General features: G+C 39.9%; 5 protein-coding genes across 15 annotated transcripts; 3 read left to right on the forward strand and 2 right to left on the reverse strand.

Annotated features, from left to right (window-relative positions):
* Positions 1-9,734: 9,734 nt before the first annotated feature.
* On the reverse strand, positions 9,735-70,117 carry SPAG9 (sperm associated antigen 9). Of its 4 annotated transcripts, XM_030462002.1 has the most exons (30): positions 69,629-70,048; positions 63,219-63,339; positions 51,968-52,038; positions 43,570-43,664; positions 38,314-38,467; positions 35,267-35,477; positions 34,679-34,778; positions 33,490-33,611; positions 30,434-30,491; positions 30,054-30,206; positions 29,911-29,962; positions 29,349-29,479; positions 28,046-28,102; positions 27,042-27,215; positions 26,200-26,329; positions 25,850-25,942; positions 25,425-25,592; positions 24,820-24,991; positions 23,956-24,183; positions 22,971-23,166; positions 22,724-22,846; positions 22,122-22,202; positions 21,573-21,640; positions 20,834-20,982; positions 19,534-19,705; positions 18,517-18,630; positions 16,726-16,764; positions 15,679-15,855; positions 14,766-14,903; positions 9,735-13,391 (listed from the first exon to the last, which is right to left on the reverse strand). In XM_030462002.1, exons 1-30 carry the CDS (start codon positions 69,932-69,934, stop codon positions 13,276-13,278), a joined length of 3,969 nt encoding a protein of 1,322 aa, XP_030317862.1. In that variant the 5' UTR covers positions 69,935-70,048; the 3' UTR covers positions 9,735-13,275. The 4 variants fall into 4 exon arrangements, with proteins under 4 accessions (XP_030317862.1, XP_030317863.1, XP_008492692.1 ...); XM_030462003.1 differs by lacking the exon at positions 16,726-16,764 and having other exon boundaries at positions 69,629-70,117; XM_008494470.2 differs by lacking the exons at positions 43,570-43,664; positions 51,968-52,038; positions 63,219-63,339; positions 69,629-70,048 and adding an exon at positions 42,713-42,888.
* A 51-nt stretch (positions 70,118-70,168) lies between these two features.
* Positions 70,169-78,168, forward strand: LOC103529055 (nucleoside diphosphate kinase). Of its 3 annotated transcripts, XM_030462139.1 has the most exons (6): positions 70,169-70,225; positions 72,157-72,226; positions 75,690-75,822; positions 76,363-76,464; positions 77,220-77,332; positions 77,640-78,168. In XM_030462139.1, the coding sequence occupies exons 3-6, from the start codon at positions 75,694-75,696 to the stop codon at positions 77,755-77,757; spliced, it is 462 nt and encodes a 153-aa protein (XP_030317999.1). In that variant the 5' UTR covers positions 70,169-70,225; positions 72,157-72,226; positions 75,690-75,693; the 3' UTR covers positions 77,758-78,168. The 3 variants fall into 3 exon arrangements, with proteins under 3 accessions (XP_030317999.1, XP_030318000.1, XP_030317998.1); XM_030462140.1 differs by lacking the exon at positions 72,157-72,226 and having other exon boundaries at positions 70,209-70,225; XM_030462138.1 differs by lacking the exons at positions 70,169-70,225; positions 72,157-72,226 and adding an exon at positions 74,907-75,007.
* Positions 78,169-80,107: 1,939 nt separating this feature from the next.
* LOC103529054 (nucleoside diphosphate kinase) lies at positions 80,108-82,665 on the forward strand. The gene is made up of 5 exons (XM_030462141.1): positions 80,108-80,256; positions 80,534-80,666; positions 81,227-81,328; positions 81,891-82,003; positions 82,421-82,665. Exons 2-5 carry the CDS (start codon positions 80,538-80,540, stop codon positions 82,536-82,538), a joined length of 462 nt encoding a protein of 153 aa, XP_030318001.1. The 5' UTR covers positions 80,108-80,256; positions 80,534-80,537; the 3' UTR covers positions 82,539-82,665.
* A 530-nt stretch (positions 82,666-83,195) lies between these two features.
* MBTD1 (mbt domain containing 1) lies at positions 83,196-111,668 on the reverse strand. 6 transcript variants are annotated; one of them, XM_030461878.1, is made up of 18 exons: positions 111,495-111,668; positions 109,784-109,831; positions 109,202-109,390; positions 104,414-104,615; positions 103,167-103,306; positions 102,207-102,321; positions 102,027-102,112; positions 96,742-96,859; positions 95,979-96,113; positions 95,416-95,504; positions 93,919-94,153; positions 93,625-93,680; positions 93,239-93,343; positions 92,246-92,393; positions 89,614-89,696; positions 89,063-89,297; positions 87,875-87,952; positions 83,196-87,161 (listed from the first exon to the last, which is right to left on the reverse strand). In XM_030461878.1, exons 4-18 carry the CDS (start codon positions 104,565-104,567, stop codon positions 87,043-87,045), a joined length of 1,896 nt encoding a protein of 631 aa, XP_030317738.1. In that variant the 5' UTR covers positions 104,568-104,615; positions 109,202-109,390; positions 109,784-109,831; positions 111,495-111,668; the 3' UTR covers positions 83,196-87,042. The 6 variants fall into 6 exon arrangements, with proteins under 6 accessions (XP_030317738.1, XP_030317740.1, XP_030317737.1 ...); XM_030461880.1 differs by lacking the exon at positions 109,784-109,831; XM_030461877.1 differs by lacking the exons at positions 109,202-109,390; positions 109,784-109,831 and having other exon boundaries at positions 102,027-102,109; positions 103,173-103,306.
* Positions 111,669-112,190: 522 nt separating this feature from the next.
* UTP18 (UTP18 small subunit processome component) lies at positions 112,191-119,675 on the forward strand. Its single transcript, XM_030462023.1, has 14 exons — positions 112,191-112,549; positions 112,704-112,831; positions 112,929-113,024; positions 113,620-113,699; positions 113,933-114,018; positions 114,562-114,687; positions 115,376-115,550; positions 115,905-116,005; positions 116,787-116,877; positions 117,185-117,308; positions 117,475-117,649; positions 118,121-118,263; positions 118,819-118,874; positions 119,524-119,675. Exons 1-13 carry the CDS (start codon positions 112,223-112,225, stop codon positions 118,841-118,843), a joined length of 1,677 nt encoding a protein of 558 aa, XP_030317883.1. The 5' UTR covers positions 112,191-112,222; the 3' UTR covers positions 118,844-118,874; positions 119,524-119,675.
* The last annotated feature ends 23,728 nt before the right edge of the window (positions 119,676-143,403 follow it).

The following is a 143,403-nucleotide window of genomic DNA, read 5'->3' on the forward strand; positions in this document are numbered from 1 at the left end:
TTCTATTTTGGTTGCATGGGCACATCTGGTTATGCATGCACCAGCTGGCAGGGAGGAATTGAGCATCTTCTGCTTTCTGAGCCCTGGAAGCTGGATAGATGTAAGGGTTCAGAGATGCTTGCTGCTCAGAGAAGAGAGATCCCTGCTTTACTCCTCTGCTTCACTGCTGGCTTCACTTTGAGAACACACAGACAGCCAGAAGACAGATATTTTATACCCAAAATAAGGCAGTAAGGTGGCAGGGCAGCTTCAGATCTCTCCCTCCTTTCCATGCCTCCTAAAATTTCAAGCAGTCAGAAGGATGCACGGAGACCAAGATGACTAAAATTCCTTCATAGCCTTTACCTAAGCCAAACCCCTCAGCAGGTAACTCAAAATGCAGTTTTTGAAGAGCTGTTAAAACTTTGGTGTGGTTTCTGCTTCAGTCCCAGGAGCCCAAAGGAAGCAGCACCCCAGCCCAAAGGCTCACCAGGCTGCCTGAGCACCTGGGGGTGGCAAACCTACCCAGCCAGTGCCTGCTCCTGAAATGCTTGGTTGGAAGCTTTTTTGGGGCTTTGGGCACACACTAACCCACAGTTTCCCTCCCCAGGAGCAGTAGGAGCATCCCCCAGCAGCCTTTGCCAGGTCTTACATTTCCTTCTTTCTCCCACCCAGCTCAGTCTGCTGTCAGCAGTGCTCAGTAGCAGCAGTCAGGCAGCTCATTTCAAAACCCAATTCTGCTTTCGTGGCCAGATTAACCTCTTGGCTGTCCAGGAATGGGTAACAAAACCTCAGGGCTTCGTGGGCTCAATGGTCTGTTAATGATGCACAACATAATCATCCTCCTTCTCTCCGCTGCCATCCCACACAAAGAAATCCAAGCTTTTTTAAGATGTATTTAATCTGGAGCTCTACCTCCCTAAAGGGGTATGGCTGGGATTTTCAGATGAGACCACTGGGAATGTGTTGCTCAGTTCCAACTGTGTTTCAAGGGATTTGGCAAGTAACTTGCAGGCTCTTTTGAAAATTCACAGAACGGCAAAGGAGATAATCTGCAGGTTATCCATAGGGACAGACTGCTTCAGGTTCATTACAACAACAGTTAAATGTTATTTATCTCATTCACTGTCTCATCCTAGTTATTCATTTCCCCTGGAAAGCCAAGTTGGACAGATGAGTTGGCTGGACAAGGTTCTTCTTGCAACTCTCATTCTCTTTTCAGAAATAATACCTAGAAATATCTTGTTCTACAAAGTCTTGAGCTGCAAGCCAGGGAAAACAACTGCTTATTACAGGAGCTCCAGTCCAAAGTTTACCACCATTCATGAGGAGCTGGATCCAAGGTTTTGGTTTGGCTGATGATAAAGAGAGGCAAGAAAAGCAGAGTAAACCCAGATCCCAGCTCCTCCCAGTGCCAGCAGCCAGGGACTGGTTTCCTTCCACCTGGTCTTCACAAAAGCCCATGGTATGAGCTGCAAAGTGAATTTGAAGCAGTACAACAGAAATGTGGGGGTAAAAAATGCATTGCTGTTACTAACAGTAAAAACATTTATGAAGTGACACCTGCACCTGAGTAAAGAACACTGCACCTGAGCAGTGACATTTCAGGTGCTGAGCTGCACCCCCAGAATCTGCACCCATCCCAGCCTTAACTGAAAGCTCTGAGTGTTTCCTGGGCCATCACCCAGCCCAAAGGTCTCTGGTCACTGCTTTAGGTGACATACAGCACAGCTGCTCAGAGAGCAGGAGGGAGGCAAGAGCAATGCAGACAGAGTGTATGGAGCTGCCTGATCCAAGGAATCCCAGCTGAGCCACCAGCAAGCCCCGACAGGACCACGGCTGCTGGCTGTAAAAGGGCAGGGAAAGGCACTGTGCAGGGGAGGAGATTACCCAGCATATTGCCTGGATGCTACTCCAGTGACATCCCAGACCAAATTCCCTCTCTGATCCCTCATTTCACTGCAGGGACACAAATCTGAACTGGCCTTTGCAGCTGAAGGAAAAGGGCAACTGGTTTTCCTCACTCAGTCAGCCCCGTCCTGATCATTCCAATGTTGTGAGGCAGAAATCCCCAGTACCTTTTGAGGCCTGGAGCCTGCTGCACTGCAACCTGCTCTCTACCACTGACCTTTTAATGTTAATGTTTGAAGACTGTTTTCATTACAGCAATGGTTAGGAACTATTAAAGAAAAAAAGCCCAAACCTCAGATTTTATTTTAGTCACACAATGTCAGGAGGCAGATTTAGAAGAAAAAAATTCCTTCAAGCCTTAGCAGCTAAAATTACATAGCAGAAAACTCCCATCCTACTCTTCAGCACTTAAATTCTCTTCTCCAGTAAAATGTGCCTACTGAGCTGGGGTTTTTCCCAAATAACTGAGTTTCTGAGCTGTGTTTTTGGATGCCATTCCAGTGGGCACACGGCTGAATGCTCTGCTGAACCTCTGGCTGCCAAAGCACCTCTCAGCTAAATACCTACTAGCTGCTGGGGCTTATATCATGGAGGATCCTTATGGGACAGATCCTTCATAACCCAGTTAAAAAAAATAAAATATGAGCAAGCCAGTTCCTGCTGGTGTTGGCTTTACCTGCTCTCACCAAAACATCTTCAGTTTCCAAACTTGCTGCTGCCTTTGACCAGGATGATAATAGGGCTCATTGGGTGGGAGCATCAGTGAGTCTGGGCTCCCATTCCTCTTCCTTAGTACTCTGGAATTCTACTCCATGATCTGTTTTAGCCATATCCTGAAATAAATAAAAAAACCCAAAACAAAACACATGAAAAATTCAATAAAAGCAATATTCTTATTCCAATGCCTTGTGCCTAGCAAAGCACAGGGTCCCCATGTACAAGCTACTCTGCTGCTGTTACAGTTTAGTTGCTATTTCTCTGGCAATAGGTGCTCCAGGGGGTCCCCTTAGGCACCCTCTCCTTCCCGAGTCTGCATTTTGATTTTACTTATTTATTAAAAATAGTCACCGTGCTTTCTTTTCACATCTGCCTCAGTAGCACAGAGTCAGGTGGGCTTTGTGTCTGTCTCAGTGTTGGAGACCAGCCTGAGTGTGAGGGCTTAAGGATGTTTTGTGAAGTGGAAAAAAATCTGTGAGGTGACAGGAGGAGAGAGCAATTTAGGAGAAACTTGCAGCTGCTTCCAGCTACAGCTCAGGTGAGGACCATCATGAATATAATTCTCACCCCCATGAGCAGTAGTTGTCAATCATGGAGTCTCTCATGCTCCTTTCTGATGTTCACCCCAGGATTGCACCTCTCCATTATTTACTACTGAAACTTGAGCATCTGTCCATGAAGCCTGCTGGAAGCATCCAGCTGGTACCATCTCCCACAGAAACCCTGGGCTTGCTTTCCCCCCTGCCTGGAGTGGCTGCAGCAGCCATCAGCAGGGGACCTGGATCATAAAAAGTGCACTAAATAAACCCAGTCTTAGCATCAAGGTTGATACAAAAAGCCATAAAAAGCAGGGAAGAGTAAAAAAGAAAAATGCATGGCAACAACAAAGCCTAGATGCTGGCATGAAGGGATTTCATTTGGGAAAAGCTGCCTAACATTCCTTCTCATGCAGGTGATCAGCAGGTCCTGTCCGAGCAGGATTCTTGCTTGCACATTCATACATACATCAGCTTGTATTCAGAGCCCTAAAATGCTCCTGTCAGTTAAGATACTTCACAAATACCAGCAAGATTTCCCATTCTGCCTCCCTCCTGCTCCAGCCCCCCCCACCCCCGTTGTTGTTGCATCTGTTTGTTTCATCTATCACTGCTCCCATCCTCACCTCCGCCCGAGCATATGTTGCAGGAGGAGAAACATAATTAAGTTTGGAAAGATTCATTTGAGGTAACCAGATGTCTTGCTCCACCTTCAACGTATTTCCCACACCTTAATTTGCAGAGGGAAAGCTGCTGCCTCTGGCTGGGGGGCACGGAATGCAGGGAGGGCCATGGGCAGCTCCTGCCCCACCGCAGAGCAGGAGGGCTTGGATCTCAGCTATGGATGGGGCAGCACCCTCTGGATCCAGGGTGGGAGGGAAAGCTTTCAGAGTGCTGTCATGGGTTTGGAAAGGACAGGATTTCTGGCACTCATCACCTGTACACATCCTGATTGCAGACATACACACTCAAGCTGTGACTTCCCCTTCTTTTCTTCAGGGCTGAGTGCTTGATGTGTCCATGCACTGAACCCATGTTGGTCCTTTGTGCAGTGGCTGCTGGCAGCTTGCTGGGTGACTTGGGGGGGTGGGCTTTGATGCTACTGTACTCAGGCCATGCAGTCACAGGAGCTGTACACATTAAGTCAGGATTACCTGTGTGCCTACAGCACAGACATCCACCAGCAACCTGTGAAAATGGCATCTCGGTGTTGCAGTTTTACAAGAAATGCCTTGTTATTCTGGAGAGGTTGCAGGAGACCCCAGCCCACCCGTCAGGACGAGGTCTGCACGGAGCAGCAGGGTCCAGGGAGCAGCAGGGATGGTTTGGCTCTGTAACCACCTCCCACTTCTCTGCCAAAGCCTTAAATCCTTCTGACAGCCTTCAGGTGAGGTCCTGGCCTCCAGAGAGAGAACGGATGGTGTGGAGGGGATGAAGTGAGGCTGGGAAGCCCTGAGATGGTGAGGAGCAGGGAGGAGGCTGGACACTGTCTGGGCCACCCTCCTGCTTAGCCCAGAGGGATGCTGACTCCAGAGAAGGGTGTTCCCCTCTGTGTCCATGCTGTGTGCCCACTCTCTAGGGAACTAGGCTCTGGCTATTTCTGTACCCCTGTCAGCAGCCAGGAGTGATGGGGTTTTCCTTTCCCAGCCCTGCTCTAGCCCCCAGGGCCAGGTTTCCTCCTCCCATCCGGTCCAGCTCGCTGGGTTCCTGCCAGAGGCCCCGGTGCCAAGGGAGAGGTGACACAGCACTGGCCTCCCCAGTCAGAGTGGGGAGGGTCAGGGGAGGGACCCGGAGCTCCTCTCCTACCTGTGCCCTCCTTCATCTCTGCTCTGGACCTGCCCACGCTGGGTTTCCAGCAGGGATGCATCTCCGCCCCCGCCCCCCTCTCCCAGAGCCGCTGTGCTGTTTGCCAAAAACGGCCTCAACTCTGCAACCCCCAAAACATCACCCCAAATCCCACAGGATGCCCCATTTCTCTACCCTAGGCCACTCGGAAACAGCCGAGATGAACCCACCACAGCCTGGGTGTCCAGACTGGGTGCTGGAGAGGCAGGAGGATGCCCAGGATGGGGCTCAGATTTGGGGCTCAGCTGCCACACACCCTCCTCAGCCCCAGCCTGGCTCCAGCTGCCCCAGTCCCCCTGCACCCTCAGAGCCATCGCCTTGTGCTGCAACAGAGCCAAAAATACTTCCCCAGCTGCTGCCCACCTGGTGCCTGAGATGAGTTCAGGAAACAGCAACAAGAAACTGAAAATAAAAGGCTGAATAAAAAGGCTAGCACCAGAAGTGAGGGAGCTAAAAGTAGCAGTGATCTGATCCATCAGAGCTGTAGGTCAGAATTAACTGCTGGAGTGTTTTAGGGCATCAAGTGAGAGTCTCTCCAGCAGGAGGAAACTCACATGGGTTTTACCAGCCCAGACAGCATGTCCTGGGCTCCCAGCATGCCACCACCCAAAATAGAAGCCACATGGACAGTCCCCTGGCTGGCTTGATGCCAGGCACTGGTGAGGTGTCACCTCCCTCCACCCTGTGTCAGGAACCACCAGGCTCCTTCCTACTTGGTTCTCAAGTGACTGAGATGATCAAGACACGAGACCCAGACCACCCATACTCGGTGACACGTTGCAGCAACAGCCACAGGGCTGGACACGGGCAGATCCAAATTCCACGTTCAGTTTAAAGGCACTGTTCGAGTCACTTTAGGGCTGATATTGAGTTTCTGTAAATATAGGATATTGTGCATGAGATCAAGTGGAAAATTTCTTCTGTAATTCCTCCGGAAAGAGAATTATTTAACTAAGCTGCTATTCCCTGGAAACATTTGACTTAAACATTACGACATTGCTATAGAAGGGAAATTCAACACCACAACAGCCCTTGGCTTATCCATTTGCTTTTATGGAGCCGGCAGAGCTCAGACTGGGAGAAGGATATTTAAAACCAGTCCAGCTCTAAGCATGAGTGGCAGTTAAAACCCAAATACAATAAGATACTAAAAACAAAGACAAGATTTAACCAACCACGCTCCTCAGTGAAGTTAAAGTGGTACAAAACATGAAGAATGTGGTGGGGTTTGGTGTTCCTCATCCCTTAAGCAGAAGGTTGGGTGTCAGCTGCATCTCCCAAGGGTGCACCCCAGGGTGCCCTCCAGACCTGCTGCATCTGCAGAGCTAGACTGGGTTTGAGTCAGAAGAGCCTGAAAAGTCATAATTTTATTTTCTCTCATTCTCCCTATTTTTGGCTTCAGATTCTTGGATGTCTCCTTTCTATTCCCCAACTATATGACAAGGAGTAGGTTTGAGATAGTAACAATATTAAAATGAGTCAAAATGCAGCATGAGCTGAAAGTTAGCACAAATGCAGAATAAAAATCTCCCAGCAAAAATAACAGCCAAGGAGCAGTGAGGTAGGCAGGAGATCCCCAGGAAAAGACCAGGGTGGGTATGCTGGGTAAAAGCATTTAAGTACTACACTTCCTATAGCATCCCTGAAAGCACAGTGAGCTTGGACACATAAAATCACTAAGTAACTCCAGAAGAGAGCTGCACCAATTCCATCAGAGCATTTGCTGCCAGAGAGTAGAAGGAGAATCTTCAGGCCTGAAGGAGTAGCAGGTTGTGGGGTGACCTACAGAGCTCTGTCCTATTCTTGCCATTGTCCCGGGGTACCAGGACGTGTGGTCTGACCCAGTGCAGCTCTGATGAACTTTGCATTTCTTTAAAGCGGAAGCAAGTACCAAGCTCACTTGGTTTTAAAAGGAGACCCTGAGAACCACACCTGCAACCCAGGCTTTGAGATAAGCATAAAGATGACACCACAACAAAGCACTGGCACTGTCACCATGCTGGTCCAAAGGTTGGGATGTGGCTGGCAGCAGCCCTGTCCCTGCCATCACAGAGCGAGGCAAGGCCCCAGTTGCAGAGCTCCTCATCTCAGCCCTGCACACGAAGAGGTGGAAGTGAAAAGCAGATGCCTGGGAAGGTTTCCAACATAGGGCTATTTTGGTTTGGTTTTCCTTTTTTTCCCCCCCCTCTCCAGACCTGAGACAGCCTGCAAAGTAGCAGCCCTGGGCACAGTATCATTTTGTGCAGTGGTGGCAGCAGCAGGTGATGGCACAACCCTCCCTTCCCTGCAGAGCCACCTGCACGTCCCAGTGCCCTTGGCCTCAGGAGTAGAAGGAAGGGAAAGGGGAAAGGAGTTATCAACCCCCTCACCATTGCAGCCAGAGCTGCTGCTTGTGTCCAGCTTATAAAGGGCTGCTTTGTACCAGGGTACAAATTAAGGGAGTCTTTAATATCCCATCTGCAAACTGAAGTAGGACCTCACCATAGCTGGAGAAGCAACAGGCAGAGTGGTGCTGCAAAGCAGCTGCTCAGCACCATCTGTTTTAAAGAAGGAAACCATTCCTCTTTCCTTTTTTCTAAACATTAGGTGTAAAAAGGGCTGAAGAGGTCCCAGCTCCTGGGGCCATACCAGAGGCAGACAAACCCCACAACACAACTCAGCCCCTGCAGAGAGGGGAGGGAAGGGAGAACCAGGGCTCTGGCTCATGACCCCTGCACTGACCCAACACTCCCATTCCCCTTCCCTGTCTTTGACCACTGACACAACTTCAGTGTGCAAAGCTGTTGGAGGAAAGCTGAAACGTGGATGTAGAGGGAGGTGCAGGGAGAATATTCCAACTGGAGCTCCTGTTGTCTCACACAGTAAGAGCACCATCTCGTGTCTGAACCAACGCCGACTGCACCAACACACAGGGTTCCCTCCTATTTGCAATCACCACCATCAATCCACTTCTCATCAACTCCCTCCTCACCATTGCTTTTGTTTTGAACAGGAGGAAAATAAGCCCCGTACCTGGCTGTGTCACCTCAAAATAGCTTTTAAGGAATTAACTTTAACCACGCAAAACTGCCACCAGTCCCCAAACACCACACCAGGAACTGGTGTGTGGCCCAAGGCCAGAAGACCTCCCCAAAGCCTCTTTTTTAGACTATATTCCTCAAATAGCTTTCACATAGATTACAGGATGAGAAAAAACGAAAGGATGGCAAAAAGAATCTCTCATTTTGGTTTGTAGAAAACCAGAAATTATCTCAATCTCTTTCAATAACTTTTGAGATTTAATTTCCAGCAAACAAGTACTTTCCAATAGAGGACTCACATTGAAACACTTTCACCTCCTGTATGATTATTATAAATACCTCTTTTTATAGGAGACTGTACAATTGAGGTAATGTTTTTAAAGTCTGCTACAGAAATAATGAATGCTTTTCCTATTACCAACATGCTCTTTGCAGCAGGGTCTCAGTATTTACAGTGGCTTAAAACTTCAGTCTCCAAATATAATTTGTAACACCTTAACCCAGTTTACCATCCTATTTGCACTTCTCTCTCAATAATAAAGGATCTCAGAAATTAAATTACTCACCCTCAGACCTGAGGAGCTGTCAGAAGAGCTCAAACATTCCCAGAGCAAAAAATGATGATGCTTCTCCCTGTTTCATACGTACACACACTGACTTAGCACAGTGCAATGATGTGACATGCATGGGAATGGACATGTCCCAAGAATAAACACTGTTTATTTTGCAGGAAATAAACAGTGAGGAAAATTTGAGGAAAGAGGAAAATTTGTCAGTATAGCTCTTCTGGAGAGGCAAAAATCTTATGAGAAAACTCCAGTAAATGAGTATAAAGGATTTTTTTTTTTTTTTAAAGTACCAAGATGAAAAAATTTCAAGTTGGTACAACACTGGTAACAGGACACTTTGTGTTTTCTGGATGATTCCTATGTTTGTATGTGTAAATATGAAATACTTGCATCCTAGAGGTATTAAAAAGCAAGAACTTTATGTGAACTCTTCAGTACTGTTGGAAAAATTAGGAGTAATGTGTGCAGGCCAGGGACAAGGAGGCATCGTGTCCCCAGCACACCAGAGGACAGAATGTTTTAATTGCAGGAAGTTGCAGCCACACAGACCCATTGTAACAAAGGTCAACCAAATATTTTCAGTGGCATTGCTACTTTTAACATCTTAATCAAAATAAATTAATGGGACAGACCTGTTTAGAAAGTGGCAGATGAGCCAGGAAAAAATTAAAGCCTGGCTCTAGCCAAGTGTTGTTTTCTGAAGTGGAAATAAATGTATTGTCCCTGAGTTCTCATTCTTCTGCTTTATAATCCACCATTTCCTTTGCTGGGTGCTAAGTCACCAATGTGCAATTGAGCCTAGATGAAACTTTAGTAAATCATAAAGAAAACTTGAAAAAATGAAGTCCAGGGCCAGTTTCACCTGAGCTGCAGTCAAGCAGATCCCCTCCAGATTCTTACCCTGTGAATCAGCAGCTTTGGGCACCACGTAAGAGGTGAAGGCATCACTTGGGAGCCAGCCTGTAAACACAGATTTCTTCAGGCCTGGGATGAGACAGCACATGACACAGTCTGGGCTGACTCATCCACATTGCTACCTGTATTTATGGTGCCAATATTTGGCTGCTGGTGTAAAATACCCAATTCTTATGCCTTCTGGTAGCATCAAAAAACCTCAGAACTTAACACGAGACTACAAAGAAGACACCAATCCAATGCATGTTTCATATACATATTTATATATATTTCATGTACAAAGTTACATTCTGAACCCCATGGATTCAATAATAGAAATAAATACTGAAATAACTACACTGCTATATGAGCTTTTCTGCTCACAGAAAAGAAGCCTCAAGTTTGAACAGACAGCAAGTTTAACGCTGTAGTATCCATCCTGGATTACAGAGGCAAAATTCAGCGTAAAGTGTCCAACAGACAAACCTTTCAAAAATTACAGACCATAAAATGTTTAAAATATATGTTTAAAAGATTGAGAAATGTGCATCAACAAAATTAATAAAGGAAACTTAATCTTGTTAGAGGGCGGGAAAGACATTTAGTGTATAGAAAAATGCTTTGAGGTGCAACAGAAGTCGTTACAATATGGCATAACCCTGTTAGAAAAACCATGGAATTTCCCTAAAGAACCATATTTGAGTTTACTGTGTCTTGTTTTACAGAGCAGGGCCTTCACAAGACCCTGCCTTGACGGGGTCACTTACAAGAGTGCTAAGTCAGGTTTAATCCTTTGGTAACTTTTATAATACTCACATGGAAATAAATATTCAGTTACACAGCATTTTAAAAGACACACGTTCTTTAGAACAGTTAGTATAATAAAAGAGATTTAACATTTGTTTGTTACTAAGGCAGCCTATGATAAAGTGTCTACGCTCTGCCAGCTCTATCTGATCCAACTCAGGAAGACCTTGACAAGAAATGGACAATGCAGCAGCTTACACAATGTGTGTCACCTTCACCATGCAAACACCCTTACCCAGGCAAGTAATGTGCTGCATATTTTGTGCTCGAAATGTTTCCAAACTATTAACAAGCTGTAGCTATCAAGAGCTCCTATTTATATGATGCTTTTAATCACATGAGTGTATGCATAAACGCATTCTTGAGACTGATTTGGAGGAGTGTATCATCAGCTCAGTGCCCGAGGCTTCACTTGCTCTGCTCACCATTCAAAGCGACCTTCAGGAGAGTTTAGAAGTCCCAGGGCACTGTGATGACAACAGGGACCATTTAATCTACTGTACCTTAGGACAGGGGATAAAGTTTTTAAATGAGAAATACAGAGAAGTGCACACGCCTTTTATCTACACCCACAGTGGTACGTCGTTAACCTACTGATTTCCTTAAAAACTCTTCCACTTTTGGACAGGAAGAATCATTCTCTGAGAAATTTGCAAGAGTTGGCCCATTGAGGTGACTTAAATGGCAGGGTGGACCAGATACATTTGGCAAAAGACCAGGTACACACTTGCCAGATTGAACTGCTCCATCTGAGAGCACTAAAGCCCTCCAGAAAAAAAACAGCTTTTCACTAATTACAAATAAAATGCTCTACAAGAACAAAGGAACAGAATTGTGCGCTTTTTTTTTTTCTGAGAACATGAGAATGTGACGATCAAACAGTGAGTAAAAGCTTTGGAGACTCTGTTTTCCAAAGCAAAAAACAAGTAAATTTAAGAAAATGGCAGGAGAAGCAATGAAACTGCACCACTCACAGTGAAGATTCTGCACGACAGTAAAAGTTTAGACAGCATTTTTCTTAGACATCCAATTGCTTAAGTTAATTCAGATGTGCTTCAGGTTCAGCATAGTTGAAGCCTAAGTTTTAAATAGGTCTACAAGTGTTCAGCCAGTTTATCTTCTGTATTTGTATAAGTTTTAAAAAGCTCCCAGACTTTATATTGAAGCCAAAGTACTTTAAGAGTGAGGTTAAAGGTGAATTTGGAAAGCAAATTATGAACAACATGCTCTCATCACTTTTGGCATTCTGAAGAGAAAAATACTACCAAGATATTAGACATCTTTAATAACGATTCTTTAACTACATAGTTCATGTCCTAAATACATATTTACGAGAGGAACAGCTGTGTACAAAATATGTTGCTTAAAAAGTATTTATACATATAAATCTAACCAATACACCTGAATGGAGTTTTTCTGGTTTATCAGCTATGATATGCATTTGAAAAAGCTGCCTAAATATATATTTACACAATAGACCTCAGCTAAATGTGTTCATTTAAAAAATTAAGAAAATATATAAACACATGTTTGCCTGATAGACCAGAACTGCTCCTATTGCATAAAAATGTTTAGGCAGTTTTAAAAAAGTGTTTCTCTATTTATTCCTCTGAAATTGTTCAGTTCTCACATAATCAAGTTACTAAATTGCTCTGCTAATCTGAACAGAATAGTCCCAGTCTTCTGGGGGCAAATGCTGGATGCTTACTAAACCCCCTCAGAACTTCCACTTTCCAGAGACTAAATGAAAGAAGAAAACTGGGTTTTAAAAATATTCTGAAGTACAGATTCATGATGTGGTTAACTTAGGTCTGATACTAATGTAGGAAAGGAAGACAGTCTTCAACTCACACTTATGGTTAAAAAAAATAGATGGTGAGTAGACAGAATGTCAGCCTAATATTAGAGTCTCCTGACTTTCATTAATTTACTCAGTCCTAGTGTTACCTGCTAATATTGTTACTAAACTCTTTTTTTTTTTTTTTAAACTAAAACTGGGGTACTGCAACTATAAAAAATACATTTTGTAACTAATTATCTGGCACTAAAATTCCTTTACCATCTCACTTGGGCAGAAAGCATTTTTCCTGTACACTCTCACTCTTTTCTCATGCTCTAATCAAGGTCTCTAACCTTCACACATGTAGTGCCTCATGAGTTTGACCAGCTAAGCAGAGAAGATCATTCTAGTGTTTAGGACATAAGGGTTTAAGACAAGAAAAGAACAAAACATATCCCCTGCTCAAGAATTTTACAATTACTTTCAAACTTAAATCATCCTAAGAACACCCTTTGGAAACAGAGTTGTTCCATGTCAATGGGAAAACACTATGCTCCAATTTGCTTGTTATTGAGGGCAGCAGTTCTCAAACTTTAAGGTTCAATAGTGAAAACATGTAATTTTATTTAAATATCATCATAATTCCTATACAATCCTTTCTGACCTCCCCCTCCCTGAAATTAAACCGTATACATTACATAAGATTTTCCAGGTTTGAAAAGAAAAGCTGAGCTGAAATTTGCAGTTTACTTTAGCCCTCACTGAATATTTGGATGAGTCTTAAGAATACATCTTAGAATTTGTCCATTTTTTAATATTCTGGGAATAACTTTGCTGTTTTACTCAATGCATTATACAGTGAGATGAAGTTCAGTTGTAATAAAGCTGAACTTAAAATTAAGACTACCAAAGAAGTGACCTACATTAGATTGCTGTGGTACAGTAAAACTAATGTCTCAGTTGCTTACTATGTTGTGCACACCAGTTTTGAGAAAGATCTGATTTCATTATAACTGTTCCATGTAACACGGGTGCAGTAAAACAGCACAAGCTAATTCCTGTATAGTATGACAGATTTGCAATATAAAGTTAAACAGCAAAGAAAGGCTTCAACATCATGTAGTGAAACAGGTTTCACAAAATAAAAAAACATGCAGAAGCTTTTTTTTTTTTTTCCATTTTCTTTTTTTTAAGGTCTCCAGCTGCATCCTACAGGCTCACTCACTGCCACACATTACTTGCCACACTATCAAGTGACTCCTCTCAGCTTTGGCTACAGAAGGTTCAAGTTGTAGAGCTTCTCCAAGGAGCTCAGATTCTCCACCTTCATCACCTGAAAAATAGCAGCTTTGATTCAGGCAAACAATAAAAACCAGCATGAACACCAAATGCAGCAAGTAAAATCTGGTTTTACAAGAAAAAAAACTATGAAACAACAGTAGTTGCCATATATTCATACAAAAGCACATTCAATATTGTGAATATATATATTACAAAGTGAAAGACTGCTGTATAATTATTTTGGCAAGAAGTATTCTGATCATATTGCTCAGTTCTAGGACCCCAAATTAACTGTAAAGTATCTGTAGTCTACACATTTTGTTACTTATAGCTCTTTAAGGCAATTAACTAACTTGCAAACCTACAATCCCTTGCAGGCAGAAATGGAAATGGTTAAACTAGAAGGAAGTGTGCTGGCATAAACACAGAAACCATATAAAGCACTCTGAAAAACAAGAGCAGTAATTGAGCAGGAGAGACACAATGCACCATGCAGGTATAAGCTGCACCTTTCCCCCTTCTTTCTGCTTCCTCTGTCATCCTAGCTTGTCACAACTCTGCTCACAGTGGCACAAGGCAGCCTTTAAGCTTATTCTCCATTATTGCTCTTCAGAAGAGAAGAGCAGTTTTGTAACCACAACTAAACTCCTGGTGTGACACGAGCTGACTTGGATGAAAGGTGACGTGGGCAGCAATGACCAGAGGCAGCCTCGTGGTACAGAGGAGCAGCAGGTTCATCAGATAAAACTGGAACAGACCTACAGCTTCAGGAAGGTTGCAAGTCACAGCTGGGCTGGTTTTCTGGTTAGACTGCTAAACAGAAAGTCTGAGGAATTTAAACACACAGTAGTCTGAACTTGCTCTTGAGTCAGTTTACTGCACTGATGTGGTAACAGCTGAGCTAAGGCAGCTTTGAATCATGCCACAGGAACAGCAAAATGCACAGTTGGTACACGGCCATACCAGGAGCAAGTGCAGAGTTTTTCATACTCACTATGGGGTGGCACAGGATGGCCTCAAGTCCTGCATCCTGCACAACTTCACTGGGGTTACCAGTGGGAGCTGGTTTCTCAATGACTAGGGACATGACAGAATTTGGGCTGGTGTTCATGGGTTTCTCTTTGTAGTGGTTTCTGTGTCTTGGGTTTTTAGTTTGTTTGTTTTTGAAAACACTACAGGCAGATTTAGGGAAAAGGTCAAAAGCAAGTTTAGCAGTTGGGTCCTTTTTAATCACTTTTTGTCAAGGTCTGCACCTGCAGATTCTAATAGTACCCCAAAATCTTCAATTGAAGAAAATTTACACAGGAATTCTTTTATGGGCTACATCATGCAAAGGTGCTATCCAAGAAAAGCAGTGATCAGAATAAGATGGACATGCAAAGATAACAGTGAACTAGTTGCAACTGGTTTTAAGCTTTTTACTTACCCATTCTGAAGTCAATATATCCTTCTCCACCACTTATGACCAACATGGATTTTAAGGGACTCTGGCTGAAGGACTCTTGGGATGGTTTATCAGCTGTTAGCTCTGTTCCACCACTACTCTGTGGGCAAACAACCTGACCTGGATTAAAAAAAGAATGCACTTTTATGCTACATCTCACAGAGTATCATCACCTGCGTTTGGTCATTGGATGACATAATGCCTTATGATTTAACTTTATTCTGGATTCTAGCTTTCTGTCTCTTTCTGATGAAATACTATCTTTGCTCTGATTTCATCTCTCTGAAGAGAAAGAATCTGTTCAGGCCAGATCAGTGGAAATCAGAGAATTAAATACATCTTGATAGATTTCACAGCACAGGCATGTAGATCTAGAGAATAACACTGGAACATTGAGAGACTTAAAGAATTTCAGACACAAAACTGAAATGATTCAGAATGTGTCAGCCTACTAAGCAAACTTCTGCCATTTACTACCATCAGATGAGGTGCATACATGCACTGAGGGGGTTTTCAGCCAGCACTGAAGCTTCAGGAGTTTTCAACTAAGTCTTTCCTTTGGGAGTTTCTCTTTTAGTAGTTCATCCTTCCTGCAGGATGTCAGACTCTTGACTGGGACCTTGCATCAATTGACAACTGGCTGCCTTCTGATTAGGCAAGTCTCACTTAGCACAGTACCTTTTTCCCAGCTGGAAGCAAAGCACTTCTTTTGTGACCAAACCCTTTACCTCCCATTAAACAATACTGCACTGAGGAATGAGGAAAGTCTTGGTAAATAAAATAGAACAAATCCTTTCTGAATGTCTGATTTCACACACTTGCTATCTTTGCCTAAGCACTTTATTTCATTAAGCAAAAAAGAAACTTCATTTGATGAATGGTAATCAAACCTCACCAGGTACTGCAACAAAGAATTTCACAGCATCACGGTGCCCATGGAAGCAGAGCTGTGCATGTGCCATCGAGCAGTATGGGATGAATGTCCCTGGAGTCACTTTGTCACTGTTTTCATCACCATACACACGGATTACACTTCCCGGACGGTTTCCAGAGCCTGCTGCTGCTTTGTTAGCTGTAAAAAAAAAGGAGTGTTTTCTACTTGAAAAATACAAATTACAGAAATGGTTATTTGTTAAGAAACCTTATGGTACCATCTAAAAAGCTAAAGCCAACTTAGATAAAAATGAAACAGGAGGGCAGCAATGCCAGTTCAAGACAGAGCTGGAAAGAAAAAAGATTGCATGCTTCGTTATTTCAAGTACATCAGAAAATGGAGCAGGACTCTTATTAGTCTAGCATAAACACCAGATTTTAATATCCTACTTTCAGAAAAAAAATAATTTGTGAAAGGACTGTATCTTTCATAGACGATAAGTACCTCTGATGTGTTTCAGTATGAGCAAATTCCATGTACTTAAACATGTAATTAAAGACAGTTTCATTGCAACTAATCATAGGGTATCCCCTTGCCAGCAAAAATTCTCTAAAAATAGCCACCTGTGGGCATAAAGGAGCTACCCTATTATAATTCTACATCTAGTTTTTACTGAGAAGTTTTAAACTCCATTAAAACAGACAAGTACTCATGCTAGACATACAAGCCATCTCCATTCCAAAGGCTACCAAAGTAGTGAAAGAAATAGTGATTTGTAACAAGACAGTAAATGATGTGGATTAATAACAAAGTTATAAGATATGGTATCACACTGGCTGGAAGGAAAACAAAGTCTGTATGAAAGTTCAGCTGCAACACAGGATGATATGCTAAACTGCTGAGCAGATTGGTGGCCATTTAGCAAACATAAAACTGCTGCAATGCAGTAACTGCAAGTGGAAAAACATTTAGGAACATACAAAGGGTAAATCTATAAGGAGTGGGAAACAGCCTCGAAGTGGCTATTAGAAGCCTGAAAATAGATTTTTGTTCAGGATCTGCACTTACCCCTCAGCCCCAGTAAACGTCCCTGGTGGAGGATTACAGCTAAAGTGAGAAAGGAGGAAAGGGGAAATGGATAGGTATGACAGTAGAGGAGAAGGATTAATGAGAACCCAGCACTCTTCTATTTTGGATTTTGATAAGATAGAGCTTAAAATTTTAGCTCCCAAAAATCAGTAAATACATGATTACAGGAGATTCACTAAGAAGTCACAACAAATAGCATTTTATTATAAAAGTTCCAGTACAAAATGAACAATGAAAGCACTGCCACATTCAGGTGCTTTATTGCTATGAAGTTTATTATTGATTAGCAATTGTTTCCCCTTTCTCTCTTTCATTGGCAGGAGGCTACCAAACAATACACAAGACCTCATCTTTTCAAGTGCCCTTTTGGAACATTATCTGCAGATCTGGAAGATGTCCTGCTACTGAGACCCAGGGAACTGAGATATACAACTGTTTATGGAAGCATGTGACTGCTTTTGAAAAGAGTGACTACTTATAACCTGGGTTCTCAAACCCACTATCAAGCTACCTGCAAAACCATTGTCCTGATTCAGGAACAAGAAACAAAACTGAAAGTCAAGTCAATAGCTTTAACAGTGATTTTTTTCATGTTCTCCACTGTTTTAAAACAACTCTTCTGGAAACATAAAGCTTGACGCAAATTAAGAGCTATAATTTTTGAAAGCATGATTTAAACTATTTAACATTCATGATAGGAAGTCTGTCCTTCCTTAGGACACTCATGCAATGCAAAAAAAAATTTAAAAAAAGGCATTTACTGAATGGATGAACAATGTAATGGAACAGCATGAGAAACACCGCATGTATGTGCTGTTCAACAAAGCAGACACAACATGAAGAGTTTGAACTATTAAATTATCCTAAAATTTAGCCTGTAAGACTGTGCTACTTGGTATATAAAAGAGTACAATTAGGACAATCAAAGTGCTGTATTTTATTTTCTGAAATTTCTGTCCATGTGCTTTAACATTAGTCTCAGGCACAAGTGTTGGTGGTTTTGTTGTTTTAAATGCAAACAATTTATACACAGATTCTTCCCAAGCAACTTTGCCTATTTTGTTTTGCTCTTGACTGTTCCCTTCTCCCAAAATTCAGCCGCCCAAGTCTCAATGCTTCCCCTCTCACCCCAGAAGAAGTTTCAGACTATGATAAGTGTTTGGCATCAGTTATTAAGAAGATTCCTGGATTCACATTATTGGAATTTCACCAAGAACTTAGTGCCCAATTTGCAGAATGTGCAACTCCTATAACTCTGAACATGTTCTTTAAAGCAGTCAGTACTGCTGCCATTCCAGTCCTTTATACCAGCTTTGTGATTAATTCTCTAGAACTAAAGCTGAATAAACTGTACTTGCATCAATACCAACTTGCTCAAATGAAACAATCTAATTTGCTGATTACATTTGCCAATAAAAAGTAACATTAATTAGAAAACTAAAGCCATCTCTCACAAGTAAAAAATTCTATAAATGCTGCTAATGCTCACAACACCCTTAAGGCTTCCAGGTGTCTCTTTCACTCAAGGCATAGCAACTCTGCTCAAATTGAAGTACAGGAGATTTTGGAGATGTGCTTTTTAGCTCAGAAATTGTAAGCATGTACACAGATCAGGTTCTAAACATCATATAGGCCCCAACTGTTGAAATTGTAAAGTTTCAGACCTGGCAGTAAAGCTTTCTATTCATTAGCAAGCATCTGAATGGTCTTTAATATTCTCTTTGTGTCTACAGCATATTGCACAGTGCTATTCATTTATATTTTACTTACTTTCTGTTAATGGAATGGAGATGATGACACCATTTCCTGTTCCTACCCATAAACGATTACAAGACACCATAAGAGCTGTGATTCTCACAAATGAGAATCCCAGTTTACCAGTACCTAAAAACAAAAGATGCTTTTCATCAAAAATTATGAGCAAGAATAGTTTTAGTTCTATAACAGAGACTCTTAACTCCAACTCCCAAATCACCTGGACAAGTAATTCCCTCCCACTTCAAAACAGAAACAATGCAGAGGAGTACATTTAAGTTGGAAAGCTACCTAAAGGGCTGTAACACTCTTAATTAAGTTGGGAACCTATATAAAGGAGACTAATGTGAACAGAGGGAAAGCACAAAAGATATAAACAGCTCCATAATGCTGCACAATAAATTTTTGGGGGGCTTACAGCACCAGGGCAGCTTTTCAAACAAATGAAAAAAAAAATGTTGAGTTTACAGATGTAAGATAATGGCTTCTTATCCATTAGCACTGTGAGGGGAGCAGAAGGCAGCTGACCAGATAAATGCAAAGGCAGAGTAGTTACTCGTGAAAGACTCCCCATGGCCCAGTTGCCTGTATTTGTTGTTAGGGAGGTGACAACACTACTCTTACAAAAATATTAATGAAAAAATCAGAAGGCTTATTAGCTTCAGTAGCAATAGACAGTAGCTATTTTGCATCTGTATTTTCTTGAAAGAGAAATTTCCCAGGCAAGTAACGGATCCTTCTCACTTTTAGATTTTTAAAAAAATATGTATCAGTACAGTAAAAAGACTGGAGGGTCTTTATTGATGCCTGCCCAACCCAACTACCATTTTCCTTTAAGTTTTGAGCTTTAAGGGACACCTTAGACATCAAAAGTAGGATCAGACTGTATCAGAAGACCTATCCACCAAACTTTACAGACACACACCCACCCTTCCCTGAGTCTGCAGTGAGAATCAACTGATCCACAACAGGAAAAGAAAGCTCTGAACAGCAAGAGGTGTAAGAATACAACAGTTTTTCTTACCAACTTACCTAGCATTTTGCTTACATAAGGTTCAATGTCCACATCTTGTAGATGCTGATAAGTGTGCGCGTGATAGAGCCGCAGGGTGGAGTCCAAGCGAATAGAGACCCACACCCCATCACCCACCCATGCCAGCTGCCTCACTTGGCTTTCTCTTCTTGGGTGTGCATCAAATGACTTCTACAAAAGATTGGGGTTTAAATTAGAAGATGAAACAAGGCAAAGAGTAAGACAGACTTCTCTGTTGCTCTTACACTCCCAGTACTGCCAATGTGCTTGGCATGGATAACACTGATTTGCCAGACCATGAGCAGAGACACTGTTTTAGTTACAATTACCTTATGATGCTGGTAAAGTAATAGTAAAAGCACAGATGACCTTCCTACAGTATGATCTCAAAGCCACAGTTTCCTACTGTATCATCATTTACATTCCATATCTCAGCCTACTATGGCTTCTGTCTCCATTGTAACACTGAGCTTTTTTAGTCTGAGTTCCTCCAGTCACAGCACAAGACACATGACCCAAAAAGTGGTTTTCCTCCTAATTCTGTCAAACCTTGCTCTAGCATACAAACCCACTTGTGCAAAATACACACTATCCACCAGCAAAACAACTGATTTCACTGTTGTATGACGGCGTTCATTTCCACTTTTTCCATACAGTCTTTTTAACAAAAAGAGACTATTAACAAAGCACTTGATATTTTCCAAAGAGCTGAGCAGTCACCCTCAAAAGGTCTGGCCCACACCTCAGGCCAATTAGCAGAAGTGGAAGCATTAAAACTGCTCACAGCTTTCAGCCACTTCCTGTTCTTGAGATGTCAGGTACAGACACAACGTGGTGGAAACATCAGGTTGCACACCTGACATAAACAAACTTTGCTATAACTGGAGGGAGAGAACATTCAAAATTAACATTTACAAACCTCTGAAGTATGCCAAGACTGATTTTAGAGATGGTTACAGGGAAATGGAGAACACAGTGAGGCAAGCATGTAGAGAATGAGCTGGAAGCTCTCCTTACAAGCTCTGCATGAGGATACTTTGCAGTTTCTGGTCAGCAAGAAGTGGAGAACTAAATCCCAGAAAGTTGGTTTCAGTAACTGAGAACTCATCATCACTTACAATCTTCCAAAACAACGATAAAACATCTTAAGAAAACATAATAATATTTCCAAGACAAATTTGTTTGGATGCTTGTTTCCATGATGAAAAAAACGCCTGTTCTCTGGAGTGAGTTTGAGCAGTAGTATAAGATGGCATTAAAATGTAACATTTTATTGTTTTAAACACCATTCCAACTTGCCTCTATTTTCATAGCCTTTGGTTGAACAACATAGATTTTGTTCCTGTAGCCACACCAAACTTTGTCATGTACCACTGTCATGCATCTTATTGAATGATGTGGTCGGCCCAGGTCCAAGAGGTGATAATTCGTCAAATCCCACTGCCCATCTTCAAAAACAGAAGGAAAAGAAAATCCAAAAGAATGCATAGGTTCCTGAGCTTAAAAAGAATTTAAAAGTACAGGCAAATACCTTAACAGTCTAACTTTTAGAAAACACTCTAATAATCTGGCTAAGTCAATACAAATTTTTGGCTAGGATTGTCATTAAAAACCCACAACTAGTTATTTGAACTAGCAACACCCCAAAGGTTACTTTGTTTTTATGTTTAAAACATTTTTAAAAATAGCAAGTTACCTAGTGCTAAATGCTTTACTTGGATAAGTATTGGTATACACTCCAAGAAGCAACTACCCACAGAGTGCCAGGCACTTGCTGCTTGACTGAACACAGAAACAGTGGCCAGTGCATCATGATGTTTTTAATATGCTCTAAAATCTTAAGAATGGCACCCAAAATGTACTGTGAAATTGCAACTAAAATACTAGCAAGATTTCTCAAGACAACCTGTAAAAAGGTCACCATGGAATACAGTTTCAAAACACCATTTATAAATGGCACATTTCTCCCCTAAACATCAGTATAACTTCCCTTCATCAGTATAACTTCCCTGGTTTCAAGATCTAACAGAATGCTTACCAACTCCTCGGTGAAATATTGCTAGTGTTCCATCAGCTAGTGCAACTAATACTATTCCTTTGACATGTCTGGGAAAAGGAAGGAGGTACAAGAATATACACTGTTAAACTGCGTTTCTCAAAATACACATCTTATACTTCAGCTTATTTCTTATAGTCATATAATCCCTAGTGTTCTGATTTTTACAAGTCAGTCAAAATCAGTCAAAATCCAGTTCAGAAAGCTTAAAATATATGTACAATGCCTGAAGAAAAGATCAAGGATAACAACCTGTAACTGTTTTGTGTATACAACTACCAAGAATACCAACTATACAGCTACTGCTCATTATTTCAGCTACAGTATTTTGAATAGATACTATTGAAAAAAGATTTCTAAAAGATTTCTTTTATTTTCCTTTCCCAAACAATTTCCACTGCCCCTTAAAGAGTATGCATGCATTTATGACAACTGACATCCCCAATATCTGGAGGAGGAAACATAAAACTAATTTGCAAGTATTTTAACAGGAGTTCATTATGATGTACATGGCATTCTTTCAGGACTTACACAATACTGAGAATAGAATCTTTAAGTTTAATGGCATGAACACATTTCCTCCAGTGGGCCACTGACGAATGAACATACAGGCTGTAAAGACAAATCAGGATGGATTAAAAGCACTGGGCAAGCTCTACCAGAAAGGAAAAAAAAAATCCCTATAACTGAAATCCATGATTCAAGAGTTTTCATCTTTCATTGAGAAGTATGTATAGATCAAAAGAATGAACAACATGAGAAGCAGATCAGTTTTTCAGGTGTCTAAAAAGTGCAGTTAAAAGGGCAATATATTTTTCTAGCATAGTAAAATATTGAAAATTATGGAATTATCAGACCATAACAACTTCTTCCACTAAAAACAAACAAACAAAAAAACCCAAACCAAACAACTTTTCCACAGATAGAAATGTTACCTGCCAGAAAGAGCTTGCTAATTACCTACAACACTCTCTTTGAATTTTGAAATGCCTATATGTACTAAAGCATACAAAGTTTAGGCTCCCTTGGGGCTTTCTAGCACTTAATCTTGACTCAAGACAGGTATCAGCCTGTAGGCAGAGGAAGTTTAAAATATTTTTTCAAATATTTTAGTAAGGTTAGCACTTTCTTACCATCCATTCTGGGCTCCAAGCCACATTGTCGGTAAAAGGCTACTCATTTTCTGTGCTTCTTCTCTCACTAGGTCTTGCTCATTTGGCAAAACTGAAACATCTTTATATAACTCTGATTCAGTGCTAAAAAATAGGAAAAAAAAACCCAAATCCAAACAGTTAAAATACATAGAAGAAAGTGCAAATATTGATTATAACCTATGATTTCCTTTTAAAATATTTTTCAAGAGGTATGAGGACTATGTACCTGGGCTGGTACACAGGAGATGCCTCTGTTGTATTCTGCACTCCTAGGGGATCTGTGAAGACATGCTCTGTGTAGACTCCAGTTTGTGCTATATCACCTGTGTCTTCTCCTGTCCCTGCATTGACTTCTGTTGCTTCTGTTGCCTCCTCTGCTGTTGGAATATTTTCATCTACTGAATTATTTTCAGTTGCAGAATCTGAGGAACAAAAAAATTGGAAAAGTTAACAACTGCAAGAAAATTTTAATCTGATTAAAACAGACAGATCTTGATATTTGAAACCTAAGTGAATATCTGTAATAACCAGACAGTCACAATCCTGATTTTATAACTCATTAAAAAAAAATTGGATCAGAAACAAAGTGTAACCTACTAAAGTTTGGGTATCAACAAGTGTCAAATGCACTTTAAGTATGAACACAGTGACTGATGGCACAGATTGTCCTTTAAGCAATTACCTAAAATAGCAGTGAAATCCAATCAGTTAAAACAAACAGCTCTGGCAACAGTACTGTATGCCATAAGACAATAAATAGCATTCAAGTCCAACAACCACATATCCATTATCACATCACCATAGAGCCTAGAAGAAATGACAGAAAATCTTAAGAATGGCTGTGGAGCAAACAGCTTCACTCAAATCTCCTTCAGGACTTTACAAGAGTTAAGGCATAAAGGCAAAAGGAACTGGCAAGTTGGCCTCTCAAATACTGAATAATTTAAAAACTCTCTTTAGACTGTGCACAAGAGAGTTCTCTCCAAAGTATCTGAAAGAAGCAATTGTTTATATACATTTAATTCCACCTCCATCAAGGCGTCAGCTACAATTACACCCAATAAAAATAACAGATTTATAGGCCATTTCCCACAGAAGGCTTGTTTGATGTTATCACCACTTACAGACACACAATAAATCCATGCACCATTCATTTCTCAGCTACACCTAATCATGTCTGGCCATCCCCAGCACACATGTCATTTTCATACCTGACTGTTTATCTGCCATTGGGGAGCCACCATTTGCATCATGAGCTACAGGTGGTGCTGTGATCCCCTCTGCAGTACAGCCCACCACTGTGATTCCTCCCAGCAAGCTGTCTGTTTCAGCAGAGCTGTTGCTGGTCATGCTGCCACACAGAGATGACTTATCCACCTGACTGGGATCTGCCTCTTGAGCTCCTTCTTCTCCTGCAGGATAGTCTGTTTCCCTTGCACCTGAAAGAGATTAAATCCACTGAATTATTTCTTGTGGGGATAAAATTGGATCTCTCTAATATCTGGTAACAAACTGAGCATCAAGATGAATGAACTCTCCAGCAAGTGAGAGATACATACAACTGCATGTTAAATTACTTGTTAGATACATACATCTGCATGTTAAATCACAAGTGATTGTATGTATCTAACAAACTATTTTTACATGATCAGCAGTTTGAGGATGTGATTGCAAAGCTCAAAAAGCAAAAGCAGTATCTACACATGTGCACACTTGAATGTTATACACCATATTTTAATCTGCAGTTTTCCAACTACTTTATTTCTATTTCAAATTTTCTATTCAATCAGATTTAAGAACAGTGCAAACAGGGATACCTGTCTACATAGTTATGAAGAATTTAACTGCAACAGATCCTGTTTTCTCTCTTACAACCCTCAAATACTTTCAGAATTTAAAGTATTATTCCTGGTTTCTGACACTGATGTCTCTCTACCCTTGAGTTAATTTATGTCAAGAGCAAACTGAAGAGTGCAACAGTAGTGTAGAAATCCAATAGCTTTCTCTATAACTAAACATAAGCAAATCTGAATAAGATACAGTAAAGTAGGAGCAAAAACATAACAAATCTTTACCTGGTACACTAGCAATACAAAGAACATGAGAATTGCAAACAATGAAACTGTCCAGAATATTTCCTGGTTGATTAGCATCAATAATGATAACTTTTGTAGCAGAATGTGTGCTTGTACAGATCCAAACTAGACTGGATAATTCTTCTTGGTGTTTCAGCTCCTTCTGCTGGTCCTGAAGGAGCAGAAAGGCAGGACAACAACAGTCAGGGTGACAAAATCAAAATATTACCTTTGATCTGGTATTTTCTTTCATTATCAGCTAGAGAAATATACATAAATATGCAAAAAGTTGTGTATCTTTAATGTCACTGTAAAATAACATGTATTTGCTTGTTTTCTATGCATTTGGAATATAAAACCCCTTATACTTTGTATTTATGTAGAAATACAAAATATTCTATACAGCACAATTGTACTGTATATTCTATACAGCACAATTTTATACAAAATAACTATACAGCACAATTGTACTTTTAGAGAAGTATAAAACTACAGAAGAACACTACTTACATACCAGATACTCTACTGAGTATCACCACTGATTAACGTGTTATTAAAATAACTTGAAGTACATAAATTATTCCACATGCCTTATAGTAATTTACCTTGAGCTCTTGTTCTAGTTTATCTAAGCTGCTCTGAGATCCTGTTTGCTGCTTGTTGCCATCTGCATCCACAGCAGTCACATCATTGTAGAACACACTAGCACCAACCACAGAGCCACCATCTCGTGTTTTCCCTCCTGATAGGTTCACCCCTACAGCACACCACAGCTTGAAAGAAACACTTAAATGTTAAACTAGAAAAAAAAGGCACACCCGTTGTTAAATAACAAAACATTAAGTAACAAAAGTAACAAAAGTTATTAAGTAACAAAAATTATTATAGATCTGCAGTCCATTTTAAGGAAATCATTAAGATTAAACCATGTACATTTCATCTATGCTTGAAAAATAAACATTTTTTAGTTTCAACTCAATTATTTTCTTTATTAAATATATTCAGGATTGTCCAAGTCTCTATCACCTACCTTCATAGAGGTATCCTTCTCATCTAAAGGTCTCAGGTAAACAGGTACAGGCAAGTTCTTCATCTTATTTTCACCCTGTCCACCATTTGCCACCTAGGCAAGAAAAAAAAAAAAAAAGACAGACAACCAGAAAAGCTTTCCCCTTTAAGAGAGCTTTACAGTCTTTGGACTCAGTTGATAGAGCTTTGGTAAATATTATGAGGAGTTTTTCCTTGGAAAGACTCTTTTACCTTCAAAAGTTCAATTAAAAAAAACCCTACTGGAATCTGTCACAAGCTGTGAAATTATACTCTGTTAAACTTTCACAAATGAAGTTGTTACCAGTGCATGTGAAAACACAAGCATCATACCTGTTTATACTTCTGAGGTAGACTCCAGCCAAATGCTTGCACTCTCCCATCCTCCTTCTGAACATGTGCTTTCACCTGGCGATACTGCTCTCTTTTCTGCTCTCTGCGTGAGGCCAGACTGGCTTCAGTTCTAGGGAAGAATCATTATTAAAGAACTTATTATTTATGCTCTTTAGACTTCTTTGTGCAATGGGAATTGCTATAAACAGATAAGACCTCTGGGGAAGCATTGGGTTACCAAAGAGATCACAAGTTTTCACACATCAACTGTAGAACAAGAGGTTTTGTGGGGCCTATTTCTAAGGGAGCTGTGAAGCACAGGCAAAACCAGGAGGTCTACTGTCAGTATCCTTCAAGGAGACTTAACTAGGGATATACACCTCTCCTAGATGATCTAACATTGGGCAATATATCCTTTTATTTTACAAAAAAAGCCCAGTAGAAAAAAAATAATTATAGATACTTGTCAGTCTGACTCACATTGTTCTATTTTTCCACTGAACTTCCACTGAACCAGTGACAGCAACTGGACAGTTATTGCTTATCTAAAACACTTGCACATAAAATGTGCCACAAAATTCTGCCTCCTGTGCCTAAATGCACTCCCAAAGAAAAGCAGTGATATTTGTCAAACAAAATACTACTGCCCAGGAATACTATCCAGAATGCTCATCCAGTGCTGTGCATTTCAGTCTGCACTACATTGATTCCTTATGCAGCAACATCAACCTCAGGAGAACATTGTACTTCACCCAGTAATGCTATTCATCAAGAGAATTTTTTAAAAGAGTAAATACTTAAGAGAGCATATCTAGTACTATAAAAAAAAATAAATGTCTTACTCTTCACTGAGGAATTCAAAGGCTTTAGATTTGTCACTTGGTAACTGAGATAAGGTGCTGCTTCTTTTCTTCACTGATGGAGTAATATGTGAGGTTGGAGCATTGTATTTGACATTGACAGGAGGCTCTGGTTTCTTAGCTGTATTGCTAGATGAACTGAAGAGCCTGCTAAAACTGGAAATAAAACATAGTTAAGATTTGTCAGACACATCCAGATTTGACAGGCAAAACACTGCATATGCCAGCTTGCTCAAGCCAGTTAGACTAAGAAACTGGAGCCCAACATAGCAGCTACCACACACTCAGCAACTCTCCAAGCACAGAAACTCAATGTCATTAACAAAAAAATCTTAGAGTTATTGTCCCATTTGTTTATCAAACTGAAGGAACATCTACACGGAGCCAACAAAATTAGGATGTGAACACCACACCTGGAAGACAGCTTTATGATGCATATTAGTTCATGCACAGAGGCTGTTTAAAAATCTCACCATTTTGTAGACTAAAACATAGAAGAGTTACCACCAAACCACAGTATTAGAAGGATTACTTGATAAATATCTTGCTGTGAGTAACATTATTTTAGATTTAAAAAGCTTGAAGTTGGGAAGACAGATTTAAGTTAGTAAGTAGTATTTTGTAAAGGAAAAGAAAGCGAAAACAAACGCAATCCACACGAGCTATTCAAGTTTCTATTTTTATCATAGAAAATAATCCAGAAAACTGTTCAGAACAAGAGTCCTGGTGCACATTCAGCTAGGAAAAGTTCCAGCACTTTGGCATTTGATGTCACAAAGTGCAGAGCCATTCACTATGTGATGCAGCTTACGATACATTTTTGTCTTCAAGAGCAGCCTTACCGAGCTGGCATGCTAGGTGACAAGAGGACAACAGTTATGACACCTTCATCTGCCAAAAGGATAATTAGCTAACACACAAAAATGTACCAGCTAATTGGTTAGGGTTTATTTATTTTTGACAGTGAGTTGTGCTTCAATACTTACAACTGCCAAATGCTTGATCTCTTCTTTTCTTGCATGGCTGGATTTTCTCTTGATGCTCTACAAGAAATGAATTCTAAGTTTAATGAGAAAGCATTAATTATATAAAACAGGAAAGGAATGGAACAAGTGTTAAATAACAATGGAATAGAACAAATATTTCACAAAACAGGGTAACATATCAAAAGTATCAAAGCCCAACTCTTCACATTGCCACTTCTTCTTTGATCAGAGTACAATATTGAAATTCTCACTAAATGAACTGAAGTTGCATACTAAACACTCTCCACATTTATTTACATCACAAACAACTCGTGAGTGTTTTTCAGGCAGAAGAAACAAATCTGCCCAACACTTTGCAATGGAAACAACTAGAAGAAATCAGCAAACTATTTTAAATTCTTCTGCCTTCTGCTTTGTAATGATTTAAGCATTGTCTTTTATTAGAATACCTCTTAATCTTCAACACATCAGTAAATAAATGATACAGTGCTCATTACTGAAGTCACAGATGAATTAACAGAGATAGGAGAGGATTTCTCCAGGAGAAATCTCCATAGAAAAGCAAAAGCCACATCTGCTTGGCATTATCTATTTTTCCTCTCGCAGAATCAGTGTTAAAATAGCTCAGTTATTGAGGACAGCAGAGAAAAGGAAATGCCATCGTTGCACCTGACCGGCAGGTGGCACCAATTGACATCGCTACTGCTAGACAGGGACACGGATGGGAGTTGTGACAAGAATCAGCAGGGATGAGGTCGGAGGTGAAAGACTTGGGTTTTAAAATCAAATCTTCCAGACAACTCAATATTCAGACTGCAAATTAGAGTAGGTAAACATCGTTATTGCTTAAATTTAAACCTGTACTAATTTTTTTAAATAATGCTTTCTCCTGAACAACCCAAATTCTTACCCATGTGCTACTCTCAGACTGATGACTGTGTTATTCCTGTTTGGACATCTCACCCAATGCTTTAAGGTCTGTGCATGCATAGACACAACAATTTCCCCTGCCCAAATTTCATGTTGTGATTAATGTTTTAGGAGTGTTCCAAACACACACATTTCTTCACAAGATGCTTATTTCACATCACATAAAGCAACATCTTCACTGAGGTCTCATCAAGAACCCCTTTTGATGTGCTAAGTTTATGCACATAACTTCACAACCAAACTATTCACGGGTACCCAGAGAGACAAGCAGAAGGGCAACGAAGGCCTCAAACTACCACCAATCTGCAGGTAAAGCTCAAAAGCTTGTCAAATCCAAGGAGCCTTATCAAGGATTTTTAAAAGAGCCTTTTACCTGATCATCTCAGTCCATCGGACAGCTTCCTGAAGCTCCATCAACCTCTCCTTATACTGATTTCTCTCCATCAGCACCCGGGCCATTTCCACACGAGTAAAACGCTTCCGCTGAGCCGTGGGGACATCACTCTGAGCACACAAAAAACCAAACATGGGACAAACAAAGGAGCACAGCAGAGCCTTGCAGAGTCAGCCCCTGCCTTCAGAGAAGGGTCACTTTAGGGCACAGTTCCACATTCCAAATCATTTGGGGCTTGGTAAAACTAGCTCAGTTTTCCCTTCTTCTCCTCCCATCCTTTGCATGTAGTATAAACTGAATAAAAAACAGTTCTGCAAAAAGAATGTGACACACAACAGTGGGCAGAGAGGAAAGAAAGAAAACTAGGCCTGGTCAGCTTAAATTTACTTCTGGTCTTTAGGCCTTTATGTTCTCTATATATTGAGGAATTCTACCACTGCTTATAATAAGCAGTATAGTAGCACCCACTAATCACATAGAAGCTTCTAATGCCCCATTATGGATTATCTGTACAAAAATACACACACACACATACACCTACATCATCATCCTCTTTAGCTTTCTGTCTTGCTTCCTCTGCTTCTGCACGAGCTCTAAACACAAAATAAAAAATCGTTGCATTAGATGCCACAGTGGTTTGGGAATTTTTTTCCTCTTTTTTCACAACCACAGAATTAAACTTACTTTCTCAGCTCTTCTTCCAGTTCCTTGTTCTTCTCTTCAAGCTTTTGTTTTGCTTGTTTTACAGCTTCTAATTCACCTTGTAGTACATCCTTCTCACAGGTCAATTCATCCACCTTTGCTATCAAATCATTCTTCACTACATTCAGTGCATTTCTATATAAACATTTAAAATACACCATTACAAGGATGATTATAGTCTCATAATTTAGCTTTACACTGATTTTATTCTTGAATTTGAAGATCTACAAATTTCTTACATAGACCATACTTACACCACCACCACTCTTAGAACTAAAAGTACATTTGTATGTGATTCAACTCTATAAGGATTTAACAAAGCAACAGCAGAGCAGTATTTTTAGATACAAATTCTCACTCACTTTGTCTCCAACAGCTGAGTGTTTTCCAAAATAAGGTTTTCAACCTCACGACCCATTCCTTTTCAAAGAAAACAAACACAAGGTTAGCAGATAAAACAAAACAGCTGAATTTTAAGTATGACAAACTTGTCAGAAAACCTGTGAGCTATCTGAATTTTCAGGACCTACCTTCTAGTTAACTTCCCCCTCCACCTTCTTCCCAATCCATCTTCAACTTAGGCCTAAGGCAGCCCCAGTGTTCTAACCCCAGGCTCCTGGCCAGCCCTACCTCCACCTACTCTGTATATTTTGAAGAGCTTACAGAATCACTATGTCAGAAAGCAAACATGGCATTCCTGGGGAAGTATTAGTGCACAAGAATTTTAAATTGCTCAACTGTCTTTTATACCATGTTAGAAACAAAAGTTATCAGTTACAGACACAAGACATGCTGAATTATAAAGCTCAGATTGTTAAAGCCCTGAAGATTTCCCCAGAGCAAATGATACCTTACCAAAGAAATTATGGTCTTTAAAGCCCATGCATTCCATGTAGAGCAAAAACAAGAACAAGAAATATTTCATGTAAGGTGTAGAATGAGTGAAGAGCAGTAAAATATTTAGACTTATGAAGTAAGAATGAATTAAAACAAAACCACCACAAAAAATCTGAAGTGGAACATGATGTGATTTAAAGCAGGATTTATGCAAAGGACAGATGTTAAGAAGTTAAGTTTGTCACAACCATTTCTATTGGTTAGACCTCTTACAAAATGAGGAATTTAATAAAAGTCTCTCATTTTCTGTGAAATAATTTAGAAACACAATACTTGGAAGAAATGCTAAGCCATTCAGTAAGAGTTTCTAATTAATATGCTACCATGGAAAAAAGTGAAGTTAGCTCTTCTTTTAATCATTGCAATATTATGTAACTTTCTGGAAAAGAATTTTTTTTCATATTGTTTACATGCCTAAAATAATGTAATTTGAAAGGTTTCAAAATTATACTTTCAGGCAGCAAATAATACTTTTACATATAATTACCACACTGATAATGACAGAAATTATGCTAAATCAAGATTAACACACCTAATGGAAAAGGTATGCTAATGGGGGAAGTATTTTAAAATACTCTATGAACACAATCTTCTAAGCAACTTTAGTGACAGAAGATATTTGGATAACAATAACTAAGCATATCTAAAAACAGACATGCAAGTTCCCTCTTTGGAATTTCTCACTGGGTTTTGGGTTTAAAAGTAAATGACAGTGAGGGAACTTAGATCAGCTGTTGTGACTTTACCAGTATCTGAAGAAATCCCCTGCACTAGGTCACCAAGATTTTTTTATGTAAGTGGCTCTTGCTTTTTAAATATTTTCAGTATTCAAAGATAAAAGTATGTAGGATCACTTCCCAGCAGGTCTCAGGATCCTTTATAACGCAAGAACAAAAACTAGAAAGCCAAAAGAGCAAAGGCAAAAAAAAATAAAACAATGTTACCAAGCAGGGGAAAAATGCAGAGAATGTATTTAATGAGAGCAGCAGCCAACACCGCCTAACTGCAGAAGCAACATATTTCAAAGAATGTGTTTTTTTTTTATAAAAAAGAAGCATACACACCAGAATATTCCCCTGGGTATGCAGCCCAAGAGAAAACAGATTAGAGAATCCCAATTAACTACTTTTGCAGAACTCCAAACTCAAGTTTAATGTTCACTTAGAACAGATCCAAATGCTTGTAACACACCCACAGCCCTGGATGCAGATGTGGCTTTTCAGTAACACAGAGTAAGTAGGACAATGGTTGTGCTCAAACTGAAATGATTATATAGTAGAACTTTCAGACCAACACATCCTGCATAATAAACCCAGTTACAAAGTGTTCATTTTGCACACACCTCTGTTTCTATCAGTGGTTTTACAGAAAATGGTGATGAAGTCAGTGACAAACATTTGATCCATTATACTAAAAAGATTATTATTTTTGCCCATGGAAAACAAAGCATTATTATCAGGAAGTCCTGACAGTACTTGTTTTTAAACACTGTATCACATAGCTAAGGGATGGAAGTTATTACATGTTAATACTTCTCCAGTATTTGTATTTTTTCATGCAGAATGTGTCACTGCAAAAGTTTTGGATACAGTATATTCCAGCAAGGATGTGATGGTCCTCACTGCTCAGGATTCAAAGCAGCAGAGGGTGACAAGGAAAAAAACATCTCTCAGACTGGAGACAGGCCCAGTAGTCCCAGTGAGTCCTACTTGGCAGAACTGTCACCTACTTGATGTAAAATAAGTTCTACTGAAACACTGAACAACCAGAAACCCAGACTGCACACTCAACAGTTTTAAATATTATTACTAACTATCTGCATTTCTGTCAGGTCAGATCACAGAAGCAAACTGCTGATTTTCCACAAACAACTCATTTCTAAAACACACAAAAGTTGCACCTGCATTATACATTTCACAGAACCCCCTCATTATTTCAAAGAGAGGCCTGAACACTGATATGTCCAAAAATACCTTGTTATTCTTTTTTAATGACCTTTTTCCTCCAATCAACTCATATTTCCAAAACACATTTTATTTAGTCACACAAAAGTAGCAGCAAGCTGCTTGGAGAGACAAATGTCATTTGCCCCTCTTCTCACTTAATGGTTTGATTCTCAAATTCCCACTATTCTACTGCAATTCTTTCTTACAAGTTAAATTCCATCGAGAGGTGACAAAGTCAGGCCATTACAGATTAGACATAATCTGAATTAAACCACAAAATTAAACTATTTCAAGATAAAATAATCTTTGCTCAAGATAATAGTTGTGTCAGAAAACACATGGGGAAGCCTGAAACAGAGAACAGTGTAAGATGTACCCCAAAAGATTAAGGCTGATACTATTATTTTGAAAGAAAGAACAACCACTTGCTTCTGGGGGTTTTTTTGCATTCCAATGACCACCTTAGGATGATACTCAAAAGATCTTAATGCAAATGAATCCTAACAGTAAATCCAGCAGGAATAATTAAGCAATCCACTAACAAGAAAAAATCCTCTTTAAATAACCTTTCTTACCCAGTAAATCTGCACCTTCATCCACATCTCCAATCAGGCCAGAGCCAGCAGATGACAGCTCTTCAAAGAGTGACTCCGTATTTCGGTCAAATGCTTTGTTCTCTATGCCTTTTGTAGGAGTGCTGTTCATAGGAATAAATCCAGACAAAGCAGGAAGCAAATATTAAGAACATTTAGAAAGTTAAAAAAAGCACATTAAAGAAAGTTTTCTCAGTTTTTACCAGTAGTTCATTTGTTACCCCCAAGAAAACAGAAGTAAAATTTTTAGCAGCTTTCAGTTGGCTCCAAGTCCTAGGCTGCATTTGCAAAGATCCCAAAGGTAGCTGCTGATATTGAGCTGATCAGAATTTTAATAAATTAAAAGGCATCAGGTTTTGGCATAAAGTAATTCTGACCCATCAGGACTTAGTCAGCTCAAATGTCTAAAGAACATACAGCTCAGCCAGACTGGAAGTCATTTAATACAACAAAAATGCAAGAGAACCAAATAATCAGAAAGCAAAATATTCCTCTGGCCAGAAAAGGGGCTTCTTTCACAGAAAAATCATACACCATTGGCATTCATTTAAAAGGCAATTTTTTTCCATCTCATCAGATGAATGAAACCTACAGACCCTAAATTGTTTAAAGCTTGCCTAAAAGGCACCCCTGTTGCTACTAAAACAGCACTTGCCTTCTTTTATGGGGATTTAGAGCTTCTGAAATAAATGTTACCCTTCACCAGTAAAAATCTGCAAGAAAGCAGACTCAGGCAAAAGCATTCTGCAAACACCACCATCAGAATCTGATAAATAAATGATGTAACATTTGCAAAGTCAGTCATAAATCCAGATTTTTAAGATATAAGTGAAAACTTATGGACCCAGCTTGGAAAGTGCTAGAACCTTTAAAGTTTCATCTAGGTATAAAAGGCCTTTTGGTGTAGACCCTTTACTTGCAATACTGAAAGAATAATTAAGCATTCTTAGATCAGCTGCAACATGAATATTCATCAAGTGTAGCAACAGAATGAAGAACTGCTGTTTGCACTTAAAACTACCTGAAGAATTTGGGGAAATAAGGTCACAGAAGTAGGAGATTCATTATATTATACATTATCTCAGTCTGCTAAAATTTCTAAAAAGTCAAAGGTTAAAAACCAAAGTCTCTAAAATTGGTTACCTTACTCAAATCCCAACACTCAACCTACCTGGAACCCTTATATCCACTGAGATCTTTATCCATATCCAACTCTGGAGTTGACTCAATGATTGCCTGAACTTCAGATTTTTCTTCATTTTCATTTCCACCTAGGGGAAAAGCCAGAGGTATGTTTTCATCAAATATAAATCACCATGATGTATGACCTGTAACTGTTCTTAGCCAATCACCAAATTAGTAGACTTCTGTTCAAAGACTTATCAAGGTAATTAAATGAGAAGACCTATGGATATTGACATTCTAAAGCAGACACTGACATTTCTTAGTTTCTCCTGAATTTAGCTAAAGTCATCCAGCTGTAGTTATTTCCCACCACTCTGCACTCAAGAAACCAAGCAGATATCTGCCATCTCATGACATTGTGTCAGGCTGAGTGACACTCCTGATGATTATAAGGACATGCCTTAGATAATTCTGATTCTAGAAAATCTGAAGCCACCAATAAACAGACTTGTATCTCTTACCAATATTGTGTACTCCTAAAACTACTGAGTAAAGAAACACTTCTCATTTGTGTAACAATAAAGATTAATTCATTAAATATGAGATACAAAATCAACAATTTAAATCAGCTTACCAGTGGACACATTTCTTGTCTCTTGAGCTACCTGTACTTCCATATTCTTGCCAGCATCCAGCTTCTCATTTGGCATATTGGTGTCCTTTGCAAGCCCTTCAACATCTTCCTTTTGAGGAGTTTCAGCAGGCAGTACCTGTGCATCTGAAGCAGCTGTGGATGCTGGAGTAGTGGATTTTGAGCCTGCTTGGCTAACATCAGAGAGCTCATCCTGAAAGTGAACCATTAAAAAACCAAACACAAATTATTATTATAAGAGTTAGGCATACAAACTAGACAACCAACACCAAAATGACTGTATTTTACTGAAGAATATGCAAATGCATAGAAACTAGAATGAAAATAATAGATTTCTTTGCCAAATTTGTCTTTAAACTCTGGCTGGTTTAATTCTGATAAAAAGTGAAGCTACATAAAAACATTCCCTGATTTTTAATACTTATGTTTTATATCAATTGCCAATTATAACAGAAAAGCACCCTGAAGTTATAGTTAGGTCCTCCAGACAACAGACAGCATTCCTATATTAATCCTTCAAGCTGCACCTTCCCAAAGCTGTTGTAGAATGTTTAATTGCTCATAACGCACAGGATGCCTGAAAACATCTTCTTAAAAAGTTGATATTCTGCAGCAGTGCTTCAATGTCATCCATGGGACAACAAGAAACAGCCCCTTCTGAAAAGCTGATTCCTGGCACGACTTTACATTGCAGTGACACTGTCACAAGAACCAGCAGTACAGCCACTACCCCAGCTGCTGCACTCCCAGTTATCATCAGCACTGAGCACTTTGTGTGTCTGAGGCTGGCTGGCTGTGTTTAATGGATCCAGAGGCTGATAACACAGAGTCCTTTTCTGAACCTTGCCTCCTTTCATTCACATCTTGCCCCTCGTTCATGACCAGAGCCAAACCAGTACCCAGACATCCTCACTGTGACTTAAATAGCACAGAACAATGAGCAAGATCTCACTGCAGGTATGAAAATCAATTGCTCTGTTTATGCAGATCTTTTCTAGCTCAGGAAACCTGAATTTATCAAGAAGAAAACAGGTTTAGATTTTGTACTGTATGAATTCATCATACTGCTAAGACCTCTACTTGAGAAGGAAGTGAAACTGAATTTTGAGGTTAGTTAAAAACCCCAAAAGACCTGCATATAGACAGATGTTCTCTCATTTGCATCTAGTATAAGATTACAAACAATTGAAATATCTAAATTTTTGCTTTTGAAACTTCCTGGAAATCTTTTAGTTTATGGAGGCAGGAAGGAAAACACACATTTACATATATCAGCATAAACATAAAGCTTGCATCCTATAGTGACATCCCCACGTGAAATCTGCAAACCCTAGACACAACATTAAGCACTTTAAGACCTGCCTATCAATTACTTCCAATTTTCACCCTTTTTCAGTACATTCCAAAATAACCAATTATTGGTAGTTGGCCAACTGCCTTTTGAATTGGTGAGTTCAGCCACTGGGTAACAATTCATACTTCAGCAAGCAGACACAGAAGGGAGGAAATGGTACCCATTACTATGGGAATCTGGAGTTCACACGAACAGGGAATAAAACCTCAACAGAGTTGTTGGCTCTGCTCAGACATTTCTACATCTTTGTATGCCAAAAGCATCCACTAACTGATGCAGCACAGACTGATCACTGACTTTCACACACAAAGCTGAAGAAAAACAGCTTGACAGAACAAGAGAAAAGTCTTTTCCTTAAAGGAATTCCAAAACTGATTCATTTTACATTTCTGACTTGATTATCTGCTGTATTTTTTTAGCTAACTCTTGGAAACCTTACAGATCAAACTATCACAAGTGTTTGTTCTAGGACTAATGAAAATGAAAGGCAATTCCATTAAGTGACAATTAATCAAAATACCTCAAAGCCTAAGCACTTGAAAAGTCAGTGCTGTGTTGACTTAGCAAATTTGACTTTTTTGGCAATGTTGCCAGAAGACTTTTCCTGAAAAAAGAAAGATTAGTTGAAAAATTAGATCATTAAATATGAGGAAGTAGCAGCCCATCTGCAATGCTTTGCAGAAACAAGCAGAAGAGGATGAACAGTACATTTTAGACCCAAATTCCTGTTATCACTTCTGTGTGTTTATAATGAACCATAACTGACACCTCCCATTATGTCAGTATGACCTCTAGATGGTTAAAAAAAAAAAAAAAAAAAGCCAGGATTCCAATTATGTCTGGATAGTTTTTAAATTCTTATCAGGTTAAAATTCCCCTGCCAGGTATTGAGATCACTTAATGGGAAATTCCCCTCAGCTGTGTGACCTTTCAGAAATAATAGTATATCCCTATTCTTCAAAAAAACATCATCAACATAAAGATACAAGGAAGTTTTACACATTCTGGAGCTCTTAACCCTGCAGATGCCTCCTCCTGCTGTGCTGCTAGTGCAGCCTCGTTCTGACTGCCAGATTCATCCCACTCCACCACCACTCCCCCATTTTTCTATTTCTGCAGCTTGTTCTGTGCAACCTTCTCAATGCTGGAACACAGAACAATTGCAGGAATTATAGCCAAGCTACATGTAAGGGAAATCATCATCACAGGCTAATTTAGGAAAGTTAGGTCATTCTCAGCTCTGTGGTATACCTACACTATAAGTCTGATAGTAGGCAGAGGCTGCACCGAGTAGTGCCTGTGTAGTAATCAAAGCTTTCCTTCTAAAAGCACATTAAACCAGCAGCCTGGTTTACAACTATCTACTTACATATCTAATGTGTAAGGGATACATGACTGACCTTTGGAAAGGGTCCTTAGCCAGAAAGAGAAAGCTCTCTGCTGTGAGTAAGAGGAGAACTAGCTGTAGTATCACCCATTTGGAAAATGCAACTCAAACTCTGCTCCTTCCAGTAAATAAGTTCCCTCAAAGCTCATTTTCCTAAGCAATGTACTTGTCTTACACCAAGATGACTCAGGGCTTTCCCTCCTCCCCTTCAAATTACTTTTTCTGTTTTCATCTGTTTATGGGAGACTCTCTTAAGACCCAAGGCAGCAGAGCTGAGCACTCACTCACCTTTAGGCTGGTGTGGGACCGTGGCTGGCTCAGCTCAGGGAATTTCCAGTGCTCGGATGCAGGAGTTTCCCCTGCTTCTCTCTGAGTTTCAGGTGTAAGCAGTGCATCTCCTGGAGGCAGTGGGAAGATGCCCAGTGATATGGGACGTTCCTTTCTGTGTGAAGGAGAGAGACAGACAGCTTGCATCAGGCATTCAGGTGATCCACAATTTATTTTCCTTTGCAGTCAGCAGGGAAGTGGGTAAAATTACAGGTCCAAACATTCATACTCTATGCTCTAATAAATATACAATGTGGCAGTTTGTAGGGCAGCACATAATAATTCCTCGTTTCACATTATTTAATTACAAATAGTCTGTTTCATGGCTTTAGGCAGCATTGATTGCACCAAAGCCAATCTATGGTAAAACAAGTTCTACAAAAGTGGAACACAAACAAGAGCATAAGATGAAAATGTTTCCTTATTTCAGCTTAAATTACAGTTTTCAGCAGCCACTCTTAAAAATCTTTGCCACTTTAAATTATTTTTTTCCCCAACATAGAGTACCACATAACTTCTGCAACAGCCAACAGCAAAATCATTAACTGAAGTATTTGGGGAAGTTGTAAACAATCAGTCTAATATCCAGGTCTTCTCAAAATTAATGAATTATTTTTCTTCTGATCATAACTGAAAACATCTAGGTCAAGGAATTACCAATGTTAAAGCCAGTCTAGCCAAACATTGTGTAGTTTTAAACAAGATTCTTCACTCTACTATACCCTAAAGCTGCCCAAAGCTTGAGCCAGTAAGGCAACTGCCTTCATTCCAACTCTTCACCATCTCTGCTGTCTTTACTACTTCTCTAGGGCAAACAATGCTTGGAAATGCCAGAGCTGCATATAAAAAAAAATAAAAAATCCCCAAGTCAATCTTGCTGTCAGTAGTGTGATCAGGGAACAAAAAGAATAATTCTTCCTGATAGTGAAAAAGAAGAACAATGTGTAGAACGCCATTCATAGGGTGCTACCACCAGCCCTGAAAAGGAAATATATTAGTCAGAAATAAAAATTGAGATAAAGCAATGTAGTCTGGATTGACAGGAAGCTGAACATGAGCCAGCAGTGTGCCCAGGTGGCCAAGAAAGCCAATGGCATCCTGGCCTGTATCCGGAACAGCGTGGCCAGCAGGTCCAAGGAAGTGATTCTGCCCCTGTACTCAGCCCTGGTGAGGCCACAGCTTGAGTCCTGTGTCCAGTTCTGGGCCCCTCAGTTCAGGAAGGATATCGAGGTCCTGGAGCAGGTCCAAAGGAGGCAACCAGGCTGGTGAAGGGACTCGAGCACAGACCCTATGAGGAGAGGCTGAGAGAGCTGGGGGTGTTCATCCTGGAGAAGAGGAGGCTCAGGGGAGACCTCATCACTCTCTACAACTCCCTGAAAGGAGGTTGTAACCGGGTAGACGTTGGTCTCTTTTGCCAGACGACTTTCAACAAGACAAGAGGGCAGGGTCTTAAGTTGTGCCAGGGGAAATTTAGGTTAGATATTAGAAAGAATTTCTTTACGGAGAGAATGATCCGGCATTGGAATGGGCTGCCCAGGGAAGTAGTGGATTCTCCGTGTCTGGAGATATTTAAAAAGAGACTGGATGTGGCACTCAGTGCCATGGTCTAGCAACCGCAACAGTGGTAAAAGGGTTGGACTCGATGATCTCTGAGGTCCCTTCCAACCCAGCCAATTCTATGATTCTATGATTATTCAGTCAGAACAACAAAACAGAGAAAAAAAGGACTGCAATCAACTAGCATAGTTTTAAGTGCACTGAAAACAGAAGATAAACATGTGCACAAGCAATGAAAGAAAACTGCACTTCTTGAGGAAGCATTGTCTGTAAGTACTCTGCAGAGATGACCCAGCCAAAATACTAAGATTGATTTCACATTTTAGCATTATAAAAAGTCAAATCACAACCACATATACTTTCTTTTGCAAGGCTTTTCACAAATTAAACACAATCTAGGCAGGATTCTGTGCAGAATTAGTATCTGCACGTAAGTTATATGCAAAAAGAATGAAAGGGAATGTTGAAGAGCAAAAGGAAAAGCTAAGCACTTGTCTAAATTGTTAGGGTCTGCTTGTTTTGTTGGGATTTTTTGTCTGCTCTAGAGAAAATGTAATCAAGAAGTAATTGTATTTAGCAATTAAGCAGTAAACTCTGGTAAATTTTATATCACAGCCCTCCCCCAACATCTGAGTAGCAAACAACTTAAACTAGCAGGAACTTTTCTAGAACAGTTGCACAAAGATGCTGCCAGTCACAAAAATCAGTCACAGTTCATGTATCTTGACCTTTCACAAATATTATTACATGTTACATTGTTTCAGAAGTAGTTTTAAAAGAGCAGTGTAGACAACAAAGCAAGTGAAGCAAAGTCAGAAAGGATTACAAAATAAAAAGCATCAGATACTGTTCCAGCATCTGCAAACTAACAGTGTCGAGATGTCTTAATGAAAAATAGCCACAGAACTACACAGAATTTGACACCAACAATTACCCCTATTGTAACAGGTTCTGTTTTTCTTTAGATTTCCCACAGCCCTGATGCGTGTAGAGAACAAAAGACACACCACACAGGCTTAGATTATGTTAAAAGAGAGGCTAAAACGATTTCATTGGTTAAGAAGTCCAGCAACAAACAAAAAAAAAAAGAAAAAAGAAAAAAAAAAGAAAAAAGCTTCCCTTCAATGGAAAAGAAAGGCAGTGATAAAGCCTGCATTGTGAAGGGTCCTTTGCTGGGGAAACCGCCAGGAGCAGTGGTTCAGGGCAGACAGATTTGCTTTACTTGCAGGGTATGCCACAAAGCTTATCTTCTTTGTAGTCTTCAGAACAGAGAACTGAAACTGAATAGGTACCAAAATAAAGTTCCAAGCTGACATTTTCTTTTTTTTTTTTTTTTTTTTTTCAGAATAGTTTTAAATAAATTTAGTAATTAACCCGTTCTAACCTGCTAAAACACAGGTCAGGTGCACTGCAAGACTCAGCAAATGAAGGTTGGGAAGGGAGCTTATTTTGGAAATGAAGGGCATTACATGCATGTCTGCATTAAAAGAAATTATCTGACTAAAGCTGAAGTAATTTCAACTTATTTCACTGGCAGTTGACTGGAAAGCAAAGATTCCCTTCTACTCCCCTGAGGTCCAAGGAGTATCTGAAAATACAACCACGAGGCATAAAGCAGACACGTGTTTTAAAAGCCTAAACTAATAATCTGAAATGATGTATTGAAGCATTTATAAGAACCTTTAGGATAAACAACCAGTGCTCTGTTCTAAAATCTGAGTAGTATTTAAAAAATAGCAGCTCTGCTACAATTAAGTTTTTATCCTAAATTATTTTCTTTTTTCAAATCAATAAAAGACTAAGGAACAGAGTTCCAATTCCTGCAATTCCTAAACCAAATTACTAGAGGTGGGGAAAAGCATATCATCCCCCAAACCATTCAAATCCATTAAATGATAGGCTTTAGACCTTTGAAACAACCCTTCTGTGCTCAGAAACCCATAGTAATGTGTACTACCATATCAAGTCTACATGCATTGCATTAAGAAAAAAAAAAACACACCATAGATCTTTCAGAAAACCCTATTCCCCACATTTTCCTCTTTTGTAAATAAAGTTTGCTATTAAATTTACAACCACAGTTAAAATATGTCAAGTTTTCAGATCAGAAAGCTGTATTTAAAAACTCTTCCAGTTTTTTCTCCATTTGTAATTCTAGTACTAAACCATGACAAGATTACTCATGGTTACAATATTCTAATGCATCTCTACTAATGCTCCACACAACTAGGACACATGAAACATAACTTGAGGGGGGACAGACAGGGTTGGCAGCTTGCCATACAAGTACAGAAAAAGAGAAGAGGGTAACATTTGGCTGAACAATAGTGAATAGGCTTTAAGAGCTCTAATGCTTAAATAATGAAACATTTTTTTTCCCCACCAACCAATAATTTTTTAAAAAAATAATGTGGTTGACTAATTACTATGGCTTTGAGCAGATCATAAATTAACTGTTCTTACATAACTCTTGATTTTAAAAAGTGAAATTTAATAATACAAGGCATCAGACAGCATAAATGTATGGCTACACAAGATCAGCCAAGTACCTGACAATACACTGAACAGAAGCTTTATCCACAACATTATCACAGCTTTTTTTGCAAGTTACAATACACGAGTGTAACAGCTTTCCAAGAAAAAAAAAAAAAAAGATAAACTGACCTTGTACTTGCTTAAATAAAAGGCAATTTGAAAATCATTTGAGATTTATACATAATTTACATTTCTAACTGATCCTTGCTCTGTGTGAAAAGAGAAAGCACAGCTAAAGAAAGGGCCAAGGTTCAGTAGGTCAGAGTACCTGAGTATCCTTGGTAGGTTCTGCGTCAGAGCTGGCACCCCAGTGGAAATAGAGAAGTGCACAAGCAGCAAAACAGAGAGGGACACCAAGACCGCCGAGTTAATGACCACCGCCCCGCCAACGAAGCCAAAGACAAATAGCAGCATGCACCCAGGATTCATGGCTCTGTGCTGGCATGGTGAAACGCCGGAACCGAGAAGGCTACAGAGGGGCTGAGGGTGTATCTTTGGAGGCAAAGTCTGTCATTCAGCCGCTGCCACAAAAACAATGCCATCAGCAGCAGCTTTCCACTCTTCTGCAGCAGCTCCAGAGCAATGACATCACCGCTCTCCTCCCCCTCGCCGGCAGCCGCCGCGCTCCTCGCAGCATCTATGCAGCGACGCAGAGACACAGCCAGCCCTGGAGTTTTTTCTCCCCTCCTTCCAGGCAGAGTTCATAGGCTAGAAAGCTCCAAAATCTGCATAATATATTCCCATCGAGCCCCGAGAACAATCAGATGCCTCCATACGCACCTTCACCCACCTGCGCGCAGAGCCGTGGCGAGACGGCAATCATTTGGGGACAGGTGCTGACATTTTTTCTCTGCCTACCCAAATGCAAATGCTAAAAAAAGCTGAAATCGTTTGAGGTGACTGCACGAAGTATTTCTCAACGTTTAGCAGCACAACAGCAAAAGCCTCTTTCGACTGATTTCTACACCATTCTCTTAACACATTCCGATCACACAACAAATCTTTCTGATTCAGCCAAACCGTTGTTGTAGGATTAAAGAACAAAGTCTTGCAAACACAAATGAATGCTTTTTTTTTTTTTTTTAATTCTTTCATTGCAGGGTGAGAGCATAATAAATAGCTTACCTAATTCTACTGTGTGGCGTGGATTCTAGCTGATCACCCCCTGTTAGCTGATGAAGTTTAGTTCTTTCCAAGTGCTCCATATAATTGTGAATCATCTGTTTAAAATGAGAAGAGAAACAGCAAGGAATATTTAATGCCACTTATTTTTACTACAAGTACACAAATCTTGGCCAATACAATATAATCTTCCCCTGTAATGCTAAAAAATAGCAAAAGCATTCAGAAAAAGCAAAGAATTAGATAAAGAAAGAAGCACAACTACACAGTGTGTAAAAACCACAAACCCCAAGAGAAGCCCACAATAAATAAAAGAATTGGAGCACTTACTTGTGCATTCATGCACAGGAAACATCCTAAGGGCACACAAAGTGCCTATGATATTACAAACAACAGTTTTGAACTGAAGTGCCACATTCAAATCCATCTCAGAGGCTGTTTAAGACTTCTGTGTCCAATAGATGTTAGAATTTACTACATGACATTTCACTACAGCCTAACTGAAAGGTCAGACAATATGTACCTCAAATATTAAATACTATGATTCTACAACCTAAGAATCAGGTTATTTCCATACACAGAAACACAAAGCCAGTATAACTTCTCTTTTTTACTTCCAACATTCAAATAAACTTAACCTATAGAGACTAGAGGAAGCTTTGGTTTTAAATTATCTAGACTGACATCTCAAAAAAAAAAAAAAAAAGGACCAAGTGCCTGTGTATTTTTAGCACTCGAGAAGAGCTTTGCTTCCTTGCTCTCTTTCTTTCAAGAGACAGCCACAGGCCAACACACTGACTCCTGCACTCATGACTTATTTAATGAACCCTGATCCAAGCCAGCCAAAGGATGCTGCTGCTCAGATGTAACTGATCTGGGACATGCATGGGGAGAAGTAACAGGTATCACTACATGACTCCAAAAGGTTAATTTGGACATATGTCTTTAAAATGAAAACTGGGAAAGCCTGAAGAGAAGCCTACATGACATTTGGTATTTTTAGCAATTCTGCACTCACAGTCAGAAGATGAATAGAGCACCTGGAACAGAAAGAAAAGAAAGAAATCACAGGTGTACTGCAGAAGGATTCAGTTTACTTTTTTCCTGTGGCATATTCAGGTCACTTCTCAAAGGCTTCCTCTAGAAAAAAAATATACCTCTTCTGTAAAACTAATTTCTTCCACTATTCTAGAAAGGGTATACATGTTTTTGGAATAGCTTTATTAACAGGTATTTTATTAACAGTACAACCAATATTACACACCCTTTTATTTTGGGGGCAGTTGCATACATTAGGACTGAATCCAGCAGGACTTGGAAACCTTCATCTCTGTGCTACTTTCAAGCCAGGGCTCATGTGTCCAAGGCCAGAAAGCTCAATCTTCAGATGTTACTGACTTGAGTTCACAGCAGCTTCTCCACAAACACTGCTTGCCAGCATTACCTTTATATAAATATATATCACTTAGTCCAAGATAAGCTGGTACACTCAACCAGAATAAAGATATCCTGATGGATGTATATCCTGTAAATCAGTAACTTACATGGTAAATACTGGTTACAGATCCTGGCTTTCCCAGCATTCACCTGAACTAATATAATTCAGAAAAAAAAAATATCTTGCTATTTTTAGAGAATGATTACATAATACACTTTTAGTGCTGTCAAAAATTTATCCTCCAACAAAATTATATAAACAGTGTTTACTAGGACTATCTCATTTGCTTTTTGATTTTTTTTAATGCTTGCTCATACACAGCAGCAATTAAAAGAATGGAAAGCTCCATCCTCAACTATTCACATTTCCTGTTTTTTCTGTTTCTACCAAGCAACAAAGTTAGGTGTTTCAGCTAAGCAGTTTTATACGACAGGTTTATTATAATGCAAATTAATTTAGAAATTCCAGGCAAAAAATCTAATGCATAACTCCAAAATGCACAGCAGACCACTCTGTATCCTGTTCCCTTATCTGGGAGGGATGCACTACTGAACAGAAGCTGACCTACCTGCTAACACTTGGCAGCACAACAACTGGTTTCTTGAAGCAAAATTTTAAACAGAATATCTGTGATGTTTTTTAACTAGAGAACAGAAGCTGGGTAGCTAGTAGCTTTCCAGAGATCAACTAACACATGGGAAAAAAAGAACAGGGTCAGTAAACCCCATACAACTTTCATGTTTTGCAAAGTACAGGCTTTAACCTACTTTCTGCCTTCAGTAAACAAAAGAACAGACTGAAGGGAAATGTCTCACCATATTTATTACAGACATAGAGAGGACAGAGGGCAGTTGAATTTAAAGGACCATGTGGTTTACAATGGTTCTGCAGATAAAATTATGCTCATGGTAAAAACGTAGATCCCAGACATCACCATAAGACATGAAAGCTCTAGGGAGACAAAAATGAGATGAAAACCCAAATGTGAGCATCACCTGCAGTTTCTCTGCAGACCCAAGCTATACATGCTTGTGGTGTCCCCCAAATCAGAAAAAGGTGGTACCACCATGTGAAGTACACACACTGCCTCAATCCAGGGTCTCAAGGGTAGAAGTTGACAATACTGGAATATTGTCCAGAAGGGGTAAAAGTTCCTCACCCTCCTCCCTACTCATGGACCAGAGGGACTGTGCAGCTGATGCAGAGTCATGAGAGACAGTGCACAGATGCTCAACTTCTAGAAATCAGTTTAAAAGTTGAAATAATAAATCCTGAAGCTTACTGGGAAGTGAACTCACTGTGACTGCTCATCTACAATAAAATTTTGAAGGATCCATGCAAAGCCATTGCAATTTGAAAGAGATGACCTCCAGAGATGTTTTCAATCTGAATTACTCAAAGTCTCAGCCTATCCTTGAACTGCCACAGTGATATCAAAAAAGTCTAATGAATTAAAGCACTAGAATTCTCAGCATTCCAAATCTAATAAAAAAATAAGTATGTTTTTAGATTACTCAGCTATCCCAAGTAAAGAATTTTAACGTTACTAACAATTTAGAAATAGATTTAAATGGATTTAATTGTTCTCTACACATCACAATTCTTACTGAAGCTACTGTAAAGGTCAGATGATAAACAAAGGACTACATCTACTACCTTTCTCTTCAGTAGAAGTTGCAGTCAATATTTAATCACCCATAACCTTTTACTACTGACAGCTCACCTTGGTGCCCCTAAAGTCCAGAAATATTTTGAGTATCACCAATTGTTCCAAGCAAGACATCATAAATATTGACCACTTCAGCACTGTTGTAATTAAATAGTGCCTATTCCTACCCTTACAATTACAGCCACTCCCAATGCACACAAGCCTGATACTTTCCTTGTAACAAACAAATGTGTATATACCATGTTGTGGTTATTTTTACCTGCACCTTTTCCTTAACCAGGTTGAGAGCATCTCCTTTATACCTTCCTCCCTCTTTTACTCCTCCTTCATTTTTGTGTCAATGCCTGAACTCCCCCAGGAGAGGTTTCAGTAATTCTTTTGCTGTCAGAACAAGCTCCGTGCTCCAGCCGTGGCTCTTCATCCTGCAGATCCAATCAGGCTTGGCACAAGTGGCTCCTCCCTTTGGGAATGTGCAATCAACTGTGTATATATAGATCTTTGTGTCCCACTTAATCTAGATTTATTAAGGTAATAGATATTTCTAGAATCTCCTTGATTCAGTACAGAAGTCCTAAACATACTTCCATGTAACTACTTCACACCTTTCAGGATTTGTGGTGAGCTGGTCACCTAAGTAAAAGTATTATTCCCACTGGTGAAATGGCTGCATCTTTATCCATACACAAGATGTAGCTGCTGGCAGCTACACCACTTTGTAAGTAAATCCAGGCTCTACACATCAAGCTGTTAATGCTTAGCATAAGGCTTTAGAAAAAACTGTTTGCTTGAACAGTTATCTGAAGTGTAATCTCAAAACCACTACAGCTGCTACCCATGCTTAGCCACAATTTTAACCAGACATCTCCACTTAACTTTCTCACCCTTTTTCCCTACAGAGGGACCTGCTGGGGATATCTGTTTATCCAAACGAACCTGACAAAGTCCATTCCCGATGCCAGAGACAGAGCTTGCTGTTGTCACATTGTATCAGTGCAAAACACTGAGAAACTTCAATGGCCCAATTATGCTTCATTAAACTAAGCCCATATTCTGTGTGTCAGGGAAAGAGATATTGAACCATCTCAGCCTTGTGTTTCCCAAAGCATAAAAATAATCACTTCTTTTAAAAAAAGTTTTCATTTGGAAATCTGTGTGGATTTCTGTGCAAAAAACCTGTGCTACAGGTGTCAGTCAACTCTCAAGTAGATGCTGAAGTACTGCTTTGCCTCAGTTTCCTGAGTAATACATGTAAAAAACCTTCAGCAAAGCCTTTAAAAAGCCAGTGCCATAGTTGAAGTGTGCCCCATTCACTATGAAGAAAAAGAAAGACAGACCCTTTACTTCCTACTCAAAGGGTTTGCTCTAGAAGTCACTAGCACTGCACACAATGAAGAATTTGGCCTAGTGGGTCCCAAGGGAGTTGTGGGACAATTTCCACCCCATCTCTTCCTTCCTGAAGAATTTGAGTCCCAAGTAGTGTCTTCAGAACCTCTGATAAAAAGCAGCAACAAGTATGTGTGGAAGATAGGACTGCTTTTATACAGGTACTGTAACAAGTAAATTTTCTATAAAACAGCACAGTATTTGAGATAAAGCTCAATTTGACTAACAGAATTCATATCTACTTCTACAAAGCAAAGGTTCAAAGATACTTGGATCAGGCCATGCTCAACCACTCAACTTGCTAGCACGCTGGCCTGGTGGCTGTATGATTACTTTCTGCATCTGGCCCTTTAGAGCCAAAGAAAGATGGAAATAAGGCTTTGCATAGATTCTAGAAATATAAATTTGGGAACTCCAGCATACTGCTTCATTGCTCATCTGTTCTGAACACTGAAACAGAGGAAGATCAGCACAAGATTAAAATATGCTGTGAGCAGAGGAAAGACAAAGGACCAGAGGATGTTAACTAAGCAGGAGATCACAACAGGGACTTAAGAACAGATTCAGTCTGGGATCACACATTCTGTTCTTACTGAAAAGTTGATCCTCTTCACTACCTGCTACATTCCACCTTCCAATTTGCCAGCTCAACTGCTCAGGTTATCATGCCCTAATCCATTTAAAAATCAAGCCAGTTAGCTCAAGCACAGCCTCACCAAGGGAGGAAGCTTAAGGGGATATATTCCACTCACACTCATTAACTCATCTCCCACTCGACAGAGAGCAGCAAGACAGATAGAAGCTAATTTAACAGAAGGGTGAAGAAGCCTAAAGCTTCTTCCCAAGGCTTTAACAAATCAAGGCAGCCCTGCTGCCTCTGCTGCTGCCAAGACACCTTGTTGCTAGGGCAGGCTGGTGCCCTGGAGCTGCAATGCAGAGCTGTGTCTCTGGCAAGCTGAGCTCCAAGGAGCAGTCCCAGCACTCGTCACAACGCACACGGCGGGCGAGGGATTCAGTTCTCTGCCTCCCATCACTGGTGTAACTTCCCTTTGCTTAAGCAGTTCCAGCAGGTCTTGGTCCATTTTGACTGAAAGTGTTGAGGTGAAATTCCTGTGGGCTACTGAGCCAGCCAGCTGGCTGGGCAGTGATCTCCAGCAAAGAGGAAGCCACAGGCAGGTTGGGTTAGTGTTGAAAGAGGACATGGTTACAGAGCCTCAGTGAAGAGTTGGAAGAGAAAGACATCCAAGTCTGAAATTCTAAGCTGTGAATGAAAGAATAAGAGGAGGAATGGAAAAAAACAAACACCTAAGACATGCAGAAGAGAGAAAAATAGCTAGAAATTAAGTTTACAAAAAATGCAGTCCTTTAACAGGACATCTGTCCAAGTAATCATTGCCAACATCCTAGAGCTTAAAAAAAAAAAAAGTGTCTTCCTAATGTTCTATTCATTATTTGGTCAATTGCAAGAAAAACAATTGCCATTTCATTAAGTACCAAAGATGGATCACTTGCAAAGACAATGGTGAAGCTGGTTCAGAAGTATTCCCTCCCAGAAAAACATGGAAGTAAGAACTGTTTCAGAAACAAAAGCTATCATAGTAGTATTGAAGCCAATGAACTTTATAACTAATGCTTAAAGTAGGTTGGATATTTGCCAAATTATCTTGGTGTAAAAAAGAAGTTACTACCCAGTCCTAAACAACTAGAATTTGTTGAGAGAGAGGGAAGCAGGAAATCACAAAGGAGATGGAAGGCAGGTACTATTATCAGACAGTCCTTCCCAGTTCTCAGGGATTTCAATCCCTGTGTGTTAAAACACACCAGCAATCAGCACTGAAATGCTGACCTCAGACAGTCTGACTAAAGCAAGGTGCATCAGGAAGTTCATACTTTCCAAGATTCACAATGGTCTCTAATTGTGCTGAAAAATGTCTTTGCAAATGAATAGAAGGAATATCTAGCTAACTTCCTGAGCTTAGCCACAGAGATGCTCAAAAGCCTCCAAATCTTTTACAAACAATCATGCTCCCAGGCAGCTTTTCTTTGCCCTTAGTACCCAGCCCAGAGCTGAGCCTTTGGAATCCACAAACCCATTTTACTCCATCAACTCTCCATGTGCTATGTGGGACACACTATTTTATTTCAGCAGCTGCCAGATGGTGGTCTAAGAATTTTTGGCTACCTTTAGTATTGTGTACACATGTCATCTAAAGTCAGATACCAGAATATTCTCAGGCAAAAGCAGAACTAAACTAAAGGTTTTTTGATTTAGAAGCTAGGTGTCATAAAGGGAAAGAGGTGGAAAAAAAATCCTGAGACTGTGAACCAAAGAAAGAAGGAAGTAAACATGCTGAAAGGGGCACAGAGAACATTAGACCTGATTTTAGGAGCATGGAGATATGAATATACTATGTTGCACTGCAACTTGTTCCTTTATGAAGAAAGAACATAGTCACCTCAGTAATAATAAAGGAACACCCAAGGAGACACCCCTCCCTACACCAAAGAAAGTGAATTTAAGATGTAAAAGCATTTAATAAATTGGAATCAAACCAGTAGAGGTTGTTGTCCATTTTGGAGCAAAACCTACGTAAAAAGATATTCAGAACATTTCATTAGCATTGCAGTGAATCAGTGGTGCCCAATACATTAATTATCTTGAACTCTGCAAAACAGGATTCAATCAAAACCTGTGCCATTTTTATTGTCACACTACCCATTGGTTCTAGCAAAAATAAACCAAAGCTTTGCAAGCACACAGTACTCGGAAGTTCTTCCAGTTCAAAAGGATGTAAAACTTGTGTGCAGCATTAAGGATTGTCACTTGCACTTAAATTTCCAATTTTCAACACATACAGCATTCTAAAGGGACTCTAGTTACAAACATGATCTTAAATACATTAGGATTTCAGCAAGTATATTAATATTTTTACTTGAGAGCTGCAGAAGTCTTGTCACACAATAAAGAGCTACAATGCTGGCTGTGGTTCCACTGAGTAACCCACTCATCATTGCTAAGGAAGTGTTAAAGGTAACCAAATCCAACATTCTCTATTTACTTTTCCTTTCCCCACTTGTGGCCTTTTGAATTAGGAACAGTCAGTATTGCATTCCTCTCTTTGTTAGTGATGATCTAAAACCTGCTGACCTTTCAAACAAAGGCAAAGCAATCAGACTAAGGACAACTGTGCTCAATACTGGGACTTCAGATTAATTGGAATTATTCAGGGAATTCAGTGTTTTGCTCACTGAAGTATACCAGGTAGGCATTAAGCATCCCTGCATGGGAAATATGATCTGCTACTAAAATTCAAAGCATTGTAAGTCCCTTTATTCTGCAAAACTGATTTTAATGGCGTGGTTCTTAACTAATTTAACAGACAAACTCAAATTTCTCATCTCCATTAGCTAGCAAACACTGTTTTCAATAGCTATCAGTAAGTATGGCAGAGAATTCTTTTAATGATTAATCTCACTAGGAGGCCAACTTTTTAAGCTATTAGTTCCTCCTTCAATGGTACAAGCAAAACCAACAGAAAACTGCTGGAAAAAAGTACTGAGATTGCAATTTCATTTCTATTTGAAGTTTGTTAGTGTGGCTAGAAGAATTGCCTTTGTAATATAGAAAAACCCAAATTCCTAGTTTTTAAAACTTTTGAGTATTTGACAAAGCTATAAGATTGACAAACATGTAATCAACCTAACATCAAGAAATTCACAACTTGGAGGTGAATGAGAAAAACTGCAGAACCAAATGAAGCCTGGTTCCAACTAACATTAGCAACACAAACATCCAAGCACCAGCAAATAAGCCAAAACATCCAATCCTTTTCCCAATTGTTCACAACACAATTTTTCACAGATCCACATTTTTACAGATACCCTGAATTCATCTTGGCATAACAACCTACCTCTGTATGTCTTGAATGAAGTGCATTGTATTCTTTCTTGAGTTCTGCTTCCCTTTCCTCAAGTCTGCTAACTGGAAGAAATTAAAAAAAAAAAAAAAGTTAAAATTAAATTCATGAATTCTGGTAAATGACACTGACTTGCCTAGGAGTCAAAAACCAGATGAGAGAGAGTATTCTTAGCAGTGAACAGCAAAGAGCTAGCTAGATAAAGAGTATGTTGGTTCTTGTTCTTCAGCTCTCAGCACTTGAGCTCCAAAGGTGTATCAGCAGCAGCACAACCTTATTACTTGGTTGTCCTCATAAAAAGCTCAAGTCCTGTTTTCCCTAAGTGACTGCAAGGCTGGTGAGAGGACCTCACACTGACTGGGAACGTTCACATGTGAACATGGAAACCGTAGGAAGTGCAGGAGCTGTGTGGTACAGTGAGGTCCAGTCCTGGATGAGAACTCCAGTTAAGGCTCTACACTGGTTTCCTAGAACATAACCACACAATCTCCAGATGTGTTTAACCAGGACAAACAACATTTTTTTTAGAACACCTTCAAATCATATGTTGCAGTACAGAACTTAAGACCTCTGCTGACATTCATTCATATTCCACTGAGTGTTCCAGCACTAGATCCAGGGAGGGAGAAAAAAGCACATTTGAACATTTCTGAAGTTATTCCAAGAAATTAAAAACACATCTAACATTTAAAAGACAATAGGTCTAAAGTCTTCAGAAGAGATGAGCTGGAACAAACTGGGATACACCTGTACAATAAATAGGCAAAAAATCTAAAAGAATTCAGAACTTGATCACAATTGTTTTTTCATTCAAAAAGAAAAATTGTTTTGCTGCTTAAATGTGAATTGTGTCTGTTTAGGAATTTTTGAGCATGGTATTTATGTAACATAAGCATGTGTTTCAAATTCTATAACTGAGCTTCTCTTATTTCACTTGCCATGTTTTAAAAACTCTTGGGAAACCAAATTTGTAGTAACCCATCTCCAGAGACTCCCTGCCTAACACACGTTATCTGAAGACAAATGCCAACCTCTTCTCTGCCATTTGCCTGTTTTTGTATTGACAAATGGGTCTTCTGAAAATTAATCCTCAATATACCATTTCTTTTTGTTCTGTTTATTTGTATTGTGGCACAGTGTTTTATTTTAAGTACATTTCAATTAAAAAAAAAAATCTTTGACAGAGTCAAACAGTGGAACCAAAATATATACATGTCCACTCACTCAAAACTGTATAAACATTTTTAGCTCCTGATCTAATCTTGCTCTTATAAGAACATCAAGTTCCTTGACACAACCTTTTGCACCCCATCTATAAATATCTGTAAAAAGCATTACATCAAATATTATTTATACTAATGCAAGATGAAACACTTTCATTTCTACACTGTTATCAAACAGAACAAAAGCTCTTCAGGTCAAACAGCAGTAAGTGATGTACAAGTGTTTATAGCACAACATACATAAGATAGAGTTTACAGCATAATAAATACATATTTTTGAGAGGCAGGACACAATGATATCTAATGAATGGAAGGCAATAGATGCTTTAAGCCTCCTCATACATTTAAAGAGATTATATGGAAGCCTGTGGTAAGTGCCTATAGAAACAAATGTCAAAATTTATAGTTACAAGGCTTGACATAACAATTTTATCCATAACCTCAGTTGGACTGGCATTCTAATCAGAAGTATTTACATTTTATAACAGTTGACTTCAGAGACATCTGAGCAGCACCCAGAGCTTTGGCTGCCCACACCCCATCCTGCAGCAGCTGTGCCCATCTCTGGCCTTGGCTTCATGGTAACCAGCACCCTTCCCCACACACCAAGGGCCTGTGACCCTTCCACCGTGCTAAACCTGCTTTAGGACAGGCAAATAGCCTGCAAATCAACAGTGCAAACTGCATGCCTAATTGGCTTCATGTTTTGTGAAACCTGCTCCCTCCCCTGGAAACTGTGTCCAAGCAGGCGGCGAGGCTGTCAGCCCTGACCCAGCTCAGCTCCCACCTCCCCTGAGACACTGCTGCTTCATGCTGGATGGGGAAGTCATACTTCAGTATAACCTCACCAGGAACTTGCAAAGAAACCATGGCAATCCATCCCAGTGGTGTTTGGCATGCTGGTGTCCAGACAGTGCAGCCAACACTGGCTCCTAAAGATTCATTCTATCCCGTGGATTCTGGAAGCAGCACTTGACACAGTGCATTTCATGAAGATGAACACCACATCATGTGGACTTAAGCTCTGTCAGGGGAGGTTTAGGTTGGATATTAGGAAAATTCTTTACAGGGAGGGTGATCAGACATTGGAATGGGCTGCCCAGGGAGGGGGTGGATTCTCCATCCCTGGAGGTTTTTTAAAAGAGCCTGGATGTGCCACTCAGTGCCATGGTCTAGGAACCACGTTGTGGATTGTGGTTATGGATTAAGGTTGGACTTGATAATCTCAGATAATCTCAGGTCCTTCCCAACTTGGATGATTCTGTGATCAGGTGTTACAAACACTCTTTGTAGCTGTCCACAGCCTATCTTCATAAAATGCTCAAAAGTGCTTCCCCCTGTTATGGACACAACAAACATTTCCATAACAGTTGTGCTTTCAGTTGTGAAGTACACCATTTCTTCCTTCTATGGCCCAATTGTAAATAGTTCCTTAAGTCAAGCTGTAGAAGACAAATGTGCATAGATACTGGTAGTCATAGTCAAGGAAGATACCTTCATTAAATCTGATAACTATTTTTGTTACACACAAAGATTAAAGAAATTAAGGCCCTAGAAGAGATAATTGACAACAGCATTTCTGGAATTCACCTGGATCTGTGTAACATGTTACAGTCCTACAGCTGGAAGTTTCAGTCAAAAGTAGATGTACACTAAGTTTATATGTCCCAAACAGATACCACACTAGCAGTCTTCAGAACAGGCCTCTCCAATCCCAGCAGGATGGCACACATCACCAGAAATCTATTCTACCCAAATCCTGCCTCAAATCTTGAGAAAGCAACCAACAGAACATGCTTCCCCTTTCCAATTCAACATTGTCAAGGAGATATCACAAGCTTTTCCCTAAGGAACAGAGATCACCACAAACTTGAACACAGAAGATACAAGGAGCTAGTGAAGAACAGCCAGAAAATCTCCTGATTCTGGCCTCACAACCTTGGGGAAACTTAAGTCATTATTAAAGGTACAATCCCATCAGGAGTAACAGGAAGCTCAGAGCAATGAAATAGGAGACAGAAAAGAATGCCTTCCACTAGCACACACAAGTACATTAATAACAAATTGTTACCAGTTGCATTTTACTCCACCAGCAGACAAAAGAGTGGAAGTCTGGAGCAACCCTGATAACAACCCCCAAAAGGAGCAGAGCTGGCTCTGTCTGACAGACATTGGGTCCACGAAGTGGTAACCAGAGTAGGTTCCCATCTATTCCACTTACACAACAATACAAAAGCTCCTCTGGTATTCCAGTCTATATTTTTTCCACTAAGGTGTCAAACACTCAATGGGCAGATGATAAAAATCAGTTTGATATACATCCTAAAAGCAAAATACCCACTGTCTTGTCACAAGTCTTTGTAACACCATTATAGTCTTGTTACATCATGGAAGATATTACATTGTGTCGTATATTACATGTGCAAAATACAACACACAACAAAAAGGTTTCACTACCCATGACTGCAAGTCTACATTTAAAATCTGTAAAGGTCTTCCAGCATCATGAGCATGAGCACAAAATGCAAATATTTTATGCTGATGAGGACACATTTCACCAGGACAACACCACAAACTAACACCTAGGGTCTACCTGCAACCTTCTCCAGCACTGCCAATATCCTAAAACATTCAGTGACCTGTGGTACCAATCCTAATCCAACTTCTCCCAAATCAAGCCTGAAAATAGGAGGTTAAATGTTACTAAAGAGAAGCCTCTGGAGATCCTGCCTCTTGATGAGCATTACAGCAAAGCTGTCCACCCTGCCTGTTCAAAAATCAGAGCTTACCTCCCAAGTCTGATGGCTTTTACCCAGTTTGGAACACCCTCCATCTGTATGTTGTCCTCTGCCTCAAACTGCTGATAAGCCTGAAGGGGAGAAAGAGAAACAGACCTGCTAGAATGCCAGATCCAACCAGGAGGAATTGCCTTCAAGAGGAATTGCAAGTTCCTGCCACACAAGCCAGGACAGAGGTGCAGCTCATCAAGGAGCCTTTCCTAGCACTAAGACTGTCTGAAGCTCTCCCTGGACAGCTTTGATCCAGCTCCATTCCTAGAAGCAGGTCTCATGCCAAAGTTAAGATCCAAGCAAAATCAATCCAATGATTAAGGAGGCCCATATGTACTTGCTAAAGATCAGACACATCAAGCATGGATTGGAATAGGGATTGAAGCTATCAAACAAGTATTTCACCTGGAAGAGGTAAATCCTGGGAATAAGCAGCACAGAAAACGGATTTGTAAAAAAGCTGATCAACTCCTTGGCAAGACCCAGATTTTCAAGTAGCTTTTAACACTGAACTACAGGTCTAGTTCTCAGTCAAGAATGCTGTGCTGATAGCAAATATCTCCACATACAGCTGCAGGGTCTTATCCCTGATACTTCTGGACTATTCAAGTATCTGCTATGTCTCACACCCACAAAATCCTTAATTTATCACCAGAAACCTGACATAAAAGTTAAAAACCAAATCTCCTTAAATATTCTGCTACAGCCATTTGATATCAAGACATCCATATGCCAAGAGATCCCTAAGGAAAGTTGAAATTCAGCTGAACTAGGATATATACAAGCCAACTTCTAGCCAAAATCAAGTTTAAAATCATTTGTATCTAGTACCAATTTCTGACTTAGTCTCTGGCCAAAATAGCGTTTCACTGAGACATGTTTTGATTCAATGACTGTTTTGAAAGCAGCAGGATGCTTCATTTATACATTTGCTTATTGAAGCAAGTCACTTTTAGAGAAAATCCAACATGAAGTCAGCATGAACACAGAAGCTATAGCAGACTGGATTTGGTTTTGAAACCACTGACAAGTCAGGAATGAATAAGACATTTAAGGGCATTTTCTTCATTGCAGCAACATTTACAGCAATGGAATTACTCTAATCAAACTCCAGCACCTAAACTACTCACACAATACTCCCTTTAATTCGGAAAGGTACATGAGCAGTTAATTATGCCCTATTGGATTTCAACCTCCTCTCACCACTTTTGTTCAGGTGTATTTATAGCCAAGTTTAAAGCAGGCCAATCACTGCTCTAATTTTCTACTCCATTTTATTTTAGCCTCCAGCCTTGCAGCATGACTCGGTGCAGTCTCCTGAGCTCGCTGTACCCTCTGCCCCATCTAGTGGGCTGCTCACTCCACGTTCCCTCTGCACAATAAACACCAGGGACACTTCTGACTTCACAACAGGAGGGATCCTGGAAAGGAACTGAGAAATGCTTTAGTTGGAAATAAAACCTTCCTTTCCCGAACACTTTGATGCTCACATTTCTCTTCGTAGAAAGATTCTCCAAGTTTAGTAAGTGACAACCGAGGCACTGGAGGGAAGGGCAGATGGGACATTTGCCTTGTAAACAAAGTAACATCGATGAGAAAGCTTTCCTGAGAAAAAAAGACCCAAACAGAAAGCTCCAAATTTATTAAGAAATACAAGACTCAAGTTGTTCTACTCCTCCTTGGCTGGAGATGAGTTCTGCTGTCAGTCTTTGAAAAATACGTAGAAAGAATCCAGACCTGCACCAAACAAACCTCAACTTTTCAGCTTCTTTCAAGGAACAATTGAAAAGCTTTTTGTTTTCCTTAGAACAAACACTACAGTTGAGCCAAACCTAGAAATGGCATTACTGACAGATAGATGTCTGTCATACCAGTTTAGTTTTCACGTACCACTTTTTAGTTTTCACATCATTGTGTGCACAGAAGCACAAGTCAAATCTCTAAATAATGTCAAGCTTCACAGCTGAAAGTTCCTGTTAAGCAAACAGATCCATGTTAAGCTGCTGCTGCAGCTCCAGGCAGGTGTATTGCAGGGTATTGGATTCCTTTCAGATTGCACTCCCAGATAGACAACTTCTTGGTGTATATTACAGTAATGCTGGTATCTGGATAGCTCAAGTGCAAATAAAATACCAAGTAATTGAATATCTGCAGAAGATTCACAATCTGGTATTGCATTTTTACTGAAAGGCAGTGCTCCAAATAGTTCTGTTCAGCTTCTGAGGAAAACAAATCTGCATGGTTTTAGGTCAGCTGCCAAAAAGTCTGTCTCATATCCCAAATAAACCTACAGCATGAGCTATCAGTTGCTGGGAGATGTCACCTGATGTGGGAAATCCAATCAGCCCAACACTTGCGTCACAACCTATGCAGCTCTGAAGACAGAGTTGGTTTGTGGTTTGGTTTTTCTTGCTTTGTTGCTTGTTTGTTTTAAGATGCAGTTTTCCACAAATACAGTCTAACTTGAGTATAAATTACAAAGCTAACATTTGATAAACTGTTAGGTTTGGAACTGTATAGGTATGGAACTATATCTGTGCTCTGGTTGCCCAGCCAAAAGCAGTAAGATCTTTGCTGTACTTTAAAAGGAACCAAATCCATCAACACCCACAGCCTACCACCTCCATCAGAAAGCACTTCAACCATGCAGACACCATGTTTTTCAGATTCTCTCATAAAATAAATTACTCAGAGTGATTTTTCCAGACAGCATGCTCCAAAGCTGTAGTAAGTCAAAATACACTGCACTTTTACTCAAAAAAAAAAAAAAAAAAAAAAAAAAAAAAAAAAAAAAAAAAAAAAATTAACACACAGACTTTAACACATAAAAGAACTGACATTCCCAGAGAGGAAGGCAAAGAAGGGAAGTAAATTAAACCTTCTGAGCCACCACAGAACTCCGTGGCACATGATGTGAGCACTGAAAGGTGCTTATCCCTTTTAGTAACTGGAGACAGAGCAGTACCCAAAGCAGGATCATGTGCCCTCCTGGAGTGCTGCTGGGCAAGCAAGCTGCATATTGCTAGTACAAGTTTTTTACAGCTCTAAGTGCCTAATTTTCCAGGTCTAAGGCTGAAGTTTGAAACATCTTAATGCTGCAGATTAATTACAAGCAGAGCTAGGGGTCTCACCACAGCAAAGAGTTTAAATAACGAAGGTCAGATATATTCAAGCTCTTGTAAGAAATGTTTCTATGAAAGGCTGGTGTCTGCCTCAGACACATCATTGAAATGGAAGGGAAGGACAAGAATTTAAGTGTTAACTTTTCTTTTTTAATAATCTGGCATTTCCATGCTTGGTACTCCTCTACAACATTCAGAGGGGCCCTCTGCTGCTGAGAAAAAAAAGAAGTAAAATCTAACCAGGCCATAAAATAAAATAATTTTTTTTAAAGGACATTATCTTACACTCAGCAAGGTTGCTAAAGACCAATAGCAGAGCTTCTAAAACCTCTGCCTGTACCAACAACACTCCTAGATAAATCCTCAGAACTCTGTGACATTTCACTTGGTTTAACTTCCACAAGCTACAGCCTCCTGAGAACACAGGTGCTGCCTTTCCTCTGGTCCCTGCATGGGAAATGCTGGGACATGCCATGCACACCAGTGCAAGAGCAGAAGCAAACCATGGGAAGTTCCAGGGAAAAACTGCAGTGCAAAATGAGATAAAGAGATGCATCAGGGCCCAAGAGTCACACCACTGCAGCACATTCCTGCACTCAAACAGAAGTAGTAAATCCTTCCATCTCTGTTCCCCTTTAAGCAGTTGTAAAATTTACCAACATCCCCCCCAGGTTGTAACATGCTGCCCATTTTTGGCAGCAAGCTTGACTTAGGCAACCACCACAACCCATCAAACACCAGGAGAAAGGAGTTTCCATCAGGCTGAGGGGTAATTCAGTGGGCATCTGCTCCTGCCAGTCAGGATTTCATCACCTCCTGTGCCTCAGAACCCATACAGCAGTGCCACCAGGTCACCCTGACATCTCTTTTTAATTCCTCCTCTGAAAGAGTAGAGGGTGGTGGTTCACTCACCCAGGAGGAAGTGGATAACAACTGTTTAAAATTGCAATGTGGGGAAAAGAAGTCAGTGAACCACAAACTTCATAACTGGTGAAATAGGAAGCTCAGTCTGTGTCAACTTCTTCCATTTCAAACAGTAGATTTATTCCAACCAAGCTGGGTGAATATGTGGCTATGAATGTAACCCCACATGACAAATTCAAGTCCAAAGAAATATTTCTTTTTCTTCAGTGTGACAACCACTGAGACTGCAAAACCAAGAACATCATTCAGGACATAACAAAACTTCTTGAGTACTTGCAGTGAGCAGACATGTTAAAAAATCAAGCACATACAATAATGCTGAATCCTACCATGTAACTTAAGAGCTGCCCTCTCCCAGGGCTAACCAGTCTTCATCAAGTACTCACAATCAACAGTGTTCAAGAACACAAGTCAAAACTTTTTAATGTATAGAACTTGCTCTCAGAGGCCTTGCTTACTTGAAGAAAGAACATACAGTACAAAAAATAGTCTACAAGAAGCAAGAAGTCTTGTAGTTAAAGTTCTACATGGGACCCCAGGTCTTACCTGTTTTCTATTCTAAACTACTACTCATGTCATAAACTGATATTGCTATCTCAGGATCTGTACTCAGACACAAAAATGCAAACCCAGGTTTTATTTGCCTACTTGCTCCATCTCAGGCATTTACAATTCCCGTGACCAGGGATAACACTACCACTATTTTGAATGTTTATGTGGTGACAGTTGGCAATACCACAGACTAATTTAGATGCAGAGGCAGCAGCATAAGAAGTAGAAGAGAAAAAGAAACATAGCTAGAATACTTTCAGCCATGCCTGGTGAATTAAAGTGACACACTGGTATCTTAGGTATCATAGGACATACAAATTGCCTTGCCTAGAAAAGAGGAAACAAGGTAATGCAATAGAGTTAAAGAATATGTACAATAATATAGTTTTCATACCCTAGAAATTTAGAGCACATAAAAACCAGCTCGCTTGCATAACATTCATTAGGTGTTCAACAATTGTGCTTATGTCCTCTTTGATCTTGCTCTGCATCAGCAGCATCTCAAATCTTCAGAATAGTTTTTCATGTTGTCCCAGACAACTTAGCAACTCAAATCAGAAGCAAAACTCAACATTCAACAAAAGACTTTTCTCCAATAAAAAGATTTTGGAACTGTTTAAAAGTCAATGCTCTGACACCAGAACTTCACATTGTTAAGATAATTGTTTTCAACAACATATTTCTTACAATAAACCCCAAAAAAGTTAGTTTGACCCAAGAATCAGTGGTTCTACTAGAGCAACTGAGTTTCTCAAGCAAATGCTTTTATTATTATAATATACACACACAATGTAATTAGAAGTTTCAAATATATTTGGAGATACTAATCAAGGCAAAATAATTCACATTAGATTTAATATAGATAATATTATAGATTAATATTAATATAATATTATATATAATTAATATAGTATTAATATAATATAGATTTAATATATATAAATAGATTTATAGAGCAACTAATTTGTACTTTTTATTGTATTAACAGAAAAGTAACAGTATATACAACATGATGCAATCTTGATGCCATAATCCTGTTGTCAGAGTACAGGGTTTCCCATTAACAAGTTGTTTGGGCTTGGGCTTAAAGCTCAGTTGTTCTGGAAACAGTTACCAAAACAGACCACTCAACTCTTGTTCTGGTGTTTTCTTTTCCTCTCTCCTGTTGCTTTAACACACACACACATTTCCATTCACAAGAATCATAGCATTTCTGCTGAAGTGCTCCTCCATCACTGTCTGTACAGAATCCAAGAACATTTAACTATTTTTTAACTATATTGCCAACCAGATTTGAAACAATACAGATTTCAGAAAAACTGAGCTCTGTAAGCCACCTACATTAATCTTAACATAAATGCTACACAGTCACTCATGCCACTGAAAATTAAAATGTATAGAAAGATTATTATACCTTAAGTTGGAAAAGAGTTATGACTTGTTGTGTTATGGGCAGGAAAAGTAGCCAAGCAGAAATACAGGAAGAAAGACTAGTGAGAAGGGGGTATGTCTGGCACTCTGCTTCCAGAAACTGATCTTATCTTAATTTTATCAGGCTTGATGTAGTCCTACCTTACATGTGGCAGAGCCCAGCAATAAAAGCTGTACATTAACTAACAGATTAATGCTGGTCTTACATCTAGAGAAGTTACTTTGGAAGCTTAACAAAATGTTCACATTAATTTATATTGATCATTGTTTCTACACTGTGCTAAAAAGGCTAAATAAAAGCAAAAATCATAAGTTTCATTGCATTTTTAACAGATTTCCAGAAAAAAAAGAAAGGAAAAAAAAAACCAAAAAGCAACTCAATCCATCATTAGCAGCATAGCTCTTTCATCTTCAATTCAAGCCTGTGGCGTGGGGGAGACTAAATGAAAAGATTTCTGTGAGTTTTTTCTTCCTCTCTACCCTTTACTCAAGTAGGAAAAAAAAGTGATAAGGTTTCATTCACAGAGGATCTACCCCCACAAGCAGCAGCCCAGAAAAATATCTGTACTACAATATACTCACACTGTAACTTTCTGTATTTCAGAAAGCTGATAATTTGTATCTTTTACACAACCAACTGCAAGTTCTTTGTAAATTAGACAGTATCTCTTAACAGTGGAAGTGTTTTTCCTTAACTCTTCCTGTAGAAACTAAATGCCCCATATATAAATAATTGAGCATAGATTATAAATAATTGAGCATAAATTATACAAAGCTAATAAGAATCAGCATCAATGTTGTTCTCACCCCAGCAGTCCTTCCAAATCTGAAAATTACATTTATTATTATCACAGGCCACAAGCTCAATGGGAAGAAAATTGGTTTATTTTATGATGACTAACAAGGTAATTAGTTCTAAATATTTTCTGAAAAAGTTGCTAATATGAAGCTAATATGGTCCATGAGGAAAACAAAACAGCAAGTGGGAACAGAACAACAAAAGAATCAGATTGAGAGCCACAATTTTACATCAAATTTGCTTGCCTTAATTCTACAGAAAACAAATTTACACCAAAGTTAAATCTAGTTACATGTGAAAATACAGGAACTGGATAGCACACATCTTTAGCATATCTATTATTGTTTTATAGCAAATTTAAACTGCACTAATATCTCTTAAAGGGAGTACAATATAATTACTTACTTTGATCAGCATAGTTTTTTGCCTTGAGTTCAAGCTGTCGAGTTTGTGATTCTAATGCTTCCACTCTGGTCTGTAAATCCTTTTTCTCTTGTTCTTGAGAATCTTCAAACTCGATGAATTTCTAAACAAAAAAAAGTGGAGTTAGACTCAACAATTAATTACAGGTTTAATTTAACAGCAAAATTAAGAGGAATATCAGATATACTGTCATTCCTAGATTTGGTTTTAAAAGACTTTCACTTCAAGAAAAATGTAGGAGACAACCCAGCAGCCAGGGGTTGGTTCCTTGACAACTTCATGGCAAGGAAGGATGCAAGAGGCTTCCAAAACAACAGATCTACAGCTCACATCTAAACATGAAGGACACTTAATTCTTCTAGTCCAGGGTCCACAAGTCAATCAGGTTGCTCTGGGAAATCACTAAGTGCTAACTACTTCAGCCCAGCCTTCCTTGGACTAACAGGAATATGGATTATTTCATTCTTTCCTGACAACACTGTGTGTGAATACAGAGACCTCTGGAATCCTTAGACTGACCAAATATCAGTGAAGTGTATCCACAAAGGTACAGACACTGTAGTAAGGACATGGCAGCAATAGTGCCAGCCAAAATGACACACTCTTTTTTTCATTTCCAAGCAATTTCTGTTACCATTTGACAGGTTATAAAATACTAAATCTTCATCAAATACTTACCAGCAATCTCCTACAACCTGCCAGCTGCACAGAAAAATATTTATGGGCACTCTGCAGTTGTGCTGACCACCATCTTCTGCTCCCTTGGTTTCCCAGCTTTGTGTTTGACAAAATCCTGAAGTTCCTGATGCTTATATCAGTATTTACATTTTATAACATTAAAGTTAACAATTCATCATTAGAGCAATTTTTAATGTGTGGGGTTTTTTGCTATTTATATTAACCAAAAACTTCAGAAATTCCGTGTGTACTGGGAGCACAAAGAATACTTCTAATAGCCAAAGATGTCCTAGGCCATGTAATATTCTCTATTCTGCATTGCAAAGAGAAGGCCCCAAACACAAATTAGGCAGAAGGCTCACTGTACAGGGAGGAAGAGCACACCAGAAGCTTTTGCAGAAAAAACCCTCAAACATCCAAGACAGCTGAAGGATCAGAAAGCAGCCTGCAGCTGGGTACCACATGGAATCAAAGAGACAGAGGAAGCAGCAACTTCTAACTAAAAATAGTAATGTTATAGTTAATTTGAACAGAACGTTTTCCCCTACATGTTGATGGGGAAAAAAGTGGGGAAAATATTTCAAATGCTCACCATTTTTAATAAGCTAATATGAAGTTTTAGTCAATGTATTTTATGGCTTTCACAAAAGCAGAAACTCTCAGCCATATGAAGAGAGCTTCAGTTTAGCTGGGACATCAGAAGTTTTACTTAAAAATGTAATGATCTAGAAATGCATCAAAATCTAAGAAGGGGAACAAGAGTTCCATTCAGATAAGATCTCCATGGCTATCACAGGACTCTGCATGGTGATCATATGACTGTGCTTGAAGCTAAACCATGAAAAAATTGATAAACAGTTGACCTTAGCCCAGGTAGCATTGCTTTGAGCTCTGAGATTTAAAAGGAGTTCTTTTTCTTCAAAATGACAGATTTGCATACATCTTTCTACCCTCTCAACACACAGTTCAGGAATATTTATTTGTCAATGTAATACTGAAAAACTCCATCTTTAAACTTGTTTCATGTCTCCTTTGTAGTAAGTGATGCAAGAGTTTTGCCTCTTTTATATTAAAGTCATGTCTGGCTTATCCTTAGCAGGCTCCCTTTTTAAAAAGGGCTTCAAAGTTTGACACAAGTTTGGCACTGGGGCTGAAGACCAACATGGTTTTTTAAATTAAAAGATGGGAAAACATGAAAGAACTATAAAACTGTGACATCTTTGTTTAGTTGCTTCTCTGATGATTTCCAGAAGTCAGATGTGTCTCACAACTTGCAAAAGGCCAATGACAATTGCACTTTTGAATAAACAGCCGTTCAAAGCCATCAATGTCATTGTTACTCATGAAACTAAGGACAGATATCACATTGTATTTCCTCAAGTTCTTCAACTCTGAGCATTAAAACTAGGTTTGTATTGAAATTAAATGGCTTTATCTTCCACTACTTTACCTTCATTTTGTTAAAGTTACACCTCTTCAAGGCATTACTAAAGTTAGGGCTAGATAATTCATTTTCCTCTGCTGAAAACTACAGCAAATAATGGACTAAAAACTTCAGACTTGGAGTGTTTCTATTTGGTTTCATCTCTCCTTCTGGTCATAGTATTAAAACACAGGCAGAGCCCCAGGAAACTGATCATCTCATCCTGACTAAGCCTGGATGACTATGTTGGAAGGACTAGTCAGACAAACCACCACAGCAGCCAAGGATGGGCTGAGCACCCATATTAAAAGCCTTTTTTTTTTAATGTTTGCATTGACAATACACTCAAATACTGCACAGCTTCTGCATTAATGTAAAGGCAGCAGCACAGGTAGGAAGATGCCAGCCACTGAACATATGGATACCAGACAGGTTCAGATTTCAGCCCAAGTTACCAGTTAGCACAAAATACTGAGGCAAACAAAAATTCAGCTTTCCTCATTTTAAGTGACCTCCTGTCTAGGCCACAAAGCCATATCTTACAACTCTATCAAGAAGTGAGATTTTTCTGGTGCTTTTTCATGACAAAACTAGTTGAAGGACATGAACACATCTTTAAAGCAATCAGACCAAATACAAGATTACAGAAGGGATGGCTACAACAGCCCTTAAAAGGTGATCTGATTCCCAAGCTCTGATGTTCAGTGTTGATGTTGGGATCCTTATTTTGATTTGGACATAACAAGGTGTAAGCACAGGATGTGATGCATCCCTCCCTCTGCATGTGCCTCCTGCTGAAACCCAAGCCTGTAATACCTCCACAAACTATGTCTGGCAACTCCCATTTAATCCTTCCCATTTTCTCCAGGCAGTATCAACCATGCCATTTCAGACAGACATTTGTCTAACCTGTTCTTAAAGAAGTCCAATTAAAAGTAAGAAAAAGTACTTTACAACTAAGTTTCAGAAGTCTTTGTGTAATCAACTTTAAATCTATTTAAAATTTACAGCAATAACCATTGAAACAAACATGAACTGGAACTAGACAATGGGACAGCACAGCACACACATCTGGAGCCTTCTCTCAAGTGTATAACCATTTATTCAGTTACTAATACAGTACAAGCCAAATTAAATGTTTCTTCCTATCTTTACATCATCATTCATCTGTTTCCTTGTATTTTCTCCAACACACAACCCAGGTGCAATATGAAGCATATCTGGTGTCAGGGTCCCACCTCCTTGGCAGTCTTTATTAACACATGACATGTCCTGCAGAAACTTTTACTGCAATGACACCAGTTTTTCATCCAATGCTTTGTTCTTCCTGAAGGAAGGAAAGGTAACTATGAGCCAGCTCAGGTGGACTTGGGATAGATAAAAATTTATGTAACTGCAAACAACCAAGTAAGTTTTACACTATTTTAGCAAGTTCTTTGTGTAGTGGATCTCAATTTTCCTTTCATAAACATTAAAAATACTTAAACTCTTACTGCACAGCTTTTATTTAGCACACAGTCCTAAGGAAGAAAGTTAACTTCAAGAGCAGTAAGAAAAGGCAGCCACCAAGCTCATACTTAAAGCTAATTTTCATGGTGGTAAATCCTTTTTCATGGTTGCAAAAGTAGCAACCAAGTATTGAACATCAGATTTCAAGAACAGCTCAATCCCACAGAAGAAAGCAGAAAAGCAAAAAGATATATTAGCTTGACATGGCTAAAGGGAGTAGATTTTATCCTGGTTTCAAGTCCACACAGAAGTCTTTCTGCTGGCCACACACACCAGGTATGGAGCAGGAGTAAAACTACAGGAGTAAAACTGACTGGTGTATAAAATAGCAGAACCTCAAACCCTTTCCTCTCTCCCACTTCTTTGTGACAGGGCTTGCTGCCTACAGTCACCAAGTGGGAAGGTAAATTCTGCAGAAGTGTAAGCAGAACAACTGGTTCCTCTCTTTCTTCAGCTGTATCACAAAATATACCATGGTGAAAGCCAGACAAGTGACTTCATAGGGATGAAAAAGGTCATGACTGTAATCTAGAGGACTGAGAACTAGGCCCAGAACTTCTCTAATACATTTTTTTTCAAGCCACTATAACAGAAGTCCACAGGCAACAGCTTTCAGGATGTTTCTTAAGTATCATTTTTAAGAGTAGGAAATAAAGGAGATAAATTAGGACGATGGTGTAAGAAGGTTTCTATTCCAAGAGTAAACAATTAATATTTATCAAGATCCTGCTGCAAATAAAAATCCCTACCAGCAAGCAGAAAGTAAAGGAAGGTCTGTTAATCCTTCAGGACAGTCAGAAAAGATGATACAAAACAGTGAACTTCATATCTCAGAATTCTCCATCGTGCTCTCAGATTACACAAACAACCTCCACAATGAAAGGAGAGAAAGACACTAAGCCAGTAACTTGTCCAAGGGAAGTAGTGCTGTACTCATGTTCCCTCCTTTCACTTCAACCATACTGCACCCATCAGATTATCTCAAGACTCAAAATAAAATGGTTGCAACAATCAAGCCTGAATAAAACACACACCTCTCGTGGGCATGGCATGCTTTGTGTATGACATTTTCACACATATTCTGCATAACTGACCTCAGCACGTCACAAACGTGACCTTTGCACTTAAAATTGAGATAATGATCTTTGGTCTAATTGCACTTTGGAAAGCATCAGTAAACTGTCTTGCAGCAGGATTATTAGTTTTTAGGCTGCATATTGCTTGTTCCCTCAAGGTAATTTATCATGACACAAAGAAAAAAGAGGCTGCAGTGAAACACACTGCCAAGGTAAGAGTGTGCAGCTCCTGAAGAGCCACAACACAATTAACACCGTATTTTATTTCATCATATTCTTATGGTTTCTGTTCTGCTGCCCAAGGCCTGCTTTTTTTCAATCTGGCAAATGCTGCCTGTTTCAAGCCTGATTGATTTTCCCATGAAAAATACTTATGTTCAGGAAATACTTATGTGCCTTACTCTCTTAATAAAATGTTCTCTACAAAAGCCTGTTACACTGAGCCTGTGTCAGAAATAGTGATTAAAGCTTTACAGTAAGAGTCCCCAGACTGCAGTCCATAATATATCAAACAACTACATGTTTGACAGCAAGGATGAATTATCTGTTAGTCCAAGAGTTGGGGGGGACACAGTTCAAATCACATTACTTTGAAACAAACTAACAAAGTCTTGGAACACTTTCCAAGCAACATTTTTTGGTCACTTATTAGCATAATGCATACAAATATTTGCACTGGGTTAATGTTTCTCTAAGTTTTTGTTGTCAATATTGTCTTGACCCTCAGTGTCACACTACTGGGTTTTTGTACAATTTAGAAGGTAAGCACAACCACAGAGATAAACACAGGACACAAAGTCTTGAAATAGACTAACTACAGATAATGCTGTCAATCCAATTTCCTACAGGAGTTTGGCAAGACAATGGACTGGGGGAAATTATCCTGCTCAGCTGCTTTCTATTGTATTGGTTGATAATCTTGCAGAAAATCACACTTCACAAGCTTACTTACACTGAAGTAATTCTCAGAGATTTTTATTTCAATTTTTATAGTAACACCCTAAGTCAGAGTCTGTGTCATTGCGTGGCCTACACCACCTGCAGCTTTCATGTACCACCTCTGAAGAATGCCAGTCTAGACAGCACAGATTTCCCCATTTATTTATTTTTTTGCAAATACTCCCTACAACTGACACGAAATAGACAATCCTCCTCCTGCCTCAGGGAAAATCCGGAGGAAAAGCGAAAGAGCGGGGCAAGTCCCTGATTCCCCGTTTACCCCGCACACCACTACCGCTGTTCTGCGGACCGGGAGACCAAGCTCTTCAGGGAGTTATTGCAGAGTCCTCCAGGAGGAACCACCCTGAAGACTCCCGGACTCACGCCCCAGAGCTCCGACACCGCCCGCCTCGCAGCCCGGAGCAGCGGGCACCGGAGGCTGCGGAGCGTAGCCGGGAGGACGCGCTCCCCGCCTCCCCGAGACACGTCGCGACCTGAACTCGTCACCCGGTGGCTCTCAGCCCAGGGAGCCGCCACCGCCACCCCGGGCCTCCCTGCGTGGGAGCCGCAGGAGGCACCCCCGGGCCCCGGTGCCGCAAGCACCACCCCGCCCTCCGCGGGGCCCCGAAGGAGGCGGCTGGGCAGGAAGTCCCCCCCGCCTCTCCCCACCGAGGAAGCCCGGAGCCGCCGCCCGCCTCGGGAACGGCTCCCCGCCCTCCACCGGCTCCGCTCCCGCCTCAGCCCCCGGGCCCGGCGCCCGCCCTCACCTCCTCGGCCTGTTTGCGCAGCGCCTTCTCCCGCTCGTACTGCGTGAGGAGCTGCTCGTTGTCGTCCCGCAGCAGCTCCAGCTCCACGCTGGTCTCCTGGCTGTGGGCGCACACCGAGTCGAGGTTCTCCAGGACGGCCACCACCAGCGGCATCAGCTCGGCCACCACCTCCTCGTCGTAGCGCCCGATCAGCCGCTCGAACTCGCGGTAGATGGAGCCCGCCAGCCCCGACACCCGCTCCGACATCATGGCGGGGCCGGGGCCGCCGGGGTCCTCCTGATACACCACGCCGTCCGCCAGCTCCATGGCTGCGGGCGAGCGCCTTCCCTCGCGGGGCTCGGCGGGGCGGCAGCAGCTCAGCGCTCCCGGCGCCTCCTCCTCCTCGCTCTGCGGCGGGGCCTCGCCTGCAGCCCGGGCCAGCGGGGCGGCAGGGGGCGGAGAGCGGCACCGGCGCACGGCACTGACCTCACCCGCCGCGCCGGGGCGGAGCTGCCGCGTCACAGGGGAGGTCAGAGGGGCGGGAAGGGAAGATGGCGGCTGCCGGTCAGTGTCTCAGCCCCTGGTCAGCGCCTCAGCTCCCGAGGTTATCCCGCTGAGGTGAACGCGGGCTGCGGGAGCGAGGGGATGGCTCCCGAGGTCCGCGACGCGTTGGGGGGACGATGAGGTGCCCGGCGGTGGGAGCTGAGGGTTGCCGGGCCCTCGGGCAAGGTGCTCGCCTCAAGGGGAGATGTTTAAGTCTGTCCCGGGCCGGAGCTCCGGAGCTGAGGGCCGTGGGGAGGCAGTGCCCGTGGAAACGGCCTTGGGAAGGGCCGGGGCAGCGGGAAGGCAGGAGGGAGCCCGAGGGATTGCGCGGTGAACCTTTATTTCTTTGAATAAGTTTCAAGGAAATGCTCTCTGACGGTGCACGTGAAAACATTATTATTTATTTATCTATTGCATCCCCCAGGGGTATAAATAGATTAAGTGATTCCTTTGGGGATGGCTGCCAGAGCTAAAACTGGGTTCAGGACTTGGCAGCACCCAGCCCATGATTTGGTCTCAAGTTGGCTGATCCCTGACAGCCAAAAGATCTTTTTTTTCTAATGATGTCTCCAAATAAATATCAAAAGCGCTTTCTTAGTAACACAACTTAGGAAACATATTGCACTTGCTGAGACAGATTGGTTTTCCTTGGATTTGGAACAGCAAATGCCATTCTGGACCATGTGTTTCATCATGTGAATAACAAGAGATTCTAGGCACAGTAAATCTAAAAACATTACTCAGATTGAAAAGTTTGAATTGCTCCATATCCCTCATTTTTATCATGTAATTAATATTTGCAGAAATCACTATTTTGCATTAAATATTTCATGTACAAGGCAAGGATGTTAGGAAGCCAGTGGCTCAGTAGCAGCACTGGAACAAAGAATCAAGAGTTTTAAAAGAAGCAAAATCTTGAGAAGTGGTGGAACTCTTAACTGCAGTGCTTGCATTAATATCCACTGGAGTGCAGTAGAGGTTTACACTATTTCCTCTGTTTTGGACAGATTCTAAGACAGCAACTGTGCCTTAAATGCATATGCTGCATTGCCTTTTTATGTACTGAGGTACTGGCTCTGAGTAGGAATGACAAGAAGAAAATAATTCAGCTCCAAGTACTGGATTTCTTGAGTATTGTGTTTAGACGTCACCCTCCTAAGCTAATACTTAGCATCATGTGGCAAGGGCACTGGCAGTTAACAGACAAATCTATTTTTAAAAATGGCAAAAAGGAAGAAAAGCTGTCTGCCTGTTAACTATGACAAAAATATTACATCGTTTTAGCTAAAAAATAATTTAAAAAAACTCTTTCCTGCTTACATCTCAAGTGATGTTTCATTGAAAAGATTGGATATGATCCTTATGAAAATACTGTTTTTCATACTTCTCTTTAGCAACTGTCCACAATGAAAAACTGCACCTTTTCTGTGCTTGCCTGCTCTCTGCCTTGGATTGCAATCTTTACTGGAGGCAGGAGAGCTGAGGGAAGCTGTCTTTCAGAATTTCTCCCTTTAGGTGATACCTCATTGCCCATTTGCCTCACTTGTTTGTATTGCAGAGGCTCTGAGAACCTTTAGGGAGTTGGTTATTGACACATTTATTTTTTAACTGAGCTTGAATAGATTTGCAAACAGAGTTGAGAGGCAGCAGGACAATGCTGGCAGGCTGTGTGTGACTGCAGTGGACTTTGAACCCACACCTCCCCACATGACTCCTGTAATACTGCATCACGTGAGGACAGCTCCAAACAGCTGCAGAGTGTTGGGAGGATAAAAGTACCAATCATCTGGAACTGCAGCAGTGATCATTTTACCTGTGTAGAGTTTATTGCCATCACACTTGGCTGGCTGCACAAATACACAAGCTCAAAAGATCTTCCTTCTGACAGATGGCAAAAATGGGTCAAGGTGTCTGCTGACAGCCTTTGAGGGAAGGGGTCTCTGAGGACATGCTATTTTTATCCTCTTTCGATTAGTAAAATTGATAAATAGGGTTTGATTCCACAGCTGGAGCAAGCCCATGACTGAGCAGGGAGACTGTTGCCACTACAGGTGCAAGTCAGACTGAGGAGTACAGGTAGGGGAGAGCCACTTGTGCTCCTCTTTTATTTCTCTCACTTTTATTTCTAGTCACCTGGGGGGATCTAACAGGGATTAATAAAGTACTTAGACAGTAGAAAAATTATCTTGAGGCAGGTTTCAAGTGGTGTTAAAGTTTATCTTATTTACAGTCTTACCATTGTGATCACATTTTATGATGTTCACCTTGAAATCAGTGTGAGATCAGAAACTCGGGGATGGATTAAAAATAGAACAACTTATGGAATTATATCCTAGTTGCTTGCCAGGAGATTAAGGGGCCTTGATGACTTGTCAATTTAGTAAACTAATCAAGCATATGAAACAGCACAAAGAAATCTGATAGTATTGTCTTTGTAGCTTGAAGGCAGTGGCTGTTTCTGGTAACTACTTGAGTAAAATGCAGTTCACACTCTTGAGGAAAGAGCTGCTTGAAAAATAGATTAGTTTTCTAGGTAATAAGAAAAATTATATTCCCTGTCCCTAGAAATAACAGTTTATTTGGAAGTAAATTGATTTGCAACTTAGCAGGGAAGAAAAGTAGCCCCTGAATCAGTAGGGGATGAGAAGAGTTTAACTAGGACTTGACCCAGAGGGAGATATTGTTGGAAAAACTTAATTCTCTGGTGCTGTGTATCTTAAAGGGCAACAGGAATCAAGCTAAAAAGATGAATGACAGGAATACTTAACTTAATGAAGAGCAGTATAGACATGAGCAAAAAACCATGGGAGGCTTGCAGGTCTGGTTATAAGGAGCAAGAGGTGCACAGCACAAAACATGAGCCTTGTTGAGAACTCTCTAAATGTTGCAAGTGGTACAGGTGTAGGCTGAGACCTTTGTACAGCTGGGGCCAAGAGGACAGAGCTGGGAGATGTGTTCTCCTGGAGTTTGGGAGACATTCACAGTCAGTCTTTTGCCTTATACCCCTTTCAGAAATCTCTACTGGTTTTAAGTAATGGGTAAATGACCTGAGCTCAGTAATTGTACTTGGTTCACTCACTGAAAACTTTGCAGGGCTTTATTTTCTCTTCCCATGATCAAGATGTTTTTAGGAAATTATTTGTCTAGCTTGACTACTTGTTTGCATTTTAGGGAAACATGTAATTTTCAATGTAATTTAGTTAATTCTGGTAGAATTTTCACCCTGCAGAAAAAGCTGCTTTTTTATACATTAAAAATAACAAGTGTGTTTCTGTGGTGGTTCATGTACTATATAATGCACAACCTGCTCTGCTAATCGTGGATTAATCTCAAAAGTGACAAAGATGACCCTTATTTAATGAGGTTAAAAGACTTGGCAAAGATCACACAGCAGACAGTGCTTGCCCACCTTAAAGTCCTAAGCTTTAATCATTAAATGGCATCGTTTTAGCCAGGCTATAAATAGATGTCCTTTTGCTGCTTTTAAGCAAATATTTTTCTAAACATCCTGTTTCTAGAGACCTTTTCTATTTTTAGTTTTAAATATTATTTTGCCTTGCTGAGGATTACAGCCTTGCTGAGGATTTTGCCTTGATGAGGAACACTAAAGCTGCAGTGTTTTGTTTTAGTAGTGTGAAACAAATGTGTTTTGAAACAACTATATAATGGATTGACATTGCCAGGAGAATACTCAGAAATTCTAAGTTCAAAATAACTTAAAGGGGGACTTGCTAGACTGTCCAATGCTGTGTTGTTTTAAACATCTTAAGTAAATGACCTTGGAAAAATGGGTGCATCATCCTATCATCATACTTGGAAAAAAAAGGCCCCTGGGTATCAATGAATAGGTTATTTGAAGAGATTCTTATGTCAAATCTATCTAGCTGCTCCTACCAGAACTGGAAGTAAGACGTGGATGTGTGAAGGATTGTAGCAAAGAAAGGGATCCCAACTAAGGAGATCCATGATACCAAAAAGCTGAGCTGACTCCTGCTCAGCAGCAGCTGTGTCCTACCCAGAGGGAAGTGAAATCCATTTTATTTTGCTTTCAAGAAGAGCCAGGGAGCAGAGCCCAGGAAGTTCATCCCAGTTTCAGAAACAAAGACAGGAGAAGCACGGATTTCCTCTCAGCAGGACATGCTGTGAATACAAGAACTTGGGTGTCCAGAGATTTTATCTTCAGATCTCTCAAAGGAAATAAAATGCTCAAGGCAAAACATTGAAGAGCTAAATTGTTGAAGGGTGTTTTTGAGATCTGATACAGTATAACCAATGAAAAAAAAAATTGCCTTCTTTAGCGAGGAAACTTAGAACACTATGAGAATTTTTTTTAATTAAAATATTTTTTTGTGCCTTTTATTAAACAAAACCGAGATTCAGCAGCGAAGAATTAGATGCTTTAAAAAGGCATTTCCCGAGCATCCCTGCATTAAATAGCTTGGAAAAGAGAAAACCACCCTCTGATGGTGGAAACCAACACCCGACCTGGGTGCCGGGGCGCGGGGCCAGTGAGAGGTCGGGCCGAGAGGCGGGGGATGAAAAGGGGACACGGGTCCAAGTCCCTTTAGCGGATTAGGAGCGAGTGTGCGGGCGGGCACCGGCGGAAGGGTCCCGGAAGGGTTAGGTGAGAGGAGCCTCAGCGCGGATGGTGCGGGGGCGGTGTTCCCCGCAGTGTCTGTGTGTGCGGGGCCTGTACCGGCGGGGCCCGGCGCCCTCTGCAGGCGGGAGGCCGCACCGTCGCCATGGCAACCGGCATCCCCGAGGTGGCGACCCGCTGAGGCGGCTTAGGGCTAAGCCGAGGCTTGGCCGGACCGGCTGCGGCCATGGGCCGGCAGAGGCAATCGGAACCGCCAGCAGGTGAGACGGGAAAGCGGGGAGCTGCTGGGGGGATGGGGGAGGAGGTGGAGAGGGTTGAAATGGCCTCCCGGTTCCGCGGGGCCCAGGGAAGGGTCTCACCGCGGGCAAGGGAGGAACCCGGCCCGTTTCGGTAGTTTCTGCACTTCTTAAACGGAACCAGACGGTGCTGTGCGGCCGGTGAGAGTCTCCTCTGGTGGGCTTCCCTGAGCTGGGGGGTTTGTGTGTATCCGTACGGGGGTATCTGCACACACACGGCCACAGTTGCCCCCGAACAATATTCCGAAATAAATCTGTGGTATTGGGGTTTTACAGATGAGAATTGTGCATACGGATTTATTCAGCCTATTTCACCCTGAATGGCAGGCAGCAGCCTCCCACGCTGCACTTTGAGATGTGTCTGTGGCAATCTTTACCTTCCACTCCACTTCATCAGGGTTTTTCTGATTTTAATATTTGCTAATTGCTTGTTTCTATTTTTGTCACAATGTTTTAAACTTCCTCTTGCAGCGCTTGGGAGAACCCCTGTACAGCGACTGATTCCTCAGATAAGATCATGGGTTAATGACCCTCAGAGGCAGCTTGATTTAATTATTATAATAATTGACATTCCATGTGATCCAGGGGTGTGACTGTACCTGCCTCCTCATCCTGGAATATTGACTTTTATTCCCTTCTTCATTAGCACAATGGCTTCCATCTCCGAGCGCACCTTCATCGCCATCAAACCCGACGGGGTCCAGCGGGGCCTGGTGGGAGAAATCATCAAGAGGTTTGAACAGAAAGGATTCAAACTGGTGGCCATGAAATTAATACACGTAAGCTTTTCTTTAATTTGCTTGTCTCCTTTTTCATATAAAGTGTGGCCTTAAAACACAGTGCCTTCCTGTAGCGACAGCTGTAGCCTTCAGAACAATTAAACCTGCCATTTTGATGCCTTTAAATATTTTTTGTATTTTAATGTTTTGGAAAAGTTCCAATTCCCAGCTCTGAGTAAGTGCTTTAGACATGCTAAGCGTGCTAATTTTAGTAACTTGATGTCCTTAGTCTGAAGATCATTTTTCTTCTAGGTGCATCCCCTATCTAATTAATAACTGAATATCTTCAACAAATGCCAGTTCACATAAACTGTCTATCTTAGCAAGAGATGCTTTTCTGAGTTCAGCTGTGGTGAAAACAAACACTTCATATTCACCTCAACTGAAAGTACTTCTAGGAAGATGCTAGAAATGCTGAATTTTTGAGTGCGTGCAAGTTTCAGGATTACCAGTGTTCTGTGGTTAATCTATATGATTCCAGTGTGCTCTTAAGTTCTTACAGTAAGCTTTTTTTGTTTGGCTGGTTGGTTTTTAATGCAGGCCTCTGAAGACCTTCTGAGGGAACACTACATTGACCTAAAAGACCGTCCCTTCTATGATGGTCTGGTGCAGTATATGCATTCTGGACCTGTTGTAGCTATGGTGAGTTCCTAAAAATGAAGCTAAGAAAAGAACAGAATTTAAGTGTTATACCTGCAGTAAGATTGTGTTACCTATTGAATTTTACTTTATATTTAAAAGGATTTTAAAATCTAGATTCACATACTGCAATTAGGAAGATGCATAACTCCTTTTTAACATCCTGTTAACTCCTTTTTCTTTCATTTTGTTGCCATCATCTCTCCCTCCGTTGAGTCACTGTGTTGAGGAAGAGGGTAGGAAAGTAAAGGGGGAACCAAAGCTGGGACCTTCGTAAACACCAGACCTGCACAAACCCCCACTATGAAATGCCATGTATTAAGCAAGCCAAAAAATGTTGGTGGAATGTTCTTAATATAACTCCTAAACTATAAAAACTGAAAATCTTTTCCAGTCTGACTTAATTAGAAAAAATTTTCTTTGTTTTTCCTTTGTAGATTATTTGTAAAATAGTTGAACTGGAGGTCTAGGTCTGTAATGACCCAACAGCCTTGTAAGGCTGATTACTATATTAAGATTTACAACTGTTCTCTTCCCATCCTTCATGAGGAGAAGTATTGTGCAGAACTTCAGCAGTTGCTTCAAGAGTTTGAGAGAAAATATTGGAGATTAAATATGTCTTGCTACAGGAAGGTTAAGATGGTGATTTGTGCCATGAGGTGCAGTATTAAGTAATTCTCTAATGTATGATTTACTCTTGCTACTTAATCTACTACTAATATTTAATAACCTCAATGGCTTTTTGATTTTTTTTTAAGGTGTGGGAAGGTCTTAATGTCATTAAGACTGGAAGAGTGATGCTGGGGGAAACTAATCCATTTGATTCAAAGCCTGGCACTATTCGTGGTGACTTCTGTGTTCAAGTTGGAAGGTATATTTTGAAACTATTGATACCATCTAAAGACACAAAATGTCCAGTGGTACATATGATATGTGTAGGAACTCCATCCCTCTCTAGCCAATGAACAGAGCTGCTGTTCCCTATGCCCATGGAATGTTCCAGTCTAAAAGTGGAAACCAAGTTGTGGTCTTGCCCACTGACAAAAACAGTGAGCAAAGCTGGGGCTGTGTACTCAGTGCCTTTACTACTTGACATTTACTACAACTTCACTCCATCATAGTGACCACTTCAAAGGAGGAGGCTGAGTTTGATTTACATCTGCCTCTTCTTTTCCTAGGAACATCATTCATGGGAGTGATTCTGTAGAAAGTGCTGAAACAGAGATCAGTTTGTGGTTCACTCCTGAAGAACTGGTTGATTACAGAAGCTGTGCTCACGAATGGATCTATGACTAGAACTGAGCCTACATCATTTAACATCCCTAACATCTGTAAACACATGCTAGCCTCTAGCTATTTCAAAGCCCTTCAGATGAATTGGTAGAAACTTACCTCAGAAAACTGTGAGATTATTCTTTTGTGACTAAAAATACAGAGTTTGCTGCTGCTTTGTATCAAGAGCTGTCAGGTAGAGGTGGAATTAAACTTTTAAAAAGCTGCTTCTGAGATTGAGAGGTATGAGACTAAAGCACAGAGAAGTAAACCATTCATTGGTAATGACATAGAATGCATATATTTTCCTGAAACATGCTGTAGTCATAGAGGATATTTTGGTAAATAGAAAAAAGAATGGTAAAACTTATTTGGTAAATAAATATGCCAATGGCTCAGTGTCAAAGTTTAACTTTGTTAAAATGTTAGGGGTCAGCTGGTGGTATGTAAATATATTGATAGTGTGCTCATATGTTGAGGAATGAAGCATATATCAAATGAATCCCCTTGCCCAAAAAAGCTGCAGAAAAAAAGCTTATTCTCTCTCCAGAATATGCTGTGCCTGTAGCACAATGTTGATTAAAATGAGACCTTTCCTTTAGGCTGATGCTGTTTCACTTGCCTTTTTTTTTTTTTCCCCCCAGGATTTGTTTAAGCATTTTATGGAAGGATTAAAATGCCAGGCTTTTTAAAATGCCCTTTTTATGTGAAAAGAAGATTAATGTGAGGCTAGATGAGGAAGATCTATCTTCAGCCACTTTATTGTAGCAGCCCTCTGATGTGGCACAGAACAACAGTGATGTTTGCTTCACTGGCAGGACAGCTGATAACTGTGTTCTCATTTCTGTTCTTTCCTTAATGGCTGGAACTAAAAAACAAACTGGTTCTTGGATAAGGTATTTCAGAAGGCATTTTAGCTTTTTTTTTTTTTTTTTTTTTTTTTTTTAATTATTTAATAATGGAAAGTAATACAGTCATAAGAATGCTCAGTGTGTGTCAGTAAAGGTGTCTTTTTTGATCAGCCTCTTGTAGAGATTGTAAGAATATTCACAAACTCTGCTGGACAAGAAGCAGGAAATGTGTTGGGGTCAGTCTTATGTATTTATTTACCTGTAACATTGTATCTGTGAAGAGCAGGGGTCTCATGAAATTAGCTGTTCAAACTCCAAGGCTTTTTCCTGTAGTGAGATCTTGTTTCAAACAGTTAACTGTGCAATGAATTCTGAATTCAATGCTTATGGTATTTTATGAAGATATCAATCTCCTAAAGAGAGATGGTATCAAGTAAAACAACATTTACTGTTTCTTAAGTGGAAAAAAGTAACTTTTTATTTTGTTGTCTCAGGGCTAATTAATTAATATGAGCGAAACCCAAATGTTAACTGCAAAACCCTAAATGAAGTTGTAAATGTTTCTTCTGAAAGTACTCAGTGTTATATAAGATAAATAAGTTAAAGGTTGTTAGAGAGAAGGGAACACATGACAAACCTGTGCTCAACATGACTCTTTCCAGATTCATTTTTGCTTGAAGGACTCCTTGAGGTTTCTTTTTCTTGATTTGCTTGCTGCAAAATAGAGAAACTGTTTTGGAGGTGTGGGGGTTGTCAGAAAGCTCCTGATTTGTGTTTCTAATATGTTGAGGCTGAGAAGAGGTAGAAGACATTTCTCACAGAAGAAATGCAATGCTGTGCATCTGAGATCCCAGGCTGATCATGTCTTACGAGACTATAACAAGCTCAGGAAGATGAAATGTGTTATGTAAGTTAATAAAGTACCAAGTAGTAAACATAATAAAAAGTCACAACACTTCCTAATTCTGATTGTGAGAAGGGACTTTGGAGGTTTTCACCTGTGTTTTGACACTTGGCTTCATCTTCCCATATCCTAACAAATGAAATATCTGCAAGAACTTTGCTGGCTGACAGATCCTCCATCATTTTTCTTTGAGAAATGTTATTTCACGCAGCTCTAAGGCTGCAGCTTGGGTCTCTCTAGGTTGGCAACAGCAGCCCTGATGGGGAGGCTGATGAGAGCAGCCGGGCAGGTACTCCCCAATGAAAACCTCTCTAGAACTCTCGGCCACTCTTAACCTTTTACACAGCGGAATCTCCTCCTTCCCTTGAATCCCTGACCCACCGAAATGATTCTCGCGGAGGGGAAGGCGACAGCTGCCTCCGGCCCTTCGGCACCTCCCGTCCAGCAGCTGCCCGCGGCCGGGCCGCCTGCCAGGCGCTGCGGGGGCTGGGAGACAACCGGGCGGGAGCGAAGCGGCCTCGGCCAGGCCCAGCAGCAGCGTCCGCCGGCCGGGCTGGGCCGGACTTACCGCAGCCCGGGCTGGCGGGTGTGGGTGGGCGGGCACCCAAGCGAGCCCCCAGCCCCCCCCCGGCCCGCCCCGAAGCGCCGCAAGCCGAGCGGCTCCTCCTCTCCGCAGGGCGGGGGATCCGGCGGCCGCCCGCTTCCTCCTCCCCCTCTTTCTTCGGTGGCTGCGGTGCGGGCGGGAGCGGCTGCGGGAGCTGCGGAGAGGTGAGAGCCCCCGCTCCGAGCGGGGAAACCGAGGGGTTTGGGCAGCGCTAAAGGCGGTCGCCTGATGGCGGAAAGAGCCGCCTCAACCCCGGGCACGGGGGCGGCTTTCGGGCCTGGTATCGGGCGGGGGGAGGACAGAGGAGAGCCCGGTGCCACGTGGGCCCGGGCGGGACGGACGCCGCCATGGTGGGGCGGGCACCGGGTCCCGCCGACCTTGAGGGGGCGGTGGGGCTCAGATTCAGCCGTGTCTCAGCCCTGCCGCTCCCTCTGCCCCCAGCGCGATGGCTGCAAACTGCGAGCGCACCTTCATCGCCATCAAGCCCGATGGGGTCCAGCGAGGGCTGGTGGGAGAGATCATCAAGCGGTTCGAGCAGAAAGGATTCCGGCTGGTGGCCATGAAGTTCGTGCACGTAAGTGCCCGGGGAATCGGCCCTGCACCGGCTCTGCCCTAAATGTTTTGCCCTCGCCACCTGGAATAGGTGCTTGAATAAACGCGTCTTCCATGCGGCTTTTCCCGCATCGGAATGGGAATCTGATGCCGGATTTGGGCAGCGCTGCATCGCACACCAGGCCAAGCTTCCTGCCAAGCCCAAACGTTTGGTATCTGCCATTTCCTAAGGAAGGAAAATTTTCTTGTGCAGACTCGTAGAGCCCAAATGACCTTGTCTGAAAGGTGGTATTAAAGGGATATCATCCAGATGTTATGTGCTCAGGTTATTGCTGAGGATTGCTTTAATGCAAAGAAATAATTCTGACAATTCACAACACTGACAGTATGACAAAGACAGATCGTGTGTTGTGAACTCCTGTGATTTTACACCAGGAACTGAAACCCCCACAGCACTGCAGCAGCTGTTGGTAATGTCAGTGACTGGTGAATCCTGTCACGAATGCTGTAGTCTTGTAGTTGTAACACCTTTTGTGGTATATTATGAAAGAGATATTTAACGTTACATTTGTCCTTTCCAAGGCCTCTGAAGACCTTCTTAAACAACATTACATTGACCTGAAAGACCGACCCTTCTACCCTGGTTTGGTTAAGTACATGAACTCTGGACCTATTGTGGCCATGGTAAGTGGCTTGCTTCTCCTTTAAGCCTGTCTCATATGTATTTGTCTCACTTGCTAAATGATTTTAAAATACTCAGATAAGCCTTTTATGGAAAGACTTTCTCAAACTACCCAGATCTGATAGGGGTGAAAGAAAACCAAAATTAAGGTGAAAACAATCAAGTTAAGAAGTTACTATTTATTAAGAATGGAAGTGTGCTTGTATAAAATGCACATTAAAATGCTTAGTGTGGATTAAACAAAATTCCTGAAAGCCAGGAGCACCTGCAGCTCATCAGGCTGTCCTTATCCTGTCACTACATAAGGATGTTAATTAGCCTTGTACATCAGTTCACTGAGGCTTGGTAAAGCATCTCCTTTATTGGAGTGACAATCTTGATAATCTTTTTTGTAAGGACTTTGCTTTTTCTGTAGTCATCTTTCCAGGCCTAAGAGAGTCTAAGGTGGGATTAATTTTAGTGGTGGAGCCCTTGTTTCATTACAATTTATAAATTATTAGCCTAGATTAATCTTTGGTATTTTCTATAAACATGGATTAACAGGATTTATCTTTTTTCCTTAAGGTATGGGAAGGACTCAACGTGGTTAAAACTGGGAGAGTAATGCTTGGGGAAACAAACCCTGCAGACTCTAAGCCTGGTACTATCCGTGGTGACTTCTGCATTCAAGTAGGAAGGTTTGTGCTCACTTTGGTTTCAATCAGGATATAAACCTCAGTGTTGGTAGTTTTTTATTCTAGAAAGTCAAAATTGTTGGTGGATACCTGAGTCTGATGACACTTTATTTGCAGGTCACAATCTGTAACTGCTCCTTAAGAAAATGGCCTGGTATAAAACTGACACTTTTGAAATCTGTCTCCTCCTCAGAGCTTCATGTAAGAGCAGGCAGTGTCAGTGGCTGGTGTAGGAAAGTAGCCCTAGGAGCCCTAGTCACCCTGCTAGGCTTCACTAGCTCATATCATAGAGGTGTTTGAATATTGTACCTGAAATAGTCGTGCAGCTCTAGATGCTTCACCCAGATTTCTGTCTAGGAGAACTACTGGGTTGCTACAAGTGTGTTTGACATGAAACGAGGTGTTTGTCTCCTTCCACAGAAACATCATTCATGGCAGTGACTCCGTAGAAAGTGCACAGAAAGAGATCAACCTGTGGTTCAAACCTGCAGAGCTCATTGACTACAAATCCTGTGCACATGATTGGATCTATGAGTGAAATGGTTCCAAGATGAATTGTGCCTTCTTAACGCATCATCTCATTCCAGCTATTGACCTGGGAGCAATTACCACCACGGTTATCTTTGTTTTCAGCACTGTTAAATAAATGGATGATATGAACTATTGATTTGTGGTGTATTCACTAAAAAACAGAGTGTGCTCAAATATCCATCTGTCTCTTTACTTGGGTGCTCAGTATTTTCCCCCTGGAGGAGGAATGGTTAGCACCCATGTCCCTGAATGTCCCCAAAAATAAATGCAGTGACTTTTGTTCCTTGCAAGGCTGCTTTGGAGGCTCCTGGAACAGGTTACAGTTGCAGTGCTAAAGCCCCTTGCAGAGGGAGAGCTGAAGGGATGGGGGAGCTCCCTCCAAGGTAACAGAACTGAACCAGCATTAAAATGTAGCACAACCCTGTGACAAAGTTTCCCTCCCTCCACAAAACTTATTAATACCAACTGTGAAACACCAAAGTGCTGCACTAATTTATCTCATGCCACCATGTTGTATTGTTTTGTGCCCAGAGCTTTTTGCTCAGACTGATGTATCCCCTTACTTAAAATCGGTTTTCCAGATAGTGGGTATTTTATTCTGCATTCCCTTAGGACAGAGGCAATGTAATGCACATGCCTTTTAAACAGAACAACCACCATAAACAGACCTTTTATAATTTTTATTTTGTGTAAAAAAAGGCAAATTTAGTGAATTATTTTCATCTTGTACACAAAGTTATAATTTTAATGCTTCTCACATCCATGCTGAAAATCTGCAGTCTCGTAAAAATGAAAGTAACATTAATTTCTCCAAAAGCATTTTTTCACTTGGTTATGTACACAGCATGAGAAAGCTTTAAATACTTTCTCATTGACCACACAAATTGTCAAGAAAATAAAAGATTAAATTTGTACAGATATTGATCAATATATCAAATACATACAGAAATGATGTAAAAACCCAGTTGTTTAAGTTTGATTCCCGCCCCAACGTTTTCCCAGGGGCCAAAGCTGATGCCTTTCTTGTATAAATGGCTGTGGCTTCTTCTTTTAAATATGAAAATCAAAAGGAAGAAAAATTCAGTTTAAATCACAGTTTTTTAAAATCCCTTCCCAATAAAGGATTGTTACCAAATATATTAGCACCATCGTACAAATATTGACGGGAGAGGGTATTCACATCACTTAAAACAACAATAAAAAAAACAAACAAACACTGAAACCCGTGTTAGTATCCGTAGAACAAGGAATTGATAACTGCTTTAGCTTTCCTCAGATGCAGCAAGGAAAAGGTTAAAGAGTTGTATTTAAACTAACATAAAAATCAAAGATCAGCAGAAAGATCTTGAGTAATAAAAGGAAGGGCAGCTGCAAAGTAAGGTACATAAATTGTGCTACCTTATGGTTATAAAAATCTGCTATGCCAAATACTGAAATTAGTTTGACCCCACTGAAGATGTCAGAAGTCCAACACTTTGCTGCTCTTTCAGCCAAGTAACACAGCTTAGAGTAAAATGAAGGTAAAAATTCCAAGGGCTGCTAATGAATGCTTTACAAATACAATGAAGCCTTACTAAGGACAGCACAGCCAGCAGGTAACAACCCACTCTTGGAAGAGACCATTCTCTAAATACTGCTGGAGTTTTCCCAGGTGTTATTAAACATCTCCTCAGCAAGTGATGTCAGTTCTTTATGTGGTTTGCTTAGCACAGATTTCACTGTACTTGACAATGACACGATTTAGGTATATTTGGAATTCAGAAACAAATGAGTAATTTCACCCATGAATCCCAACACACAACTCCTACTGATGTCATGTGTGAACCTGTAAAATGCAAGTCAACTCACATACTTTAGTGTTTAATAACATACCAACTTTTAAAGAACATTTATATAGACTGACAGACTTCAAATCCTACTCTTACATTTCTCCAACACAAGATGTTCAGCTTAAGTGTTGGTTTTTCCCTCTTGACATTTGAAGACTAACTCAGAAATCAGGCAGTGACAAGGCAATATCCCTTGCTCATTACTAGCCCAGATTTTCACATTATGAAACACAAATTAATGCAACAGGTTTTCTACTTAAGTCAGAAGCTACTGATGAAAGAAGAAAACAAGATTGTGCCAACCTTGTTCCAGATGACAGGGGCAATCTACAAATTGTTGGTGTTAAAGAAATAAAAATAAAAAATCATTAATGCTGTACTTACCAAACCAGATCAGTGGTCGCAGAGCTGGATTTTACAACATGTTAAATGGAGAACACAGGAAAAAAAAAAAAAAAAAAAAAAATCAAGGCTCAAAGTGTCACTACAATGAATGGTCTCTAATCCTGCTTCTCCAAATCCAGGCTGTTCAAAAGAAATGTCATGGATAGGTCAGAATCTGAGAAGGTATTTGAAGTCTACCAAGCCTGACAAAGTCCTTTTTATGGCTGTTTTAGAGAGCTAAAATGTCTTTACCATCTGAAGCTACAGATACTTATAATCTGATAACCAGATTCTGTCACTGTAAGAAGCTGCTCTTAAAAAGGGGTCATTAAGAAAATTTTACCAGTAAGGGAGAAAAGATTTCCAGACATTCCTACACTATACAGGACGTTTTATACTTCCAGTAGTAAATACAAAACTTTACATAATTAACCCCTCTTGCATAGAATGAGGTAAACCTGTGCATATTACCAATACTATGTACCCAAAGATAGAGCAAGATTTTAGAAAATAATCAAATTGCTGGTTTTCAACTTTCTATGCACTGTGGTTTTTAAGCTCAAACAACAATATATAAAAATTGTCTCCTGGGGCTCTGTGGGTTGCTAATCCTTATAGCATTTCTTAGGCTGTAGGAACACATGTTAATAATTTTTTTTAAGCCCTAATTTATGGTCAAGAGTCAGATTATCATTGTACTGCTCTGAAGGGGACCGGCTTAGACCCAGAAGCACTTATAGAACATATGCAGTTAATTCCTGAGAGTTTAGTTAATGAACCTTACTGGTAAAAGCTAAAGCTCTTGATGCACATTTTTCCAGTCACAGCTCTGCAGGGGTGATTAAGCACTTTAGTCATCAGCTCCATGAATGACATGATTTACAGAAATGTACAAAGTTTGAAAATACAGAAATAAAAAAAAAATAAAATCCAAATTGCTAATAGCTTGTGCTAAAATACATTGTGTTTTACTGGTAGTTTTCATCCTTTTACATGACTTGGCTTTGAAAAAAACTGGACAGTTAGGCAGCTGGGGCCAAGAGGATTTGAAGTGAGACACAAGGTTTCCAGGCAGTAAGCAAATCCAGTTTATGAATGATATAGCAAACAGTATATGATTTATATACTGCTCAAGTCTCAACTTCTATACGACACTATTGCAGCATGAAAAGAATATTGCAGGCTGTGCAGAACTGAACTCCTTTTTTAAATTCACAATGTATGGCTCCTTTTAGCTCACCTGAAACCACGTGGAACATTGGGTTTAAATGCTCAAAAATAAATATTTAAAATGGTAAGGAACATGTAGGCCTTTCTGAATGGAAAGCAAAATCCAAAGAATACTCAGGAGTTCCTTCCTACTACCAAGGGAGGCCTGAGGTACTGTCCTCACTAAAGTCTCTTCTTTAGTCTAAATTGTTAGCTAAAACTCATCTTCCAAATGAGGGAAGTTCCAGTTTGGCATAGGGCTCTGTAAACGATTGCTGAAGCATTCCAAGACTACAGACATTCATGTACAGACAAGAGGCTTTGCAGTCCCAACCCGACGCCCACTGCACTCAGTGGAGACAAGGCTACTGATATTGATGGACACTCAATCAGACCCTAATGAACACTTTTTTTTTTTTTTTTTTTTTTAAATCTTATATAAAAAAGGTGTTTTAAACTAAATAAAAACATCTCAAAAAGTTAAAATCTTCCTCAGGTGATGGCTCCATTGCAACTGGGGCTACTCACTGAGTAGAGCTTTACAGGACTACCTTTCACATACAATTTATGCCTCTAAATTACAGCTTGAATGCCTTATTTTCACAATAAAAAACCCAAAAAACAGAGGAGTGACCAGTGCAGTTCATAAGAGTCCAAGTCTCCCAACTAGTACCAAAAAGGTTCATTTGTTATGACAGTTCACTTGTATTTGCAACTACATCTTCCTCCAACTGCTTCCCACAGTCATGCTAATTAAACTTTAATCTTACAAAAAAATTAGAATTTCAGTTCTTGTTAACAATGCACAATAAATCTGAACTTGAAAATATTACAAAATTCTTCCAAAAGCTTCAAATACAACACAAAAGTGTCCGTTTTTGTTTTTAATAAATTGAAAAATCTTTTTCACTAAAATAGTTTCCCCGCCCTTCCAAAAAGTTCTGAACTGAGTCTAACTCGTCTACAGTTAGCAAAGTGCCCCAGGTACAGTCACCTGAAGTGCACCATCCAAGTGGGAACAACATCAGTCAGTCTTGGAGAAAGGCTCTTCTCCTATCACCAATACTCTGCTCCTCACTTTGAGCTGCCTTAAGGTTCTTGTTTGATGTAGTAACTGGCAGATCCATTGCTTTCCTGATCAGATGCTCCTTGAAGGAAGCTATACTCTTCTCCATCTAGCAACTCCTCCTTCAGCTGCAATGAAGTCACTAAAAATAAAAGATGAACATTAAAGATGTATAAATTCAAAGTAAGTACCAGTTTTTCTTAAATATTCTTAATAATATTTGAATTGGTGTCGAATCACAGATTTCCCCTTTCCTTATATTCTGCATTTTAGTGATTCTTCATTTAACCTTCAATATCCCACAGAACACAGATGCTTTCTGATCATAAGTTATGCTCTAAAATTAACATTTTTGAACAAATGACTTGCAATAATATATTTTCTACAGGGTTTTGTGAAGAAATTAGTGTTTTAAAACACTAGTTTAAGAAGGTAACTGAACATGTTTACAGGAATAATAATGACTGTTGCTCAAATTAACACAAATTTACTCTTGTTTGCCATCTGCTGCCTATTTAGTCTTTACAAAAGTAAAGATAAGATTCAATGTTGGCCATTTACAATCCATGAATCACTTTACTTAGCCAAATTTATTATTTAACTAAAATATTGAATCCCAAAGATTGCAACAGTTGTACACCTACAATTCACATAGACCATTAGCAGCATAAGCCCTGTTGCAATTTACAAAAAATGGTCATTCTCAATGAAAAAGTTCCTTTTATGGCATATACTGCACGTTTAAGCATTAACACCTGATTACACACAAAGATTTCCAAATAGATTAAAGACTTAGGGAGAGACCATGAACTTTTTAAGCAAGAGGAAAAGTGCAAACACTACTTTGTCACCCACTTTTCTTATGTCCCTTGTACTGCTGCGATTTAGCTTTTTTCTTCTGTTTTGATGAACTTGACTGGCTATCTCTTGATGCTGCAAAAAATAAGAATTCAAAATTAAAAGTTTAATATTTTTGAAAAACACTTTCAGCCCTGGTGAGGCCACACTTCGAGTCCTGTGTCCAGTTCTGGGCCCCTCAGTTCAGGAAGGATATCGAGGTCCTGGAGCAGGTCCAAAGGAGGCAACTGGGCTGGTGAAGGGACTCGAGCACAGACCCTATGAGGAGAGGCTGAGGGAGCTGGGGCTGTTCAGCCTAAAGAAGAGGAGGCTCAAGGGAGACCTCATCACTCTCTACAACTCCCTGAAAGGAGGTTGGAGCCAGGGGGGGTTGGGCTCTTTTCCCAGGCAACTCTCAGCAAGACAAGAGGGCAGGGTCTCAAGTTGTGCCAGGGGAAGTTTAGGTTGGATACTAGAAAAATTTCTTTATGGAGAGGGTGATCAGGCATTGGAATGGGCTGCCCAGGGAAGTAGTGGATTCTCCATCCCTGGAGATATTTCAAAAGAGACTGGATGTGGCACTCAGTGCCATGGGCTGGGAACTGCAACGGTGGTTCAAGGGTTGGACTTGATGATCTCTGAGGTCCCTTCCAACCCAGCCAATTCTATGATTCTATGAAATGTGTCAAAGCTGCTACACAGGTACAGAATTTAGTGACTGAACAAAGGCAGAATGTCTGTATTGTGGAAAAGCCTCCCCTTAAACTAAACATAACTACTATTATCCCCCCAGTAAACAACAAACAGTTCTAAAATAGATATCAATTACTGTTGTATAACTTGACCTGACAGGACAAATTTTGATGCACTAAATAAAACACAGCCTTCTTGCATAAGTACTTCTGCACATGAATAGCTATGCACATACTGAGATCCATCGAATTCAGTATGCAGAGTAATCTTAAAGCAATTTAAATTCACACTGATATTATACAGAACTGATGAAGAACAGGCTTTTTTCCTGGACCAAATAAGCATAATCTGGCATTAAACATAATAAAGTAGCCACAGAAACACTCAGAGGTGCTTTAGTTTGTTCTGTTTCTGTTATACCTGGTGACCTAACAGGATGAAGTCAGGAAAATCATCCTCCGGGAACAAGGAGCAGAAAGGAACTGTTAGATGAGATCCAAACCAGAAACTTACATTGTGGTGCTGGAGGCTGTAGTTGATACCCAGTTAGCTGACACCACCCCACTGGATAGAGGTCTGGGGACTCACAATCCACCCACTGATCATATTCATCTTCCCAGCCATCAAAGTGGATCCTCAAAAGGCGATGGATGATCCGGGTTACTGTGGCCACACATACCAGGCGAGGTTCCATCAGATCAACAGCCTCCAGTTTCATCCCAACATGAAACCCATGGTTTGGAACTTCCTGGAAAAGCCAACACAAACAGGGAAAACATCAGTAAATAAACATGTTAATTCAGGTGGTTTAAGCACAGCACTGAAATAAATATTTCAGTCAGCTTCATATAGGGAACCACTAAATATCATTTATGAAGTTTCCCATACCCCTGTTTTTATTTAGCATTTCAGAAATATTCAAAGTTTAATATATTCAAATGGTTCCTATTACTAAAAATTCTGTTGTTTTAGCTTAACAAAAAATTAAATGGGTCAATTCCATGGACTGAAAATTAGTGATAATACTAATTACAGTTTAAATACATGTGTATGTTGTTTATTACCTTATTGAAGAGCTTTACAGGTGCTGCTATTGAGTCACTTTCCCTGAGGTAGTCAAACCATTTGAAAGGTAGCTTTGCATAACCTGTGAATTTTAAACAATATTTTCAATTGTCAACTGCAAACTTCATGCACAAGAACACAACAAAAACAATATATTGGCACTGTGTTAGGGCTAAAAAGACCACAAAGAAGCAAAACATTAACATCAGAAACTTCCACTCTCTGAGCTTTGGTCTAAGAGACAAGAGAGTCATCTGGACACTGCCCATTGCAACAAACAAGATGAATGAATCTCTGGATAATATAGAAAGTGTCATTTATTGTTAAGGTTCATCGTTCATACTTGAAGCTTTCTGTCTGCACACATCCTTGATCTCTACAATGCCCCTACAAATGACCCAAACCAGATCACATCATCAAGCATATCCAGTGTCTTTCCTGGGGGGAAAGAGCTCCACTACTGAAACACCTGAATTGCAAGGAACAGAGTGGTAAGAACCAGCATGGATATTTTAAAGTTTAAATAAGGCTAAAAATGGCAATCATCTGGAAAATACAAGATTTTTTCTAGTTTAAGATTTCTTTTCTAAAGCTGTCATGAAGGGAAGGAAAATCACTCAGATAAATGTTGCTTTTGTTCATCTACTGAACAGACATAACACATGCAGGACTATTTTTTACTATGGAAAACTTCAACTGCATAAGCAAATAATTCTCAGACTGTAGCTGAAGAAAGGTTTCTTTGTGGTACTCTGCAGTGAGGGACAGTCTGAAAAAAATGACAGCACAGTAGGCATGGCATGGGAAGCTACAGGATACAGCTGGATCTCATCTAAGTGAGAGTAAAGAGCTCCCACAGCTCTCAGAATTTCAGAGCCAGACTCATCAGGTAGCCAACATTCACAGCACAGTTTTCAACCCCACTCTTGAAGGTGTCTGAGCATCTCCATCCTTCCACTGATTGCAACAAGAGATGAAGATGTTTGGAAGGAATGAGCTTATCCAGTCAAATTATGTCAAAACAACTTAAGTTCTCTAAGAGTAACTAGGAAAATAATGTTCACGTTAGGTATGTAGTATCTACATAAAGAGATGTGGCTGGAGAGCTAACAGTTACTAAGGGTAGCAATCTATCAGTTTTGCATATTAATACTTCTCTTGTTAACACACAGTTCTTCTGGCAGACAAATCTATTTGTATGCAAGTCATTCAAATAACTTGTCACCATACACACCAGAGAAATGTGCTTGTAGTCCTGATAAGAGTAGACAGCTCAAAACCTGTCCATTTTTAAGCCCATGATTTGCAAAGTAAAACACACCTCTCATAAGAGCTAAGAAGCTTTGATCACTTTGATCCTATTAAATACACTAATGCGAATTACATTCTGTATTTTACTCCTGTTAATTCCTCTTTCAAATGACTTTTAGATTATTGCATGTGTGATTTATAATTGCCTCTCAGTGGCTGATACAGAACTACTACAGAAAACTGCAATAAAAGAGAAAGTATATATGGAGATAAAGAATAAGGTTGCCATGATAGAAGAAACACAGAAGCATCATAAGTGTGCTGACACACTGAAAAGTCACATACTATCATATAGGGGTATTTGAAGAGAAGGTACATCAGAGAAGGGAGGTTTCTCTCCTATTCTGTATCATCAGCTTAATGTATTTATTTCTAAATTGTTTGGTATGCATTGACACGCATGCTTTTTCCTCCCACAAAAATGTTTCCTAGTGCAAGGGACTCTTGCACCACATTTTTGAGGGGTGACTGCAGCAGTGAAGTTCTAGGCAATAAATTCACATAATGAGCTTTCTGAAAAATAATGGGAAATCTGTCCAACTGCACTTTCCACATACTCAAAGATGACAGATTCATCAGTGTGCAATAATGAAACTGATGTGAAATTATTTTCTTCATGTTGCATTACACTGTCTTTGAAGTTATTAGCCAAAAAAATTATTCAATAAATACAAGTAGAAGACTGCAAGGATGAGATAAGTGAGAACCATTCATATCTGCAGTTACACAGCTAGTTACCATCTTCTTCATCAATTGCTAGACATTGAAAACATGAAAGCAATGTCTTCTGTAGGCATATGAGCTAGTGTGGACAGATAGCTCTTTCTCACAGAAGGGATTACACAGCCCACAGTTCTAATGGCTGCTTCTTCAAAGTTGTGCATGTTCTCCAACAAATTAACTGGAATCACTGTGAATTAGCCCAGGTCTGAGATTGTTCACAATGTTCATTATTCCTTTTGGTGGCCAGGACTTCCCAAGTGATGACATTCTAAACAGTCCTTTCAGTGACCAACATAGTTCTCATTCACTTTTGGAATATACTAATGAACTAGAGGCTATCCTCAATTTCTGAGAGCAAAAGCAACTTATTTTAGCCAGATAATTCATCAGATGTTCAATTTGACTTTTTGCTAAATGAAAAGTTCGTTATCTTTTTTTTTAGATTGATTTCAAGTTATGCTGTTGGATGGTTTCAGATTTGATAGTCCTAAAAAGTGACATGAATTTTGTAGACTGAATTAAGAAACAAAGCATATGGCACATACAATATCACTGAAAAATATTCAAAAGAAAATGTGGTCAGAATTCCATATGTACCTCTGGGTGGAGTTAGTTCAATCATGTTAATTTCACAGAAACCAACAGGGAAAATAGAAGGGGAAGTGGCATGGTAACAAAACCAATCAGACCCATCTGCTGCTTCTGAGCCATCAATCCCAATCATAAGATAGCCATCTGCTAAAACCTTTGTAAAGAAAAACAAAATTTTACATTAAATACCTTTAACTCTGTGATAAGGCTAGAAAGAAAGCATGCCATGTGTAAAAGAGTGAAAAGTAACTTAATAATAATGGAAGTACACTTAGAAGGACATTCAGTTATAACAAAACAAAAAAGCCCAAAGCATACCTGTCTCCAAGACCATGTGCAATATTGTCAAATGTGCCTTTGTTAACTGCCAAGTTATGAGATGAACGCTTCCTTTCTCTGATCTCTATTTTTTTTTCTTGTGAACATCAGTTCTACTTCTAAAGTGTTATAATTGTCTACTATTTAGTTGCTACCATGTTCTGCACACTATTATTAAGAAAAAAAGACTTAAAATCACAACCACATTCCTCATTGGTAAGGTAATGCAATTCTGCCGAGCACATTTTTATGTTCTCTTCCTCTTTTAAAATCAGATTTCACACGGATGAGATCCCTCTCCATCAAGCTAGGAAAAAAGAACATTCATAAATGTCTTTATAGACTTCTCTAAGTAAGGAGGGTGGTTTCCCTTTGAACAGTTGCAAAAAAATTGGTATAATTTGAATCATCCTGCAAATTAATCTCACCAAAATACTATTTAGTTTAAAGGTAAGGCTGAATTTCCAGATACTAAAGTAAAAACTAAAAAAGAAAAAAAAGAAAAAGCATTATTTTTCCTAGTGGTCGTATATAAAGTTACTATACATATTCCATAAACACTCCCTGTGTGAATGAATTGTATTTATTTTGTTTTGGAGCTTTTCGTTTCAAACCTGAATAAAGGTGAGTGAAAACCAGGAATCCTATGTACCTTCCCAAAATGCAAATTTGTTTTCTTACCTTTCTAATAGTTGCTACACATATTGCCGAAAGGTTTAAAGGGTCTATAGCTTCTAATTTCATTCCTTCTTTAAACCATTCTCCAGCTGCATCAACCTCTTTTACCTAAAGAATCACATAACAGCACCAGAAGCTAAGAATCCAGTAAACCTGGAACAAAACATCCCCTACACCACCAAAAGAACAGATTAAAATACCAGCTCTATCATCTCTGCTTATGTCAAACAGGCCAAATTAGGTAAGTGTTTGAATAAAAAGAAGTGATGCTTGTCCTGGGAATGTATTTCTGGGGCTTAAATATAGCTTCAGGTCTGTTTTAAGCATGTTGGGAACTAAAAAAACCCTCATATCAACTCTAAGAAGAGTGTTCTTGCTAGCAAACTCACCTTCATAAATAAATGTGGGGGCGCATCAAAATGTCCATCCTGTTTCTTGGTAATATCTACAAGGAATAATAACACACATTATCAAGAAGTTTTGTTAATAGAGCAGACAGTATGTTTCTGTGAATATGTTCACTAGTAAAATGTAAGCACTGGCATAGGAAGCCCACAGTTTGTAATAAGACTACCACAAAAATCTGGATGACACAATCCATGAAGTGCCTCTAGAACACAATCTCATCTGCTTAACTCAGACTTCTACAAGTCAATACTCCCAAAAACCCACCAGCAGCTTACCAGATCTTTTGAATCTGTGTCCTATACTTCGAGACCAACCAATGTGATGAATGAGTGGACTGTACATATGGCACCAGAAGTCATCAGTTTTGTCTTCACTTTCTTCATACACCAATCTTAACCGTCCCCCAATGACACTTTCTACAACTGCCACCCTTGTCCGACAAAGGTGTGTTTTATCAACAACTTCTACTCTCATGGAAGTTTTGAATGGATACTGCATGCTCTCAGACACCTTAAAGTAACAAGGAAAAAAAAAATCTGTAAGAATATACCCTGGTTTTCCTTAGTCATGTCTTCTGCTATCACAGCACGGTAACAATGCACTATTCATTTAATTCAAACACTTGTTAATCCAACTGCAAAAACAACAACACAGATTATTTATATTTCACTGCAAATGGGGAAAATGAAATGTTTCAGAAAACTGAGAACAGAACCTATAGTGCTTTAATTGTCTCAAGTACAGCCCCTAATACAATTCTTGCATAGGTTACAGAAATTTTCCATTGATTTAATGAAAGTCTCTTCAATTGTTAACAATGGGTATAATTATATTAAGGAAGAATTTTAACTGAAAACAAGCATTGTCATTCACTCAAAATACAGCACTTCAAAAATACTTTGTTTTAAAAAGCATGGAAAAGAAGTCAACATAATTAAAGCTGACCACTCACAAACTTATTCCTTCGTAATATACCAAAAAGAAGGAATATGGAAGCAGATGTCAATCTGCCTTGTGACAATACATTGTGTTTAAAAATCAGTATCTATTACTTGTCATTTCCATTATGAACTCTTCAAGGTGTTGAGATCTTGAAAATTTAATTTGGCTTCCAACTGAGCTTATTTTTTACCAAAAAATGAAAAAGCAAAGAAAGGATTTTTCTGCTTGCTATTTTTTAAACATTTGATGCAGTGTAATACAACAAATAAGTCTCATATTCCTAATAAAAGCTTTGTACCATCTCACAATACTAGTAAGTAAATTCATAGCACACTATACTACACACAGACATGACTTAAAGACAGCAAAAAAATCTAGTCCAGAGCAAATGTAAAATACTAACATTTAAAAGTACATACTTTATTGCACCAAGGTATGGGCTACATTAGCACCTTTTGTTCAGTTTCTTGAAATAGTGCATGTTAAAAATCATTCCCAAGTTAGAAAAATAAGTTCTCATTTTTCTTGTGTATCACAGGGAAGCTTATTAGCACTGTTTTTCTTTTTTAATGAGGGAATTTTAAAATTAAAATTGAATAACTATTTTTTAAAGAAAAACTCCTTTCTGCTAGAGGAAGCAGTTTTCCAAATACATACTGAAAAGTGTGGACATAAATGGAGACCAGAAAGGGAAACTGTATTTAAGGGAAGAAACTACTGTATCATCTTCACTACAAAAGAGGGTTATGTGCCATTGTAAAATACTTGAGTTCTTCACACTGTGCTGCAATTTTGTTTACAGTACATCATTGATATTGCATCAGCCTTACCTTCTGAGAAAAGTCAGGAGGAAGTGTTTTGGCACCAGTAAGTCGTTTCACTAGAAAAGCTTTCCAGTTTGTGTATTTGTGTTGGATGGCTGTTGCAAATGAAGGGGAAAAAATAAGCCACTGATTTTTAATTGTGTCAATTAGAGACAATATTAGAGTTTGGAATATGTAAAGAAGAAATCTCAGATGACTGTTAAAAGGCCTGGATGACAATAATGACAAAAAACTTCAGAGAATGAATGCTACCCAAGAGTAAGTTTAAGGGTATGTCAGGGAAAATTTCATAACAAAATATAAATAAAATCAGTGCATGTTCATATCACTGATCAGCTAATTGCTTCCACCTTCATCTTAAAAACTTTAAGTTGCATCAGATGGGCTACTCCAAGAAACACTTTCAGCATCAGTCAAGTCCTTATTTTTCCAAAAGTTAAAATGATTTATTAATAACTGTTGAAAACAGCTGCTATGGTAAAAAAAAACTTTGATATCTGGACCATAAGCAAATTTAGTTTAATAAAGACAGACTTTTATATCAATAAGTAAGACTACTATTTACATACTTCGAGGAGGGACTAGGGGCTTCCCACTGGTTGCACACCAACCAACTGGGTGGATGTCAGACCCACAAATGTTGCACCAGAAGTCAAGATTTGAATCGTTTTCGAAGCCTTCATATCTTAACAGAGCATTGTAGCCTGAAAGAAAGCAATTAAAAACCCCAAATTAAGCAAGATTATAAAGTATTCATATTTCTTTACTATGTACAATCTATATTACATCGGATTTTCTAGAATATGATTTTTTATAGCATGTTATTCTTATGGCTCATTTCTGCATTGACATTATTGCACAGAATGAATTACTTTGATAAACATGCATGTACTACCATGTAAGTCAAGTTTTAATTCTAATTCTTGAACTGTAAATCCTTAGAAGTTATATGCAGGAAGACAAAATTAACCACCTGCAATATCTGATTTTTCATATCTTAGTTACCTTTTAACCAAGTGGTTTGTATGACAAGGCTTACTGGCTTGCTATTAAACTATTTTCTGTATCCTCATTCTGCACTATATCCACATTCTGCACATTCTGCTTTTACTGTACTCCTAGGTAAGATAAAAACCCCACACATTCCCAAGCTTCACTGAAGACACTGTAAAACAATAATACATAGTGACAGTGCTAAAACATGCAACCTATTGACACAGCTCTGACAAAAAGAACAACATTCCACTAACCAGGTAATCACTGACTAAATTATTAGCTCCCTTCACTCAGTGATTGTGATTATTTTAATAATTTAAACTAGTATATATTCACCTGCTAATTTTACAATTCCAGCTATCCAGAAGACTTTGGTAGGAAGGCTGCAGTCAGTGTTTGGAACCTCCACTCGTACTCCTTCTGAGATATCACCCCAGCACGTCCCCATAGGTGCCTATCATTTAATGTAGAAGGGAAGAAGTCACGAGCTCACCCCATGAATTGCTATTTTTTTTGTCATGTCAGTGATTTATGACTGACTTAAAAAGACAAAAAAAATCAATATACAGAATAAGACATAAGCATGTGTTTAGAAAACAGTTGTTTAATGAAAACCTGCCTTGGTTTGATTTGATCCTGATGTGTAGTATTTTAAATGCTTACAATTATTAATGTGTATTTCCTGCAAAAACTATAGGGTTCCAAGTTTAAAAATCTGTAAGGCAAAGCACAAGTTGCATATAGTCACATCACCTTTATTCTACTATGTTTCAATTAGGTGCAGGTTGCTGATTTTAGTGAGAATAATGTAATTCCTCTGCAATTCAGCCTGCAAGAAAATCATGGAACTTTGAATTCATACCAGAGACATCAGTCTTTAAATTCTGAAAAACAGAAAGATTTCTGAAAAAATGCCTAGAATCCATTTCTTGAATCTATCCTAATGACTCATCATAAGGATGCTTAGGATCCACTGGTTTAGAGGTTTTCATATTACCTTTCCATTAAGCAAGGAAAAAGAAGAGAAAGCCAAGTGGCACCTTTTTAATGGATGCCAAAAGGAAATGCACTGCTAGATTCCTCTCACACTGTCCTGATGGCTCTGACTAATGCAACAGTAGCAGAAAGATACAGAAACTTGATGAATCACTAAGGAGTTTGGGAAAATGGATATAAAAATTACACTTAAGTTTGCTATCTCAAGAAGAATATTTTGATGAATGGAGCATCCTGAAGACAGTCAAAGATGGTATTGTAAAGATAGCAGAAATCCACAGTGCTGAATGATCTAAAATCCCAAGTTACTCAAGTTATACTGGTAACAAAAAGGAAAATTACTCAGTCTGGTTTAAGTGAGGTACTGCCACGAAGGGGAAGATTTAGATTTGTTTTTTTTTAGAACGGTCATATCAATTCTAAGATGTTCTGAGAAACATAAGATCAAATCAGTTCAGAAACTATTCAGAGATCACAGGGAAAATCCAAAGGGGTCCTCTGGTTCTGTACCATGGCAGGCAGACAGCATTCTAAGGCTGTCTCATTTACAAGGTTCTTGGCAAACACAGAGCAGCTCAGTGGGAATGGTCTGCAGCTTCACAGAATTTTGGCTGACAGCAACAAGAAAAGAAAGAGTAATCCTAAATGATTGGAAATCATGATAACTGGAATTTTGTTGGCAATCAGCAAAAGTCAACTAGCAGCCCTAGAAGTCAAACTTTTCTTAAAAAGAGATACCCTTCACTAGTAGCTAGTGCATGCAAAACTTAAAATTAGTTTTAATTATTAAAGGAAAAATAACTTAAATACAAGTATGGCAGTTTCTTATTTTTGTAGCCTGGTCTATCCATATTCTGCTATGTCCCATCTACACCAGTCTAAACTGCAGAGCTCTTTTCTGCCATCTGGCAGACAGAGAAAAAACCAACTTGAAAGATGATGGCTTATTTGCACACAGAAAATATGCAGATACAGCTATTCAATCATGTCCTATTACACTGTTGCTATCATCTCTAAGTTGACATGTATAGCTTTTTGAATTGAATCAGAGAAATAAACTTTTCAAATTGCATATTTTAGTAAATCTTGTTGCCTTGTATAGAGATAGAGATGATGCCAAACAATAAAAAATGGCAGTATTGAATAATTTCACAATCCAACTACAAGTAATTAAAATATCTTTTACTGCCTGCTCAACTCTTTAGCTGATTCAGAGAGAAAAGTATAACGAAATGTTTCTCCTCAGGTCAACTGGTATTGGAAAAGTCACTGATTTTTATTTCTAGAATGTGGATTGGTATAGAGGGAAATAGCAGAAAGTTAAATTTGTCCTTGTCTGTGAAAATACTGGTTCTGCTAGATCTCCTACACCAATCCATATGGCTCACCCTTTGAAAGGAGGAAGCCATCCTGTGTAGCATCACTACTCAAATGCCAGGTCACATTACTATCCTGAAGTGATGGTTTACAGTATACTTGGTACACTGTGCCATCTTCCTTTTTCATTCATAATGAATACTCTTAAGGGAGGAAACCTGGATAAACCAGGGCTATTACAGCCACCTCCCTTCATGTCTTCTCTGCCTTCATTTGATTAATTAACGTTTGCACAGTGCTTTGAAAAACTCCCAGAGCACTGGAAATGTTAAGTTTTATTAATCTGCTGGCTGGAAGGGTAACTCTGAGGTCTGGATTGGCATAGTATGAACTAGCAGAACCATAATTTACAGGTAAGAACAAATTTACCTTTCAGACTTAGGACGAAGAGATCCACTTGATGTCACTCCCAAACAAGGAAGATCTGGTTCATGGCTTCCTGCTCCGGGAGGTGATTTGTGAGAGTTTATCTGTGAGCAGCAGCTGCCTTTTCTGCAAGGTAAGTTGCAATCAGGAAGGTCCTGTTTGACAGAAGCACCTAAAGCCTAGGTATCCCCACAGGCCTGGATGAGCCAAGATCTCGTGGTTTAAATAATTGCTTTCTAATGGTTTTGGATGGCACCAGCACTGCTGTGATTTCAGACTTGAAATGGGAATCAGGATTTCAATAGCAAAGTGATGCTACCAGTTCCTAAAGTGTAAGGATACTATGCTGATGTCTTGTGTGTGAACAACACCCCCACGGAAGTCAATGTCAGGAGACAATAAGGGTTTGTAAGCTCAAACAAATCAGTGCCACCTGGTGTGAAGTTCTGGAATTGCTATCTTGGAGAAAACTTCCTAACAAAAGAAACCAAGAGAATGAAATATTTCAGCTCAGAATAAAATTCAGCTGGAAGAAAGAATGAAAAATTCTTAACTTTAGAAAATGTGCATCTTGCTAGCTACAAAGTGGAAAAGAATAATTACCATTAATTGTACATTAAGTGGTATTGACAAATAAATCATTGCTTTCTAGGAATGGCTTGAGCTCATAAAAGCAAATACAGAAAAAACCACAGGTGTTTAGAATAAAATGAAATTGGAATGCAGGTTAGCAACGAGCACACTGTGTTACTAAGCTATAACACAATATTAAAACCAGTAAATTAAGATATTTACTCCTTGCATCAGCTACTGTGAGTGATTAACACAATTCAACACAAAAACACACACACACACCAGAAAAAAAAGGTGCACAAACTGCAGCTCTGGCTTTGGCACAGGGTTCTGTATGACATAAACCAGAGCAGCTTCTATGTTTAATTTTACTGAACTCTAAAGTGGCCACAGTTCTGCTATTCCTAATTAATTCACTGATGTTACTCAACATAGTCTAGAATGAAGGTAACAGAGAAGTACAAAAGCCTCATTAGGGGCATCAAAGGACTTTGGAAGTAATTCTTCCCACACAAAGAGAGAACTCCAATAGTACAATATTTTAATTGAAAAATGTAACTGTTTCCAACTGAAGAGGAAATGACTCCCCTGGCAAAAATAACTGATAAAAAATTAACTGATCTGGGAAAATTATTAGACCAGAAATAAGGAAATATGACTGGTTATTAAGAAAATAATCAATAAGCCAAATATCACATCTTATAATTCCCTTAAATATGCTCCCAATGTTCCTAAACATCCAGGCACACACCCAGTATAACCACATATATATTTTACCTACTAAGAAATTTAAGGGTAGATATACCATGGTCTGACTGTCAATTACAAACTTTTGTTTTGAACAGGATAAGCTTTATATATTCAGCCTTGTGGACATACACAGCTTGTGCATGGAATCTATAATATGGATGGTAAACATACACCAACAATATATTCTTTTATGATTCAAAGCAATACAGTAGAGAAAACACAGCAATAATCTTCCCAGGCAGACAAAATGAGTACTGTTTCTTTGAATTATCAGAATGGGAGGGAGACAGAGTTTTAGGGTATGGATGTGTTTTTCAGATTCTGACTGGTTTAAATAATATATTCTTCACAGAAATAATTACAATAAAACTGAATGTGAAGCACAGAAAAGAAACAAAATTCAGGCTTAGAAGCACTGTAGCCATGTAGCTTGTATAAATTCTTCAAGGTAAAATGTGAAGATTAAGTTGAATGAGAACAGATTCAATACTAATGAAGCTGAAAGGATGATATAATTCCTTTTAATATGGAATGTTAGAGCATAATTTAGAACTGACCTAACTATTTTATCTGTACCCTAATAAAGAATGCCACACATCATGGAGCAGTTGTTAAAATAGCACAGCCCACATTACCAAACAATACTTTTTGATATATACTCAGGAAATCACTTATTATAGCATGTACATAACTGTGGAAGCACAGTACAAACATGCTCACTTAAGCATGTGGAATTTGATACAAATTCATGTAGCTATACTAATGGAAGGCTCTGTTCTGAGCAATAGTTAAGGCCTCTAAGCATAAAGGGTGCTATTCACAAATTGCCAACTGCCAAGAGCCTTCAGCTCCTACTGATTTATGAGTTGACAGGGCTCAGCATGTATTCCAGGGCTGGACAGAAAATATGTTTGTCTTCTCCCTTATGGACAACTTCCATGAAACAAAATATTTGTTTTTATTGCAATTTTCATCAGATAATTTTGAGCAAAATAAAACCTTTGTAAGAAGACGGAATGCTTTGATTCCTCAAATAAATAAAAAGAAAACTTTGTCAGAAAGTTTTTAGTTAGGAGACAGAAAGTACAGGCAATATTTTAAACAAGACCTAATCATTGGAATTTGAGAAATACATTAGAGACAGATGCTGCTCAATGTTTTCCTCATTATGTAATGACTGAGGACTTCTTGTTTGGAAGTTTTACTCCAATACAAAGGAAACCAACTGCTTTAGTTTCAGGTTTATAAAAAGCCTTAATTTTCCTTTATTTCTACAGTTTCTGATGAGTGACATAACCAAGCAAGTCTGACTCAATCTAAAAAGCCTTTTGTAACTAGTACATGTCCTGGGTGCTTTGATACTTGGTTTAAAAAGACAGAAAAAACCCAAACATACCTAACTAATAAGCAGTCACACTAAAACAGTTTACAGAAAAACTGTTTGAGGTGATAAAACATATTTGGATATGAATGTTTAGCAAAAATGAATTCAAGAATTAACGTGGACTCTCTCATGCACACACACAAAAGGAAACAACAGACACTGAAAAAATACTTACATGCTTAAAACAGGTAACAGGAGCTGCTGTAAAGCTATTGCTATTGATGTAGTTACCCCAGCTGAAACCTTCCACTGGAACAGCTGCTAAGAGAAAGGTATTTTATTACAGAAAGTTGCCAATGAGCCACAAACCTTTTATTACCAAGATTTAGTTTCAGTTCTCTTCACACACTGTTACCTGCTTTAGTCTTTGCCTGGTTTTGTAAAGTTGCTTGGTACTGAGCATATGCTGCTAATTTAGCCACTAAGGGTTGTTTTTGTAGAACTTTAGCCTTCTTTGTTGGAGGTTTACCCTAAAACAAAAATAGCTAAGTAAATAAAATCTTCAAACTTCCATCAGGAAATTACCACAGGTCTGTATCATAGGGTACGTTTAACTAAAATCACAACGACACTGAATGAAAGTTCACCAAGTATCACAAAACTACACAGACTATTTAAAAAATTGAAAACCAGTAGCAAAGAATGTCTAAAAAATGACTTTTGTACTAGTATTTCAACTTGAACAGCATTACAGATTCACTGTTGCTTACCTGAAAAAAGATATCTTTTAAAAACAAGTCAAAAGAAAGTATTTATCATCTAATTTATATGAATGCAATTTCTTGAATTTGTTGCAATTAATCAGATATGATATAATGATAATTCCTCACATTTCCATCTCTTTTTCTGGATGTTACAAATACACCTTCTGATTATTTGATTAATAGTTTATGTGAACAGACCAAAACTCATTTTGCAAATCTATATAGCTAAGAAAACCCCCAAAACCAAAACAAAACAATGCTAAATAAGCTTTTATGCTCTCTAAAACCAGGAAGTATCTTGGGTATGAGATACATGAAATTTCAAGTTACTACATATGTAGACTGAAGATTTTTTCCTCATCTTTTTCATGCAGAAGGGCCACTGCAGCAGAAATTAAATCAGGAGTCAGTATTCTCTGGAATTCCTTCTGCTGAGCAAAGTATTTTTTCAGGACTAAAACAGTTCTGAGTTTTGGCTTACCAAGGAACTCATGAAAATTTTAACGTGTCAAGAAAGTTGACTTAATTGAAATCCCCATGCAAGTTTTACAAACACAGAAGTTTCACAAACACAGACTACAATAAGTAGATAAAGAAATGGGTGTCTGTACCGCTACCTGAAGCCTGGCCAGAATGCTGGCCTTCTTGGAGTTGGAGGAGTAGCTTCTAGAGCATGAGACACTGCAGAAGCGTTTGGTTTTAGAGTAAAAAGCATCACGGACACCAACCATTCCACACATCTCACATGTAGCTTAGCAGAGGAGAGAAAAAGGCAAATGTTAAGAGTGTAAGAAGGAACTCAGTCAAAAATCAGAACAAAGACGATGTAAGAAAGTTCCTGTAGGTGGCACCACCGAACAGTTCCTGAGGGTTTGACCCTGAAGACCTAACAGAAAAATACCACCACCACAAATGTCAGTGAAACACTAAAAACCTTAAGTTCATTGGTGAAAGGGTCTCTCCTTTCTGCTCCCTACTAAATTTACCCCTGGTAAAAGTGAACAACACAGCAAAATCAGCTGAAGCTGTGTTTTCATAGACATCAAGGAAATGCCTGCTCTGAACCTGGGCCTGCCAGTCTTAATTTCCTTTAAATATTCAATACTTCCAACCTAAAATTAAAGCCAGATCTCCCCTTTTGAATCATAAATTAGAATATCCAAAGTACCCTACCCCACCTATATTCTCTTACAGCTGTAGTCATACACTTAAGAAGCTGTCAGCATCACCCACCAAGTAGTTTTATGACAAATAAGAGTTTGTGACCAACTTATGCCAATGACTTAACAGCAAGATTATACCTAGAGAGCTCTGCTAATCACTAATGATTTGGGCTAAAATATTTTTCCCCAACAATAAAACCAACCTTCTCTTTTTATTTAATTTTTCCAGTAAACTCTAGCTCACAGGGAATGAACAGGTATATACTGGCAGACTTTGTACAGTACCAGAAATGCAATTTCCCTAGGATAGGAATAAATTTGTTTTAGTATGTTGTATATTTAACACAAATGGTAGAGACAATCTATGCCCAAGTTTACAGAGAAAACACTGACATCTTTCTCAAAGAATAAAACCACTGTGTATCAGAACATACACACACATGCACATATACACACAACACAAATTTGATAGTATGGCAGAGTTCCCCATATGATTTCTTTCCTAACAGAAGGATTCAAAAATCTTACTTCAGTCTAGCAAAACCCAAACAATTCCTGCTTGAATAAGCAACTTCCAAGCCTCCAGCTGTTTTGGTCCATTTTCAATCAGGACCAACACTGGGGACTGGACCCTCACAACAGAGGCTGAAAAATATAAACATCAACCTCCTGCTATTGCTGCACCACACACTTACCCATGCCAGATTTGCCATCTGGATAAGTATAGACCTGTCCATTGTTCTTTATAATTGGGAGACTGGAGGGCAAAGGAGCAACCTCCTCTTCACTCTCCTCTGAACTGGAGCTGCTGCTCGTGTCCTCACTGCAGCTGTCATAACCGTCAAACATCCCGAATGAATCTCGTCTTTTCCTTTCTGCTCGGGAAGAATGTTCTGTCTAAAAATTAAAACAAAATAACCAACAAGACAAACCCCAAAGAACAGCAGAGCATCCTCAATGCAAATATTTCCAAGTCAAGCCTCAAAAGTTTTAAAGGTCAGCCTTCAGAAGTAGATATATTAACAAGCTGCTCTACAGAACAGAGGTAGGAGCCACCTACCTATTGCCAATTAGACTGTGTTAGTAGAGTCAAAACGAGGCAATTTTTGGTATTGTGATATACAGGATGAAAAAAAAAATCTATCTTGTGATCCACTGAGAATACACAGTAGCATCCACATCCTTCTTTTTCTTCGTATCTTCAGAGTTCATTAATCCTGATGTGCCAACGACAGTCACACAGACCCTGTATGCAAATGAGCACATTCCAGATGGCTGCAGCCAATCTCACTAAAATTCATTCATTTGGGAAATCTGGGCAGAGAAAAGAGAGCTCAACCAAGAGGACACTTCCTCCACAGGAGCAAAAATAAGAGTGTATCTCTGCTCTCATTGGCTTGTGGGGTTATGGATAAAGCACTCAGCTTCCCTGTGATTCAGTTTCTCACGTGTGACCCAGGAATACCTCTACCTCACTGGGATGTTCTGGGGATTATTAATACATTAACAATTTTGAAGAGCTCAGTTTCTATGGCAATAGGGTCTGTATAAATTCTAAAAGATAGAAAGGTGACTAATTTGCTACTGTCATATGCAAAAACTTGTTACATAATATTTTTTCTAAAATGGAAAAATCTGAGATCAAATAGAAATATGCAGTTCTTAAGAACATATAACAGATAATTTCTAGAAAATACATGAGATGTATAAACTACAGACCAACAGATGCCTTTTTTCTGATAAAGATCCAACATATGCAGTTTAATACAGTGACAATTTTCAATTTATTAGTATCTAACTCATCTCTACTGAAATAAGGCTCCTGTTACCTGAACTGCCCCCATTAAGCTAGAAAAAATTTCAAAAACGTTGAAGTATTTCCATTATCCTTAACACCATCTACTAAGCTTCACAGGAAATAGCAGATAAAGAGAAGACAAAAAAAATTCTAAAATAGAAGCACACATTAGGAGAATGAAGCACAGCCAAGAAAACAGAAAAAAAAAAAAAAAAAAGCCTTTGCCTCTACTTCCTTTTCCAAGAGCTGATTTTATTTAAACATCATGGTGGACAGAAAAGTAATAATATGCCATTGGAGTTTTCCTCCTTAAATTGTATTTGGATTCATAGCTTTAAGATTTCATCAGAGTAATTCCCCAATTCCCTTTCCTAGAGAGTATATGCCTGAACATCTTTATTGTTGGATCTCATCCGAGCCTTTTTTCTGTGATGCTATCCCTTTATTACAATATTCTCTATTCTCCTTTCTAAATCTGACTAAATCCTATTATAGAAGGATTTTCCTTAAAGGGAAAACAGATTTTCACACTGACCCAATCCTAGCACCCTATAAAAAACCCAAAACAACAAATAAAAGCACACAGCCCGACCCAAACAAAAACTAGCAAGCACAAAAGCTTATGCAATAAGGTACACAAATTTAAAATGGTTAAAGTAGGTCTGAAAGAAGACAAAAACAAAAGCCAGTTATGTTAATTATGCACACATTCCTCAGCCACTAATTCAGAACTATATTGAAACCAATCAAAGCTTAGGATAAGGCATAACTTGACAACTCCTTAAAGGAACTGACATCTGCCTGCAGTAGCTACAGCCTGAGGTAGGGTGATGGTCACAATCTCTGGAGGAAAACTGAGCAATGGCAGGACAAAACCTAGTCCTGACCTGCACTGGTAACAGGTCTTACCTGGACACTATTCCTGATGCTGTGAGCCAACAAGATGCAAGATCAGTGATTTGTTTGTGTGTGCACGTGTGTGTGTAGATAAAGCAGAAGTTGAGCACAACGTTGCCATGGATACAGTGTTCTGTGAACAGTGCCAGTGATTTACAGATCAGAACATGAAGACTAAAGGCATCTTCCTCAAGATTTCATCAACTCTCTTAATGTCTCACAATATTTAACTTCCCTTAACCAGAGCCTCCACCCAGAAATAAAATGCAATACCATATTAACCATTTCACAACAGTAATTCCACAACACCACGATTCCTTCTAGCATTACAGAGAGATTTTAGCGGTGTTTCAGAGCCCCTGGGCAGGATCTCCTTCCTCATTCACTCATCCTCTGTAAGTCAGCTGATCTGATTTCACCAAGAGATTAGGGCCACATCCCACATAAAGAAGGACTTCAACCTTTTAGTGGAGGCTGCAGTCCAAAGTAGTCTCTGGACATCAATTTTGCATTCCAGACTGGAGAACTCTGGACCCACATGGCAGTTCTGCTCTGCCCAGCACTTTGTTGGCAGAGGTCTGAGATGCTAGAGCAGCTCAGAGGGAAGAGAAATGCAGCCTTTTCCCAGGGAAAGTGAAGGAAGAAATAGGAGGTTGGAGGCAAGATGAAAGGCCAGTGGCACAGAAGGGAAGATGGGCTGCTCTAGGCAAGCTGAAGCATAGTGCAAGATTACAACTGCAGATACCACAATAACATAGATGGCTCTTTTTTTTTTTTTTTTTCCCTTCTTTTGCATTGCATACATTTAGAACCTCAATATTACTGCCAAGCCCTCTTTGCCAAAACATCCACAGATCAAAAAGAAAACATTTTTACTTTCTATATGAAAAGCTGCTATATTTTTATCCAAGCTTTTTCATGAAGATGACCACATTTGCCAGATATTTATGCACAATGCTCTTAATGTTCATTTATTGTTATTATCTGGACTGCAATTCTGGGGAAATCACTCAAAATACATTTTGTGAGACTTGGAAAAGGTACAGTTTTGCAACAAAAGAAAATACAAAGCACTTTGCGTGCAGAAGTGGAAGTTGGGGGAGATGATTTGCAAATACCCATGCTGGAATTCTGCTAGGGTAGATAAAACATTTCTATTTTGATTATAAACACCACTAAGATTCTTCTTAACCCATGCAGAAACAAAGTATTTGTAGAAACAAATGAACAATGTGGAATTTCTGATAAGCCTTCCTGCAGAACTTGAAGGTCCTACTGTTTTGTAAACTCCAAATCTGAGAGTCTGCTAGTACATTAAGCAGAAGCAATGCACAAAAAACCCAGGACAAACTTTCAGGAATACTGGCTAAGGGTTATTTTTCTAATGAGATTACTGGTTCCTCAACAGGGAAGATCTCTAGACAGAGCAAGATAGAGCAGGACTGGTAAATAAGGCTGTATGACTATTTGCTTGGGGGGTTTCTTGCATACTTTTCTCTATTGAAGGGGATGGGTGGAGAAAGGAACTCTAAAGAACTCCTTTCTTATTCTGCCCAACTTCCCATTTTCCTGTTCTTCCTCTCCTCCCTGTGAATACTTGGCAACAATGTAATTTTAAGAAATACTCTTCAGTAACTATTACACAAGGCAAATGGTATGATAAAAGAATATAGTTAAGGAAACCGGTTTTCCTAAAAGCAGGAAGGCAATTCCAAACAAGTATGAAAAATAATTAGTTTCTCACTCCCTTAGCATTATAGTACCACATAAATACACTTGAATTTGGTCAGATCATTAGAGAACACATTCTCTGAACTTAATAAGTACTCTTTGTTCACCAAGGCTGAAAAATGCATGGTCAAAACATGAAATAAGACATTTTTTGTTAAATAAGACATCAAATACTTAGGAAATTGCTTTGGTTTGTTGATGAAGACCATGCTCAAGTGTTGGCAAAATTTACCAGAGAGTGTTTTCAAGGTGACAACTTGCTACAGAAAATGCCCCATTACTAAGTAACAAAACTCCTTGCCTCCAACTAAGAACACCCTGGCCAAAAAAAGGATGATTCAACACAATAATAGAAAGGTTTTAAAGCCTTTCAAACTGCTTGTTGTTACTATTGAAATAATCTGGAGCTTGAATTCAGAAAGGCAGCAATTTAGAGCTCTGAGCATAACAGCTGTAGCTTAACAAAGGCCTCAGCACCTATACAGAGAAGCATCACTTTATATACACAGATCCAGCCCCCAGAAACAGAAGTATGGACAGATGGTATTTGAGGTCAAGGTCAGCAATGAGGTCACCACAACCTTCAAGACAGGGCTCTGTGATAAGACACAATTATTTTAATCAAATATCCTTAACAGAGCATGCATTTCCCATTGTGTACTTCCAAGTTGGTATTAAACTCGATGCACAGCTTTTTTTTTTTAATTTTTTTCCAAAAGTTCATTAAATGTTTTATGCTATAAGCTTAGTTTTAGCTCTGGATGTGAGCATTAAAAAACCAAGATGATGGAACTAATTTATTACAGCTCTTATGAATGTAAGCTAGCCAAAATAATTCACTGCAGTGATACCAGCTTGCCCCCTGTGGAACTGAAGTCTAAATTGTGCCTCATGACATGGCAACAAGAGAAAATTCAAACATGGTACCAATTTAAAGAAAACACAATTTCAGCTTTCATTAAAAGCAAACAAACAAAAAAACCCCCAAAACTAAACATCTCGGGATTCCTGGAAATGAGAACCAACCAAACTTACTTTGTTTATATAAGCAACTCACCTCTATCTGGAAATGTGCCTTCCACTCTTATAATAAGTAAAATCTCTGCTGGAAAATTACAGAAATGTGTTTTCCTGTCTCTTCATTTGCTATGTATGACAGCATTTTGTCTGAAGCCAGTTTCTGCTGTTTGCCAATGGTTTTGTCCATAGCCTCTTCCCCAGGGGGTTTCACACAAGAGGGGAGACTCTTTCATAAAAAAATATATCAAATTAGCAGGCAATTTTGGAGGGGTTGTGTGATGATTAATATGTGAAATATCTGAGTTTCGAGAAAACTGAAAATCTGTTATAAACTCTGTTATGTTTCCACAAAGCCCTCACAGGAATAACTGGAAGAGGCAAATATTTCCCTTTAAATGTGTTGTTACCATTAAAAAAAATCAACTTAAATGCCTGAAAAACCCAAACAAAAACCAAAACCCAAATTAAAAAAAAAACAAAACCCAAACAACAAAAAACCAAAATGAAAACAAAAACCCCAACACCAACCCAAATCCAAAGTCTTCAACACCTGAATTCATTCCATGTGCTCAGAGCCCTTTTCAGCAAAATATCACACATGCCCAGGGTACCAACTTACCTGGAAAGTGAAGGTATGCTGTAGCAGTTTGCAGATGATATCAAAAGCCTTGCAAAATTAAATCAAATTTTAGAAGGTAAGAGAAATGAAAGCCAATGAGGGGGAACTTTAGTACATATTTTCATTACTGCCACTTTGGTCTAGCTTTTTAGGAAGCCACAATGAAGAGAACTCTTAATTTCAGTCTGCAATCCTTTTACACATGCACAAGCCTCCAAACTCTCAGGAACACCACCTGAACTGTTCTTGTGGCATAAAGAATAACTTCCACCTAGGAGAGAATACACTCTGCTATGTTTTCTGATTACACACTTCCTCAAAATGAACCCTAGGCAGAAGCAACGAGTACTAAGCTACCAAGTTTGATTATTATTTTTTTTAATGAAAAAAGTGTTTTAATGTTCCACATTAGACTCTCTCTGAGCCCTTTAATTCCATTCCTTACATGGAGTGTTGTGAATACACCAAACAAATAAATAAATGCAGGTTCCCAAACCTGCAAAGTAATATTAATTTAAAATACATGAGACTGCCCTGCAGCTTTCAGTTTTAACAGGTTTTAGATGTGAAATATCACAAGGTCTACCACCCAGATTTTAAATCTTTATCTTAGAATGAATGACTTTTTCACACGCAGTGTGAGTTCCCACCATGATCAGCATATACTTTGCAGTAAGAATTTTTTTTGTTGTTTTGTTTTGTTTTTAAATTCACACTGGACAGAATCTGCTACACTTTAAAACATTTCCAGCTACAGCCTGAAAGTGAAACTGGTTTCACGGGTTTACTGCAACTCGCATTAAGAACAAAGTAGCAACATAAACAGTCATAAAGATTATATGGAGGGGAGAACTGGATGCAAAGAACCCCGAACTTTTGAAGTGCTAATATTAAAGAATATCCTACAGCACTTAAAATAACCACGGCTGGAAAACTAAACCTTAAAGGCTTAAGTACAAGAGGAAGAGTCTGAAAAACCAGCACTTGAGCGGACCACTAAGAGAAGCGTAACCCAGTCCAGCTGCACCGCTGAGAACGAGATAATCTGGAACTTTTAACTCCCGATCCTGACTGCCGGCAGGGAGGAGGAGGAGGAAAGGAAGAAGAAGGAGGAAAAAAAAAACCAAAAACCACAACAATACCCAACACACAACCAAACAAAACCCCCCAACACAACCCCCTGCGGAAGCCGGGGGGGAGCGGAGGGCTCCGGGGATCACAACAAAGGGGGAGCGGCCGCTGCCGCCTCCACGTGCCCGCAGCTCCCGGGCTGACAGGGGGGCAGCGCTGCCCGTACCCCCGGGAGGCCCCTCCGCCTCGGGCTCCCCCCAGCTCCGCGGGACGCCTCGGCTCCACAGGGCTGCCCGCAAGAAACTTTCCGTACCCCGCAGAAAGCCGGCCCGCAGCCAGCCCCGCTCCGCACCCCACGGCGGGGCCGGCACAGCGGAACCCCCCGCCCTGGGCTGCCTCCCCCCCCCCCCCAGCCCCTCTCAGAGCCCTCACAAAAGACCGGAGGGTGCCGGGACCGCTCCCCTCCCACACGAGAGCCCCCAGCGCGGGCACTGAGGGGGTCGCTCAACCCCCAGCCCCCCAACACCCTGCGGGCGCCCCGCCGCTCCCCTCAGGCCCCCGAGGGTCCCGCTCAGCCCCCTCAGCGCGGCAGCCCCCGCAGCCGCTGCCGCCTCCCCCCCCCCGGGGCTGTGGTACTCACCAGGTCCTTTGTGTTTTCCATCAGGCCCTCATGGGCAGGAGACGGCCGCTGCCTCTGCCCCCTCCCCTCGGCTCAGCCCCCTCCGCCTGCCGCCTCCCCCTGCGAGGGGCCGGGCCCGGCGGGGCAGGAGGCGGCCTGGAAAGTTCAGCCTCTCCCTCAGCCAGAGAAAGGAACCCAACTCCCTGCGCCGGAACATCAACAATATTAGCATAGCGCCACTGCGCAGGCGCGGCGCCCGGCCCACCGCGCGCACTCATTGGGCTCCCAGCTGTTTGGGGCTTCCTCGCTCGCCGTACCCCCCCTTGGGAGAAACCATTCGGAAAAGAGGGAGCGGTTTGGGCAGGAGGGAAGAGGCTGGGGGATGAAAGTCGCTGCTCTGAGGTTTTTTTTTTTCCTTCCCTGGCGCGGGGCGGCCTCCATGCCGCCGCTGAAGCGCGATCGTTGTCAGGCGGGGAGGGGAACGCCCCTCATCCCCCCCCGGGCGTGCGATGGAGCGGCCCGGCCCTGGGCAGCGTCACGTGGCGCGCGGGGTGGAGGGGAGGGAGGAGGGAGGGAGGGGGAGGAAAGCAAAGAAAGGAGATCACGTGACACAACTTGAGGCCGGGGTCACGTGGGCTGAGGAGGGGCCTATGGCGAGCGGGGGGCGTGGCGAGCGAGGTTATATAAGGCATCACGTGGCCGAGTAACACGCGTTCCGGTTCCGGCGGGCGGAGGTGGAGGACGCAGCGATGGGGCCTGCGGGGCTCCAGAAGAGTAAGGGCGGCACCAAGAAGAATAAGAGCAGCGGCACGAAGAGTAAAGGCAGCGGCATGAAGAAACCAAAGAAAGTTAAGAAAATGGTGAAGCGGCTGCAGCCGCGCTCGGAGGCGACGGTGCCGGCAGCGGAGCGGGCGGCAGCACGGCAGGCAGCGGAGGAAGCGTCCCGCCGCGCCCGGCACTTGAAGGCGCTGAGCCACAGGACGGGAGCGGAACGGGAGCTGGAGGAGCTGCTGTTCGGTGACAGCCTCAACGTGGAGGAGGAGGAGCTGCTGCAGAGCCTGGCATCACCCCCCCGGGTAGGGCTCTGCCTCTCCTGAGGCCCCGGGAGGCGGCGAGCGGCCCCCGCAGGGGCTGCAGCTTCGGCTCCTTCCCCTCCTCCTGCTCTCTCGCCCTTTCTGTCTTTTCCCGGTACTGTTTCCCGACCGGGGTACAGTGTGTGGTTGTTTTCAGGTGAATGCTGCAGAGGGGAAAAGTTTCCGGAAAGGTTCCCGAGGTTCAGAAGTAGAAAATGAAGCGAAAGGGAAATTGCCGTCGAAAAAGCCAGCCTGGGTGGATGAAGATGATGAAGCTGAGGAGAAGTAAGGGGAGGGTTTGCAGGTTGGAGTTACGTGTGGCACTGAAGAGTGAATGTTTTAGTTTGGATAATCTTCTCTTTCCTTGCCTTTTCCCCTCCAGTGTTGATATGACCCATCGGTACAGGAAAGATTTCATGAAAAGTGATGCTGAGAAGGTACTTACTAAGAAAAAGCTAAAAAGAAGGCTTGAAGAACAGTGAGTTTCATTTATCTCTTTCATGACTAACTTTAAGATTAATTTATTTTTATTTTAAAAGCTACTTCTTTGCTCACTGCATTCTGTGACTTGTTTGAACTTTGTGCTTCTTATAATATTTGCAGCTTTATTTTAAAAGTAAAAATAAATACACTAAGAGTCATAAATAAGACATGAATGAGCATTTTCTAGACTGTTAAGTTTGATAATTGTCTTCGAAGAGGTACATGAGTTAATTTTTCATACTTCAGATATTTTTCATTATGATATCTGGGTTTGTAAGTAGGATGATAAAAGACATTTACTTAGTGCAGTATTTAGGAATGAGCTGAAATGTGAATATTGTTGGATAGCAAAGCAGAACTTCAGATTTGAGTTCTCTTGGTACTGACGTGATCTCCAAAGAGCAGTGCTTTAATGTTTCATGTAAGTTTTGCTTTTATTCCATTTTCAGACAGTAAGCAAAACTGAGTGAAATTCTTTAAAACTTGCATACTGCTCTAAGTGCAAGTAACTTTGCCAAACTGTAAATATGTCTTGTAAGTAATGAAATAGTTTTCTCAACAAAGATTTATTTGCCTCCTCACCCTTCTAGGTTTCAGCGAGCTATGGGAGGAGTTCCTGCCTGGGCTGATTTAGAAAACACGAAGAAATCAAAAAAGACTGGAAGTGATAGTAAATAAATCTATTATTATTCTAATAAGCATTTCTGTCTTCCTGTTTAGCTTTCTAGGAAATAATTATTTTTGTTATCTCAGTTTCAGTAGTGTGATAATATTCTGGATATGTCAGCTTTCTTCCTTCCTTGTTTCACTGTTCTTTGATTTTAATTTGATTTTGTAAGGAAATTGCAGGTTTTGTTGTGTGTTTAAGGAATCAGCCCTTTCAATGTGCTTTGTCATAATTAGGTGACACTGATGAAGATGATGATCTGCTGTGCAAGACTGGCAATTACATAACAAGCTCAGAATCCCTGCCAAGAGGTATTCTGAAGGTAAAGGCAAACCTTCCATTTTGCACCCTGAAAACTGTTCCTATTTGGATAAGGAAATGAGTGATCTGTGAATTTCTTTCTTGTTTTTGTAACTGGAAATTCTAGATTAAACACTTGGTCATAGTGACATGATATGTGCATGAATGAATAAAGAGATTTATTGTTATGAGAATTGTGTTTTCTTAAGTAGGATCTTGTAGGGGTTTTAAGAATGGAATTTTTGCAAAACTTTGAGGTTACTGAAACAACCTTTGAAAAACAAGAGCCTTACATGAGTGTTTCTTACACTCTTCTGAATCTGTTTCAGCTGAATCAGAATGCAAGGGTTTTTACACATATTGTTCATTTTGAGATTAGTTGAAAAGGCTGCTTACTGTGTATCTACACTGCTGCATTCTAGACACTTACCAAAGGTTCTGCTGTCTAAAAGTTCATCATAAGGCTTGAGATCATTCTTGTAGAATGAAGAGCACTTGAATTAGCTGTTCATCAGGGTAAGCAAAAAAGTTGTATTTTTTTTTAACTGCTCTATCTTTGTTTTAGATGACAACCTGCTTGCCTGCTAATCAGGAACGTTTTGTTGATGGAAGACTCTCAACTGTGCAGTTTCATCCCTCTGCTCAAGTAGTGATGACTGCTGGACAGGATAGATCTGTGTCCCTCTTTCAGGTGAAGACTGTAAATGACCACTAATACAGAATCTTAAGTTTATCTGAGATCCTGGAATGAGACACATCCCCCTGTGAGGAGGTGCTCACAGGGTTGTAATGTCTGCTTACAATGGGATTTCCTTGGCTGAAAGCATCTTGTTTGGAAGAAATTCCCATCTCTGACTTTGTATTAATCTCTTAAAGAACCAAGGAAAATTCAGTTGTGTCAAGAGTGTTTATTTGAAGTTTTGTTTTAAAGAAATATTTGGTTTTAAGATTTACAGTGATGATTTACAGTGCCCTGCTTCTCTGAGAACTAAAGATCATGGTGAACGTTCACCATGGTACAGTATCAGTGCAATGAAGAAAAACAAGTTGAATTTGACAGCCCTACAGGGCTGTAGGAAAGAACAATTAAAAGTAAATCTTTCTGTTTAGAAGAGCACAATAGAAGTGATTATTTGCACAAAGCATGGGACAAGATAGGAAAGTGAAAGAGTTGTGAAGTATATGCAGGAATATATAGGGTATATAGGGGGTGAGGGTCCAAGAGCTTATAGATAAGACAGGAAGGGATAAATGCTTCAAACTCGTGTACCTCTTCCTGTGTAGGTCTCTTGTACTGCCTAGGTGATAGGAATTTTTAATGTAAAAGTATTTGATATGTTAGTTAGTATGATAATGTTTTTTTTTGTTTGTTTGTTTAGGTTGATGGCATAAGGAATCCAAAAATACAGAGCATCTATTTAGAGAGTTTTCCAATTTATAAGGCTTGTTTCAGTGTTAATGGAGAGCAAGTTATAGCCACTGGTACTCACCATAGAATGTTCTTTGTGTATGACATGATGAGTGGAAGTATAACACCTATAGAGAAAGTAAGAGGTATGTTTTATAGGTTTGTAAGTGGGCATATTTGAAGATGTCCCAGATAGAAATGGCATGTGGATTTGCTTTAAAAGGAAATGTAATGAATTGTTGGAATTCTCTTTTTAACTTGCCTTTTTAAACTTATGTTCAGGGATCTTTACTTGAGTACCTTTTGCTTTTAATTTGTCTGGGATACTAAAAATTAATTTTGTCTCACCTAAACAAGGCTGAGTTGTAGCTCTCTTGTGAAGTCTATTGAGAAATAAAAACTGGAGAGGGATCAGGTCTTACTCAAGGCCATCATACCTCTGAATGTTGAAGAAAAGTAATGAATTACATGTATTTGAACTTCTGAATCTCTTTTTAAAGGTTTGGAGGAAAGGTTTCTCAGAAGTTTTGAACTCTCTCCAGATGGATCATTTATGCTTCTAACTGGAACTTCAGGTTACCTTCACTTGTTATCAATGAAGGTATTTTCTCTTAATGGTTCATCTAGCTTCAGTATTTTGATTCCTTTTTCTTTTTTGAATCTGCTTGCTTATATTTAACATGAAAACTCAGTTGAAACAAAAGTGATACATACTGCATCAGCCTTCAGAAACGAGCTGCTGGATTGACTAACTGTAGCTTTAGAAAACTGGGCTATCTGAATTTTCTTTTGCTTTGTTGTCTTGGGGACTGGTGGAGATGAAACCAGTTTCATGGGGTCACAGGAAAAAAGTTGTATGTCAGTGGGGCATTTTGGCTGATAGCATGAACATGGTGCTGGCAAAAGGAACAGCCTCAGTGTGGAAACAGGCATCTGAAGGAGGAAGAAATGTAGGGCTGCTTTTTTGGGACTGGCACTAGTGCCTGCTGGTATTCTGTGTTCATGAATCATGCCATCTACTGTGATTCATAATGCATACAGAATTTTGTCAGTTCAATTTGAAAATGCCACATGGTGGCAGCTACATTTATTTTAAGCTTTTACTAGGAAAAATACTTTATTTTTGAAAGTTCAGTTCTGTTACATAATGAGGATCCTTCAGCAAGGGACTAAACAAGTGTTTGGGGTAGCTGTAGCTGATCAATTGATAATGAACTCAGGAGCATCAATTGTGCTCTGGTTTGTAGGCACTGAAAATGTTGCTGTTTGTTTAATGTCAGTGTAGCTAACTTAAGATTTTTGTGGGACAGGAGTGTGGAAACAACTTTCCTACAGTTTTTTGGCAGAATCAGTGTCACCATTAATTGTTCTTCATCCTATAGACAAAGGAACTGATTAGCACTATGAAGGTAAATGGAAGATGCACTGCATCTGCTTTCACTCCAGACAGCAGTAAAATATATAGCTATTCAAGTAAGTATTCTAACTACATTAATTATAATTCCATTTAAATATCATAAGTTTGTGTAAGTAATTTTCTTTAACAAAGATAATTAAAAGACCTTATGCCAGTATATGGCCTAAAAACACACCCAGGTGATCAGCCATAAAGAATGGAGATAATTATTTTTATGCCTTTAGGTTTTTTTAAATACCCAGTGTTTGATAACTGTTAGTTTGTAAAAGCTAATAATTGTCACCTAGTGAAATTTATTTGTTCTGTTTTGTTAAATGTATCCTGTATGTATGGTTTCTATAATCTACTTTATTCTGCAACCAGAGGAAGGTGAAGTTTTCATTTGGGATGTGAGAAGCAGAAAGTGTCTACACAAATTTGAAGATGAAGGTTCTTTGGAAGGAAAGTGTATGGCTCTTTCAAAAAACAATCAGTATGTGGCATGTGGGTAAGTGACTTGGACTTGACAACAGCTTCCTAATCTCATTTTAAAGCTCTTCAGTAAACTTGTTGGTGGCTGGTGAGAGTGTAGGAACATGAAATAAGTATGGTTTTAATAAGATTAGAGGTGCAAATACATCATCTCTTCTTACTATTGTTTTGTTTGTTTTTAGTTCAAGTTCTGGTGTTGTGAATTTATACACCACTGATACCTGTCTCAAAGAAAATAAGCCCAAGCCAGTTAAAGCCATAATGAACCTCGTGACAGCTGCTACATGTGTGACCTTCAACCCCACCACAGAAATTTTGGCAGTGGCTTCCTGTGAAGTTGATGAAGCTGTGAAATTGGTAAGTTCAGCTTCTTTAGTACGAGCTGGTCAATGATGTTCCTGGTGACATAATAAAATGGATACTGAGCAGATGAATGCTGTAAAATTTGCAAGACCTTTGTAAGTAGACATAATTCAGTAACAAGTATGTGTTTTCACCAGCTGTTAGCTGCTATGGTTTTACTATGTGATGTTTTTCCTAGTTGGTTCAAAATTTTGCAAGTCATGTCAGAATTCTTGCTAACTGTGGAATTAATTAATTTGAGGGCTTGGGAGTCTATTTTTACTGCTTAGATATAATTACATAAAAATAAATGAGATGCAATAATTTGTTTCATAGTGTGTTCCCTGCACCTTTTCTCTGTTAGAGATCTATATAGAGAGTGTAGGAAAACAACTGAATATTTGAACTTAACATTGACCTTCAATTTTAAATATGTACTTTAAATTTTAGTGGCCTTTACCTAATTGTTAACCTATTTCTCAATAGGTACACATTCCTTCATATACTGTGTTCTCAAACTTCCCAGTCTTCAGAAGAAAACAAATTTATCTTGCACAGTCTATGGACTTTTCTCCCAGAAGTGGATTTTTCTCTGTAGGAAATAACAAGGGCAAAGCTTTGTTATTTAGGTAAGTACTAAATTAGGTTCATTAATCCCAGAGAACATGTTTATATTCTGTTTATGTTCTGTAAGGTGGGGCAGATGATTGGTAAATGGAAGCGTTTGACTTTGTGATCCTAATTTCAGGTGATGATGCAATTTAATTTGGAGCTGGCTTTCATTTCTGGACAATGAGCATTATTTATTTCCTTGAATATAAAATATACATAGCCACAGACAACCCTGTCAAAACTGCCATGGTCCTCTTCTGAAATAACTGGGATGTAAAAAGCCAGATGCTGGTTGCTACTATATCCCCATTAAAAAAAATAGTTCAGAGGAATAAAAGATGATCTGTGCATCCTGGTTACCATCTGTGTCTGCCATGGGTTGTTTCTCCTTGTAAAAGCATCTGTAGAACTCAAATTGCATTTTATAATGGCACTCTGGATGATTGCTGTCTTTATGTCTGTGCCTCAGACGAGCTAAAAGTACTGGGTGGTACCACTGGGTAGTGGCTGTTTCTTTGTCTCTCTTGGTGGATTACTGAAAAGTTTTAAAACTCTCAACTTTTTTTCTTCAGGTTGAAACATTATTCAGATTTTTAAAAAGATAGAGGAAGAAATGGACCATTAACAGGTAAAAGCAGCAGTAGAGCTGGTGACAACGTTGACTTTGGGAACCTTTAGTTACTTTTTTGCTACTTCCAGCTCTTTGTAGATGGCAACAGTTCTTATTGTGTAATCTGAAACTGTTCTGTGGGTCACTCCTAATAGGCTCTGCACGATGGGCAAGACTCAGATGTACTTGTCAATATGTTTCTCTAATAATACTCTTAAAGGGAGTTGGTAATTCAACTAAACTTCTGCTTAGGCTGTTGTCAGCAGTTTTAAAATTCTGGATATATTTCAGCCAAACTCATAGGCAGCATTAAAACCAGCTGCAGAGTGGCAGATCCTTGGCTTGATCCTGTTGGGAAGTGATGTAAGTGAGCCCACACAAGTCTTAATTTCAGATCCAGATTACATAAACTGCTGAGGTTAGAAGCATAGCTTGTGTGCAGATATGAGTTTATTGTACACTTCAACCTCTTCTTGGGAATTGAAAAGGTGTATAGCCTTGGCAGTAATGAAGTAATTCTGTTTGACCCATAAATGTGTTAATATTTGGAATTTAAACTTGCTCCAACTGGGAGCAGGGCTGTCTTTTGCATGTTAAACATGTGAATTTTTGTGATGCTGAATGTTTGGAAGATACTAACAAATTCTCTGTACTGATCTTTCCCCAGGTGTTGTAACCTGCAGATACAAGTACACTGGCAAAGTCAAACAAGTTTTTTAATTTTATATGGAAATTAAAAAATAGTAATATAACACATGTGGTTTTGAATGTGTTTCCTTAATAAATGTACCTGGTAAGTTTCCAGGCAAGTTGTTTCAACTTTTTCCAGTGTTTTGTGTAAGCAAATGACTAAGTAGATCCTAATGGCTGGCATTCAAGAAATCCTTACACGTCTTTAATATGAGCATATGAAAATCCCAGTGCTGCTTTTCTGCTCTTGGTTCTTGAAAAAGCTAATTCTAGAGCCCTGGCAGAAATTTCAAATATACGAGCCTATTGTTAATAAATTTTTTCCAGTGATCTATTCTAAGATGAGAACTTGGTTTCACAAATCAGGGCAAAAAGCATAATGTCCTCTGGAGGTGTTAAATCCGCTGGGGTGTTTAACCTTATTGCCATGCTAAACCTAAACACGGGAGCATGGATGAATGAAATTAAATCATAAGCACGCTTTGTTTGGAAGATTTTTACAAATAAACCTGGCTAAAAAACCTAGATAAAACCTGTCTGTGGGTGAGATTTTGTTGTAATTCAGACATCTGGGTGCTGAAGCAGTTTGGTATCACTAGAGGGCAGCACTTGGTCACTTATTTGGGGACTGCTGCTTCGTGTTACTGAGCACCTTCTGTGACAACATTGAGCTTTTGATTAAAAAATTCACCTTTTTCAAATCATCTCTTTCACCATCAGGGAGGTTTAAGTTCTTCATGCACAAAGCTGTGAAATAATTTTAAAGAAAATACTTCTAAATGCTAGGTTTTTCAGTACAGTGTTTTAACCATATCTCACTGAAATACCTGTGAAGTATTTTAACATTTAATTTGCTTGTTGCACAATATTTGCTATTTCACTTTAGCCTTAAAATAAGAAAATAATTGCAGACCCAGTGATTAAAAGCCATATAACAAGCCATTAGTAGATAGACAGTTGGAACTTGAGAATTAATGGGTTCTTGGACCTGGTGAGTTAGCATAGTTAGTGTAAACACAACAGTTTATTTTTCCTGATCCTGTTGACTTCTGATTGCAAGAGATCCAGGTTGGATGGAGCAAGCAGCTATCAAGTGGAAGGTGTGCTGGATACTCTTCTATAATTGCAAGTGATTTAAAGTAGTTCAAAGATGGGAACTTTAAAGATTCATTTTTGCAAGCTCTGTCATGCAAGTTGTAAATACCAAGCTCTGCACTGAGTTAGAGGGAGCACTGCAGAACAAGGTGTTTTTAAGCTTTGTACTCAATCCTGGCTGTTGCATTCTTGTCTTCTGGAACACAACTGAGTGGTCCATCCAATATAAAATAGAGAAGACTTTTGAAAATAAAGGAAACTTCACGGTGCTTTTTGCATTTTTAATGGGTTTTGAGCAATATAACACTTCCATGAACTGAACAGGTCTTCAAGGTTGGATGATATTGCAAGAAGTTGAAACTGTTACTTGTGTGTCCAGGGATATTTATTTGCAATGTGATAAGTCATTTAAGTGTAGATGGAGTTACTTTCTTCCTGAAAACTCATTTCTTTTTCAGTTTGCAATGTTTTAAGAGTACTTAAGCCTTTGACCTATTTAAAACCTCTGTTTAATTCCTTTTTCCCTAACATGGCTTTTTTTTTTTTTTCTGGTGTTGCTAAGCTGAAGTTCTTTTAATGAATTATTTCTCTGTGTTTCTTCTCCTTCCATTCTCCTTGGCAAAATAAATTTTATTGATGTAGACCATGAAATATTTATCATCACAGCCTTCAGGCTGTGATCTTGTCAGATTTTGCAAGCTAAAGAGAATTAGCCTGGGTACTGTTTAGAAAGAAAAACCTCAAAGAAAAAAGCCACCCACCTGACTAGATTTTAGACTAACAGTAGATAGGTAAAAAAGTGTTTGGTTTGCTGTTATGTCTGTCTTGAAGCTGCAGTTTGACCCTGCTTCTCTTTGAGAGTTGGTTTTTTGGTTCCAGGTGGCTTAGGAAATTGTTAAAGGAGTGAATAAGTTTTTTTTCTATTCTCATTCCATATCCAGGATTGCTGCTGAAAATTATTTGGAAAGCTGTGGCTCTGTAAACACTTCCCTTATGGAACTGTTTTAGCCTCTGATTTTCCCAAATGCTTGCTGCTCAGACAGCAAATTAAGTTCTCCTCTTTGGATATACTGCTGAACCCATCTAGTGGATGAGGCAGTCATAGCACACCTTGAGATGAAACTGGTTTTTCTCCTAAGGATGTTTCTCAAAGTATTTGAAGGCCATAGAAGAAATGAAGCCCAGCCAGATTTAAGATTGACATGGCTAAAAACTGGGGGAAAGTGCAGCTTCAATTTAGGATCTTTGAAGACACATCCACTGTATGAACACTGAGTAACCTCTGGCTCCTAATCCTGATGCAGAGTATCAGCATTTAGGAGTTTAAATAACATGCTTAAACACAAGAGTGTTTTATTCCTCTTTAATTTCTTAAGTTTTTGATGCAGCTTTAAGTTACTAGAAGAGATGATGGTTTGAGTAATTATAAATCAAAAATAGCTGTTAAAAACTCGTGTAGTTGCTGGGCTCCTCAGCATTCTGCTCTGAATGAGATTGTTCCTGTTACTTGGTGAAAAACTATTAGCTCTAATCTGGCAGGATTTGCATTAAGAACAAAATAAGCTATTTTTTTTTTCTGGAGCTTCTCTAATGAATGCATTGCAACAGCAAGAGCTTGTTCAGAGCCTGCACTCCATAGCTGTGTTATCCTGCTTTGGAGAATGTTGTCCTTCCTTGGTACAGATGTTGCCCAGGACTGCAGTCACAGCCATTCTCATGTTGACTCTCAGAGACTTCAGTGGCTCTGGGAGACACTGCAAACAAATTTCCCTGCTCACAGGGGAGATAGCAGCTCAATTTGTTTGAAAATTCAGTTTCTTAATAGGTTGGAAGTTAAGGACAATATTACTGAAGAAAAAAATATGCCTCCTTTGGACAGATTCCTCTTCTGCACAGTATTGAATTTGGACTGCTAAGAGTAATTTTTAAAGTACAAATATGTTACCCTGTGGGACAAGTGTTACTGCTCTCTCCTAGCTGCAGTATGCTTCAGTTTAGGGAGGGCAAAGTAGAGGGAAGATCACTGTAGTGTGAGACAAAGCAATTGCAGTTTGGAAATGAAGGGAAAGGTCTTTGATAGTGCTATATTCAAGGTTACATTTAGTCAAGCAGACTCAAGAAGTGGTTGGGTAAATATAATAGGAAAATTATGTGGGATTCATGAATAAGACAAATTTTAAGTGAATTCTGTATGCTAGAAAGCCATTATTGCCTTTAAAAAGGCATGTCTGCATTAACAAAACTAGTCTTTCATCTGCATTAATTTATCTGGTGGAGTCAGGCTCCCAGCCTGCTTGTATTAACTATAGATTAATTCATGGCCCATCAGTTCTCAACTATTTTGTGCTGGAGTATTTCAGCTATGTATTATACCACATACTGAAATGAGGCTATGGAATAGTGATGTGTATCAATTAAGATTAATTACTGTAAGAGAATATTACGGACAAAGATTCTTGGCAAAAATTGAGCAAATCTCCAATTAAAGTTTTCTTCCTTGAAAAAGGAACATTGGCTGAACAATGCTGATTTTCTGTCCCTAGATGTGTCTTGACTTGTTATAACTGGCTGTAATGACATTATAGCATAGTTGTAGAAAAGAATGGGGGCTGTCTGAGGTTCCTCAAGTGTGCAGATTTCAGTGCCAGAAATAGTCAAGGTTCAGAGCTGTTTCCAGCTGAGAGAAACCTTCTTGATTTGTGACTTATTCCTGGTTTAAGCAATGTGTGATATCAGCTCTGATTACAAGTGCCTTACCTAAAAGATATTACAGAATTCAGTAATACACAGATTATAATGGGGTCTATCTAGAGTTTTAAATTTTTGCATAGTTAAAGTTCCCAAAGGGATCTTTGTAACTTCAGAATAAGTCTGAGCTGTTGGATATTTGAAAGCCTTTTTGACATTCAGAGCTATAAACAATACTCTCTCCCACTGTAGGATGGGAATTTACTTATCTTTCTCCTTCCTTTTGCAGGAATGCTGTGGCTTCACACTTTTCCCCAGGTGCTGTGAAGCTGAATCTATTTTCCTAACATTTCTCAAGGTGTTTGAATAAAAGACACAAGCACAGACTAGCAAAAGTGCAGATGATTACAGTCAGAAAAGAAACTTATTTTGCTTCAAACTCACCCTGTTGTGCCCACCCTAATAGCAATTTGTACTTACTGCATGTACAATGGCCACTTGATTCTCTTGAAGTGAAGGCATTCTAACTTAAAACAGTGTCCTAGAGACCAGCAGGACTAAGTTATGGGAAAGTGTTAATTGTTGTTTGATTGGAATAAACTTTACTTCATCTCCTTCAGTTTCACTTCAGTTCACTGAGGCTTTGTTTTAAGGCAAGGAATCAGGCAGAGTTATCATGTTAGGGTTATCTCCTGAGGGTGAGGGGAAAGGTACAGAGGTGAAATGAACTATATGCTGAGTGAAAACTGGGAATTTCAGAGAAGTTTCTTGATTTATGTCACTTTCTTTTTTTTAAAACATTAGATTAGCTCGTTGCACTGAAAACTATGCCTTGTTCTCTTCTTGCATGAACACCTGCTGTTTCCCTTTTTAGTGTCTTGCAGTTCTTGAATGATACTTAGGGTGTTTCATTCACTCTCCAATCTGTTCTCCTTCCCTGGATATGACTGGATATGAATTCAATATTTTAGATTTTTGTACAGAATATTAGTACTGTGGGAACTGACATTCATATCAGTATTTCTAACATGTCAGCTTTGGCAGGTTTCTGCAAAGATACTCCTCTTGCAAAAGTTCAGATTGCTACAGAAACTGCAATCTAGCACACACATTTGTAGGTTTCTGTGGCTCTTCTGGATGCAGATGAATATAAAGTGCAGCAGTGTGGAAGGGGAGAGAGGCTTGGGAAAAAAGAGGTGGTTACAGTAAGTCATGTAGAAATAAATACAATAAATGTAAGTATCCTGCTGCCTGCATGGCTAATACTGCCAGAGCTGGTTTTTCACTCTGAGTTTGGTTCAGGCTCCTGAACTTCTGTCCCAGTCTGCCTTCACTCTGTATGGGACAGCATTGACTCTAAGGTTTTATTAAACCTTAACCCCCAAACCTCTGAGAAGTAATTTTACCCAAAGCCTGAAGGAGAATACTTTTTATATTTGCTGTCTGATGTCAACAAAGCAAATTCCAATCTTGGTAGGGGTAGGGCTATACTGAGGGGCTGTGACATACTTAACAATAGAAGTTACCTAAAGTTAGCAAAATTGAGAAGAAACCACTATGGGAGTTTTAATCTGTGATGATTTCTCCAGGCTACATCAGGGCACTGCACAGGTCTCCAGTGACAAATTGAGAAGTGTTCAGTACCATGCAGTCAACACTGTAGCTGTCACTGAAATAATTACTGAATGCTCTTTTGATTATCTGAACTCTGTTTTTCTTAGTAAACAAATGTCTCATTACAGTGCACAGAACTGTGTAGTACATCCTGTATACTCCTACCTCTATTCAGAAGGAAGCTGAGATACCCCTGGAAACTGCTTTCTTTTTTTTTTTTTTTTCTTTTTTTGGCATAGCTTTAAAATTAACAGCCATAGTAACTTGCTGATTTGTTGAATATTTCCTCCAGGAAATCATGTCTTCTCAGAGCAATTAGAACAGTGGAACAAAACTTCACTTGAATAGGTTTAATGCTTTATTCCTGCATTTGCCATATGCTGATTTCTCCCAGAGGGAGAAAATCTGAGCACCATGTAAGATTTTCCAAACAGAATAATAAACGAGTGGGTGTTTGAGTTCTGAAAGGATATGGATCTCTGAAGTTGGCTTAGTTGATTTAGCATTTTAGTTGCATAGAGTAAATCCAACATTTTTGAGCATGTTTTCAGCTTGGAAACCTGTGTGTGCTTATGCAAAGCATTGCTGAGAACAAATGAAGGTGAAACAAATTTATCATATTTATGAACAGGTCAGGTCTCTGGTATTCCACTCTCCCAGTTCTGGAAGATTTTCCTAACTTTTAACTATAGTCATCACCAAGTTTCTGCTGAAGGGTGGGAGGAGAAGGGGGGCCCCTGTCCCAGCCCCTCCTGCCCTCTGTGTCTGATGTGGGTCCTGGCTGCTGGGCAGCAGCCAAGTGTTCCTCACATGGCTCAAGCCTTTGCTCTTGCTGTGAAAGAGTTGTTATCCTGGTTCCATGCAAGGGAATGTTATTTGGATGCTTTTTAATATAAGGAGGCTCCAGAAGGGCTGGTAAAAGATTGAGATAAAAAGGTTAATGCATAGCCCTTGTACCTTGAGGCAGAAGTTCAATGCAGGAAAGATGTTCAAGAGGAGGAGAAACCTCATTTTTCTCCTACTTCCAGTATGCAAGAGTTCCAGGCACTTGGGATCTCTGATCACTATTTTAGCAGTATGGATAATGAGTGATAGAAAGCTGGTCTGCCATGGTTCTGGGTATGGGTCCTGCTTGCTACTTCAGTAAAAACTGTTAGGTCAAGAGCTGGTCTTATCTGGTGCTTTAGGTAGTCCCTGAATCCCCAATTTGCTCTTTTTCTTCTGAGTTTTCTGCCTTTTCCCTAATCTATCCTCTGGGAGCCTTGATTTTAGGCAGACTCAGAGAAGACTGGAAAAAAGAAGGGTGAGTCCCAGCTCAGTCAGTGTTCCTAATCCAGAAACATGAGGCACAGAGTTGCTGTTAACACTCATAACATTTTTAAGTCTGTGCAAAGTTAGCCAGTAGTTTTAATAAGGCTGCGTCACAGATTATGTTCCTGATAAGTATGTGATTGCTTCATTAGTTTTTCCCCTCATAGTTTTCTTGTATTTTGATAGCAAATGGTACTTTGCTCTCAAGGACACAGCTAAAGCCCAAGTTCCTATGAAGTGAGTGGCAATATCACACAGAAATATTTTACTATGTAAGTGGCTGTGCCTCTACCAGAGATCAGTGTAGTAAGAAGGTTTAGGGAAGAAAATTTGCAAAAGATGAAGTGAGTTTAGTACATTTTTATGGTAATGATTTTATATACCTATATATATTATGGTGATAAAAGTGAAGAGATTGATATACTCCAGCTACCAACCTATACTTCATAAACTTTATTAGGCAAAATTACTTGAGACTTCATAAATACCAAATGCAAGTCCCTCCACAGAGTGGTATCACAGGATTATAAGCATTATTATTTGCTGGAGAACACTTGCATTTGTGTGTTGTAGCACGAGTGAGATCATTCTAGAGAACTTGGGTGTATGTATTTATTTTCTGTCAAAACAATTCCATGAATGCATTGGAGTTCTGAAAATGTTTTGAGTTCTGTCTGTTGTTAAGCATTTGTACTTTTGCCTTAATTTTTTTACCCAGTGAAATACCAGCTGTGTGTGTCAGGTGTGTCTGTCTGGGTGGAGGTTTATGGGGTTATTGTTTCAGATTGCCAACCCCTGATTGCCAATCAGGTGTCTGAGATGCTGAACACCTGTGCTCTCAATCAGGAGAAGCTGCCTCAGGGGCTGGGTCTGAAGGTCTGGGGTTCAATCCTTCTCTTCCTGCAGGGTTTTAAACACTGCAGAGCTACTAAATACCAATTACCCACCTCCAAGCCTTGCAAAGGAAGCATGGGTTCAGCAAACCCCTTCAGGAAAGGAAAGCTTCCCAACAAAAATGGTTCTGTGAAGGTGGTGGGTTTGGGTCTTGTTCCCACAGAATCCAGAAGGAGCGGGTACCTACTTCTCCATTTTAGACCTTTTTATTTTTGCTTCTAGCCCCAGGGTTTTCACCATTCTGCCCAAAGCCTGTCATTTACACATTGTAAGAACTGTGACTGCCCAAGGTGCTGTAGTAACAACTGCACAGGTGGGTTTGGGTCAGGATCAAGATCAGGTGGAGCCAATTATACCTTGATGAGGTAAAAGAGCCAGGACTGGGCCAGGCCCAGCTGGTGGCCAGAACCTCTCCTGCCTGCATGGATGGATTCACCTCGGGACAAGTCCTGGCTGAATTTGTGGAAGACAGGTAAGAGTTCTGTGGTACAATTTATTATTTTTTTCTGAAACCTTGTCCTAGAGGTTAAAGCTTTGCTGGTTGTCCTGGTCCTGAGGTACTGGAAAGTTGTGTTGGTGCAGCTCAGAGCTGAGGCTGCAGGCGGGAGCTCTGCCCGGGTGTTTCTCCTGAAGTTCTGGTTTCGTTTATTATTTTGATAATAAACTGAGTTCTGGAGAGGTGCATTACCCCCGGGGGCTTTCTTGAAATCTCTAGGGATGGATCAGTTTGTCTAAACAGTGATTTATCAGGAATGTGGTATTATTTGTATCATTGTGGAAAATGTCTGTTTGGGGCAGACTGAGGCAGGAGCCCTGTCCTGAGAAATGTGACTTCAGGCTGAGAACAGGCAAACTGTGGGAATGCAGGACAAAGGAATTACTGCCAGGGCAGGAGGCTGCTGCTGTCTGCCTTGGGTTTTTTATTACTTTTTTTTTTTTCAACTTTTGCCCCTAATTTCAACCTCATCTCTGGTGGCTGTGGTTGAGCAGTGGGCATTGCCAATGCAGAGCAGGGAGCAGCTCCTGTGCCCTTTCACCACCTCCCCTCTGCTCGGATTTGCTTTCCACAGTATCTTCTCATGCAGTGTCTGTTTATTATTAATCTGTACTCACAGAATTAAAAAAAAAACCCAAACAGAAGTATGTTAATGTATTACAATGACTAGTACATTCATGAGTCCTCTGTGTTTTAAGTTTAGAACCCTTGAAATGAGTATCCTAATTAGTTCTCCTCTGAGTCCATCTGTGCCACATTGGTTGTGTTAAACCTGGGGAGCCCACATGCAGCCACTTATCCTGAGGGACCTGCAGCCTGGTATTAGCTCTGTTTGTCTGCAATGTGAATTTTAAAGCCAGTAAGGATAAGGGGGAAGGTAAAAGTGCTGCAGGAGCTCCTGCTGCAGCAGGGGCACATTCCTTGTTCTTTCCCTTAGCTGTTATATTTTATTTTCTGTGTATTAAGCCATCCAGTTGCTCTCAGTGTGTTTAAAAGCATTGCAAGATATTGTTGTATAGTAAATCTTAACTGTGTTAGATGTCTCCATGAATTATGCTTGAAAAGGTTGTCCAATGTTTCTTACCCCTGTCTGTGTAAGGCCAGAGGAGGCTGGGAATGGGCCATGTCCCTTACAAGGGCTGGACAGGTTGGTCACCAATACCTGGGTGCATCTAGAATGTATTGTTCTGCAGTATATTTGCCCTGTAAGGGTAAAAGAGCAATGGGTGGTTTGTAGGCATGCAAAAAGGCCTCTTATTTTGCTGGAAAAAAATTCTCCAGTAACTCTGCCAAGAAACTTCATGTTTTCATGTGTATATGTCTTGAAAAATTTCAGAGAGAAAAGAAAAAAAAGACATGGAGCTTTTATAAAAAGAGCCTGCTGGTGCTCTTACTCAAAGAACCATATGCAGAGTAGTTGGCGTGGGTAAGTGTTCTCTTGGCTGAACTCTGCTTCCCAAGGGAACAGGAAGTTCTCTAAAGTTCAAATCAAAATTTAAGTGTTTCATATGTTATCCTTGTCTAATAATATGTAAAACCCCACAACTCTGATATGTGGTATTTCTTTCCCCCTATTTTTCTGCTCAGGCAGAAGGGTTCTCATTCTGGTAAATCATTCACTAACTGAGTGAAAAGGTTGATTAAAAACAAAAAGGAAAAAGGTAGGTTTTGGGCCATGTGGCAGAATTTCTGGGATGACATTGGGCTTTTTATCAGTGTGAGAGCATGCAGGAGTGAAACAGCCAGTGGGGCTGTATGGGGCTGTCCTGAAATCCCATCCCTCCTGTTGTGTTTGGTTATGACTGTAGATGCTGTTCTGATTTATAGCTCCCTCTGAGGCTCTTGAGCTCCCTGGTTTAGCAGCTCTACCAGGGGGTGCTGGCTCTGCCATTCCTGCTTCTGAAAACTGCTGGAGAAAACTCCGTTTCAGGGTTAAATCCTTTTCATCATGATAAATTCTACTTCCTCTCCCCCCCCCCTCACATTTTTGCTTTCCAACCTTGTGTCTGTCTTCTTAATATAACTGGCTCAGGTAAGATAAAGGCAAAGAGTAAGGTGCTGCACTCAAGGTGAAACTTTCAGCTTTGGAAAAGCTCCCATGGCTCAAGATGCTAATTGTAACTTGGGACATGAGCTGGAAGGAGTAAATCTTCAATAACCTCATGCACTGGTGCAGGTAAGGGGGAAAAGACTGAACAGCCTCTTCCTCTGGACATACCACTGTAACAGATCTTCATAAAAACACTAATGATTGAAAACACTTTTTTTTTAAAATCCTAAAAGTAGTTCCAGGCATACATAGATGTACTAGGACTGTCCCCTGACTTTTCCAGTGTTCAAGCAAAATTTGGTTTTGTAGAGATGGCAGAGATGAAGGAGAGCAGGAGTTCTGTACCCTTTGAGTAATGGGTGGGAGACCTGAGCATGAGCACCCAGTGAAGCTGGGAAAAGAAGGGTGTTTTAGGGACTGGCTGCATGGCTGGATTTCTTCCTTTTCCTTTCTTCTGCCTTCTGTTTTACCTGGGGCTTATCTTGTTTGTATGCACATATGCATAAATCCATTTTCAGCTTCTCCTAAGTAAGGTCTGAATTAATCTCCCCTGTATACCTTAAGATGCCATCTGCAATTCCAGCTATGAACCAGAGTCACTTTGCTGTAGGCAATGGGCAAGCACAAAGCAATAGGATGTTGTCTGCCCCCAAAACATTTGCAAGGTTTTATTTTTGCAAAAGTAAATTCAGTTTCTCCAACTATGTTTTTCATTCTGAGATAGTAAATTAATTTATTCTGCTGATTAGCTGTGAATAAGACTCTAAAGTCATTTGAGGAGTATGTAAGAGGGTTAAAAAAAGTAACAATCTTCTAAAAAATTTAAAATGAGCAGGTTTTATGACCCAGCAGATTAATTCAGAGAGAATCAAGTGATATATGGCAGAGGTAAGACATCTGATGAACAGCTCCAGTACAGGAGGGCAAATGATGTCAGCTTCATTTGAAAGTAATTGTTTTTGTACATGGCTAGCATACAAATTACAGTAACCTGACATTACAATAGCCTGGCACTACAGTGTGCTGCTCCTTGGTACAAATGGGCAGTGAAAGCAGATGTTTTATTTTAATATTCATCTAGCAGCACTTCAGTGGCACCTAATTAATTTATAGATAGGGAGATCTATTTGAGAGAGTAAAAAACTACTGAAAAGTTGGAATGTTTCTGTGAGTGGTGGTTGGCAATATTCCTGACTTGCAAAGTGTGGGTTTCTTGCTGGACCAGACCTGGACAGGCAGTGCAAAACTGGCTCAAGAGGTAAGGAGTGGGCTCCAAATCGTTCTAGTTCTCTGAGACAGTTGCTAGACAGAAAATAATCTCTTTGTGGCTGCTCATTCAGGTCTACAAAAGAAGCCACTGGTCTAATTTTGTTCTTCATTAGACAGGTATACTCATCATCCAAAAAATGCTCCCCACATTTAGGACTAATTAGCTGCCTTGCTGGCAGTCTTTGTCCAGAGATGTGAATGAGGGAGAAACACAGATGAGAAAATATCCATTTATCTTCAGTTTCCTCCTTTTCTGTCTTGTACTTTGTACTTTCTCGTGTAATTATCATTTAGTCTGTGCACTGTGAAGGTTCAAGAAAGCATCTTCTGTCTTCCAGTGAAGTGATTTTTGCAAACATTCAATTTTTTTTAATGAAGCCTCAAGAACAGGCAGTGCCCAGTGGGCCAGAATGCTCTCAGCTGAAGTGCTTGCAGGGAGGCATTTTTGATGGGGTGTCCCATCTGTGGGTGATTTCTGCAAGCTCTCTTGAAGAGGCTGTTATACAGGAGAACTTTGGAAAATGTGGTGCTCTGTAGGCTTCAGGAGTTGTACCAAACCCCTGTGATGCAGAACAGGGTTTAGGTGTTGGTAATGTGACTTCACCATGTACATGGGATGTTCTGTTGGCTTGGTACATTTTTGAAAGCAAGCTATTTTTGTAAAGACTAAACCTGTGCTATTTGGCCTCTCTGCCTCTCTTTACGTTTTCTCTGACTGCTAAATGATTTTTAGTGTATTTCACTTTATGTGATAACCTTATAACAGACTGAAATTAATGCCTTGCTTTCCTTCCTCAGGCAGAAGCTGATGAGGTCTCAATTTTACAAATAGGCTTCATTGACAGTTGCAGAAACCTCTGAAAACTGAGGCTGCTTTTCTTTCCCAGTTTGCAGTTCAGTAAATAGTACAGCCTGGACCTTTTCAGTGCAAGGTCCCTATTTGTAGAGCTGGGGAGAGAAGTGTTTCATCAATGGAACAAGTACAGGAAAAGCAATGGGTTTTAATTTTTGGTGACTGAGTAATTTACCAGCTGTGTGGGCACAAGGAGTTTCCTGACCCTGCTTGGCTCATGGCTCAGCATTGCACCAGGTGCCTCTGACCTGCATGGGGCTGGAGCCAGTACAGCAGGATGGGAAAAAGCACTTTTCCTATTACCATAGGGCACATATCCTCCTTTATATGTTTTTAAAAATATTAAAAATGAAGAACTTGCTTAATGAGCTTCAATGAGGTATTGCTTGGCATAATATGGACTTCATTGTCTTGAGTGGGTTCTGTGCCTGTGATTGTATATCCATGTGTTTCTTTGCTGCTACTTGGGAAGAGTCATATTTTTACAGGAACATAACCCATTTTCCCTTTATTGTAATTGTTTTGGAATAGGAAGTAATCATCCAGGACTGACCAACTTGCTCTACCAAACGTGCTGTTCTCAGTTCTAGTAAATTGCTTTGAGAATTGAACAAAGCTCTGCTCAATCATGCAAGATATCCCTTCTGCAGAACACCAGGGGAGTAAACTTCCTTTAGCCTGTTGCAATCCTCTTTTTTTACTTAAAGATAAAACTATTGGAGCATGATTCCGAACGCACAGAACTTATAAATCTTTGTTCACCCAGTGAAGAAGTGAGATTGATAAAATAACTTCGTGTTCCTCATCTAAATTCCCAGGCCTGACAAGTGTTTAACTTCTAATTTATTACTAATAGTGAAATACTGCTTTGATAGAACCTTCCATCTGTGGATATTGGTGATTTGCAGCTCTGAAGGAAGGGATCAAGCTCTTTTGAAAGGATTTCCACAGGGCTGGCAGTTGTAAAAAAAAAAAGCAGTAAAAAAGGGCTGCTTGTGGTGTAGCTGCTCCTGTGCTCTTTCTGGTTGAGCTTGTGCTTTGGGATGGCCAGAACTCCAAAGTTTTGCTGGGATTTCAATGTGTAATATCAGCCCAACTCTGAGCATTCAGTAATCAGCAGTTGTGCTTTCTGCTGTCAGATATTACTGTAACTGCTTTGTTTGCATCTTGCTTGATATTTACTGCTGAGATGGAGACTTCCCAGGGTTTGCATCATTCATCCTGAATACAGAGAAGTTTCTGGTTGAAGTAAGAATCTCGATAGACTGGTACCAACAGTGGGTGAGGTGTACACATGGTGGAGGGGAGGGAAATATTTAACATATCAGTGTATTACAAGGGAATTCTGCTGCTTGCAGAGCATGGGAGTTAAATTCAGTGAAGCTCAGTGTGGCAGCTCTTGGGGGGGTGAAAGCTAAAAGACTCCAAAGGAACAAAATATAGATGTGGTCTCACTTTGATGTAACTGTACCAGAAGACTGATTTATTAGTTTTTTACTATTTGTATTGCATTCCATGTCCCTGTCTGTTAGTACATCATTACATACCTGGTCACTCCTTTTGAATATGTAATAAAGCTGAAACTTTGATAATTTTGGTGCTTTACCTCACCCCAGTTAACTTGATAGCATTAACTTGAATGAAAAAAACCAGCAGCTGTGAGGGAGTTTTGGGTTGAACTTCATGTTGCAGTGGTAGGCAGGACACAAGGATCTCAAGCAGACAGGAAATGTTTGTGTTCACATCTGTAGGAAGAGCTTCATGATGTAGAAATAAATGAAATCTTGAAGAATATTGCTGACTAATGGTTCAGTACTTGTACCCTCAGGGTCCAGCTTCATAAATCCAGTATATAAAGTTGTCTTGGTCCTGACTGAGTTCAAAAGAGCTCTGGGGCATCTGGCCATGGAAGCAGCTCTACAGCTTCCTGTGATGCAGACTTGTGTAGGGATATGAAAAAGGCTGTCTGGATTCTGGATAGCATTTTGCTTGCTCCTTTTTTTATTTTTATTTATTTTATTTTATTTTTTTATTTTATTTTATATTTAGTTTAATTTTTTTTTAGTATATTTGTATGACTGGGAAAAAATCTGCAAGCTTTCCTCTTATGTGCTAGCAAATTGCCTGCAAGATTGGGGTCTCAATCCTTCAACTGTGTGTTTGTGGTTTTGTTTTTTCCTTCGTGTCATCTGTTGGGTTTATTTGTTGCTTCATATAGTTGGTTAAGTCTAGAATTAAGTGTATGGGCAATGGTACCATGTCACCTTCTTGTACTGTTGTGCACTGACATATGCACTTTCCTGTCTGGGGAAAAGGAAAAAGGTAATCAAAGTTTTTATGGGGATAAGAAAAATGACATTGGTGGGAGCTGCTGCTCACAGAAATGCTGTCTTTTCCAGAAGAATTGTGTGAAGGTTTTTTATACTTTGTCATTTGTATTTGGATGGAAGATGGGTAGTGCCTGCTTGCAAGCAACCAGCCACCTCTTGTGTAAATAATATTTTATTGACTTTCTTTCATTTTTCTTGTAAAGTTGGTAAAATAGTAAATATGACAGGAACACAAAGTTAGGGATTTGGAATCACTGGGGTGTAACAAGCTAATAATGGCAGAGCCTTTGGAAAGTCCAGCACACCTGGGAAAACACTGGCATTTTCAGGACCATTGTAAATAAAGGTTTGTAAAACAACTCAATGATGTCATAAAATTTATCACCACAAGTGTCTTCAAGCAGTGGGCAGAGTCCTGCTGGGGCTTAGGTCTACCTTTTCTCCATGAGGCTTCTGGTTTTGGAACAGCAGCATCTTTCATGAGGCCATTTATTTGTGGTTTGTTCTTTCAGTCTTTATCAAAGTAAAACCCACTGAAAATCTTTACACCAGCCTCTTGGTTTTGAATGGCATAGATAAAATCTCTTTTATGTTATATATAATCCCCTTAAAGACAAGACTATATTAAAGGTCTTTTGCATCCAAAATTATTCTGTGATAGAGAAAAAATGATTAATCCCACAAAAGAATCCTAGGGCTGGTTTGTGCATGCTCATGATGTTTCCCAGTGCTTCTGCACATACAGGAGTGATCACTCCTGGTCTTCTCATGCTGACCCCAGGTATCTGGATCCAAGAGATGCTGCTTCTCTATCAAAGACTAGAACCTGCTACTTCTCCGTGTGAATTGTCCCCAGATAGGTTTATTCCTTCCAATTATAATTTTTGTTTTTCTTTCTTAGGTTAAATAATTTTCTCAAACTGTATCTGAATATTTTCCATTAAGTTAAGGACGCACCAGTTTTTCAATCATGTCTCTGTTTAGTGTAACAATTTGAAGGGATTCATGCTCAGTTGTGGGCTGATATTTCTGAAATTTGATTAGGACATTGCTAATTCAAAGGATTTCTGGGATGTATTTACAGATTTTTAATTGAGAATTCTACTGTACATATGTGTCTGTATTAAAAAATGCTATGCTTTTAAAGAAAATAAATGAATTTTACACACCTTGATGCCACATGATGGCACTCATTTGTTTTTGCTCATCTTGATGAGCTTTAGCAAAATGTTGGTTTTCCACTGAAAATAATCTGGTTTTCTCTCAGGATGTTGCATGTTGTAAAAACAGGAGAAAACCACCAACAACCAAAGCAACCACTTTTCCTTCCCCATTATGTGGTTTGTGAGTTTGGTTCTTGTGTTCATATCTTGTTGGGTTTTTTTCCCTCAGACACAAGGAAGCTATTATACCCTTTTAGAGAAACTTTGGGCAATTCTTTTTTTGGAACAGCTAATGATCCTTTTGTGGCTGCCTGGAGTATTTGAGATAATACTACTTGCTACCAGAAGCAAGTTCATAATAAATCTGTCCAGACTCCTTTGCATGTCAATAACAATTTAAAAGCAAATTATGTTTGAGGCACTGGCAGATATAATGTAAGCAAGATAGTGCCTTGAGATGTGAATCTCACAGACAGTGTAAACAAGAGGGTCAAACTGATAATAGAGGCAGTTAATTTTTTTTTTCCTTCAATTTCTTTTTCATGTCAATTTTATTTCTCATTTCTGCTGGCATTTGATTGTGCTGTTTGCTCTTTCTCATTTCTGCTGCTGTATCATTATTTGCTTTCATGGTTTTATATCCAGAGGTTTTAACTCTTGTAGAACGTATGTGTAATGTTTTACTTTCACCACATTGGACATTGATGGATTAGCCATACCTCTAAGAATACATAACCTTTAGCTGTGTTAATTTGTGTTTTAAGAATGGCATTTGGACTATAAGGTATCTTATAGCTGAGAGGAAAACTGTTTGAATTACTGCTGGGCTCTGTAGAAGAAACCAGTAGCAGCCCAGTCCCTTGAAATTTAATATAGTAAAGGCAAAGATCTAATTTTAACTAGCTAGCTAGACCTTGGTCCTACACCAATACTGATTTTGAACTAATATGAACTTGTGGCAGTCCAAGCTGATCAAAGAGAACATTATCAGGTGGCATTATGGATGCTGTGATTAGAAAATAGTAATGTAAGTAATTGCAAGAAGAATTTTGTCACTTGTGGTGCTTTGCAATAACAAGCATCTGGCTTTCAAGCATTGCAGTTTTTCCTCTTGTGCTGGTGCCCCAAACACCTGCAGAAGCAAACTGGTGACACCCAAAAATCCAATTAAAATATATATTTCTTTACTGCAGCCTTGCTTGGTTGTCCCCAGCAGGGGAAGGAAGTGTTCTCCCTGCAAACAGCTCCTCCTGAGTAACCCCCTGGAAGATCAGCAGCAAAGTGTTTGTGAACAGGCTTTGCTCTGGGTCTCAGAAACTGCTGAAATCATGTGCTGAGCTGCTGCTCTGGCTCCTACAAGAATGGAATGAAACTTCCAAAGAAACTCTACACAAAACATAACCCATTGACCTCTTTCTAATCTGTCTCTGAGGTCACACTTGAACAGGGAGAACTGGATGAAAAGATTAATTTCTTGTGTTTCTGGACCCCTTGAAAAGAAAATGTTTATATTGGTGTATTCAGGATTTCTTGTTTGGGCTGCTCATAAATTTTGGAATACATGATATGTACCCAGGATGTTCACATCAAGTACTGGACATTGCTAATCCTATTACGGTGTTTATCTTTCTTTGATAAAAGTTTATTATTGCTTTGTGAACATCCTTGAGAAAGGCAGCTTATGATTTGTCTAGTCCCCCAGAGGGAAACCTTGGTGTTAACTTGTTTAAACAATGCTTATTGCTTGAGTTGTTAATATGCTCATCACTTCTCCAAGGTAAATCCTCCAGATGCTGCACAGTCAGTCTTGTAATTGGGGCTGGGGATTCACCAAAGTGTCTCTGTTGCATTGCTCTATTTCTGGCCCCTTGGTGCTTTATTGCTAAAAGGCTGAGATAAAATTGCCAGATCTCTGTTCCTGGAGAATAAAGCAAATGTGGGGCTGGGGGGTGATGTTTGCTCTGATTCCAGCTATCCACACCCTCTGCACCTTGATTTTTACATTTTAATTATAACTTTCTACCTGGAGCCTTTGGTTTTCCTGAGCTAAGGGGACCTTTCTGAATAGGGCTTGGATGGAAGATATCTGCTTTATTTGCTTTGCAGTGTGTTTATTTTCCTTTAGGAAAGAATGATGGAGCAGCAGAGGGGAAGATGGTCTCAGCTTTCCCCTGGTTGTACTGGAGGGGAAAGGGAGCAGTTTCCCAGAGGAGGGGAAGGGGCTCTCAGGGGACAGCCAATGCTTGGAGGAGTAGGATCTTGTCTTCTTTTCTTCTCAAGACATTTTTTCTGAAGAGCTGGAGCAGCTGAGGGAAGGCTGTGCTGATGTCCAAGGCTGGAGGAGAGAGCCTGCTCTGCATTGATGCAAGTGTGTGTGGTATCTGTGTTTATAGCCCACTTTTAATTTCATTCTCCTGGCCAGTGCATCCAAGTTCTGACTGTTCTACTGTAAGAAATTTTCTGGGCTAAGTGACTTAAAAGTAAGCTTTAAAGATTAAAACAGAACCCAGAGAGAGCAGCTGCTCTTCCTTGTGCAGAGCTGAGGATGGCCCTGGGCTACCCCTCTGCCCATGACTGCTTTGCTTCTGTATTTGAGGCACAGCTGCAGATGGGTCTGGTGTAGAATTGTGAGTGGCTTTTATGTCTGTTACTACTTGCTTTTATTAATATAGATTTTCTTCACTTTTCTCTAATTCACTGCACTGCTTTATTTATTTTTACAGTCCAAGTTCCTTTTCCACAACGAGCCAGATTCACACGTGATGTTCTTCTGCCTTTTGCCTGCAAACAAATCCAATCTGATGTGAAAGTTAAAGTGTTTGTGCTGTAGTAGATGAGAGATGTACTAATTGGGTGGGCTTGGCTGAGTGGGGAAGCTACAGACATCATAAAGAAGATGAACACAGAGCAGCTTGCATTGCAAACCAAGATAGATGCTCCCATCACTTAGGAGCTTTAGAAAAACCTGGGAAAAATTGCAAGACTGAAGCTTTGTGTTTTTCTTTTGTGAGCTTTGCATTGACTGTTGTTCTCTGGATGTGTGTGGGGGGAACCTGAGCCATCCAAGCCCTCTGCTCAGCTCAGGAGAGAGAACAGGGTAAGGTCAGGGTTAGTGAGGCAGTCACTGAAGTGAGGAGCAAAGTGGGTGTTGTGTGGTGGATTTTTTTGGGTGTGTATGTATTGAATCCCTACTCAATTTGCAATAAGATTATCTCTAAATTTTCCTCCCTCCTGCTTATGAAGCAGGTTGGGGAGATTGAACCTGAACCTAATGCCCCCCAGCTATATGTTTGGTGGATTAGTGCTGACCTCAGGAGAATGAGGTCTAACTAATGTGACTGATTTATTTATTAAATAACTGGCCTCCCCTACTATAATTAAACCAATGAGTCTTTGTTTGTGAGCCTTGGATGGAATAATTAGTTTTTGTTTTTTCTGAAAGCACTTATATTGATCCATGCATGAGTAAGACATGGAAATGCTGTAATTTATTACAGCTATTGCTATAGTTGCACAAAATGAGAGAAGCTCAGTAGGGCACAAAACTGCAACAGAACAGCCCTTAGAAAAGCTAAGGAAGAAAGGCAACGTTATCTGCATACACCTTTTTCACACAGTGAGTTGTTAGGATATAGTTGTGCTCTTCTGTTGTTGCTTTTAACTGTTCTTTCTATATTGCACCTGCCAGCACATATTTCAATGGAAATTCCTAAAAGCAGACGTTCTCTTGCAGGTGAATAAGGTGGATGCTTTCAGAAAAGACCAGAACACCATAAAAAGGATCAGTGAATTTTGGTATCTAGAACAGCGTCCAGTCTAGAGGGCAGCTTCTGAGGGGGAGAAGTTGTTGGGTTTGCATGGGATTTTTTGTTTGTTGGTTTCACCTTTCAGCTCTTGCATAGGAAGCCTTAAGGCTTTCTTTCTGTAGTGAAATTTAAGACTGAAGTACTTCTCTCCCTTTAATGAACATTACAAAATGTTGGTGATTTGTTTCCCTTGCAGTTCTTCCTGGGAACCCTTCCAAGCTTCTGCCTCTGTTTTTTGTGGCTGTCAGGATGACAATGTGTTCATATTGCAGGCAGATGTGCTAAACTACACAGAGAGTCTGAGAGCAAGGATCAAGATATTCCATTGCTGGCATGGATAAAATGTTTTGCATTATAAATTTTATGACCACAGCAGAAAAGTCTCCTTTGATTTAAGATTTGTGGTGCCTCACCACATGAAATAACCTGAGCTCATGGGAAAACATCCTCTGGGTGGTAATTTTAATAGAATTATATTTTGTGTGTGGATATGCTGTGTAGCAGTGTGTGACTCCTAGTCATTGGATTCTGAAATGTATACATTGAGAGATGTGTTGGAAAACTCAATCTATATGTTCATCAGACAGAGTGACTATTTTTTCACCATGGATGTTAAATGCTACTCAAAATAATATCTATATGTTTTCCAGGTGGGATGAAATGAGGTTAAAGGGTCTCATTGTCAAAAGGGCTAAATTAATTTCTTGTAGTGGCTTGCTGTGTGATCTCAGCTGGGATTTGTGTCATCAAATGGTCACTTTCCTGATGTCATTCATGATAACCAGAGGCAGTTCACATCACACAGCTCCTGCCCCTTTTGCATGTGTGCTGAGGCCATGGAGAGCTCAAGGAGCAGAAAAAAGGCTCTCTTTTCCAAGAGTTTTGTAGAGAAAATGCAGAGGAGGACAGGTTTCTCTGGCCACAAGATGGCAATCACAGAGCAAACTTTCATCTGATGCAGGATGCATCATGTAATTGTTCAAGTACTCTTTGAACTGCAAAGATACCTGGAAAATAAAAATGGTAAAGCAGGGAGAGAAAAGCACTGGGCAATGGATATGTAAAATATATATGTGTTTGTTTAAGTAGCAGTGTGATACCAGTGTATGTATGAGGATTCCAGCATGCTGTAGTTACTAGGAAGCTCTTTAATAGTGGCCTCTTAATGTCAGCTCTTTTGCTAGAAGCTGCAATTGCCTGGTTACTTTCCTCCTTCAGTCCTGGGTGAGCGGAAAAAATGCTGTAAAAATCAGTTTGGAGTGTTCCTGTTAAACTATTTTCATGGGTCAGAGGCATGATGTGAAACATTTCTCCAGAGAAAATCTCAAGTTGTGCAGCACGTCACTGCTACAGGCTCCAATCTCCCAGCCTGCAAAATCACTCCTCTCCTTTCTCCCCATTTTTCTTGCTGTATGAATGGATCCAAAAGCATTATCCAAGTTGGTTGTGGTGCTGAATTCTGATTTTGATGGAACTATTAAAGAAACCAACAGTTAGTGTTACCCTCTTCTGGAGGGGGTTGAGCAGAGCCCGTGCAGTGATCACTGCATTAAAACACCTCCCTCTGAGTCTACTGCTCTTCAGCTCCAGTGGTCACTTCATGTGGCTGCCAAAATGAACTGGAGCTCAGGATGTGTTACAGGGGACAATATCCTCAAAAGCAGAGGCTGCTGCTTCTGAGTGGGGAGCTTGGCTGGAAATCCTACTAGCAACCACCAGATTTCATACATAGAGCTGTTTATTTTTTCACCATGGATGTTAAATGCTACTCAAAATAATATATATGTATATGTTTTCCAGGTGGGTTGAAATGAGGTTAAAGGGTCTCATTGTTCCCATCTGTTTGGGTGGTCCTGTTGCCCCTTTAGAGGTGGGGTTTGGTCTTTCATAAGTAGCTTCTCTTGTCATTCCACTCTCCTTGCAGAAGGTGACACTTGTGTCCTCAAAATAGAGATGAGCTGAATATCTGGTAGTGGTGACCTGGTGTCTGCTGGAAGAAATGGTTGCAGAAGTTTGGGAAGGATCAAAGACCACAGGGCCAAGGGACTTTCTCATGTCTTAAGCAATGATAATGGTATGAAGTAACCCAAATAGCCTGGGTACCAGATTACCTTCCAGGTATAGGATCCTTGGGAGTCCTGACCCAGCTCTGAACACTGAGCAGTACAGCTTGTTCCTACCTTGCAATATCCTGACCAAGATTTTCCTGGCTCACTTTTTATACTTTGAGCAGAGCCTGGGTTACCTAGGACACTACTGAAAACCAAACCACCTAATAAGATGGGAAGTCTGTTTCTGTCTGATGTGAGCTGACACAGTGGGATATTGAGGTCATGACCCAGAGTGTACAAATGAGGAGATGCTGGGCCAGGCATCCTCCAGGCAGCTCTGCTTTACTGCAGAGTGAGGAGCCTGAATGCTCTCAAGCACTGTTTGTAAATAACCCTCATCATCTTGAGAGTCTGGAAACACAATTTTACAAATAAACAGGAGTGGGAGGAAGTCCAGCTTCTTTCTCTGGTATTTCTAGAGGCTTTGAGCTTGTGCTGTGCTGAAGCACCATGCAGAAACTTTTCTATTTCTTCTCTTTTAAGGGCTGTCACAGCACTGTTAAATCTGGGGTGATAAATTTGGTGAATTTTAAACTCAGACTGAAATCAGAAAGAATGATGTTTTCTGTTTATATGTGGAGCTTGTGCAATATTGGAAAGCTAAGTATATGCATATTTTAATCAATAACTGGAAAAAAGAACCTATTGATGTGCTTGCTGGCTTTGTGTTCCCCATGTGGGTTTTTTCTTTTCAGCTGATTTCAGCTTCTCCTCTGCACAATCAGAAACTTGCAGTGCTGCCTTCTGCTTTCCTTTCCTAGACCCATCAGTTAAATGTTCTGGTCCATGAGCATATGGACAGTGGCCAGAAAGTTGATGTAGTGTGGAGTAAGGAGGCTGAGGTGGCCTTGTGGCAAAGCAAGAGTGTAATGAAGAGAGTTAGAGGGGTAAATCAGAAGTCAAGAGGTAGGATGAGGAGAACAGGATGGTAGAGAAGCACTTGTGGACGTTAATGAGAAATTAGTAATGTACAATAAGCATCAGTAGCCCAAATAAACACCAGTTCTAGCTAAATACTGTCTTTTTCCCCCCTCATTTTACCCTAGTAAAGAAATTCTGAACTCTGCAAAACCTAAATATGAACAGCAATATGCCAACATCTCTATTTTATATATGTCTCAAGTTTAGCCTTGTAGAATAGGAGTCAAGACATAGCAGACATGAAGGTCTTAAAAGAAATAACCTTCTCTTGGTTGGAATAGGGCAGGTATGAAAAGATCAGTTTTTAAAGATCTAATATTTTGTTTTGTTGCTTTTATTAAAAAGAGTTACAGAAATAAGGTACTGTGTGAAATCCTCTCAGCTTTGTGTGAGGCAAATTGTAACCAAGGAAAAGTGAAAAGCTTAGCTTGGAGCTGAATGCAGAATACTCTGTATTGGGCATCTTTCACCATAGCTGCTACCCAGATCATATCTTTATTTTATTTCCTTTTTGACATTGAGCATAATATGGCTTATACCTCCTAATAGAGCTGGCACAATCTGATATGGCTGTCCTGGCAGTGTCAGGTCTATCTTGAGCCATCAAGGCACAGTGGTTTGTTACATCCTCATTTTTAACATCTGCTTTGTTCTATTGGAAGCTTACAGGAGAGGTTAAAGACATCATCTGCACTGGGACTCCTCTCCAGCTGTTAAGGGCTCATTTTATCCCTGACCCTTGAAGACACTGAAGCCAGCCTGTTTCATCTGTCACTGGCTGGAAAGGAAGCCTGGTCCCTGGACATACTCCAGCATTTATTCCTTTTTGTCTTTTTGATCCTGTGGACTTGAATTCCATTCAGTCTCCCCTTACTTTGGTAGTTTTACCAAAAGCACCAAAAAAGGAGGGACCTGTTGACACCAGCAAAACATTAGGTCCCTGTTGAGCTTTTCCATGTGATGTGACACTGGTGATTTGAAAATCTGCAGCTTTGTAAAGAAATGAAATGTTGGGTGTTTTCAGTAACCAAGGTGGTTGCTCATTAGCTCTGTTGGGTTGGCTTTTTAAAGGCTGTAATGTGAGCATTTTGTAATTAGGACTTCTCACAGTTAGCAGCATTCTGTGTGTACTTTTTTTGGCCAAAGCCATACTTATTTCTGTAATAAATTCCCTGTTTGAAGTTGATGGGAAGAGAGGCCTGAGGCTCATGCAGTAGAGCAAGCTTAGACATTACAATAAGAATGGCAATAAAAGT

The sequence above is a fragment of the Calypte anna genome, chromosome 18, assembly GCF_003957555.1.
Source record: "Calypte anna isolate BGI_N300 chromosome 18, bCalAnn1_v1.p, whole genome shotgun sequence".
Classification (NCBI taxonomy): domain Eukaryota; kingdom Metazoa; phylum Chordata; class Aves; order Apodiformes; family Trochilidae; genus Calypte; species Calypte anna.

Coding starts and splice junctions, on each gene's coding strand:
- SPAG9 (XM_030462002.1), bottom strand. CDS start 69,934: ATGGAGCTGGCGGACGGCGTGGTGTATCAGGAGGACCCCGGCGGCCCC. Junction 24,992..25,424: donor AACTAGAACAAGAGCTCAAG/GTAAATTACTAT, acceptor CTGCTCCTTCAG/GACCAGCAGAAGGAGCTGAA. Junction 20,983..21,572: donor AATATTTCACCGAGGAGTTG/GTAAGCATTCTG, acceptor CTGTTTTTGAAG/ATGGGCAGTGGGATTTGACG.
- LOC103529055 (XM_030462139.1), top strand. CDS start 75,694: ATGGCTTCCATCTCCGAGCGCACCTTCATCGCCATCAAACCCGACGGG. Junction 75,823..76,362: donor TGGCCATGAAATTAATACAC/GTAAGCTTTTCT, acceptor TTTTTAATGCAG/GCCTCTGAAGACCTTCTGAG. Junction 76,465..77,219: donor CTGGACCTGTTGTAGCTATG/GTGAGTTCCTAA, acceptor TTTTTTTTTAAG/GTGTGGGAAGGTCTTAATGT.
- LOC103529054 (XM_030462141.1), top strand. CDS start 80,538: ATGGCTGCAAACTGCGAGCGCACCTTCATCGCCATCAAGCCCGATGGG. Junction 81,329..81,890: donor CTGGACCTATTGTGGCCATG/GTAAGTGGCTTG, acceptor TTTTTCCTTAAG/GTATGGGAAGGACTCAACGT. Junction 82,004..82,420: donor TTCTGCATTCAAGTAGGAAG/GTTTGTGCTCAC, acceptor CTCCTTCCACAG/AAACATCATTCATGGCAGTG.
- MBTD1 (XM_030461875.1), bottom strand. CDS start 111,515: ATGGAAAACACAAAGGACCTG. Junction 92,394..93,238: donor GTGTAGCAACTATTAGAAAG/GTAAGAAAACAA, acceptor TTCTTTACAAAG/GTTTTAGCAGATGGCTATCT. Junction 87,953..89,062: donor ACAGCCTCCAGCACCACAAT/GTAAGTTTCTGG, acceptor TATTTTTTGCAG/CATCAAGAGATAGCCAGTCA.
- UTP18 (XM_030462023.1), top strand. CDS start 112,223: ATGGGGCCTGCGGGGCTCCAGAAGAGTAAGGGCGGCACCAAGAAGAAT. Junction 114,688..115,375: donor GATCTGTGTCCCTCTTTCAG/GTGAAGACTGTA, acceptor TTGTTTGTTTAG/GTTGATGGCATAAGGAATCC. Junction 117,650..118,120: donor TTGATGAAGCTGTGAAATTG/GTAAGTTCAGCT, acceptor ATTTCTCAATAG/GTACACATTCCTTCATATAC.